At 42.4% G+C, this 144,179-nt stretch overlaps 3 protein-coding genes and 1 long non-coding RNA gene across 10 annotated transcripts in view; all 4 read right to left on the bottom strand.

Annotated features, from left to right (window-relative positions):
* TSC2 (TSC complex subunit 2) overlaps nt 1–5,451 on the bottom strand; it is a 116,274-nt gene extending 110,823 nt beyond the window's left edge. For 2 of the 3 annotated variants that reach the window (XM_085846043.1, XM_085846100.1), the window contains exon 1: nt 5,266–5,451. The gene's annotated coding sequence lies outside the window, so the exon portion shown is untranslated. Of the gene's footprint in view, nt 1–4,613; nt 4,633–5,265 lie in introns of those variants that run through there. The other variant, XM_085846049.1, reaches the window with a different exon arrangement.
* Nucleotides 5,452–18,273: 12,822 nt separating this feature from the next.
* LOC147035658 (myeloid-associated differentiation marker homolog) lies at nt 18,274–20,697 on the bottom strand. Its single transcript, XM_085846028.1, has one exon. The coding sequence runs from the start codon at nt 20,521–20,523 to the stop codon at nt 19,438–19,440; it is 1,086 nt and encodes a 361-aa protein (XP_085702154.1). The 5' UTR covers nt 20,524–20,697; the 3' UTR covers nt 18,274–19,437.
* Nucleotides 20,698–22,034: 1,337 nt separating this feature from the next.
* Nucleotides 22,035–27,827, bottom strand: LOC147035657 (uncharacterized). Its single transcript, XR_015049242.1, has 3 exons — nt 27,673–27,827; nt 24,052–25,242; nt 22,035–23,849 (listed from the first exon to the last, which is right to left on the bottom strand). It is a non-coding gene; the product is annotated as an uncharacterized LOC147035657 (long non-coding RNA).
* A 9,445-nt stretch (nt 27,828–37,272) lies between these two features.
* LOC147035656 (axin-1-like) lies at nt 37,273–109,800 on the bottom strand. 5 transcript variants are annotated; one of them, XM_085845966.1, is made up of 10 exons: nt 108,350–109,793; nt 103,151–103,964; nt 82,736–82,811; nt 59,038–59,163; nt 50,331–50,728; nt 47,019–47,195; nt 45,099–45,293; nt 43,870–43,971; nt 43,021–43,176; nt 37,273–38,100 (listed from the first exon to the last, which is right to left on the bottom strand). In XM_085845966.1, the coding sequence occupies exons 2-10, from the start codon at nt 103,906–103,908 to the stop codon at nt 37,965–37,967; spliced, it is 2,124 nt and encodes a 707-aa protein (XP_085702092.1). In that variant the 5' UTR covers nt 103,909–103,964; nt 108,350–109,793; the 3' UTR covers nt 37,273–37,964. The 5 variants fall into 5 exon arrangements, with proteins under 5 accessions (XP_085702092.1, XP_085702083.1, XP_085702113.1 ...); XM_085845957.1 differs by having other exon boundaries at nt 59,029–59,163; nt 108,350–109,788; XM_085845987.1 differs by lacking the exon at nt 47,019–47,195 and having other exon boundaries at nt 59,029–59,163; nt 108,350–109,800.
* Between the last annotated feature and the right edge of the window lie 34,379 nt (nt 109,801–144,179).

Raw genomic sequence — 144,179 nt, 5'->3', positions numbered from 1 at the left:
TTGAAAACTTTGGGAGTTAGAGTGCGGACAGGAACGGACGGACGGACGACAGGTATCACATTATACGCCCCGATATATATATATATATATATATATATATATATATATATATATATATATATATATATATATATATATATATATATATATATATATATATATATATATATATATATATCGGGAGTATTAAAAAATAGTGTGGTAGATGAAAACATTAGAAAGGAAAAAAATAACTTGCACCAAAAACTTTAACATTTTCATGCTCACGCTGACACTCACGCCGGCGGTATCGCTATAGCTCTCTGTTCTTCGAACAGGCGAGCTAAAAAGTCATCATTTTTTGTTCAAGTACTGCTAAACAGTTTAGGGTTTTTGAAAGTGCCAAAGGGGTGATTTGTGTTCTTGTGTTCAAGTATATAATTCAATTGAAATAAAGCTTTTAAAGGTTGTAGAAAATGTTTTTTGGAAGTTTACCACTGTTGATGCGGCGTCTTTTACACCAACTTATTTAATACGTTACATTAGTGATTCGTGCTTGTTGTTTGTGTCCTTTACGTCATCCTTAAAAACAGAAAGTTTCCGGTTCGGAATGATCTTCAATTTTGTTTGATTGCCAGACAGAGTAAAAACATTATCTCACTCCTCTGTGTGTCTGTGCGATCGGGACAAATTCAGAACCAAGGTACTGCTAAACTAAAGATTTTAAAGTTGTTCCTCAATCATAAAAGTGATGTATTTGATGACAGAGAGAGACAGACATACAGACAAAGTGAACCAATTGCTTAACCCCGCTTTCCCCTTCACATGCACAGGGTAGGCCTATTTAAATATTAAAGAAACGTTAACCGGGACCACTGTCACACCGTTTTATGAAGATGACCAAATCAGCATATATACATGCATCGTTTCAGTAAGGAAGCCAGGTAATGAGAACATCGAGAAGCAGGAGATCTTGGGAAATCTTGATGAGATATACCAAGCTTTCAACTGACAAATACGCAAGCACGAAGAAAGGCTTCTCAAAATTCGCAGAGCAGAGTCGAACCGAAGTGCTTCCTCCTCGCTCAACGTTCAACATTAGAGGATAGAGCACGGGTAACCCCCATGGCTGCATGGGCATCCCTTGCGGAGGGAGATTTCTTCCTAAAATTGCTCTACTGACTGCGGTGGGAACGCACCGTCACTAAATAGCGCCGCCGGCACCCAGGGGAAATAACTTGGGCCGTTTGTCCGAGGTCTCCTAAGTTGTATGTCGTCTCTGTCTACATGATGTGTGTGTGTTCCAGCTCTGCCAGGAGTCTGAGAAATCATATGAGAAACATCAATGATTCTTCGACACCGAATGCGCTAAACAAAGGAACGAAAACCAAAATATAAACGCATAAAAAAAAAATAATAATAATTTGTATAGTCTGCAACACGACACTTTCGCAGTCCATTTCTTCCAACAGCACCTCACGAATCATCTAGCAAACAAATTTATTAAACTGGAGAAAGTTTACTTTCTTGACGGGCCTGCTTCCGATTACAACAATCGGGGGGAAAATGTATTCCACCTCCATAACCACCAACTTGCCATCTCGTGAATCACAAATCCACAAATGTGTCCGTGAAGACGAGAACTTTGCCATTTGACGAGGTCAAACATCTTGCCGCTTACAAATTTCACAACTGGTGGTTGGAATGCATACATGGATGAAATGAAGGAAATACCATGAACTTCCTTCACCCACATGAATATTCCCCAAAATTTCATTACTTTTGAAAACAGACATTAGTACTAGTCCACTCAAGGACAACTTCACCAGAGTGGGTCATACAATGGCGACGGACATCATAATCGGCCAATGTAAGCTTCTCAGACAAATTGCAGTGTTACGACTCTGGTTTTGACATTCAGGATCATTGTATTGTCCGTGCATCACGTTCCCTTACCAAGGTGACCTTCAAATCTCACCTTTCCTTCAGCATCACTAGCTGCTGAATGCTTATTTCAGCCCACACGTCAGATGCAAGAGGCTTGTTATTGGGTTCCATTTTCCAGCCCACCGTTGTAGTTTCAGGGCATGCAGAGATGTGCAGAAAAATGTTCAAAATTGATTTTGTCATAAAGCGTGTGCAGTCTGGCCAAACGCCGGCCCTCATGGTACGTTAGGCATACCATTGAGGCCTAGTAGTGACTGACGCACGCACGCACGCACGATGGATGAAACAAACGCAGCCATTTAGCCTGGGTGAAGTGCAGTCACTTCCCGGGTCACAAACCAACAACATCAAGCTACTTTACATCTGAGGGCCAAACGATTTTGGGATGCTTTCAAATTGATGTCAGCTTTTGTGCGCCATGTACATATTTCTCGATGCGGAGACTGAAGCGCAAAGCAAAATACAGTTATCCTCGTGAGTACATGCATTGAAGTATCAACGAACGGCCCCAATTCTTCAGACATTCTTGTGGGGTCAGCGGGGGAAAGTTTTCGCCCAAGCCTTTGACGAACCGTCTGGCTCGGCCCGACGTAAGGCTCATCGTGACTTGGGTAGGAATTCTAAAATTGATCAGGGTGCTGGCGATAATTAACCTACTCTTCACAAAAGACACCGCAACATCTATGACATCCACCAACTCATGCGAGCTGGCAGGACATCCAGCTTAATGCACATCTCAAAACTGCACACTTTGTGATGCAACAATACAGCTTAAAGGCAAGTCAAGTGTGCTGCCTCTGCACAATCCCATCAGACTACACGTTATAACGGAGTGAAGGGTTGGTCATGTGTATGCCCGTGCAGCCGTATGATCCATGATTTTCATGTTATGACTTTCGATGAATAACGGCAATGAAATTCCAACTAAATACCTGCAATCACATAGTGATCGCCATGGGCAAGCCTCCCCCAGCGTCCACGAACAAATGATGGCCACATTATGGTTCAGACTGCCATACGACCTTGGACATCCAACATTTCGGCATCGAGTGTAAATTTTGTAAACGAATCCCCATCGCAAATCCAGCCAGAAAGCTCAACATCATCAAAATCAGAAGCAAAATTATTTAAATTTTTTGGAAAAATGTGGTTTTTGTCAATTATGTCACAATCCAAGAAAAAGTAGGTCAAGGAGAATCATCAAATATCAGGTGCATAACATCAAAGGAGGTCGACTAAAATGATGCAAGAATAGTCTGAGACTCATTGTGGGCAAAACTGAGCGATGACAAATTATATATATATATAGGTTTTTTTTTTTAGATCCTCGTGGAGGATCTCCAAGTCTTACTCACGTTGTTGTTCTTCATCTTCTTCTTGTGGACTTTTTTGTTTCACAGCCTACAGTTTTCATCGAAACTTCCTGAAACTTGGCATATATATGTAAAAAAATACCCTGCACAGACAGTAACCATCTCCGATTTTGAAAATTCCTCCTAGAAAAAAAGTTATGACGTCAAAATATCTCCGCTAATGGAAATCGCCTAAAAAATTATCTCCGAAACTAGGCAGGCTTTTTGAATTCTGTTTGCGGGAATCGAACAGGGCATTAGCAGAGATGAATTGCCGCACACATGATACATCACTATGACGTCATACCTATTTTTTGACATTTTTTGTTTCACAACCCAGAGTTTTCATCGGATCTTCGTGAAACTTGCCATGTATATGCAGAAAGCCCACACGCAGGCAGTAACCATCTCCGATTTTGGAAATTCTTCGTAGAAAAAAAGTTGACGTCATAATATCGCCGCTAATGGAAATCACCTATACCATTATCTCCGAAACTAGGCAAGCTGTTTGAATTTTGTTTGCGGGAATCAAGCGGGCATTAGCACAGATAATTTATCGCAAACCTGATACATCACAATGACGTCATATTCGTTTTTATGACGTCATCATTAAGAGGACGAGGATCTTAGCTCATTTGAGCTTGTTTTTCAGATCACCAGATGACCTTTAACCAGGAGGGGTATCATGTAAATCAAATGTAAATGCACCGTACTCTAAGCCATCTAGAGAGGGCAATTTCGTTCCAATCGGACAAACCTTAATTCGAGTAATGGCAACAATTGAAAAAATATATATTAGGTCATGACGTTAAAAATTAGGTCAAAGTCAAAAAATTATGCCAACTCAGCGTACGATTCAATTTCCATTATTGATGCAAAATTTAATTCCGAACGTCCAAGATGGCTCAGAAACACAGCTCGGACATTGGCAGAAAATGAATGAATGAATAAATAAATAAATGTTTCATAATCCTTGGGGTCGAAAAAAACTCTGGGGGAGCATTAAAAACTGGGGGCACCAATTGTAGAAACAAACCCAACAACAAAGTATAAGCCCTCCCACTATCATCCGGGGGGGGAGGGGGGAGCTTAAATCCAAAGGAGTCATCCCAAATCGAGGAAAACTTGTCTAAATTGGGAAAAAACAGCATAATACCCTGGAAAGTTGGAGTAATGGACGCAAAGAAGTAAGGAAGGAGCGCCTGGACGTCAATACAGCCAGAAGCAAGTTGACCAAATGGCAATTCCTCTGGTTGTCTTGTAAAGTATTAATTTTTTTTATATCGAAGACAGAACATTGAACAGAATGAATGCGTCAGTGCGTTCATGGTGTACCTGATAGAACTGCGTAGATCTTAGGGAACCTGAACAGAATGAATGCATCAGTGCGGTCATGGTGTACCTGATAGAACTGCGTAAATCTTAGGGAACGTGAACAGAATGAATGCATCAGTGCGTTCATAGTGTACCTGATAGAACTGTGTAGATTTTAGGGAACCTGAACAGATTGAATGCATCAGTGCGGTCATGGTGTACCTGATAGAACTGCGTAGATCTTAGGGAACGTGAACAGAATGAATGCATCAGTGCGTTCATGGTGTACCTGACAGAACTGTGTAGATTTTAGGGAACGTGAACAGAATGAATGCATCAGTGCGTTCATGGTGTACCTGATAGAACTGTGTAGATTTTAGGGAACCTGAACAGATTGAATGCATCAGTGCGGTCATGGTGTACCTGATAGAACTGCGTAGATCTTAGGGAACCTGAACAGAATGAATGCATCAGTGCGGTCATGGTGTACTTGATAGAACTGCGTAGATCTTAGGGAACCTGAACAAAACAACATCGCATTCTGCGACAGTAAAAGTAACGCACGTTGCCGAGATACAAATACGGAAATGGGAACGTCGACCACCGATCGAATGCAAACGCACGGATGCACACGGTTCGAATACATCGCGGGCACAACAACCTCACAACTCACCGGATAACGAGGAAGATGTTGTACAGGGAAGGGGATGGGGGAAATTAAATGGATGGCGCTCCTACGTTTGGCAAATCTTCCTGCCTTATTTGCTGCACGGCTGTAACTCCTGAAATACACTTCCAAAACCTGCCTGCAATGAGCTCCACAGCCCGAGCCGCCGTCGGAGGGTTCGTACTTCCGGGCTCGTTCGTTAGGAGGGAAAAACCCCGTACGTTTTGTTCACGTTACTCTCATTTATCACATTTACCGTTGTTAACGAATGAAACGAATCTTCATACTACTGCAACACACGACAAACAAAATAACTTTGTGGAAAAAAACGATGATCGCCAGCCTCGCTACTCATAAATGTATGTTATACACCACACCATCACTTCTTCTTTCTCTTACTCTTCTTCTTCTTACTCTTGTTCTTCTTCTTGTGTTATGTGTCTTATTATTATTATATTACTAAAACTCTCATCTTGTATGTATGTATGTATGTATATATATATGTATGTATGTAAATATGTATGTATGTATGTATGTATATATGTATGTATGTATGTATGTATGTATGCATGTATGTATGCATGTAAATATGTATGTATGTATGTAAATATGTATGTATGTATGTATGTATGTAAATATGTATGTATGTATGTATGTATGTAAATATGTATGTATGTATGTATATATGTATGTATGTATGTATGTATGTATATATGTATGGATGTATGTATCTATGTATATGTTCCTGAAATACAGCCAAAACGGTACACGATAGCGCAAAAATTTTGGTGCCACCTTACATATGTATGTATATATGTATGTATATGTATGTATGTATGTATCTATGTATATGTTCCTGAAATACAGCCAAAACGGTACACGATAGCGCAAAAATTTTGGTGCCACCTTACTCACCATTCACCAGCAGTGTGCAGTATAAAGTTTCGTTCAAATCGGGCAACGAAAAAAAGGATTAAAAAAATCAATTCCCGATTTGGTCAAGTACTCTTCGGGAGAATTTGATCAATGCAAACAACCTCAGCGGTATAGTTCGCTGGAGCTATCTTTTTTTTTATGATTTTTTTTAATCAACCGCTGTCACAACGGGAACCCAACGGGTTCACGGGTTGTCTCGTGATTTTTAAAGGGCTCTTCCAGCCTATCACGAAGATGATGAAAAATAGGACCGCACGTCATGAAGTTCACCTGGATCAGGAGCAACAGTCACTCAACCCCTCTGCAAACCCTCTGAGGCCCTGATTTTGTTCTTATGCCGTGAACAAACATTGATACATCACGGGTGATGAATGTTGTGGCCAAGTTTGGTTTTAGCGACAATGACTTAAGTGTTTACGGACTCACTGACTGACTCACTCACTCACTCACCAATGAACACTGCTCAATGTCATAAGCTCACCTGACGAAAGTCCAACTGGGCTAAAATTGCTGATCTTGTATCCAGATCCCGGGTGTGTTCAGTTACCAAGTTTCTTGTGGAGCGCTCGCCAAGTGGCTTAAGCACTCAAGCAAGCACTCCATTCGAAACAGTTTTTAAAAAAAAGGAACGGCTGGCTAGCTCGCTGCTTGGTAATTGAACACACCTTCGGATATTCACCAAAATCGAAACAATCCATCCTTGTCGCATACCCAACCTGCCGCCAAGTTTCATCCAAATCCTTCCATCACTTTTTGAGATATGCTGCTCATGATCAAAGACAGACAGACAGACAGACAGACAGACAATGGTGAAAACTTAACCTCCTTCCACATTCTGACCTTAAATATCCCACGATGTTCTTCGTGAAGAGTAGGAGATCCATCGCCGGTAGCATTGAACAAATTACAAATTCCTGCCCTAACCAGCAGGGGCCACTGCATCAGCGGCAGAGCCATGCCCTCAACCAATAATGTGATGCCACCCTCCAGTCTTGTGCTGCATTTGAAGGAAGTAGAAGAAGAAAACTGTTGTTGCCACACCCTCACTCAAGGATTTCCCTTTTTCTTGTCGACAGGCCCTGTGTCTGTGATGCTGCTATCCTAATCTTTGGCATTCTCTCTTCTTCCCACACTTTCCGTCGTACCTGAGTCTGACTGACCCATTCCTCACTGATCTCTTCTCCTTAAGCTCTTATCATATCAATGATGGTTCCAGAAAGTCCTTGACATTTTATATTTCATTGATTGCCTTCTTCACTTCGATCATCTTGTGATTGTTGGACGTTTCTAGTCCCTGTGTTGGCTCGACATCGATCAATTCTTCTCTATCTCTTCATCACCTATTAAAAGATGATCATTCTGGCCTCTGACAAATGATACCTGTCCTACATCTCTCGCTGCTCTTGCCCTATCTTGCCATCTTATAGATAGCCTCATCTCCATTTTTGGTTTCTCGCATTTTGAACCAATCCTTCCAGTCATCATTTTGCGCTATCCCCACTGTTTTGCTGAATCTTGTTTGCTATAATTATAGCAAACATAATTATACAGTATATATTGTTACCGTTTTGGAAATGTACCACAGGGGGAGAGCTTACATGGACAAGTAGGAGACCCAAGGATTAGTTATTTCTTTCGTCTGTGTGTAGATACACCTTGGCCCCTTGTCTCAGGGAGTTTTCTGGTGGCATGTGTTTAGGTGAGTCTGTAATTCCCCGGTCTGATGTCTTCTACTCACCCCTCTCTGCTCCTTTCAATAATACCTCCTTTACCCCTCTGCCTGTCTCAATCTCACAATAATCCCACTTCTGACACCAAATTGTTACGGCCCAGGGTTCGGGGCTCGCCACGAGAGGAAGCACTCGAGCTTCTCCCGCACACCCGGTCCTGAGGCCACTGACCAGAGATAACTCCGCAGTCCAACGGGATGTAGTTCTTACACAGTCATAGCCACTTGACTTAGACTACCGGCCTACCAGGGTTATGCTTCAGTGTATCCGCGACACCTTTCTATCGGCACAGACAAAACATCTATAATATATTGTTACGGATTTCAGAATCCGGTCTGATGAATGCATCCACACATCCAGGTCCTCAGACAGTTATTTCCTTAAATGCATGTTCAGATTAGCCCCATCCCCATGTCTAATGGGATCTTAATTGTGATGCATTGAGAAGGGTAAAGGATAGATCCCCTCTCTTATGGGAAGATTTTTCTTTACGACAGACATGTTTACACACATTTCTTTCACAAGTTCTGAAGCCCGCCCTCATTCTTCCTCAGCAACAATCTTTCGCGAGCTCCGACGCCCGCCTTTTTGAGAGCGCAGGGGTCGTCATGGTAACCGTGCGCAAGTGGGGTGGGGTGAGCTTGGGGTGGACTGCACCCGCGGAGACGGCCCGCTGATATAAAACAAACGAGAGGTACGTTCTGAGGAGGAAAGCGAGAGGGAAAGCGGAGGCGAAAGAAAGCCAGGGAGGGAGCAGAGAACAAGAAGTAAGTTTGAGAAGCGAGCAAGAAGCGGGTGTCTGACCAGCGCCAACAACGAAACAATTCGTCCTTCCCAGTGCTTGGGCAAGCGAGTGTGTGGTGCACGTGTGGGTGTGAGCAGCGCCGCCAACATGTGAGGCACGGGTCGGTTACTAACAACACCAGGGTCTAAACCCGTGACAGATAATCTCGGTGCCCTCCTGACATCGACTGGCATTCAAGGCTGTTCGCGAGAGGGTGCACGGCAAGGCTTGTTGCTGGCGACGGACGTGACACGCACGCACACATTTCAGGACGTTTTCAATTCATGGACGACTAGTTTCTGGTGAGCAAGACGATTCTTTCCCTCCCCCTGAATGATCTGCTGGGTACCCTTGTCTATGTTTAGCTGTAAGTCAGTCAACCCCCGATAAGCATCTGCTCTTTGTCTCTTTCCTGGCATTTTGATTGATTTTGCTTTGAAATTTATTCTTTCATTTAACTCAGAAAATAAAAAGTTCTTTCCATTTATTTATTTTATTATTAATAAATCATTTGTCGATTTCCAACCTGTCCGTGTTTGTCCTTTCCTTCCATTGGTCAAGCAGACCTTCCATTGGTCTAGTTTCCTTCCATTGTCCGAACCTCGATAGACTGGGAGTAATTACCACAGATTTCACCAAAAATAGTCGGCACGCAGCAGCGGTAAAAACACTCGGCCGCCCTAATTAAAATCTAATCAGATAATATTGGTGCTTTGTCGAGGGCACGCTCCCCGCTCAGGTAACCACGTGACCTCGAGTTAAACGGAATAATTAGATGGCGGACATGGAACTCGTGGTTTTCTGGGAGGCATTCGTGGTTCTAAAACAACCCACCGTGCCACAACGTTAATTATGAGCGGTGGCCCCAGGTCCGGCTCTACCAAGGACAACCAGGGATTAATCCCCTTGAGTGACAAGCTGATGTCTCGGTATCCGGGGCCGCAACAATATATTGTAACGCTTTAGGAAATGTACCTCAGGAGGAGAGCATACATGGACACATCGGAGACCCAAGGATTCGTTATTTCTTTAGTCTGTGTGTATATTATACACTCTGGCCCATTGTCTCAGGGTTTTCCAGGTGGCATGTGTTGAGGTTAGTCTGTATTTCCCCGGTCTGATGTCTTCCATTCACCTTTCTTTCTTACACAGTCGTAGCCGCTGGACTGAGATTACCGGCTTGACTTTGAATACCAGTCAAAAAAAGAACCATGGTCAATATTAGTGTGGTGTTGATGTCGCACAAGCATGCTGGGCTGAATGGCATCGACGTATGTCTGATTTCCTTGTATAACCAAACTCGAGGCCACGCCCTCAGCGCCACACCTGGTGATCTGCTGAGAGGAACAGATAGGTGCAGCACCGGCTAACAGAGCAAATCAGAAGAGGTACAACTTCCTGTCTAACTATGCTTGTGCACTGTGTCAGACCAATGAAGGAAAAGACAACCAAGAGAGATTGGAAATAACAACAAACAATTATCTATTCACACACACACACACACACACACACACACACACACACACACACACACACACACACACACACACACACACACACACACACGCAATCATTTAAAAGCAAGTATCAACAGGCAAGAAAGCAAAAGGCACAAAAGAGCAGATTTAACTGCAACACAGTCTTTCTTATACAAGCTTATTTACACAAAAGATATGACGAGCATTCAATCGGGGAGAAGAAGAACTTTAGAAGAAAATAAAAGTAAAGTACAGAAGGGAAGACATTACACCGGAGAAATACAAGCTAACGTCAACGCATACCATCCAAAAAAACCCTGAGACAAGGGACGAAGGTTTATCTACACATCGACGAAAGAAATAACTCATCCTTGGATCTCCTCCACGTCCATGTATGTTCTTCCCCTGGGGTACGTTTCCAAAACTATATATATTTTCAAAAATGCAATGTTTGTTGTTATGAAGGCGATTTGGCTCTTCTGGCGAGATTAGTTCTGTTAGGTATAACTATTTTCACAGAAAAATGCAAATTCCATCAAATAATGAATATGCAAATGAGGTAATTAGTACATGTGATATCATAAACAGGTGACCCCTTCCATGCTGATCTGACTACACTTGTTTGACAAGCTTTGTTGGACTGTGTACTTTGGCCACGGGGTTAACGTGCACATCCTCAGCCTCGTTACAACGTTCATGTTTTCTTTTAACCTTTTTTTATTTGAAAAGACGGTCTCATCAGGACAGTGAGCCAGAAACACATTCATGAACTGATTCCCAAGTGATGAGCTGGCATTTTTTGGCTAAAAAAAGTTGGCTGGTTGACTGGCAGACAGCAGTTCAGCAGCTGACACTGCTTGTGTGCAATCTTGTGTCTTTCACAGACTCTGCCCCCTGCATACTCCATCTTAAGCAGGAAGTACATTTTTAACTCCAAATATCTTCTTTCCTGGCTGCCTATAACCTCATAAACTGTGTAATGGATGACTAAATACGGTAGGTGTGTCACAGACACCTCCTATTATTGGTCAGAACCTTTGCAGCAATTGCTGGTGTGAGGCAAGGGTTCACAGCTTACCATTCCAGTGAAGAGGTACCATTTGACTGACTGACACACACACGCACACCCTCTACACTAACATACATACAATGGGAGCATGCGCCACAGTGCATCGCTGTGTCCACTTTTCGCTGGTACACCAGGGCCTCCATTTGGCCATCACTCAGGCAGATGCCTGGCCCATCCTCATCTCTTACGGATAGGACCCTCTCCATCTGCACCTGGATGTCAATTCCATAGTGCTGGGATGATGTGAATGTGAACTGCACTTCCTGCGTGGAAGAATGAGGACCACCCAGTGGTACCCGGGTTATAAAAAAAAGCCAAGGTGCAGGCACGTGCAGTTAAGTAGAACTCTGGGACCGTCAAGTCTGGCGGAGCTTTAGGGTGGGTGTGCAGTTTAATTCAGTTTCAGTCTGGCATGGACCAGTTACTTACATCTCTGTTACACAAATAAAATTCTCTGGTTGGATCTCTGGCTATAGCTTCTTGGTGAGACATGTGCACAGTTACCATCTGAAGCTTGACGAGGGAGCATCCTGAAATATCCGACTATTCCAGCCAATTCCTAGTTGTCCCACGCACGCGATGTGAAAAGCCGAGTGAAGCAATTTTTTTATTATTCAACTTCGAGACACTAAATGTAAAGGGCTACTGGCTGGCCGGTTCGTGAAGACTCGGCCCAAGCTTCCCCCGGCCGACGCTGCAAGAAAGGTGGGATAATGGTAGCCATTGAAGAAGAAGAAGAAGAAGAAGAAGAAGAAGAAGAAGAATAAGATCATGATGATAATGATAATAAATGGTTTAATAGTAATACAGTAAAGTTGTTATCTCCATGGGGTTGGGGGAGCTGTCAGGTCACCGTCAATTTTTGCACAGACCAGTAACAGAATGTTCCTGCTCTACCTTGACAATGGCTAATACCATTTTACTGTTGGGCTGGGATGGTTATTGGAGGGGGGGGGGCATTAGCCCCCACATGCCACATGTACATATGACATTTCAGTCTTTCTATGCCTCACCCTGTGAAGACTTACATCCTTCTTTGAGTAATGGTTGTTCCCTGTCCATCGCTGCATCCATTCGCAATGATAGTGTTTGTTGATTGTTTCCATTCATGAATGTGACCAATGAAATATTAAACCGTTAACAAACACAAACACACACACCCAAATTGAGAGAGATGTATTGTGTCATTTGTAGGCACAACCATTATTCGAGGAACAACCTCATTTCAATTTAATGTTATATTTTGAATACAAATCACAAAACAAACCCAGAGTTTAACAACACTTTGTCTCTGAATTCATCCCAATCACACAGAGGAGTGAGATGATATTTTTTACTCTGCTGGTCTGGCAGTCAAGCAAAATTGAAAATTATTCCAAACACAAAATGAACTGTTTTTAAGGACATCATAAAGGACACAAACAACAGGCACGAATAACTGATATAACGTGTTAAATAAGGTGGCGTCACAGACGCTGCATCAACCGCGGTAAACTTCTGGAATTTGTTTTCCTCCGAACTTTAAAATATTTCTTATATTTCAATTGAATTATAAACTTGAACACTGTAGAACACAAATCACCTTTTAGAACTTTCTAAAAAAACTTCCGTTTAGCAGTACTTGGACAAAATATTATGTCATCACGACCAAATTTTCCGCTTGTAGACCCCACCCATGTCCTTGCTTCTCAAGACAGTGATGGGGAAATGTGTTTAATGAACTCTCTAGTCCAAAGCAAGATGTAGGAATGGTTTCAGAAGATAATTTGTTGTCACCTTCCGGATGTTGATTACATACCTTTTGGCACACCATCCCTATGTAATGGAACATCCTTTTACATTAAAGAAAAAAGTTTTTTTAATCGGGCATTTCTGTACTTCAAAAAAAAAATGTACTTACATGCTGAAGAATTTTATTTTGATTACAATATGAAATATCGTGGTCGTTAAAACCGCCGGTTGAACACAGATGAACAAAAAGCATGTGAGGACTGAACAGTCAGACTTGTAGTAAACAGACTTGAAAATGGTTTTCAGTTGTGTGACTGTACGGAATATGCCACCATCAACCTCATCCACATAGGTGTGAATGTGTGATTGGCCCTCGATGAAGTATTGCCGTGGGCCAGGCAGCCCTCACCCTTCTAGACCCTTCATTGCCAGACACGTGGGTAGGCAGCCATGCCTACTTTGTGGAATCCTGTCAAGTGATGAAAATGTTGAGTCGTCATGGACCTTCCCACTGTAAAATGCAGTACATTCTCGTTGAATCCAAGTACTGGGTGTTGGTACCTCTCTAACCAGCCATGAAATTGCAACAGAAGACTCACCCAATTAATGAACTTTCCAATCTGGATTTCTCCCAACGATATATCCTTCCTTCTGTACGTGGTGATGACAAATTATCCGACAAATGTCTCCTGTTCCTCTTCTGCTCCAATAGGTTCGTCTGATCATGTGCTTGCGAGAGGCAACATCTCTGGCTGTTGTGAGAGAGCTGCCTCAATGCCGTAGTCTGGCAGTTCACTCGATTTGACTGGCAGGAACTGCAAGCTGCCTTCTCATGTCAAGACTGGTCCTTCATTTCCACCTCTCCTGATATTAATATTGCATGTGAATCCTTCCACACATGCTTGCTTTCCTTTATGTAAAGACTTATGCCATCTTGTCTGCAGTTGTCACACAAATCCTTTCACCCTTGGTACACAGTATCCGATGGTAAAGCAGTTGCTTTCAAACATTTTGCCTTCTCTTCCAAGAAGGCCACCTCAGATCATTACACAGAGCGCAGAACAAGTGTGTGTCCACTCAGGAAAGCCAGAAACAACATCTGGCAAACCTCAAGGCTGAACTCTTAAACCTGTCTCATTCTTCAAAGACCTGGTGGTGCCTTGTCAAGTCCGTCTCTGGTGTATGGTCCCCCTCAATCCCTTCCCTCACTTCAAATGGCACCACAGCTGACTGCTCATGAGAAGGCCAAATTCCTGAATTCTGCATTTGTTTCCAAACCTTATGTAGCCAACCTCCTCACTTGTGACACATAGTTGTCACATATACCCGACCCTCTCGTACCTAACTGCTCATAACCCCTCACTCCCGACACCTACCCTACCCGCTTGTTCCCAACTGCTCCTGGATACTGAAGCATATTGAAGCATTGATATTGAAGCATTGAAGCCTTTGGGTTGGGAGGGGAAGGTTGAGGACTTAAAGTAATAATTGAAATCTTTCATAAAAACTCATTTTGACGGCATTTTGAGCTCGACTATATACCCTGTATATATTTTTTTTCGAAGCGATCAAGCCAACTGTTGACACACCTTCCAAATAAAAGGGATGAGCAATAAATTGTCATTTCTTACTGCAATGGAGCAAATGTGGATGTCGGCGAAACTCCAAAATTGACACTTAACAGTTCTTGGGCCTACGTTGAGATTCCAAACCTGGTTCTATCTCCGGTTCCGACCCCAATACTGGCCTCAGACAAACACATCCTTTAGCCTTATGCCAGTGTACATACTCCAGGCGAAGCTCCGATAAACCTCGGAGCCGGATCCGCTCCGTGAGCCTGGCTTTGAGTACCAAAAGGCAAAAGTGAAAGATTATAAAGTGCATTTCCAAGAATGTGCCACAGCACATTTCACCACCGAAGCTGGGCAGAGAAGGGTACTCCCGTCCTTCGCTAGTTTGTGTAATCGATGAAGGTTTTTTTTTGTTTTTTGAGCTGGAGTTTTCAATGCTGATAATGTGAAAATACATAAGGGTCGCTCGTCATTTTGACAGGCAAATCTGCTAGTATATACAAAAAAAAACAACCAAAAAAATCTCAAACTGTTACTTTAATAACCGCACTGTTATATGTTCCCCTGTGAAATTACTAAGTTAGCAAATTAACGGAAGGACGGCATTTCACTTCCTCTTGAAAACTCACAATCAGTTGGCGATGACAGTAAATTCCTCAAAATAAAAAAAATCGTTATTTTATCCAACTCCTCATGTGGATCTTATTAAGCAAATGTGACCAACACCGCGAGACAATACAACATGACAAATCGGTGGGAATGTCATAATCATCATAATATAATGGGAGTAAGCCTGGAACTTCCAACACACTTTTCTTCGAACATATCCTGTTCATACTTCCGAAATCTTCACATTATGTGTTCCATGTATGTACGCAGGTGATAGCGGATTCAAAAAATCGAATATAGATAGAATTTTCAAAGAGGGAATCGATGACGTCACAATCAGCAGCATTCTGTGGCAAACCGATGGCCGGGTCCCAGACGACGTGCTTTACTTAACTAAGTCCGTGAGTTCAGGACGTTTGTTCAACTCAGCATTTATGACTTTTATCCTGCCATGTTGTTAATCTGTTGATGGAGGTAACATAGAAATGATGAATATGTCAAATCGTTCGTGTCACTCATTCGGCACGATGTGTCAAGGCCAACAATCTGAAGCGACCGGTCTCAAAGGCTACCATGGGCACCCAGACACACCACCAATATGAACTGAGTTGTTGAATGCGGCACAAAACATCCAAAGAAACCACCGTAACTGAGTATTGTGATCCGTCCTGTCCCCCATATACGTCGTAGATGGGTATCTGCTAGTTTCAATAACCGGAACAGTCTTAAGATCAACTAGAATGGCACTCGGTAGAGCGCATACCTCCGCAAGGCTGAACAATTTATGCTTTGTGTCCCACTGATAGGCCGGATCTGGATTCGGACCTGAACCAAAATCTAATCGGCTTGTTCTTGTCACTTAACCAACTCATCCAGATAGTTTCGTCCGAATCCGTGCACAACTTTTTGAGATATCCTCCTGTATATCGTTTTGGTCCAATCTCTCAATGGTGAAAAGAATCAGTTAAAAAATTATCAGATTCAAATCTAGATCTGGATCTGGATCTTCCCCCAAAATCAAATCTATTCATCTGTATCACACACCCAACCTGTCCACCAAGTTTTGTCCGATTATGCGCACAACTTTTTGAGATATCCTGCACACAGACAGACAGACAGACAAAAAACAGGGACGATAACATAACCTCCGGAAGTAGGATAACATAAGCAGGGTCACCTTCGGTGACGGAAGTAGGCAAGAAATATTTCTTACCTGGAAATCTACCATATCTCGTGAGTTTCCAAGGAAGAAAAATTAAAACCACCACCACTACTACTACTCCTACTACTACTACTACTACTACTACTACTACTACTACTACTACTACTACTACTTTAACAGCCCCAATTATTCCCACCTTTTAGGGTTGGTGGGGAAACGTTTTTGGCACAAGTCTTTCACAATCTGACTGGTCAGACCTGACGTTCAAATGAAGGCGATTAGGGCAGGAATGTGGAATTTGTTCAGGGTGCCGGCGATAACTGGTCTTCCCTTTGTGAAAGACGCCGCAGGATCTTTCACAACTAACAATCGGTGCTGGTAGACATGTCCCCTGGCTTAGACTCACACATATTGATGCATCAACTTTCATGGTAAACACCAGGGCAGTGGCATAGCAAACGTTGGTGACACCTGGGGCCGGGTTTGCACCTGTGCCCTCTTTGTATTCGTTTCCGCTGTTGAAGCTCATCTTTGGCATGGGAAAAGTGTCAGAGCTTATCTGCACCTCGCCGAAGGATTGGACAGAGACATTGGCGAAATTATTAGTATCAGTCACTATAATAGGCAATTTAATCGCTTTTTATAACCCCGATCAACTCAACTCACCAGGGGAAGCACAACAGGTACCTTTTAATGAAGAGAACGAAACACGACAACTGGTTTGAGCCGAAAATAACGCCCCTTGTGCATGGGGAATGTCAATCCCCTCTTTCTCCAGTTACTGGGGCAATGCGAACAGACGTTACACCGCTTGTGGTTTTTGCAGCTGCAACTCAAACTTTATCATGAGTTCCTTCACAGGAAACCAAAGCAGGCCATTAAGCTCATCAAGCCTGCACGATGGTTGCCAACCTATGGTTTTTTTGTCCATGCTCTTCCCTTTTAAAAATCAGAGTCAAGCAAGGAAGCAGAAAATAGCATTATTAGAGAACAGCGGTTCGAACGACTCACTTCTCAGATTCAGAGCGGACATTCTTCAACCGTTATGCCACCAAAACTTCCCCCCCCCCATCGCGAAACGACTCCGGGATCATCCTTTTGGTCCCTCGGATGGCGGTATTAACCAGTGATGGTTATCAATGAAAATCGAGGACTCCGATCATTTTACTTACTAATCTAATTACTTGGATTACCTTCATGTTCCTCAATTCTGCACCCTTAGCCAAGCTGCCTCTGGGATGAGCACACACCCCGCGGTCCCCTCCTTTTTGTTACACTTGTGCACCAGGATGGCAGTTTACAGCTGGGTCGAGATTCAAACCCGGCTAGACGGCTCAGAGGCGAGTGTGCGTACCTCCAGGCCATCGTGCCCGTCCCATGATATATTTGCATGGGCATTATGCCAGCTGTCCCACACGTACATTCTCACCGCTATAAATAAAAAGGCAAGTACATTCATCCTTGAGGGTAGTACTCTGATTAAATTCCAGATTCCTTACCTGATTGAAGATGACCATTCTTTTTGGTGTACATGGTCGAGGCTCATGGAAGAGCGAGAGAAGAAGTGAGAGTGACATTAAGGGGAGCGGGAGAATGACACGTGGGGGGTGAACAAGCTGTGCCCAAGATGAATGAAAATTAAAAAAAGAAAAAAAAAACACCTGGATAAAGGGAGTGCTTGGGAATGGGGTCATTTGGGGGGTAGAAAAGATCATGAGTGTCGATGGGGGATGACCTGAGATAGTGGCGAACAGCCATCTTGGAGCCCTGGAGGGAAGAATGGGACTGAATAGACGGGGTAAGTTGGTTCCACGAGTGAGAGAGAAAAGAAGAACAAAAGGAGTTAATGGTCATAATGGGGGCAAGGTGATCAACCCATCAATGACAAACAAACAAACAAACAAACAAATAAATAAATGGAGTTTGAGGTTGTTTTTTTTGGGGGGGGGGGGTTCTTTTTTTCTTTTTTAACACAAGATCGAAGTGGCACAAAGTACAATCCACGGAAGTAGAAATCAAACACTAAACATGTATGTCATACCCCTTGCAATACATGGATATAACATGTACAAAAGTGATTTATAAACACATGTGGACTTATCAACAATGAGAAAAAAGAAATAAAAATACATTTTTGGCGAAGCAAAGCAAAAAAATCCTTTGCAAAGAAGGAACTGGTAAGGGACACGACAATGAGCGTCACGCAAGCCGACATGTTGTGACATCTCCTTATGAAACGAGCAACACTGTACACTTAGAAGTCGGAATCACGCTTGTATGAAGTGTGAAGGACTAGAAGGCACTGAGCACTCTCAACACGTCGGTTGGAAGAACAAGAGCCAATGGATCAGGGTGGACGTTTCAACTGTACGGCGGCCCTCATCGGGGGGGGGGGGCTTGTGAAAACAATCTTCGGTTTATCCATCGTAAGCATGTGACTGTCCCGGGGGCAACGTATTCACCTGGACGAAGATCCGCACAATGGCTTGTGGAGTTAGCATGACGAGGCTGGTCTGTTTAGCATTCCCATCTAAAATGGCTTCATACTGGGATCAATAGGCTCGAATATAATGGGAGGGGGGGTTGCCATTGCCTTCCCAGCAGTAGTTGGGGCAGCAATTTGTAATTTGTTCAGGTTGCCATCGATAAGCTCACCTACTCTTCACGGAGGACACCGTGGGATCCTTAACGTCCACAAATTAATGGCGGGAGATGGGACCCCTACTCTGACATCCATCTGAGTACCGGTACACACGATGATGCATCACCCATGCCTGCCTGCGAAACACCAGGACGACAGTTTATAGCTGGGTTTGGGATTCAAACCCAGGCTAGATAGCTTAGAGGAGAGTGTACATACCCACTGATGGCTGTAAACACTCCAGCACAGTCAGGAATAAAATACAACCACAAATAGCACAACCCAAACAACAGGTCAAAGTGTAGCAGGAACATGACATTCATATACGGACATCGTAAGCAGCACAACGTGGAGGAACAGCACCTGTACAACAGGTGAGTCCCTTCGCAGAAACTTGGAAAATGCTTCGTGGAGGACATTTAGGAGACCCTTGCAATTGGCCGGCTTTGCGATTCTTTCCTGGACCTTCAGGTGGTCGTCATCCGCAGGTAGCTGTGCATATAGAACAAATCTACCGCGTAGGCGACGAGGTTGACGTAGATCGCTATGGTGATGGTGACGTTGTCGTCGTAGGCGCAGCTACCCCAAGGTTGACCCTTGCAAATTCTCGAAGGCTGCCCGTAGGTCTTATCGAAGGAATACACCGGCCAGACGATGGCGACGGCGATGTACGCGAGGAAGGCGAGCAGCGCGTACACGGCCAAGATCCTCCTGATGGGGAAGTTGGGGTTGCAAGGCCATCCGATGATGGAGAAGATGATGGCTAAGAAGGACAAGATGAAGCAGATGCAGATGATTGCCAAGCAAGCCTCCTTTGCAGACCAGGAGTTGTACACGTTTCGCTCGTTGGCAACTGCAAACATGACACAGGCGACGAAGACCTGGACGACCTTCATTAGACCGGAAACGGTGGCCATGAGACCGGATATCTCGCCCTGCCGGGCTTTCGACAAGCTCACCTCGACGGCGTAAGCTGCGGTGGCCAGGATGGACGTGATGGTCGCTCCGATGCGATAGCCGCGGACCTCGTCGCAGCTGCTGCGCTGGGCTATCCCGGGGCACGAGTACCCGCTGAGAAAGTACACGGGGTACATGATGGAGGCGGCGGCGGTGCCGATGGTGGCTGTCATAGCGATCGAGATGGTGAGATCGCGCCAGGACACGTGCAGGCGCTTGTGTAGCTCCGTGAGGTCGAGGACCATGATGATGACGCTCAAGGAGAAACAGACGCACCAGATGAACATGCAGAAGTCCCCGTAGCCGTGCCTCTGCCAGCCGCCGCGGTGCACGACCAGGCTGAATGTGGTGCACGTCGCGATGATCTGAAACACGCGCACCGCGATGAGCGACGCTGTGCTGGGCATGGTGGTGAGGACCGAGAAGGGCCGAGTACCGCAAACCGTTGTCGAAAACGTCCCGTCGCAGGAAACCCGAGAGGGCACCGCCCAGTTCCTCGAATGTTTCTTCCTCGTTGTCCTCTTCGTGGTGGCGACCCCTGGCGCCTGGCGTGGGATGCCGGTCGCGCTCATGCGAGACGGGGTTTCGTATGACATGTTGGTTGTCGCTCCATCGCAGGCATATGATTAATTTGGCCTGAATTTGTAGTTTGGCGAGACGAGGGTGCGGCCTCACAATGGTCTACGGTTGCGAAAGACGCAGTGGGATGATCTTTTAATGAGGTCCATCAGTGAATGCTGGAAGATGGTGAGATGCACCTTATGCCTGCTGTTGGCTTAATGGTTAGGGTGGAGGGCTTGGGATCTTAGGGTCCTAAGTTCAAATCCCCCTCGGCTGTTAAATTAATACCAGGTGGGGTTGACTCTGCCTGTCATCCTTCTGAGGTTGGCAAAAGGAGCACCAGCTTACTGGTCACAGGGGGCACTGCATCAGCGGCACAGGCACGCTCCCAGCAATGATGCAAACCCGTAGTCACCGGCTGCACGTGAAACAACAAGGCACCATGAACTCGTAATTTGCCACCACACGACCAGTCTCTTCCATCGCAGGGGGGAACTGAAATATTTCTGTGCAGGGGTTATGCTTAAATTATGGAGAAGTGCTGACTCGACAACCATGCTTTTGAACCATTTACCAACAGCACATGTTGTTAGAAGATACACACAAGGAACTTCAACGCAGGAAGAGGCCACTTGGACCATCAAGGCTGCATCACATCAACATCACACCAATTCAGTCTCAGTTAATCAACTTGAATTCACTGGGGGTGGGGATGAGAGTTGGGTGGAGATGAGAACAGAAATGCAAATTTATTTTTAACTAAAACAGTAATCCATACTTCAGCCACCTGGCATTCCTGCCTCCATCTCCAATATTTATAGCTATCTAATCAACCCAAGTTTAAACCTATTAACTGTTTCGAAGAGGGGTTTTTTGCCCATGGAAACATGGCTAAGTGCAATAACTTTTTTGACTAATTGAGTTAACCTAGTGAATGTCAAAAAAACTGGAGTTCAAAGATATAACTAGCAAAGATACCCGCAATGCCCGGTCCCTCCCTCCTCCTTTCCCCTGACTCCTCCCATCCCTTGCACTGACTCCTCCCACCTCTTCCCCTGACTCCTCCCACCCCTTCCCCTGACTCCTCCCACCGCTTCCCCTGACTCCTCCCATCCCTTGAACTGACTCCTCCCACCCCTTCCCCTGACTCCTCCCATCCCTTGCACTGACTGCTCCCACCCCTTCCCCTGACTCCTCCCATCCCTTGAACTGACTCCTCCCACCCCTTCGCCTGACTGCTCCCACCCCTTCGCCTGACTGCTCCCACCCCTTCCCCTGACTCCTCCCATCCCTTGAACTGACTCCTCCCACCCCTTCCCCTGACTCCTCCCATCCCTTGAACTGACTCCTCCCATCCCTTGAACTGACTCCTCCCACCCCTTCCCCTGACTCCTCCCATCCCTTCCCCTGACTTCTTCCACCCTTCCCCTGACTCCTCCCACCCCTTCCCCTGACTCCTCCCACCCCTTCCCCTGACTCCTCCCATCCCTTGAACTGACTCCTCCCACCCCTTCCCCTGACCCCTCCCACCTCTTCCCCTCTCCACACTCTCGAAACAACTATACAAGTACGGCATACGTAAACGGATCAATATCACTTGTTTTAAAATTTACGCAATTGAGTGGGAATTTTTCAAAAAAGTAAATTAATTTAAATATTATTACAACAATACACCACACAGAGGGCCACAGGGGTCTGGTCATCTTTTTTTCCTGTGCAGCACAAAGCTGTCAGTATCATCATTGACTGAGGGTGTGGCAGTGCTGCTGATGCAGTGCCCCTGTAGGTCAGAGCAGCAATTTGGAATTTGGCCAGGATGCCGGGGATATCTCCCCTTACTCTTTGCGAAGGATCATTAATGTCCACCAACTGATTCCGACAGATGCGACACCCACATTGACTAAACACCCTGCCTGTGAAACACCGGGATGACAGTTTATAGCTGGGTCGGGATTCGAACCCAGGCGACACAGCTTACAGCGAGTGTGTGTACCTTCGTCGATTTGACGTTTCTATCTGTTCAATACCAAACCTACAAATGTCCTTTCCTATGAATTTTTTCATGTTTATTTGGAATCATATGAGGTCCCAGAACAATTCGAGCTTGGTTGCCCAAATGGCAACTTTGGGCAATTCTGGTAATTTGCATAATCCAAGATAGCTACCGATCACCATCTCGATAATTTAATTTTTTTACCCGCTTGTCCTAAAATGGTGTGCAATACCTCTTTTCAGGTTTTTTTAATGTATGTAGAATCCATTTCTGATGTTATTCCTTCGATTACAGGTCTATCTCACGCGTTGAAGGTCAGATAAAGGTTAAATTTGATCTCAGGGTGGAGAGCGAATTGAATCAACTTGATGAACATTAACGATTCACTTTGGTATTCACAAAAGCTGGTATTCACAATTACGTAAGTGTAAAATTATACAATAAGACGATAATTGTCATCTTCCTCAACTGAATCAAATTTCTGTATGCTCCCACTCATAATCGGGATCAGAAAGACCATCCTCATCCTCCTGGCCTTCGCTCTCCTGATCGGCATCCTCATCAAAATTCTCTTTCCCAACATCCTGATCTACATCATCCTCCTGATCTACGTCATCCTCATAAGCCTCCTCCATATCGACGTACTCCTCATGTGTAGTTTGAACATCTCGTCTCTTTGAGTGTGGATTGCAGCAGCCATTTTCACCAGAGCAGTTACAGTATGACGTACATGAAAATATATGTTCTTTATGGCAGCCACACGTCTCAGTGATGCACTTCTTACTCTGTGCCCTACATTGACACCGGATCACGTCAATTAGCTCTGGCGGTGCCGGGTCACCCTTCGCAGTGATAGGAACAGGGATATTATCCTGAATCTCCCATCCAAATTTTGTGAGATCAGCTGAATCATCGGGTGGAGCTTGGTGGTCTGCCTCTTTCTACAACATCCCTTGTAAATGAGCCCTCAACACATGTTGTAACAAGTTGGTCGTTGTTGGAGGAAAGGGCCATCCCTTTGAGACTTTTATTCTTTTTGGTGAATAGCGTAAAGCGAGCAGATTCCATACAAGTTCGCGGTACCTGACCATACAGAGCGAGGAAGAAAGGTTTTGCTGCTTCCAGCAAATCAGCTTCTGTGGTGCCCACCTCACCCAGCACATCAGACAAGCCCGGGAAGTTCCCTGCAAGCAAAGTTTTGAGTGCGCCGATCTTGCCTTTGCCATTATGGATATGAGGTTGTGTCGCACTCACTGAGGGCGTGCACGCCAAGGAGTTGCCAACATTTTGTCCCTAGGTCAGCACGGGTTGCATTGATATCTAGGACTGTACCGTCCCAACGCTCCATTTGTACTTTGCCCTGTAGGTCTGTCCGATACAAACAATACACCAACAGAACAAGCACATCAGTGTCATGACCAAGCACGCGTATCACACCCTTTCCAGAGGTGGCTGCTACAAGGATATAGGAAATCGTGGTGATGTCTGCTTCGTCATGACCAAATGCACCATCGTCGCGAGTATCCATCGTTACATTATCGTCAACAGTGAAGGTGTACAACATGCTCACCAGCCTCCGCTTGTTGTTCTTGCTCTTTAGGATGACATCTCATTTGGGTAAAGGACTGGCAATGAGAGCTCATAGTCGATGATAATATCACCAGCCCGGCGCATTCTCTCATGGTCCTTCGCAGAGACATCTTGGTACTTGTCAAAGACCACGATCTTCTCAGTGGCAGCTGTGTTGTTGTGACTCAAACGACCCTGGATCGATCACATCATCACCACAATAAGTAACCAGCTTGGTGAACTTTTGCTTCCGTGTCAACAAACCACCATGACTCACATATTTGTCATACAGTTCAATGGATGTCCAAGTACATAGTTTTCTATTAGTGTACATTTCATCGATAAGCAGGTTCAAAGCGGCATCATCAATCGTGGGGCTCTGGTCAGCATGCACAGGATTTCTCCTAAACTCATCATAACAGCGAACATGATACTGTGACTCAGCTACAGATAAGCCATCTGCGCCGTGACAACGCATAGCAACTTGAAGGGTGGAGCATCCTTGACACCCTTTCTTTCGCACTGTACCACTCTGTCCCATCTATCGGGATGTTTAGGATTTACTGACCACTCACAAGATGCAGCACAAAACAAACACTGTTTCTTTAAATGAAACTCTTTTGCTTGTGATCGTAAAAAGCCTGGTGTTGGCTTAGTGGTTTGGGTGGCGGCTTGGGATCCTAGGGTCCTGAGTTCAAGCCCTGTTGGGCCGCTGAATTAATATACCAGGAGGTTGACTCAGCCTGTCATCCTTCCGAGGTCGGCAAATTGAGTACCAGTGTGTACTGGTGAGGGGGACACTGCATCAGCGGCACAGCCGTGTCCCAACCAATGATGCAACCAGCAGCCACAGGCTGCACTCGATAGAGAGAGACTTGTGATCGTCTGATTCTGGCAGTTGGTGGTTCTTCACTGTCTATAGAACCCTCCTTCCTCTTCTTATCCACAACTTTTTTGACATGATACTTGGAGGTGAAAGAGCAGTAGCAGCCTTGATGAACTTCTACTAATGCCTCATCGCCTTGCGAATCCAAAACATCCACTGCATTCTAGTAAGGGTTTCATCGTCATACCGCTCTGTTGCACATTCGACAAGTCTTTTTACTGCTTGTAGCTTGAATGTTCTTACTCGTCCAGACTTGCTGCAGGTCGGGAGAAAGCACTTTCCAGCATCAGGCGCCGTATCGGCCATCTCGAATCATGCGAAATAAACACTGAAATTAGGAAGAAAATTGCACAAATACATGCAAACTTTTATCTATAACATTAAATATATATATGTATATATACAATATGATAATATAATCTTTTTCATTGAAACATACAATGGTTGTCCACACAGAGGTCAAATGTAACCTAGACCTGAACTTTTGCACACGTGAGATTGACATGCAATCGAAAAAATAATATCAGAAATGGATTCTACACACATGGAAACCCTAAAAAAAGTGTATTACACACCATTCGAGGATTAGCGAGTCGCATATGCTAAATTATCAAGATGGCGTTTGGTGGCCATCTTGGATTATGCAAATTACCAGAGTTGCCCAATGTTTCCATTTGGATAACCAAGCTCAAATCGTTCTAGGTACCCATATCTATCTATAATTGCAGCAATGTGTGTGTGTGTGTGTGTGTGTGTGTGTGTGTGTGTGTGTGTGTGTGTGTGTGTGTGTGTGTGTGTGTGTGTGTGTGTGTGTGTGTGTGTGTGTGACCGCTGTTTCTCGACAACCACTGGTCCAATCTAATTGAAACTTGCCAGGTATATTGCTGGGGACCGGAGTATGTGCCTTTTCAAGGTTTGATATTAATCGGACAAGTGGTTCCCAAGTTATGGCCATTTATTTACCAAACCAATGACAGGACACGTTGCTGTGTAGGCGTGGCCGATGGGGGAAAGGGCGTCTTGGTTACCAATGACAGGACACGTTGCTTGGCGTTTTGCACCCACAGTATATATCTTCTATCTATAATTCCAGCAATCTCTGTTTGTTTGCCTTTCAAAAGGTTTGAAATTAATCGGACAAGCGGTTCCCAAGTTATGGCCAAGTTGGAGTGCCTTCCCCATGACGGGTTACAACGTACGGACTTCCGGATAGTGATGACTTACTGTATTCTAATAATTTCTCGATTTCTTGTGCGAATTTATAGATAAACACAATTCCCCAATTCAGTTGTCGTTTATGAGAGCAAAGGAATGGCCTGTGTAGTTGTTTGAAAGTTTTTTCTTTTTTTTGCACGTACGGCCACGCATGTACAGCCATGCACGTACAGGCACGTGAGAGCGAAGGAACATCTTGTGTGGTTGTTTAGAAGTTTTTTTAATGTTGTTTTTTTTTGTACGTACGGCCACGCACGTACGGGCACGCGAGAGCGAACTAACATCCTGTGTGGTTGTTGTTTCTGGCAAACAGTTTGAAAGTTTATTTATTTGTTATTATTATTTTTTTGCACGTATGGCCACGCACGTACGGGCACGCGAGAGTGAAGGAACGTCCCGTGTGGTTGTTGTTTCTGGCACAAAGTTTGAAAGTTTTTTATTTATTTATTTTTTTGCACGTATGAGCACGCAAGAGTGAAAGAACAGCCTGTGTAGTTGTTTGAAAGTTTTTTTATGTTATTTTTTTTGCACGTATGTCAACGCACGTACGGGCACGCGAGAGCGAAGGAACGTCCTGTGTGTTTGTTTGAAAGTTTTTTTATGTTATTTTTTTTGCAAGTACAGCCACGCACGTATGGACACGCGAGAGTGAAGGAACGCCCTGTGTGGTTGTTGTTTCTGGCACACAGTTTGAAAGTTTTTTATTTATTATCTTGCCAAAACGAATTTTTTGCAAGATATGTTAGTCAGCTTGCATGTTTTTTTTTGTTTGTTTGCTTATTTGTCTGTAATCACGTATAAAAAATTCTGCAGAGCACAGTTATCATCGGAAATTTTTGTAACTTCGTATATCAGAGGCCGATAGAGGTCCCTTTCAGCGCACAAAATTTTGAAGGTCAAGGTCAAAGGTCAAGGTCACTTTGGCGCAAATCAGGGGAGTCGACGAAACCCTTATTTTTTGAATAATTTTGATCGGATCGTCTTCAAACTTCATGGGAATATAGTTCATGGTCTGGCGCTCAGCTGATTAATTTTTGGTGGCGATTGGCCTTGACCTTCATGGTTAGCGCCGAAGGTCAATCATATTTGACCCCAAGGTCAAATTTTCAAGTTTTAGGAACCATATCGTGTAGTACCTCAAATTGAACACCTTGATGAGTGCTTTCTCGATATGTCAAGCTTGAGACATTATGACGTCATTTGGTGACGTTATGAGGCAAACGCATATTTTTCATGGTTACTCTGTAGAACGATTCTCATCGGAATCTCTCGTAGGCAGATATTCCTCACGGAGTCGCTCCTGGTGGATAGCATCTCTGTTCACCTCAGTGTGACCTTAAAGAAGTCACACGTGGTCACCTTTTGGCAAGATACGGGTCACCCTGCGGGTGACATTGGTTTATTTATTTATTTTTTGCACGTACGGCAACGCACGTACGGGCACGCACGAGTGAATATAAGTCAACAAAAAAAACTTCAAAGGAAAGAGCATTTCTAGGTTTAGGAAATGACATGGATTACCTCTTGGCCATCCTGCCACGGAGTGTTGACGCATTGCTTTGCGGCAACCGAAGAGATTTTTAAATTCTCTCTTGAACTCGTAGTTTGCTTTCTTCATTCTTATCCTCCAATTTATTTTTGCCTATTCATTAACCTTTTGTTTCATTCAATATAATATTGTCAGAACAGAAGCAAAACTTAAGTTTAACGCTTTGGAAATTTCACGTGTTCTTGTGTAAATATGGACGAGGTGGAACCATAGCCTTGCTTAAAGAAATACGCATATACGTTTCGTTTTTAATAAACGCCGTTTTGTTAAAAAAAAAAATATATTTCGTGAACAACATCAGATCCTCAAATCTGAAATCATATTTCGATGATATACTTTAAATCGTTTCCAAGGCAACGCCGATAAGGTCGATATATCAGGTTGTCCAACGAAAGTTTTTACTCAGGCCATGACGCGGCGCCGCCACAGCAGCCGGGACAATACCCCCACGCGCATGCGCAGAGCTATCACATGGTAAAACCACAACAACAACAACAACATTATTTAGTTGGCTGAGTCAAAAATGGCGGTGAAGACTGTTGTGAGGTGAAGTTGGGTTGACCATTGATAAACCACTCATGAATTATCTTCAAAAAGGGTATTTAACTTGACCCACATACCCAGTTTTCATTCACACACTCCCTTGGAATTCCTTTATTATACGTGCAAAGATTTGGGCCTCCTGGTTTCATGGTTTTGGAGTTATTGAGGAGACACACACACCCACTGACTGACTAACTGGCTTACTCACTGACTGACTGACTGACTGACTAACACTTTAACATTTATGATTAGTCCTCTTCCCGGTTTCACAGGAGGCGACTGTAGGTTTGCTCTCCATCGGTCTGTCTATCTGTCCGTCCCACCTGTGCGTTTTCAGACCTTTTTTTCCCAAACCCTTTAACATTTTCAACTTAAACTTGGTACATGACTCTATTATGATAAGTTACAGAACAAGTTCGAGTTTCAGGGCGTTTCATCAATTTTTCACAGAGTTATGGCCTTTTTGGACTTAGAAACTATCACATCAGTAGGGGGGGCAGGTATTGCAGAGCAATTCTCCCTCTTGTTATAGACGGGGCTGGGAGGATAGCCGAGATGTATGCATACTCACTCTCAAGCTGTCTCGCCTGGGTTAGAATCTTCAAGTGCTGTAAATTTCCACATGGTGTTTCACAGACGGGGTGATTCATCAATGTGTCACCATCCATCGGAAGGACGTTAAACCATAAACATTAAACAGTGGCCGTTCATGGACATCAAAGGTCTCATGATGGTTTCCATTGCTGAAAGGAAGCGGATTATCGTCGGCACCTTGAACTAATTACAACTATCCTACCCGAATCACCTTCAGTTGGACATTGGACCTTGCCAGCCAGTTCGCGAGAGACTTGGGCCAAAAGCTTTCTTCTTTCTCCAATCGAGAATTAAAGTCCCTCAAATTCTTTAAAGGATGTTTGGTGGAGGAAATCATTTTTGAGTACCAGTGTACTGGTCATGGAAGCATTACATCAACAGCAGAGCTGTGCCCTCAGCCAAAGATGCTACCCGCAGCCTTGTGCTACGTATGAAGGAGGGGGAGGAGGAGGCAAAAATGCTACTTGAGTCGAGTAGTTCCTCAGCAAGTAAAAAGTATACTTCTCTTCCATCCCTTTCATCTCTTCAAATGGTACCACAGCCGACTCCGCTCTTGAGAAGCTCGAATGCCTCACTTCTGTGTTTTGTTTCCAAATCTTGTATCCCCAACCCCTTCCTCTCTGTAGCCACCTTTCCCTGTTAAACCCAACTGCTCCTGGATTCTGTGTCTTTTGCACCTGAGAAGTTGGAGAAGTTTCCTTCAACCCTCGACCTTGACTCTGACTCTGCCACTGGAGTGGACGGCATCAACTCATGCGTCCTAAAAACCTACTCTGCTGATCTTTCTCATCCTCTCTCTGCCCTTTTCACCCTGTCATTTGCCCGAGGTCATCTTCCATCTGCTTGAAAATCCGCCAACATCACTTCATTAAATAAAAAAGGTACAAAAACTGATCCCGTTAACTACAGACCTAAAAGCTTACTTCCAATCATTAGCAAGGTCATGGAATCCATCAGCACAGTTGATATGAATCCTTCCTTTTCTCCAACAACCTCATCTCAGATCACTAATTTGGTTTCAGACCAGGTCATTCCGCCTTGGACATGCTGCTTCCACTCACCCAACAATCGATGGAGTCTCTCATTGTCAGACATGAGATCAGAGTGGTCTCTCAGGACATATCTCGTGCTTTTGATACAGTCTGGAATCCCGCATTACTCTCCAAACAGTCTGTCTATGACATCCAAGGCCAACTCCACAAATGGTTTACTGACTTCCTCAACTCTCGTAGCCAACATGTGGCATTCAACGGATCCCCTTTACTCTCCTTTCTCTGTCAAGGCTGGAGTGCCCCAAGACGGTGTTTCTGGGTCCAGTCCTATTCCTCATCTTCATCAATGATCTCTCTGACTGCAAAATCCTCTTTATCATTTTGCTGATGACTCCAATCTCTGCCATGACATCCCTCATCCTTCACACAGGCAGGCTGCAGTCTCTTCCCTCTCTTCAGACCTTGAAGAAATTACAAGCTGGTCAAACACTTGGAATATGTCTTTCAATCCATACAAATCTCACATTCTCTCTCTCTCTTTCTTTCTCTCTCTCTGAAAGGACTCTCCAGTTTAGTCAATCAAACCACTGAGTGTCACAACTACTGAGCCAAAAAAACAAGTTGCCATGGATACATCAAACTGTCCATTCCATTTCGATTAAAATTGACGATCTTAATCAAAGCTCAAGTCAATCGGATGAAAATTGATGATTTTAAAAGTTTGACCTTGAGTTGACCTTTGACCTTTTGACCTCAAAAATAGTTATTCATTTTAGAAGTTTGACCTTGAGTTGACCTTTTGACCTTAAAATAGTTGCTTTCCCAATTTATTGATGCAATTGCTCTAATTTTTCAAGTTAACAGGTTGAAAATTGATGAGTTTTTCAGATGAAAATTCATGATTTAAAAAGTTTGACCTTGAGTTGACCTTTGATCTTAAAAATAGTTGGTTTCCCAATTCATTGACCCAATACACAAATACTGTTCGACTTTCAGTCAATTGGGTGAAAAATGATTTTCGAAATTCGACCTCAAGTTGACCTTTGACTTCAAAATCAATGGACTTCTCAGTTGTGACTACCTCTACAACTTGGTCAAGTTTCATGGCGATAAGTTTACAATTGTGACCTGTAGACTATTCACAGAAAAACAGACAAACAAACAGACAAATTAACAAAGTCGAACGACCAATATACTTGCAAATCTTCAATTTTGCAAGTAACAAACAAACAGACAGGTGAAAACATAACCTCCTTCCACCTTCAGCAGTGTAAGGGCACTCGGTAGAGCGCAAACCTCTGCCTGGATCCAGATCCGGATTCGAAGCTTCACCAAAATCCAATCATTCGTCTTTGTCAGACACAGGACCTATCGACCAAGTTTTATCCGAATCCATCCACAACTTTTTGAAATATCGTGCTATATATCGTTTTTGGCCCGATCTCTCAATGGTGAAGAATTACTTTAAAAGTTATCAGATCTTTATCCGTAGCCGGATCTTCACCAACGTCTAATCAATTTGGCCTTGTCACGCATCCAACCCACCACCAAATTTTGTCCGAATCCATCTACAACCTTTTGAGATATCCTGCACACAAACAAACAACAAAGACACCGTGCATAGCACACGATACTAACAAAATCCATAAAACAAATTGGACCTTAAAAACAATTTGTAGTCGAATCAATGACCAAATATGCAAATCCTCTTCAAATTTCAGGTCAATTGGATGAAAATTGACAATTTTAGAAATTCGGCCTATGTTGACTTTTTAGCCTGTGTTGACCTTTTGGCCTGTGTTGACTTCAAAAAGATTTGTTCATTAAATTCAATGACCTGATGTGCAAATCATATTCAAATTTCTCGTCAATCGGATGAAAATTGACAATTTTAGAAAGTCGGCCTATGTTGACTTTTTGGCCTGTGTTGACCTTTTGGCCTGTGTTGACTTCAAAAAGACTTGTTCATTAAATTCAATGACCTGATGTGAAAATCCTCTTCAAATTTCAGGTCAATTGGATGAAAATTGACAATTTTAGAAATTCGGCCTATGTTGACTTTTTGGCCTGTATTGACCTTTTGGCCTATGTTGACTTCAAAAAGACTTGTTCATTAAATTCAATGATCTGATGTACAACTCCCATTCAAATTTCTCATCAATCAGATGAAAATTGAGGATTTTTAGAAATTTGACAAATTTGGAGACCTTTGGCCTTTATTGACCTCAAAAGTACTGGTTCATTAAATTGAGTGACCTGATTTGCAAATCCTCTTCAAATTTCAAATGAATATGATAAAAATTGATGATTTTAGAAATTTGACAAAGTTGGAGACCTTTGGCCTTTATTGACCTCAAAAGTAACTAGTGCATTGAATTGAGTGACCTGATTTGCAAATCCTCTTCAAATTTCAAATGAATATGATAAAAATTGATGATTTTAGAAATTTGACAAAGTTGGAGACCTTGGGCCTTTATTGACCTCAAAAGTAACTAGTGCATTGAATTGAGTGACCTGATTTGCAAATCCTCTTCAAATTTCAAATGAATATGATAAAAATTGATGATTTTAGAAATTTGACAAAGTTGGAGACCTTGGGCCTTTATTGACCTCAAAAGTAACTAGTGCATTGAATTGAGTGACCTGATTTGCAAATCCTCTTCAAATTTCAAATGAATATGATAAAAATTGATTATTTTAAAAATTTGACAAAGTTGGAGACCTTTGGCCTTTATTGACCTCAAAAGTAACTCGTTCATTGAATTGAGTGACCTGATTTGCAAATCCTCTTAAAATTTCAAATGAATATGATAAAAATTGATGATTTTAGAAATTTGACAAAGTTGGAGACCTTGGGCCTTTATTGACCTCAAAAGTAACTAGTTCATTGAATTGAGTGACCTGATTTGCAAATCCTCTTCAAATTTCAAATGAATGTGATAAAAATTGATGATTTTAGAAATTTGACAAAGTTGGAGACCTTGGGCCTTTATTGACCTCAAAAGTAACTAGTTCATTGAATTGAGTGACCTGATTTGCAAATCCTCTTCAAATTTCAAATGAATGTGATAAAAATTGATGATTTTAGAAATTTGACAAAGTTGGAGACCTTTGGCCTTTATTGACCTCAAAAGTAACTCGTTCATTGAATTGAGTGACCTGATTTGCAAATCCTCTTAAAATTTCAAATGAATATGATAAAAATTGATGATTTTAGAAATTTGACAAAGTTGGAGACCTTGGGCCTTTATTGACCTCAAAAGTAACTAGTTCATTGAATTGAGTGACCTGATTTGCAAATCCTCTTCAAATTTCAAATGAATGTGATAAAAATTGATGATTTTAGAAATTTGACAAAGTTGGAGACCTTTGGCCTTTATTGACCTCAAAAGTAACTAGTGCATTGAATTGAGTGACCTGATTTGCAAATCGTCTTCAAATTTCAAATAAATGTGATAAAAATTGATGATTTTAGAAATTTGACAAAGTTGGAGACCTTTGGCCTTTATTGACCTCAAAAGTAACTCGTTCATTGAATTGAGTGACCTGATTTGCAAATCCTCTTAAAATTTCAAATGAATATGATAAAAATTGATGATTTTAGAAATTTGACAAAGTTGGAGACCTTGGGCCTTTATTGACCTCAAAAGTAACTAGTTCATTGAATTGAGTGACCTGATTTGCAAATCCTCTTCAAATTTCAAATGAATGTGATAAAAATTGATGATTTTAGAAATTTGACAAAGTTGGAGACCTTTGGCCTTTATTGACCTCAAAAGTAACTAGTGCATTGAATTGAGTGACCTGATTTGCAAATCGTCTTCAAATTTCAAATAAATGTGATAAAAATTGAGGATTTTAGAAATGTGACGAAGTTGTAGACCTTTGTCCGATGTTGAACTTTTGATCTAAAAAAAACAACAGGTTTCTTCCTTATGACGAACTACCACGTGAAGTTTGAACTGTAGCACCTGTACGCGATTGACATATAAACAAGCAGACAGAATAATGCACAATACCAAGCAATGCACTTGAAAAATCTTCGATTTTCACAAGTAAAAAACAAACAGGAGTGACAACATAACCCCCCGTCCATCACAGATGGCAGAGGTAAACAATATGCAATAAAAGTTTTAAAAAAATGTTTTGCAGAGCTGGACTTGGTTGACAGAATGCCAGCAGAATTGTGGAAGAGGTTGAAGACATTGTAAAAGAAGAGGCCAAAAACAACATCCCAAAAGCAAGTAGTAAGAATAATACTAAATGGCTGTCAGGGAAGCAATAAATATTGTAGACAGAAGAAGAGAGATGAAAACCAAAGGTGAATCAAGAGAGGACATGAAGCGGCTCAATGCTGACTTCCAATGACAAGCTACGAACGACAAAGAGAAGTATTTCAAAGAATCATGTAAATAGATAGAAAGTGGCATCCGAGTGGGAAAAAGAAGAGATCTTTTCATTAAGATCAGAGAGAACCCAGGGAAGTTTAGGTCTAAGATTGGGGTCCTCAAGAGTAGAACAGGAAAAGATCTGACAGAAGAAACACAGGTGAAAGAAATATGTTAGGATTATACAGAAACTCTACACAAACGAGATAGCAATGTGATGGCAACATTCGAAGAAAGAGAATAAGAGTAAGAACCAATAGTGATAGAATGTGAGGTACGTAGAGCCTTGAAAGAGCTAGCAAATGGAAAAGTACCAGGTGCTGATGAAATTCCAATCAAGCTCTTGAAGGTAGTTGGGGAGAAGGCAATCCAAATTCAAACAGGTATTTGTACACAGATCTGGAGCAGGATTGTACGGTCGATAAGGAAGTTGGGGAGGAGGCAATCCAAATTATAACAGGTATCTGCACACAGATCTGGAGCAGGATTGTACGGTCGATAAGGAAGTTGGGGAGGAGGCAATCCAAATTATAACAGGTATCTGTACACAGATCTGGAGCAGGATTGTTTGGCCAATAAGGTGGAAGCAGTCAGTCCACATTCCGTTGCCAAAAAAAAGGTGATGCAAGAGAATGTTCAAATACCTGAACCACTGCCTCAATTTCACAGGGTACAAGATATTACCAAAGATCATCATCAAACACAGAATAGAAGACTTCATGAAGTGAGAATGGCCATTGAGCAAGCAGGTTTCAGAAGAGGAAGAGGTAGTGGAGATCAAACCGCAGGTAGTAGAGATGAATCGACGTGGAATATGCTGAAAGAAATGAGGACATGTCTGATAAGAAGCCTGTCCACAACACAAGAAGCTATGGTAAGACCAGAGTATGGAGAGACACAGCTCGGTTTGGAATTGGAAAAGGGGTTTAACAGGAGTTAGACATTCTCTCCATTTACTTGTTCAGCATGTATAGTGAGTACATCACGAGGAAATCAAACTCGGATGACATCGGCTGGAGTCAGGATTGGAGGAAGATGTATCGATAACCTAAGGTATGCTGATGATACCACTGTATGTTGGCAGAAAGTAAAGAGGACTCGATGAAACTACTACAGACAGTGAATAAGGAAAGTGAAAAATCTGGTCTTTATAACCTAAAAAAGACTCTAAAACTTTGTCAACTGAGAAGATTGACGTGTTCAGATTGGGAGACGATCAGGTGGAAATAGTGTAAAGTTTCATCTTCCTGGATTCCGAGATTGAAGTGAGTGGAGAATGTGGAGGAGAACTTCAATTAATTAATTGTGTTGGGAAGAACATCAATGTCAGGATTGACAAATATCTGGAAAAACAAAGATGTCAAACAAAACAAACCAGGAGGAGGCTCGTGAATGATCTGGTATTTCCAGTTGAAATGTATGGATGTGAGTCTGGAGAATGAAAAAGAAAGAAAGGAAGGAGATTGACAGTTTGGAAACGTGGTGGTAGAGACAAATGTGAAAAGTTCCATGGATACAAGAAGAGCAAACAAATCAGTACTTGAAGAAATTAGACCACCATGGACATTAGAAGAGCTGATGATAAAACAGAAACCGTCACACTGCGGATACATCATCCGGACAGAAAACGAACATCAAATGGCTGAAGGATGAGGATGGAGAAGTAGACCAAGTATGTGTGGGACGGATTGGGTAAAGGATGCAACCAAGCCGTCTCTGTTAGAGATTTGGGAAGTGGCACTTGATAGGGATGTTTGGAGAATTCTGATCATGAATGTCACCAGAAGTCAAACCCGATGACTTGATAGAACTACATAACTAGATGACAACGACACGAGGATATGCAAAGAACCTGGATTCAGGGGGAGGATGTTTGCCACATCATGTCTATGCTACATCCACACCTTACCAGTTGAAGCTATCAGTCTATTCATAGTCTATAAAAATAACCCGATCTTCACCAAGGTGAAGTGTCACACAATTGAAACACAGAGTAAAGTTTATAATTGAATAAAGCTGGACCAACTAGTCGGTAAAACTGATGGTTCGGCAAGAATCCACCACCTTACCTGCCGTGACCAAGGCATCTGCCGTGACCAAGGTGGGTGGATTCTCACCGAAACGTTGGTTTTACCGACTAGTAAGTCCAGGCTTTTTAAATTTTAAACTTCTACTGTTTTAATTCGACCGGATGACTTATAACAACCGGCATTGATTACCTCCACCACTGAAGGTGGATGGGCCTTATGTCTGTGAATAAAATATCTCAAAACATTGTTGACAGACTCGGACCAAATTTGGTGGAGAGCTTGGGTATGTGACACGGACAAATTGGTTAAATTTGGTGAAGATCCGATTGTCGATCTCGATCTGAGAATATTTAGATCCTCGTGGAGGATCTCCTAGTCTTACTCACGTTGTTGTTCTTCATCTTCTTCTTGTGGACTTTTTTGTTTCACAGCCTACGGTTTTCATCAAAACTTCCTGAAACTTGGCATATATATGTATAAATACCCTGCGCAGACAGGAACCATCTCCGATTTTGAAAATTCCTCGTAGAAAAAAAAGTTATGACGTCAAAATATCTCCGCTAATGGGAATCGCCGAAAAAAATTATCTCCGAAACTGGGCAAGCTTTTTGAATTCTGTTTGCGGGAATCAAGCCGGGCATTAGCACAGATAATTTATCGCAAAACTGATACAGCACAATGACGTCATATTCGTTTTTATGACGTCATCATTAAGAAGACGAGGATCTTAGCTCATTTGAGCTTGTTAAAGTGATTGAGAGATCGGGCCAAAAACGACATCCAGCAGAATTTCTGAAAAAACTTGTGGACGGATTCGGACGAAACTTGGTGGATGAGTTGGTTAGGTGACAAGAACAAGCCGATTAAATTTTTGGTTGAGGTCCGAATCCAGATCCGACCTATCGGTGGGATACACAACATAAGCTAATCACCCTGGCGGAGGCATGCGCTCTACCGAGTGCCGTTAGAGTTTACAATTGAAACATAGTTCAGAATTAATGTAAAAAAAAAGAAAAAAAAAAGAATGCAATGGCTACATCTTTTATTTTCAGGTATCCATCAAAACGGAAGTCTGGAAAATTAGAAGAAAGCAAAGTCCGAATCTTGTTCGCTTGCTGTTTGAGCAGCTGCTCGCAATGCCATTCTTCACAAGGGTTCAGCATTTCAATGAAAGACATTATAAAATTTTTTTTTCTTATTTCCAAAAACGTTTCGTACACATTACATCTTCCATGAGAAACAAAGGAATCCATCCGTGAAGCAAGTGCTTTCTCTATGTTTCGCATTTTATTCCACCACGCTGGACAATGCCATGGAGTTTAAATATATTAATCTGTTGGATTTATGACAACACATTTGAACAAATCGACAAAGTAGGTGAATGCTTTTATACATGGTACATAATGCATCACCAAGGGATGCTTTTTATTGAACATCCCACTAAACGAACAGGTGCTCGGGTTATCGGAGCTCGTGCAATTCCGTTATTGATATTTGGATCGATGCGCTTTTCATCAAGTCCCATTAGCAGCGTCAAGGTGCAAGCAAAAATGACTAAGCCCAAAATGTCTACTCCTTCTTCTTGCATCTAGCCAGCTCCTTAGCTGCTGGGTTGCTTCATTTCTGGAGGCGTGGATTTGCCCTTGAAATAGTCCGCTGAAACGCTCGCAACAAGTAGGAAAGCCGTAGAGACAATGGTCCGATTCCCTTGCAAAAGTCAGTCTTTTGCATGTTGAAGCTCAACCTTGCATATGATCTTGTCTTCATACATTGGTAAAAAGGCAGAATCCTCTCGAACCTCTTGGAAAACTACACCGCAGTCAAATTCTGCACTCTTCTTCTTAAAGTAGTATCTGCATTGGAAGAATGGCATGTTAGTTTGTCACAGCAGCATTAAGCACAAACATGCATTCCTCTTCTATGTTCTAGATATTGGGGGGGGGGGACTGGTTGGAGGGGAGAGATTTGCATGAATGCAATACCTCACCAGGTGTGACATGTTCACAGGATTAAAAATTTTTTTAGGAACTAGGACTTCCAGGGTCATATTATGTGGCATGTGTGATGAAAATGAAGCGTCGAGGGGTTTAATCATTCAAACGGTGTGCAGCACTTCGTTGCTAGTTTTGCATCATCGCAAATTACAGCAAAAATGGCTGTCCTAACCTACAAGGATTACAACTGATGCTGTGTGCTCCTTGTAGTTTAGGGCAGGAAGTTGTCATTTGTTCAAGGTGCTGGTGATGACTCTCTTTGTGTTCATGAGAGACACCAGGGGATCTTTAATGTCCACCAACTAATGCCAGCAGACGGGACACCCAGTTGAACATCCATCCTATGGAAGGTGCTCCCAGTGATGCAACACTGTCTGCGAAGCACCAATCTGACAGTTTATAGCTGGGCCGGGAATCAAACCCAGGAAAGAGAGTTCAAGGGTAAGTGCGCTACCTCTGCTCCATCCTGCCGGGCAGTTCTGAGTGGTACGATAGTAGGACAAGCGCAAAAAGTATGGTTTGGAAGTCTAAGTAGATAAGGTAATGCAGAGGAGAGAGAGAACGTGACAGCAAAATAAAAAAAATAAAAAAAATTAAAGGCCTGGTCCATTTAGAGCAACCTCTACCAGGCAAAACAAAAGGTTCATGAAAGATTGCTGAAAGGTAGCTTAAGGTATGTAGAAGAGAAAGAAAGAGGTCAAGGCTTGGAATTTGGTGAGGCCAAACGAGGGGATTGAAGGACAAAATTTATTACAAAACAGATTAGCAAGAAAAAATGAAGGGAAAGGGGGAGGTGAAGGGGGTGTGGGAGGAAAGAGGTAATCGAAAGAATGAGTGTAAGTCGAATTTTGAGCGTTAAACAGACGTACCTGTGGGGACGGGGGGGGGGGGGGTTCAAGAAAACTTTGAAAAATAAATAAATGAAGAAACAAAAAATTAAATCAAATTGCCCGGATGAATGAAATGAGTCCTGGATCCTGAATACTGGAAGTATCGAGAAAAACAGGACACGATTACTACGGTGTGCAACGAGACGATTTATTTTGTTTATTCTGGTTTATCTTGATCGGATATAGAGGATGGAAGGGCTGATTGTCTGGGGGAAAAGTTGAGGGTTCCACGATTAGTCAGGCAGCAGTTGTCACTATCTGATCGGTACTTCAATAAATTTGCCAACTTTGATTTTTCACTTTTATTTGTTGAAGGACATCAAACTGAATCACTTTTCAACTTGTCTTTCAATTTTCAGTGTCATATTTCAACACCCGGGGGTGCTTTTTCAAAATGGATGCCAAAATCACAGAAAAATGGTAAAAACATAATATTGACCACACATATCAACTGATATGATGATGTTTTCTGGATTGTTTCATCCTACAACAGTATTGTCTATGAGTACACAATAATTGATCGAGTTAAGGTGTGTCCAAATCACTAAAACCTTAATATGTCAAGTATTGAAGGAAATCATCTTCAACTAGTGAAACCATTAGGGACACTGCATAAAGGTGAACATTTTCAGTTGAATTTGAACCAAATCGGTAATCTTTATAATGAATGATACATTTTATGGGAATTTTTTTTTAATGATTTTGGCCGCCATCTTGGAGAAATGCGCCATCTTTGAGTCGTTAACTACAATGTTTTTGATACTTAAGCTTACTGTTAAACTTACTTGAAGATCATTTGGCCAAAACATTAGAAAATGTCATTCTAAATTGCTGGAATTATTGGTGAAAATTACGTTTTTAACAGCTTTTTTTTTAAATGATTTTGGCAGCCATTTTGAAAAAGCGCCCTCACATGGTGAAATACTTAACTGAAAATTAGAAGACAAGTTGAAAGTGATTCATTGTGATGTCCTTGAACAAATAAAAGTTAAAAATCAAAGTTGGCAAAATTCTTGAAGTCGGTGACAACTGCTGCCTGATTATATTATGGATTTTGTTTTTAGAGTGTTTAGATCCTCGTGGAGGATCTCCAAGTCTTACTCACGTTGTTGTTGTTCATCTTCTTCTTGTGGACTTTTTTGTTTCACAGCCTACAGTTTTCATTGAAACTTCCTGAAACTTGGCATATATATGTAAAAATACCCTGCGCAGACAGTAACCATCTCCGATTTTGAAAATTCCTCCCAGAAAAAAAGTTATGACGTCAAAATATCTCCGCTAATGGAAATCGCCTAAAAAATTATCTCCGAAACTAGGCAGGCTTTTTGAATTCTGTTTGCGGGAATCGAACAGGGCATTGGCAGAGATTAATTACCGCACATCTGATACATCGCTATGACGTCAAATCAATTTTTATGACATCATTCCTATTTTTTGACATTTTTTGTTTCACAACCCAGAGTTGTCATCGGATCTTCGTGAAACTTACCATGTATATGCAGAAAGCCCACGTGCAGGTAGCAACCATCTCCGATTTTGGAAATTCTTCCGAGAAAAAAAAGTTGACGTCATAATATCGCCGCTAATGGAAATCGCCTATACCATTGTCTCCGAAACTAGGCAAGCTGTTTGAATTTTGTTCGCGGGAATCAAGCCGGGCATAAAGCACAAATAATAATTTATCACAAACCTGATACATCGCAATGACGTCATATTCGTTTTTATAACGTCATCATTAAGAGGACGAGGATCTTAGCTCATTTGAGCTTGTTTTCTTTTCCTCTTTCCAAGATTGAGGCTCATGGAAGAGTGAGGCGATTGAAGGTAAAGAGGCAATGAACTGACAGTGGAGGCAACGGTTGGAGACAAACAAGGGAATGAACAGGGGAGAGGAGGGGAAAGGAGGAAACACAGCAAGCAGCAAATAAGAAGGTTGGGTTATGTAGGGTTAATGGGGGTAGTAAGAACTTGCAGGTAAGGATGGGGGATGACATGAGACGATGCACTGCCAGTCTGAAGCTCTGGATGGAAGAATGAGATTGAAGAGTCTCAGGAATGCGGTTCTACAGGAAGAAGGGTTGATAAAATCCTTACGCTAATTCACAGACCGGTGTTTGCGAGCTTGTTTGTTTGTTGTGCCACTCCTCCTACAGTTCTATGCTGATTACATTCAGACTTGCTACATAGGATCAGCATGACCCCAATTAATGTATAGGGGTGTTTATATCTTTGCCGGTGGTCTTGGGGGACAGTGAGAGAGAGAGAGAGAGAGGGACGCAAATTCTCGATGTAAATGTGTATCGTGTAGCACCACCTCGAGGTGGGGGAGGGTATTACAAGTCTCCACCATTGACAGTATTCCTGTCCCCACATTTTGCAGTGCAGTGAGGTGTTTTTAATTACGAGCAGTAGGTATGTTTTTGTTTCGTGCCCTTAACCCGGGTTACCCTGCACTCACAAAGCGAAAAGCAGAGTGAGGCATACGTGCGCGTCTGCATTTAAAAAAATTCATTTTCTCGGCAACCGTTAGTCTGATTGACATGAAATTTTACCACCCCACCTGTGGAATTTTTTTTTTAATAGTAATTATGATGCCATAGGGCATGTGGTACTGACGCCATCTTGGAAAAGGTTACACCTCTGCAGCTCCCAAACCACTCAATGGAAAAAAAATTGAAACATGATGGCTCATTATCAAGAACTCCCAATGGGGAACAAGATATGTTGATGATGATGATGATGACGTTATCAGTGCCTTCATGATGACGTCATAATTGGACGAGTACAACGCTTGATCTGATAAACATGAAAAAAAAAATTCCCCCAGCAACTGTTCGTCCGACGGACACAAAATTTTCAGAATATGAGTGGCTCCTCCTGTAGAATTCTTTAAATGATAATTATGATGTCATAGGTCACGTGGTACAGGCGCAATCTCAGAGATATCGAAAAAAGTTGCACCTCCATATCTCCGAAGCCACTCCGTGGGGAAAAAAAATTGAAACATAGCTTATTGTCAATTACTCCCCTTGGGGAATAAGATGTGTTAATGATGATGCCATCGGTACCTTAATTATGACGTCATAATTCGACAAGTACAATGCTTGATTGGATCAGTAAGAATTTTATTTCTCTGCAATTCTTGGACCGATTGACGCGAAATTTTCACCACCGGAGCACCTCCTCCTGTAGAATATGTTAATGATAATTATGGCATCGTAGGTCACGTGGTACAGGTACTGTCTTGGAAAAACTGAAAAACGTTGCACGTCTACATCTCCAAAACGGTTGACTGCGCAGGGTAAGTATCCTATGGATACCATCTAGTTTTTTTGTGTATGCATCATATCAGTTGTTAGTTGCCGAAACACCTGCTATTTTTTTAATCTTCACATTACTGTATTACCAAGTGCATCGAAGCAAAAATTTAAATCGCTGCTTTAGATGAAACAGTTCTTTGGAAGATGACATTTATAATCTTTTAAAAAAAATTAAATTTAATCATTGAACTCTTTGGATGAAGCAGTTATTTGAATAAAATGAGATCAATAATGAAGTCAGGTACATGATGGGAGCTCGGAAGAGCTCAAGGATATATATATTTTTTTGTTGGATACAACTTTGTTCTTGAAAGTACAGAAAGCTTTGAGCACTTTGATTTTTTTTCTCTCCCCCCCCCCCCTTTTTGTTTCTAAAACGATGTTTGTGTTCATTTTACTGAGAGCAGAAAAACACTCAGTTTTTCAACTAGGTGGTGGCAGTTCAGGTGTGTGTGTGTGTGTGTGTGTGTGTGTGTGTGTGTGTGTGTGTGTGTGTGTGTGTGTGTGTGTGTGTGTGTGTCTGCTTTGAGATCTTAGGCCCGATAGAATAGCATTCATTCAAATCTTGCCTGTAATCACCCTTCTTGGCCAGAATCTCCTTGAACTGGTGCAGTGTGATTAACCGACCGTGCACACATGTCCTGTATGGGATGGGCTGACCACAGAAGTAATAGGCAACCACGGTCAATGCGATGTCCTTGTCATGTTTGCGCTCCACGTTTCTCCTGGACAGTTTTCACACGAAGCAGGTGTAGGTCAGAGTCGTTGCCTTATCCCTCCAGCTTTTTAACTGAAATAATATTCAGGGAAAAGAAGGACACTTCGTTTTTGCACAACAGAGGGTCGTGGAATAGCTGGAACAATGGACAGAACAGAGGTGTATAAATACACCAAGAGCAGGGTAGATGGACACAGCAGAGGGACACGTACGACTTGGACACAGAAGTGGAAATTTGGCCTATCATGCCTGGGCCATTCATCCATATAAAATATATATAAACATATATGGCTGACAGGATGACCTAGAGGAATGCACAGGTGCCCCTAAAAGCCATCTAGCTTGGGTTTGAATCCCGACACGCTAAAAACTGTCACCCTGTTGTTTCATAAGCATGGTTATTCATCAATACGCGTGCCGTCCTTCGGATGGATGTTAAACCGGGGTCCCATCTGCCGGCATTATTAGCTGTTTCCATAATGTTGATGAAATTGCTTTCAGCATCACAGCATCTCTTTCAAAGTGAGGGATGCAAACGTTCGGATGACTTTGTATCAGCTGACGAGGTCTTTTACGAAACATCAATATGAATCTTTAACCTGATTATCAGTGACATTAAGATGGTGTCTGTTGTGTATCGACAATCACTTCAATAATTTCCTTTAAAACCGAAGAGAGAAAAGCAAGCAAACAGGCTTACTCTGCTTGTGTGCTGTTAATCTTCTGGTGGATACTGGAGTAAGTGGAATTGAAGAAACTCTCCATGAAACCAGGAACGTGTTTCAGCAGTGCAGGTGAACACCTACAAAGGAAGTGTAAGGAAAGGTCACAAAAACAAACTTTCAATTATTTGTTTTTTTTTAACAGTAGCGAAGGCTTAGAGCGGAGCTGCCGCGCACACATCTCACACACACACACTCACACACACACACACACACGGACATAGAGACGAATACACGAGACACAACGCAGGACTGTTGGATGATATAAGCACAGCCACTGAGCTTGGGGGAAGTGCCCTCACTTCCCAGGGCACTCTGGGTACCAGCAACGTCATAACAACGGCTCCGCCTTTCTCAGCTCACTCAGCAGAGAATTCCTTCAGGAGGAATTTCTTCCCCATGGATGCCACCCTATGGAGATTGTCTGTGCCCTATCCTTTTAAATGCTGATCATCAAGCAAGGAAGCAGCATGTACCGTTTTTAACGTCTCTCGTACGACTCGGCCAAGGTTTGAACCCCCGACCTCCCAGACTCTTGAGCGGACACTCCAACCATTAAACCATAGTTACTTTGGAATGAGGCCATAATTATGAATATTTTAAAATATTGGTATTACCACCAAATTTTTTAATGAAATTATATCACAGATGGAATTTTTAAAACATCTGCAGATATTTTGCTCCGGCTGACCACATCAATTTAATCAATTCATCCTTGTCACACACCCAACGTGTCCACCAAGTCAATCTTTCCACCGAATTTTGTCTGAATACGTCCATAACCTTTTGAGATATCCTGCTCACAGACAGACAGACAGGCAGACAGACAGACAGACAGAGGCAGACAAGCAGGAGTGAAAACATAGTCTCCGTCCACCTTTAGTGGTGGAGGTAATGAAAGGAACACTGTACGTACATACGTTATATCATAATATGTGCATGCTTGAAAACTTCTGGTGTTGAATTTTTATTGTTAACGAAAAAACGTATATTAAAAAAAACTGGTTCACTTGATTGAAAAATAGTTACTTGGCAACCCACTGACAACATTCATTAATTATCAGCGGGACAAACACATTGTGAAAGACTGATAAAACAAAACTGTTTCAAGTCAATCCAGGAACATCAATCATATCACATAAACAACATGATCAAACAAGTTACACAAAGCATGGCCAACACAAACTGCACTCTGTTTGCCGCGCACCTTGTTGTGGGGCCTTCCTCTGGTTCCTTAATTTCCAATAATCTTCTGCGCACTTCCTCCAACTGAGTCAGGGGATTGGGGGCTGTGGGGGGTGGCATTCCGGGGTCCTGGACGAATGGATGAGAGGGCTGCCACGCATCACCTACTTCGCCAAAGACATCACAGCGTGGCGTCTGGTGACCAGGTACTGCCTTCCTGCGTAAGGGGTAGAGGCAGCATGGTGTAAAAGAACTACGATGACAGCAGTTAAGACATGTCTGTGCGGTATTTGTTCTTATAATTGTTGAAAATCCATAAAAGGGGGGACTGAGGGTCAAATTTTCTAATAAATCGATGAACATTTGTATTGAGGGAAATTTCTGAAACACAATGGCTGGCACGAGAGCTCAAACATATGCATACTCGCCTCTGAGCTGGCAAGCAATGCCAGCATGGGTTTGAATCTGGACCCAGCTATAAACTGTCACCATGGTGTTTTGCATGTAGGGCGAGGCATAGCATCATTGGCTGAGGGCATGCCACTGATGCAATTCCCTCTGCTGGTTGAGGCAGGAATTTGTCATTTGTTTCGGTCGTCAGCGATAGCTCAGCTAGTCTTCACGAAGGACGAATCTTTAACGTTGACCAACCGATGCTGGCAGACGGGATACCCGTTTAATGTTCATCCGAGGACAAGCATCCCCATTCATGAATCACCCTGCCTGTGAAACAGTTTATAGCTGGGTCGGGATTCAAACCAAGGCTATCCAGCTTCGAGGCGAGTATGCTTACCTCTCAGCCATCATGTCAGCCTGTTGATGTACCTTAAAGATTGCAAGTTGCCTTATGCAAAAGAGTATCCCAGCCACGTCATTGAGCAAAAATAAAATCTGTTAAATTATCATCTTCTGAAACAGCATACCACATGGGGTGTTCAAATATACTTATATGAATGAGATACAACAGTCCAAAACAGACCAAAAATTATAATGAAGTGCATGTACTGTATATAGAAAGGAAAATAATAATAATAATAATAATAATGGATGTACACTATATATTTTGTTGCTGTTCATTTTTAGCTCGCCTGTTCGAAGAACAGAGAGCTATAGCGATACCCCCGGCGTGAGCGTCAGCGTGAAAATGTTAAAGTTTTTGGTGCAAGTTATTCCCTTTCTAATGTTTTTATCTACCACACTATTTTTTTTACTGATTACAATATACAAATACATATATTGCTTTAAAATAATTTGGATTAGACTTTACTGCAATGCTTTATAAAAAATATTATTAGACTAGTCTTTTAAAAACGATAAACGTATAAACAGGTGAGCATTGGGTGGCATTGATCACCAACTCTCTGGTTAATTAATTGGTAAAAATTTATAAAAAAACATTTTTACCTCCACCACCGAAGGTGATGGAGATTGTATTTTCAGCCCTTTCTGTCTGTTTGTGTGCATGATATCTAAAAAAAAAAAAGAGTGTGGACGGTGGACAGACTGGGTGTGTGACAAGGACGAACTGATTCGATTTTGGTGAAGATCCGAATCCGGATCTGCATTCGATTTATTTTTTTTTAAGTGTTTCTTCTTCATTGAGAAATATGACCAAAAACGATATATAGCATGATATTTCAAAAATGTATTCGGCCCGATATGTTCTCGTGGATCAGACATAGCGTGGAGGAGGTATGCGCTCTACCGAGTGCTCTTCTCGTTTCACTTTGTCATTATGGGGTATTTTTTGTGGATTAGTGACAAAAAAATTGAAATTTCATCCATTTTAAATTCAGGCTGTAACAACAAAATGTGACAAAAGTTGAGGGGTGTGAAGGCACTGCACATATCCATAGAAAAAAAATAAATAAATAAAATGCTGACATCTCTTAAACTATTGCATATCGTTCATATAACTGCTTGATCGAACATCATGTCTCACCTCGGAAAGTCTTTGCAGTGTCTCAAAGTGTCACAGTCTCCAACCAACATCCATTGCCAGATTCGAGAAGTGGAGGGTCCCTGAGAGCTAGAATGCCAAGCATTGGAATCAGGGCACTTCCAACTCACCCCCTCCGGACAAGATACTTTCAGAAGTTTTGGGCTGAGTTCGTGAGATCTGTAAAAAGGCAAACCGCAAATTCAAGATAAGAAACTCGCTGGAAGAAGTGTGACAAGTTCTCAGATCATGGTGACATTCGGCTAGCCAAGTATCTGAATTAGTCTTCAAGTCACAATACAAGGTTGCCTGTTCGGAGAAACAATGCTTTCTGGCTTTCAACCTCACAATTGTAGAAAGTCCATGCTGTCATTACATTCTCAGGATTTCTTCATATCTCTTGCTTTTCTTCATACGGCCACCCCATCGTGAAATGCATTTGATGTAACCCATGAATTTCCAGAACCATGTGGCCTGTCTTCTCACAATAAGCGTCTCACATATCTCTTGACTCGCATGTTGAAAAAGTGAAAAAAAAAATGATGAAACAGTCGTCGAACAGCTCCTTCGGTGCAGAAAGTCCACACACAGAAATGCCCCTGCCGTTTATTTGTATTCTTACTCTTTTGAGGTTTTGCTTTCAAAAGTGAAAGCAAAAGTACACTTGTGAACCTCAAAAGTGTCAGTGAAAGAGACGCTTGTTAAACAGACAAAACTAAGCAAAACCAAAAAAAAAAAAAAAAAACACAAGAAAGAAAACCTGAGGATTTAACAGTCGTATGTGTTGTTCGCACGAAGCACCTGCGCAGTCGGGAGGGGACTTTGTCTGCTGGTAACTGCCTGGGGAACCTGTCTTTCTACGTGTGATGTGCATGTGCAAGTTCATTAACATTAAAGGCTTCCACATGGTGGACAATAAAAAGCAGCTGTCAAGTGTCTGGAAGCAAAGGCACCACCAAAGGAAGAAAAAAAGAAAAATCACAAAAGGATAGAGAACGTGCAATTAGAAAAAAAATTACAACTTGCATCACTGTGCAGACCCATACATAAAGCAAAAAAAAAAAAAAAAAAAAACTCCCACGAAGGTTTGAAGTAGTTTGATGGACTGGTTGTAGTTTTGATGTCCTCAGTTGATATGGTCATACGCACACTCTCCTCTGAGCTATCTAACCTGGATTTGAATCCCGGCCCAGCCGTAAACTGTCATCCCGGTGTTTCACAGGCAATGTGTGTGTCGTCCCTCGGACGGACGTTAAACTGGCGTCCCGTCTGCCGGCATTCGTTGGTGGATGTTAAAGATCCCACGGTATCCTTCGTCCTTTGCGAAGAGTAGACGACCTATCGCCGGCACCAGGAACAAATTACAGATTCCTGGCTCGAATCTACAACTGGATTGTATTTATGGGATACTCACCCTGCGCAGTCAACGGTTTTGGAGATATAGAGGTGCAACGTTTTTTGGTTTTTCCAAGATGGCGCCTTTACCACGTCAACTATGACATCATAATTATGAATAAAAATAATTCTACAGGCAGAGACACTCCGATTGTAAATTTTTGTGTCAACCGGACCAACAGTTGCTGAGAAAATGATTTTTTTTTATGCAGACACGCATGCACGCACGTACGCCGCACGCACGCAACCGAATGCCTAAGCCTGCTTTTCGCTTGGTGAGCGCAGGGTAATGAACGCCCTGCCTTGTGTAGTAAACTACAAAAAGATCGATGGCTTGCAGGCTATGCGTTGGTAGGATGGTCATTTTGGACAGATTCCAACTGACACAAGTAATTGAGGTTGAGTCTGCATCGCGGCACGAACGAGTCTTTCTCGTAATAGAACACAATGTAGACGAAGGTTTTTTTGTTGTTGTTGTTTGTATACCTTGTTGAGGCTCGTATGAGAGCGAACACACAACGCTTTAATATCCATCGACACTATTACCTGGGATGGGAAATTTCATTCACAATTGAATATGTTCACCCTCTTCAATAGTGAGGAGGCCTCATGGGTGAGGACGACGTTCTTTATGAGAGACAGAGACAGAGACAGAGACAGAGACAGAGACAGATCTGAAGAATTGATAAAATTCCTTTTGATTTAATTGTTGATGTACTGCAATCTTTACAGAGAGATGGTGTTTCCAAAGCAGTTTCTTGGTGAAGGTTATACAGGGTGGTTTGCCATTGCCTTCCCAACATCATTCGTGCATGCTCCATCCTTATAAATGCTGAATGTCAAGCAAGGAAGCAGCACGGACCATTTTTAAAGTATTTGGTGTGACTCAGACAGGGTTTGAACCACTGACCTCCCAGACTCAGAACAGACACTCGAACCATTAGACCACCGAGTCTGGTCACAATGCATGAGAATTACGATACTTTAAACACGTGTAGCATTGTCATCCCTGGATGAATACTGTATCATAAATTCTGAAGCACTTTTGCTTTTTTTGTATCCCTTGTCGAAGCTCGTATGAGAGCTAACACACAACGCACAGCAAGGGGGGCATGAGACAAGAGGGGCAGGAGAGGGAAGGACAAAACAGGGGGGAACAGACACATTGGGAGATCTGTGGAAGGGAGAGGGATTGGGTGGGAAACATGGGGAATAGAAGATGGACATTTCAGGGACTTTCAGGAAGGAAAGCAGGGAATTTGATGGAGGTGGGTTTTGGGGAGGGTTAATGGGGGTAGAAAAGATCGAGGATTTCGATGGGGGACTTATCTTGCATAGTTCGAAATGGCGAGCACTTCGAAACCAAAATCTCCGAGTTGTCTATTTTGGATAAACTCGATTCAGTTCTCCCTGTGTAGTTTTTTTTTTCTTCTGATTTTGGCACTCTTTTAAAGGAATTGAAATTAGTTAGTGAAATTAGTGAGTATTGTATTAGTGAGTGACAGGGCTAAAACGATAAATGGCACGATAGTTCAAAATGTTACGGAGGGATTTGGACGAAACTTGGTGGATGAGTTCGGTAAGGTGACAAGAATAAGCCGATTCAATTTGAGTTCAGGTCCGAATCCAGATCCGACCTGTCAGTGGGATACAAAACGTAAAGTAATCACGAATCAGCCTGGCGGAGGTATGTGCTCCACCGAGTGGCCATTCTCGTTTACGATTTGAAAAAAAATTGCAGACAAACTTTGTGTAACATCATAACAATAAGTGAAACTGTTGATAAAATTTGCAGAGATGGAGAGTGTCATGTCTAACAAAGAATACTGTGAAAAAGGAAGCCATTGAGTGCAGGATGAAATTCATGTAAATGGCTTGTTTGGTCAAACAGGTGAATAAAGCAAATGTGAAAAGCCTCACCTACTTCCGAGACAGCCAAGTGGTGGGGAGGTCACTCCAACACTGCTGGCATGTGCCCACGATCGGGCTACATAATGGGACCAATCCTCACACTGTCCCTCTAGAGTCCTGTGAGCGATATCCAAAGAGCCCCCTCCATTGGTACTTCCATGCGGAGTGCATCCTTGGAAGCTGGATGAGGTGGTGTGCTGCACCAGGCAGCCAGAGGACGTTTGCAGTCCATGTACAGTTCCAGCAGGGGGCGATGGCGTCCCTGGGGTTCGAAGTACCCGTGAAACATGCTCGTCTAAGATCCGCTCGGGGTCGTCCGGGGGTATCGAGGGGAGGCTGCCGGGTGCTATGGACAAGGTCGTTCCTGAAGCATGATGCCATTCAGCTTCATTCTCTCCATTTTCCTCCTTGAATGCAAAGTCATTGAAAATTAACTTGGAATTTTTTGAACGTTTTAGCATAATGATTAAGCCTGACAACTTTAAATGCATTAGAGTCACCCAAGTCACAGCGCAACCAGTTAGTTTGACAAGCTGACAACAGCATTCTTGTGTGGTCAGAAAACCCACTGCTCGGTCGTTTTTGATTTGTAAAGTGTTCCCATTTGAGCATGTAGTTCATGGTATTGAAATCCCAAATTAAAATTCAATACATTGTGTCAACTTGTCCCTTTTCACCTGATGAATATGTCTGTTATTCATATAAAAGTTCACCAATGGCTCCTGATGTCCCTGTACTTTAGGTAGTAAACCAGACTGGGTGGTGGAATGCCGAGAGCATCCGCTCCGAGTCTGAGACCCTGGCCAAGCCATACCAAAGACTCTAAAAATGGTACGTGTTGCTTCGTTGCTTGATGTTCGTCGCATTTAAAAGGATAAGAACACAAACCACGGGGAGGAAAATTATGGAGGAAATTCCTCCCGAGGAAATGCCTTGTTGAGTGCAGTGAGAAAGGCGGCGCCATTGTTGTGATGTGGCTGGTACCCAGATTATCCCAGGAAGTGACGGCACTTCCCCCAAGCTCAGTGGCCTTGTTAAAAAATAGTGATGAGGAACTTGCAGTGAAATTGGATGAACATAATATTTTCTTGCCAAATTGGGTAAACGTTCCCATTAATTCAGACGGGACAGAATGATTCCATGCAAAAGAGTTTATCAGTTGATTGTCTTGTAATACGTCAAACATTATACCACTTGTGCAACACACACACACACACACACACACACACACACACACACACACACACACACACACACACACACACACACACACACACACACACACACACACATCATTGTAAATACAAAGATGGATCCATGACATGGTTATCGGCACTCGGAGGATAATCGTCCTTCCACGTCTGACTGGTGTTGGAGTCATGGACTCCGATATTATTATTGGCCCTCCCAAATTTCACCAGGAAAGCTGCTTTTCAAATGAGTGCTGAGAGAAAATAAATACATGGAAGGATGGATAGAGATGGATTCACGTTTACTTCGCTTGGCAAAAAAACTACGTCCGAGAAATGATGGAAAAATTATCGTTGAAAACAGCACCATTGGTGGCTGTACCAGATAGGACAAGATCTTCAATGGTTTGTGGAAGGAGGGATAAGAATGGACTGTCTTGTTAGACAAAATGTGCGAAGACCGTATTTTTACGCATCTTCCAATTCCTCAGTCTGTATGTAATTCTCCAACATCTGTACTTGTTTAAAGACTCCTCCGTGACCCTTTGAGTAGTGTACGAAAACTTGGTGCCATTACCCCTCGGACATGGCCTTGGCAGCGATCAGAAGTCGACATGTTTAAATGAATGATATCACCCCCATAGGCCTTGCTTTTCCCTTTACTCAAACATTGTGGTCACAAATTGGGAAGGCTGTTATTTAAAGGATATGTGTTGCATCCAATGTTTCTTCTGTCTGACTAATTTTGCTCAGACGCTAATTTAATTTGGGATAATTTGATCTTGCCAACACCAAGTTTTATGAAATGGTCTCCATATTCTGACTCGAACACTTTTTTTATGAATCAAATCAATGCAATTATGTAATACATAGAATGTAAAGTAAGGAAAATAATTTTACCGATACCCAGCCGACCGAACCCTGCCCAGATCTTTACTTAACCGAGAGCAACCTGCAATGTTGGCTGAATTATATTTGGGGTCATGCTTGTAATACTTGACCTTCCTCCATTTTTCTCGTATACGCTCAATTTAAAACATTAAGAGCTCGCGAAGAAATAACCAATGACCGTCATCCAATAGATATAATTATCCCATCTGTGTTGTGACCTCGTGAACATATTTCCCATTAATTATCCCGCACGAGAAGTGAAAATCGTGTTAAGCAATTGGTTCACTCTCTTTGTATGTCTGTCTGTCCACAATCGTTGATTTATGATTGAGGAACTACTTAATTTCAGTTGAATGTTATATTCTGAACATTAATCGAAACATGAATCGGAACACAAACTTGCAGTTCAGAAATACTTTGGCTCTGAATTTGGAAAACTGTACGGAATCTCGTCCCGAGTCCGCATGTGCGGACTGGAGTATGGTCATTGTTTTGAGCTGTCGGCCTGTCTGGCAGTCAAACAAAATTGAAAATCATTCCAAACAGGAAACTTACTGTTTTTAAGGACGTCAGAATGGATACAAACAACAGGCACGGGTAACTAATGTAACGTGTTAGATAAGTTGGTGTAAAAGACACTGCATCAATGGCGGTAAGTTTCGTAAATGCCGGGTTTTTTTTTTTACAGCCTTTAAGACCTTTATTTTATTTCAATTGAATTATATACTTGAATACTGTCGAACACAATTCGCCTTTTTGCCACTCCTCCAAACCTCCACATTAGCAGTACAGAAATACCCCGGGTTACGTCGCTCTTTTTATGTTGTTTTGGAAATATGTTGTCGCGTTATTCATAACACTTCTCGATATTCGTGATTTCAACTCACATTTACATCGTTTTAAAAGCCATACCTTTTATTCTCGAGCGTTTTCAGAACTTACAAGATTGATAAAGACGCCAAAATACATCCCTAATGTACCAAATCGGAAGATCGCAAAATCGTTGAAAGAACCACCGTACTTTGCTTCGCACATAAAGAAATGTACTGCAGTGTCGATTGGCTAAGATGCATTATAAAATTGTGACCTTAGAAGTGAAATTACATGTTATTCGTCGAATGGATGCTGGTGTTAATGGATTGCTTGGTTATTAAGTTTTCCTCCGATCAATAAATATTCCCACGTTCATCGAAGAGGGAGTAAGAAGAACATCTACCGTCACCTTTGCCGGTTATAAGTAAAAAGGTTAATTTTTTAAATTTAATTATGTCTGATAATTGTTCCTTATTTTATTTATATGCATGTGTACTTGAATATATAACTGTCATTAATCAAAAAAAGGGTAATATCATCGATAAAAAGCAAAATATTGTTGCGGTTTTATATACCGCATGCTGAGATTTAAACGCACACAGGACGTAGACTCTTTAGAATAGTTATTTCCGTAATGAACGTTAAGAATAGCTCCTTCCCTATCGGGGTTATAATGTAATTAAATGCGTTGGGTTGGGTAGTTAGTGCCCCTTCTCAACCCAATGGGATAATAGAGATATCAGCGCATGATGACGTGTGCCCTGACTGCCGTCATCACGTATGGCATGTGTGTTTTACTGTCATGGCATTCAACGTGTGCGACTCACACCAGTATTCTGGAATGTGCGCCAAATTCTTGAATTCCCATTTATTGTTTAAATCCCCCACAAAGTGTTTGTTTTCCTGTTCGTCTGTATAGACATCTACCCTGTAATGTAATTTATTGCAGTTTACCCCCATACTGTATTTCGTTCCCCTCATCTCCGTTCATACCCTTCCACCCAAAATGACTGGTAAATGGACCAGGACACGACCGAGCTTCCCTGAAATAATTGCCCCATTCACTGACTTTGTGCCAAGGACATTTTGGGATGTGTGGGGTTCGTCCCGGGAGCATGTGGGGGGGGGGGGTTAGGGATTTCCCCCATGTGAAGTACGGAGCTCCACTCTGGACGACTCCACTCTCTGGACACCAAATGAGTGAATATCTGGCCAGGTGGGGCTGTGGGGGAACCCTCCAATGGGTGGCATGGGGCCTGCTCATCGTATCTGACGTGACCCAATAGCTGGTCTCAGAAGATCTGAGATGTGGCTCATTGGCCCTACCTGCCCCAGGGGTTATAGAGCGATGCTTGGCGCCTAGTTCGCACTCTCTCTCTCTCTTGCCTTGAGCTCTCTCGGTCCTGGTTGTCGCACACATTCTCTCTCTCTCTGCCCTGGTTGTCATATTAGTTTTTGCCCAGGTCCCAGACACTCTGCATCACCCTTGCTTCTTCCCTGGCCCTGGACGCTTTGGTTCGTGCTCTCGACGGAGCTTGTGGACCCATAGTTGTGGAAAGCAATGTCGGGACCATTCCAGAGAGCGGAACCAAGTTGGGGAGGGTGACGTACATACCGGTCGGCTGAGGCCACCCTGTCTTTCCCAATTTGTCCCCCCTCCCCTGTGTGTGGTCTGATGGGTACCCTGTTTTGTTCTCCGGTAGGTAAGGCATAAAGCTAAATCTGCAACTTGTACATTCTCTTTCCCTTTTGGAAATACACTAGACGACCCGTGAACCCGTTGGGTTCCTGTTGTGACAGCGGTTGATAAAAAATCATTTCAAGAAAAAAAAAGATAGCTCCAGCAAACTCGACCACCGAGGTTGTTTGCATTGATCAAATTCTCCTGAAGAGTACTTGACTGAATCGGGATTTATTTTTTAATAATTTTTTCGTTGCCCGATTTGAACGAAACTTGATACTGCACATGGCAGGGGAATGGTGAGTAAGATGGCCCAAAAATTTTTGCACTGTCATGTACCGTTTTGGCAGTATTTCGGGAACATACATACATACATACATACATACATACATACATACATACAAGATGCGAATTTTAGTCATATATATGTATATATATTTATATATATATATATATATATATATATATATATATATATATATATATATATCTTTATTGCTCTTTTCATTACATTTCCCCTTTTCCTGCCCTGGTTGCCCTTTAATGCCAATAAAACCCTTGAGTTCCCTTCCCTCTTTCCCATACCCTTCATCACTCATTGTAATTAAATGATTCTTGTTATATTTCCAATCTGCCTGTGGTTGTCCTTTCTTCCATTGATCCAGCAATGTCTGTATGAAGATCAGCTGGAAGGTTATATTTCCCCAAATTCATTGCTCTCATATCAGTCCGGCATTGTGCTTGCGGAAAACTCGGCCGCATTAATCAAGATCCAATAAAGATAACAACAGCACGATTGCCAAGGGCGCGATTCCCTGAAGATCACGTGTCTCTTCGGTAAAAGGTTGTTTGACGGAGGACCCTGAGACACATGGTCAAGTTATTGGTGTTCGTGGTCGATTAGCGACCAGCCTCGACACGAAGTTATTCGTGTACGATCGCCTCGATTCCCAGTGAGTCCGGGGAGAACCAAGGATACCCCCCACCCTCGTAGTACCCCCACGACTCCGGATCCGCAACAATATTGTTACGGTTGTGGGGGTAGATGGAGGAATTTCAGAGGAAATTTAGGATTGAATAGAGTTGTTTGGTCTGTGGATGTGTAGGAGACATCTCAATGTAAATTAAGTGGGGAAACTGTGAGTTCAAGTGTTCCGTGTCACCACACGGGCGGTGTTGCGGTGTTAATTAGATAGGAATTATGGATAAGTTCCCCCAGTATGTGATTGCCTCCTGTGACTTATTCCTATTTTTTGCATTTCCAAGCCAGCCACGAAGGAGTTGCGTTTTTTATTTATTTATCACAACCACCATAACAACAAGCGACCCAGGCGTGCCGAGCAGGCAGAGGCCCCGCCTTCCCGGGTTTTGTGCCAGCAAGCCATACCCAGAGGTGTAAGAAGGGTGAGGTTCGTAGTCGTGATTGTGAGAGGACCGTGACTGAGATGGATGATCTTGCTTTGCTTTCCTCTCGGCACGACAAAATGGGTGTGATTCTCGTGTTGCGCTGTGAATTGGCTCGTGTACTGAGCAAGATGCTGGCCATCGACTCCTGGCTGATCATGATAGACTGATCTCGAAGCCTCGTGTATATCACCAAAGAGACGGCGCCATTCTGCAGAGTGCAGCAGATCGGCAAGCGCGACTGACGAAGAAGCTGCATGGCAGTTGGTGAGCCGTGGTGTTGACTATCACCTCATGAATTTCCTCACGTACGTTTCCCATTGTGAGAGAGCGAATCGGAGAGGTTTTGGCCGTGTATACCCATGCAGGACAAAGCGCCTCGATTCCAAAGTTCCATAAATACCATCTCTGGACCAAGCAAAGTGCCAGAATAAAGGGAGGATTTGCTTTTATTTTCTTTTCTTTTCCCCTTGTCTGTGTTTAAGTCTGTGTGTAGAGGCGCCTCGACTTTAGACTTCACGTATTATTATTACATTCTGACTATTCCCCATGTACATATTTATATTGACATTAAATCCCTGCATTTATTTGAAATTGCTGTGTCCGTGTATTTGTCGTGGGGTTCGAATATAAACCCTTTGTGCTGTGCATCCATCTGTGCTTCCGTCGCTCCGCCAGTGCCGCCAATGCCACTCCCACACGCGCGATAATATCTGAGGATTACGTGTCTGCCTCCTAATGAAAACCGCTCGGTAATCTGGGCTGGTCAGTGTTAACCGCCCGTCCACCCCAATTTGGTCGGGGGGGGGGGGGATTAACCTAACGGTCCAGCACACTGACAACATAATACCTGAAGTGGTGATGTGGGGAATGCATACCCCCTTTATTCCATTAATTCTTATGAGAAAAATTGCTTTTATTTTCACGTTTCGATATGCATCGCACTTTTCAGAAATGCATCCCCAACATAAACCAGGGTCTTACCCTAAACCAGTACTTGGACAAAAATATCACGCCATTAAATGCCATCTCGACCAATCAAATTTGCCGCTCTTGCTCTCAGAGCTGGGGAACATCAATATTCAGACAAAATGGCGGCTCGTAGCAAATGTAGATTGTGCTTGGCAACACAAAGCAAGAATTTAAAAGACCCTTCCCATGTCCTTTTTCTCAAGACTCTGTGGGGTAAGATGTTCTATTTATTTCAGTGATCGCTGCTGGTCTGTGACATCATACAATGCATTTACAAATACTGTCAGTTCTCCTTTAGTGAAGAGAGTTAGAGCATGAATTTTACATTGACAGTAGATCAGTGAGACTGCCTTGGTGGACACCTTTATGAGTTTACCCACTTCCTTCAATAATACATGAGCTGTACTGTATATCTTGCACTAATTTCCCCTTTGTGACATCACTCAGATCCTTTTGCTTGTGTCTAAGTTCCATTCACGGGCATCCCCTTTTCAGAGTTTCGGTGCTGCCGAAGCTGTTTCTTCGCAGAGTATACGCAAGGTCGTGTGCCGTTGCTCTTCTCAGCGATAGCCGGTGAAGAAATTTGGAAATTAACCAGGGTACATCACACATTCGACCTACTCTTTTCGAAATAGGATTTCACATCATTCTGAAGGACAGTGCAGTGATTGATGCAACATCCTGGCTCTGAAGCACCAGGGTGAGTTTATTGTCGTCCTGGGAATCAAACTCAGAGTAGGTGAGGCAAGTATTCACTTATTATATACATGCTGTGAAATGAATACATTAACCACTGCAGCTCCTTTTACTTATAATCCTACCCAGCAATGTGGAAAACACATGATCGGTTAAAATTGGCAAACACTGAATAAGGATAAAGGATACAGCAATGGGCCAAATTCAATGTCTGGGATCTTAGTTCATTGATAAAAGTTATGTTAGAATATGTCACAGAAATGCAAACAAAATCATGGAGAGAACGAGAACGGCAATCAATAGAGCGCGTCCCTCCACCAGGCTCAATAGTTTAAGTTTTGTATCCCATTGATAGGCCGGATCTGAATCCGGACCTGAACCAAAATCGAATGAGCTTGTTCTTCTCACCTGCCCAACTCATCCACCAAGTTTTGTCATAATCCGACCATAACGTTTTGAAATGGTCTGCTATATATAGCTTTTGGCCCCATCTTGCAATGATGATGAATCACTTGAAAAAATTTTTAAGTTCTTGCATCCGGATCCAGATCTTCACCAAAATCGAATGAATTTGTCCTTCTCACACACCAAATCTGTCCACCAAATTTTATCCAAATCTAGGCATAAGTTTTTGAGGTGTCGTGTTATTACATATCGTTTTTGGTCTCATCTTTCAATGAAGAAGAATCACTGAAAAATTCTAGTATCTGGATATGGATCCAGATCTTCACCAACATCGAATCAATTCCTGCTCGTCACACACCCAACCTCTCCAGCAAAATTATTTTTTGTCCTAATCCATCCATTACCTTTTGAGATATCCTGCTCACAGACAGACAGACAGACAGACAGACAGACAGACAGACAGACAGACAGACAGAGCGGGGTGAAAAACATAACCTCTGCCCATCTTTGTTGATGGAGGAAACAATATTACAAATTTAGAAGCAGTTTTCAAAACAAATTGAACGTCCAATCATGACCCACGGTGTACAGGACCCTATGTGGTGTTGAAAAATCTATAAACAACAACTTATCACACCGTGTAGGATGCACTCACCGCACGCACTCTTTGTAAGCGCTCGTCCAGCGCCTCGTGGGCCCGGCGTTCCTGCTGCACACTGAGAAGCTTCACCGACAGCTCGGCTGCAAATTGTTCTGGGTGAGATACTGCATCCCTTGCCTGCCGTTGGCTCTGGTGAAGCAAAAGCACCACGAAGAAACATCATATCCTGACTGTTCACAACCTTGTGTGTGTGTGTGTACATATGGTACAGGCATAATGGAGCAAGCAGTGACAGAAACCACCCAACCTCTTCTCGGTGAAACCTCATCAAACACTCAAGTGAAAAAGAGACATTTTGAATGGTGACTCTAATAGTTACCAATTTGACGAAGCAATTGGCAATGTTTCAAAAAGCTCGAAAATAATTTGCAATTCATAAAGTTCTCAAGTTTCATTTTGCATGAGCAATGCAAATATGCAAATTATCTGGCAAATAAAACGATTGTTTTACATTCTCTGCAGCACACCATCACTTTTGACCTTTCCACTTTCTGGATAATAATTGTGTCAAGTTGACAAGCAAAATGGAGGTCTCAATGGAAAACAATTGTAGGATATATATATATATATATATATATATATATATATATATATATATATATATATATATATATATATATATATATACACATTATTAATTAAACCCCCAAACTTGGTGATGCAGCAAGGCACATATTGAGCCACAGCCACATCGATTGCCGCATGACCTTTTAGCAACAAGCGTCGTTTGCCACATGAACGCATCGTCTCTGCCCTGCACCAGTTAAGAGTTGGGGTTGCAGTCGGGCGAGATAAATAAAGCAGAAAAGTCTCTTCTGACCCGAAAAACGACATGATGCTTGCATTTGCACACGACGTCAGCGTCATATCATTTTCAGGTCCGAAGAGCCTTTTCTGGTTGATGCAAGGTGTTTCAAAAGAAACAGTGCAGTAGAAACTTCACAAAGACGAGTCTTTTAGAGAAGAGTATTTATTCTCAGCATGTATGTGTGTATGTCTATATATATATATATATATATATATATATATATATATATATATATATATATATATATATATATATATATATATATATATGTATATATTGTTACGGACCTGGAAACCATTTGCAGTCAACATACAGGTGTCCCAAAAGTCAGTTATGTTATCAAGTATGTGTGGAGTCAGATCCCCTTCCTTTTGTCCAGTGGGAGAATCAAAGGCATGCGAGGGTCCAATAAAGAACTCTGGGTTTATTTTCATTTGTGTGTCTGTCTGCGTGTGGGCCTGTCTCTAAGTAAAACTGAATAAGTGTATTTTTTGGATCAATATAAATATTTCTTGCTTGCATATTCGTGTTAAGTCTTGCCTTTGTCTTTTACTGCAAATAAAACTTGTTAGAAATATTCCCAGTCCGTTTCGATCCCTTCTTGAATTGGTCCAGCATGGTTCGGATCTGAGTTTAGCCGGGTTTTTATACCCGATAATTCGTTCATTCCAGCCGGCACGGCTTTGGCAGTTTCCGCTCGGCTGCACCCGAACCGGAGTTGGTAGTCGGTAGTTGGAACTCTACCGCAGTCGTTAGAGTGACCCGGTTCGAGCAAGACATGCCGAGGGCGTGGTTTCCCCCGTAGTGGAAATCACGTAGTTAATTAGGTAAATTGGTTATAGACAAATAGACCCTACGCTACGCCGTTGAAATATTGGCGACCACGGTCGGTTTGGCGAGCCGCCGCGTCATGGAATTATCCGGAGTGATGGCCTACAATTCTGGGGAGTCCCGTGGAGATGACGTAGTTTTCCCCACCTTGTGGTCGTTCTCGCCACCGACTCCCGGCCCGCAACAATACAAATGCAAGTTGCCTGATTGCGTCTGAGTGGGGTAAACGTGGTAACCACAGCACGTACAATGTCAAATGATACCTCATTTAAGAGCTCTTGGATCCAGACAGTGCATGAGGTGGTTCACAAATATCGATATTCACGCAATTTCGAGTTATATTAATTTTTGTTGCGCACGTGATATATATGCTCAAATGTTGGTTTGCACATCTTCCGGAAGCAAAAAAGATGATAGAACACAAACTATTCAGTCAATTCCATCAATGTATAATTACCTTTCCGTCAATTTATTTACCGTAAAACTTTAAGTCTTAACAGTTAGTGACTATTATGATGTTAAAGGGAAAACAAAGAATAATTTCCATTTAGTCCATTTATTTCACTGAGAAAACTTCATTCTTTTGGAAACGAACAAATTCTCTGACAAACGGAACCCCAGACTCCTTACTAATGCATCCTTTGCAAGTTGGGGGTGATGAAAAACGGGTTGGTCGGGATCGGAAGTGAGTTTTCTTTTATTTATTTATTAATTAGACGTGATTGGAAGTGAAGTGATCCTGCGTGCAGAATCCTTGTTGGTTGTGAACGTGGCCTTCGGCGAGGGAAAGCTCTTGACATCACACAGCCTTGCATATCTTCCTAATACCCCCCAAAAATTGGCGGTATTTGATGAACAAATGAATAAAAATAATAAAAAAACTGGAAACCAGAACCATACCTTGCATATTGGCTTGAGGTCACTACAGGTATGATCAGTCTGTGCATGAAACCTTGCGAGTAATGGGGGGAGGGATACAGACTTGGAGTTGGGAGAAGGGGTGGGAATGTGGAATTGGAGTTGGTTGGGATGGGGACTTGAAGAAGAAAGGGGTTGAGGAATTGAAGTCATATTTTACATTACGCGGAATTTCCAAGGGTCCCTGCCATGATGCTGTCAAAAGACATTCCTGCCAAACTCCCTAAATATTCCACACTATATTGGTAACTAATTCCCTTGCAACAGTCTGGTGGAACCGTTATCTGTGAGTCAAGAACAAAGATGAAAAAGTAAAGCATTAACATATCAATGAAATCAAAATAAGAATTAACCTTCCATTTCCCAAAATTGGAAATGCAGAAAAACGCAACTTTCAAACTAACTTATGAATGCTAACGAGGCCTTTTGCGCATCTATTGATGAAGATTGCATGACATGGTATCGGAGGAAAACTGCTCACTTGGATTGGAGCAAACCTGACAGGAGGACTTAAATTAGTTACAATTAACAGAGTGGGCTTAAACTGGAGTTCTGTAAAAAGTGTTGCACCACAGGGGAGTGTACTGGTTTCCCTTTTGTTGGCTATCTTTATTAAAGATCTACCATGATCAAAAACTCAGGATACATTCTTGCTTGATGCCAGGAAAATTGTGTGTGTCCAGTTAACAATGGGGATCAAGGAAAATTGCTTCAAGATGACTGAGATAAGGCACAGGAATGGTCCACCACCTGGAAGCACCCCTTCAATGAAACTAAATGCAAGGTCCTCCTTGGAAGACAAAGCAATAAGAACGAGTAACGTATGAATGACCATGAAGTAATCCTTCATAATGTCCGAATGGAAAAAGACCTTGGTGTTATGATTGATGATGGACATAACTTTCAACAGCATGTCTCAAAATCCATTCTCAAGTGTAATTAGATGCTCAGGGTCAGCAAAACGAGAGTCTCGCACCAAACAAGCGAAAATCTGCAAATACTCTGTCATCTTCGGCCACACCTGACACTCCAAGTTCAAGAAAGATGGAGAGAGGATTGAGAGAGTGCAGAGTCGAGAAACAAGGCTGATTATTGAATTGCGTGTGCTTTCTTATGAACAAAGACTCAAAAATCTCAATCTACACTCAATCTATTACTGTCGACACAGGGGTGACATGATCACTGTGTTCAAAATATTGCATGGAGACCTTTGAGTCCCAGCTGATCACTTATTTGTGCCTGTGAGTAATCTGATCACGAGAGGACATCCTTGGAAGCTGTTCAAGAGCTATTCAAGACTGAAGGTAAGAAGAAACATTTTTCAGCCAGAGGGTTGTTGATTGGAATAGTCTTACACAGGAAACTGTTGAGGCTAAGAATGTCAAGCATTAAAAAATAGGTTGGATGGACAATTGTGGAACCAAAGCTTCCTCACCAACAGTCTTTGATGAAGGAGCAGGACTAGGTTTTTTTTTTAAAAGTTAAGTTGCACTCAACCATGAAGAGCAGACCGGGATAATTACGGGATACTACATACAATCCTGAACCCGATGTGATGTGATTGCATTTCAAGTGACTCGGTGACACTAACCGAGAACTTTGAACCTGCCATTACCAGCATGAAATCCGCAATTCACATCGTCTTTTAAACATAATTTTCAGGATTTATACGAAAGAGTGGCAATTTCAAAACGGTTAACCACAATTGTTCTGTTCCTGAATGCAAATCCGACTCACGGAAATATAGAATTACGAGAAATATCCGTGGATAAAAGTTGTTGAGTTCCACCCTTTTCCTGTTAGTACTGCATTCAAGTGAATGGTGGCAGTTGATGTAACATACACGGCCAGACGCTTCTCCTTTTACCAAAATATGCAAAAATTATGTGTGTGTATATATATACATATATATATATATACATATATATATATATATATATATGTATATATATATATATGTATATATATATATATATATATATATATATATATATATATATATATATATATATATATATATATATATATATATATATATACATATATATATATATACATATATATATATACATATACATATATATATATATATATATATATATATATATATATATATACATACATAATTTGTATACACACATATATATATATATACACACACACATAATTTGATGACACACATAATTCACTTATATATGTATATATACACATATACATATATATATATATATATATATATATATATATATATATATATATATATATATATATATATATATATATATATATATATATATATATATATATATATATATATATATATATATATATATATATATATATATATATATATATATATATATATATATATATATATATATATATATACATATACAGATATACATATATATATATATATATATATATATATATATATATATATATATATATATATATATATACATCTACATATATATATATATATATATATATATATATATATATATATATATATATATATATATATATATATATATATATATATATATATATATATATATATATATATATATATATATATATATATATATAAATACATATATCTATATATATACATATATATATACATATATATATATTGTTACGGATTCGCGCCCGCCGGCGTGCTGACGGCCACGTAACTCGAATCGCGGCACGTCGCCCACCGGACGGACAATCCAGTCGTGACCCTCTCGGACTAACGCCGGGAACCAGTCACGGGTGGACCTTTCGGTCTCACCGCGATCGAGCCAATCAGCCCCCGCGTGGGATAGGGTTGCTCGCCAAATTCGACCTACCTAAGTACCCACGCGGAGGGTAGACCGGGCGATCGCACCTCGCCGCAGGTCGACTTCGGACACGGGCCACTTAAGCGACCCGTTCCGTACTATCGGGATAACCGAGCGGTGTTATCGTCGACCTCGACGGTTCGATTAATTATCGGGCGTATTCAGCCCACTACCAACCCTTTACGTGAAGCAAGATGAGGATTCAATGAAGGAAATGACGAAGCGAAACGGGAAACAGTTCAACACAAAGCACATTTATTCGCGACGAACGGAAAGCACACATATTCAATTCCACCAAAAGCACACAGAAAAGAAAAACACAATGCAATTTACACAAAAAGCAAATGCGACAATGCAGATCTAATACCGATTACACGAGCACACGGCAACACTTATACAATTTTACTTCACAGACGGCGCCGACAACACATACCCAAAACCAAGGAAAGAATACCCTCAAGGATGAGGCGGGCCTGAGGCCGAGACCGGGTCAGGCCTACCCGTCTGGTGATGAGACGCGGAGCGGCGATGGTGCCTCAACTCCGCGGGCCTCGCGGGCAGTGTCTGGTAGGGGGTGGGAAAGGGGCCCCCTTGGTCGCACTATCTCAGCGCGGGGGGAAACAGGAGGGGGTTGCTGATGCTCGGGGTATAGAGGATTTTTATTGTCCCGCGACATGCGTCTCCACCTCGGCCAGGTCGCGCTGTCGGCCTCCCTGGGGTGCAGCTCTCTGCACGATGCGAGCACCCCCTTGTCTGCCCTCGCCGCCTCTCCACAGCTCCGTCCCCTCCGCTCCGACTCCAACGCACACGACGACCAGCTCCTTCTTGCCAACTCCACCGCCCGCGAAGTCTTAACTCTCTGTTCTCTCTCGACTCTACTACTCACTGGACTGACGAACACGGTCGCTTATCTAAGCCCCGTGGCTTCGCCTTCTCATCTTTGACCCTCTGCCTTCGACCTTTCACCTCGCTCCCCATTGGCCCGAGAAAAAGTGGGCGTGAATGCTTTTTGATCCATAAATTTGCATATATCGATCGCCCTCCAACGCCCTGGGGGCGGGGCCAAATCGCCCCTCGCTCACCGATTGGACGGAACAAAAGTGGGCGTGTGTCGTTTTTGATCCGTTTTTGAAGTGGAAAATCCGTGGTTTTGTACACGCTGTTCGGCGCGCGCCCTGCACGAGTCCAACACCGGTACCCACAAGCGGCGCAAGAACGGTGGCCATGCGACGGTTGCGAGGTGTGACGTGAAGGTCGTGGCGGTGGGTGGTTGATGTGGTGGTCGGTGGTGGTAACAATGGCGGTTGGTCCAAATTAAAGATAGTAAAAGAAAAACGGCTATCCTGAAGAGTCGCAGCACGCATAAATGACATGTATTCCCACTAGACAACGGGTTTGGGCCTAACTACACATGTACTTACCGAGATACCTCACCTAAGGGACCTGAATGGTGGTTTGCGAATTTGGTAACCACAACAATATATATATATATACATATATATATATATATATATATACATCTACATATATACATATATATATATATATATACATCTATATATATATATATATATATATATATATATATATATATATATATATATATATATATATATATATATATATAGATATATATATATAGTTGCGAATTCACGCCCGTCGGCGTGCGGACGGCCGCGTAACTCGAATCGCGGCACGTCGCCCACCGGACGGACAATTCAGTCGTGACCCTCTCGGACCAACGCCGGGAGCTAGTCACAGGTGGGGGTTTAACCTCACCACAATCGTGCCAATTGCCCACCCGCGCAGGATAGGGTCGCTCACCAAATTCGATCTACCTAAGTACCTGCGTGAATGGTCGACTGGGCGATCGCACCTCGCCGCAGGTCGACTCCGGACACAGGCCGCTTGGGCGGCCCGTTCCATGCTATCGGGATAACCGAGCGGTGTTATCGCCGACCTGGATGGTTCAGATTAATTACCAGGCGTATTAAGCCCACTACGAACCCTTTACGTGAAGCAGGATGGAGGGTCAATAAAGAAAAAGACGAAGCAAAACGGGAAAACAGTTCACACAATGCACATTCATTACACCCCATTCATTACACGACACACGGAAAGCACACATATACAGCCAAACAGTCAAAATGCACATACAGCAGTTAAAACAAAAGAAACAATGACGCAGATCTACTACCGACTATGCGCACAAACGGCAACACTTATACAGTTCTACTTTACAGACGGCGCCAACACACATTTTCTCAAAAGCAAAGGAAAGAAGCCACCCTCATAGACAAGGGGGCAGACAGGCCTGGAGGCCAATATGTGCACGTGACCTGGAGGAGCGGCCAGGTCGCGAGACCAGGGGGGGGGGGTTCCTACCCGCGTCCTCGTGACGCGTTGGCGGACGAGCCGCACGTGTGGTCGCGTGGCTGTGCCCCAACTCCGTGCTCCTTGGCGGGTTTCGCTAGCACGACGTTTGGAGTGGGGTGAGAACGGGGCCCCCTTTTTGCACTCATCAGCGCGGGGGAAAGGGGGAATTGTTGATGCCCTGGGGGAGGAGAATGGCTGGCTGGCTTGGGTCCCGCGACGAGCGATCTCACACCGCGACCTCGTCGCCGACCGCCGTCGTTCTCGCCTCGGACCCGAGCTCCTTTGCCTCTTCCCGCAACTCTCCTCAGCCGACTGCAGAACCCAACTCGCTGCCACACTGATGACTCGACTCACTCTGCCCTGCCGACACACACTGCTACTGCCACACTCTGCCACGATTCATCTTGTGCTCGCCGTTTTATAGGCCGGCAGGAGAAAACAATATGCAAATATCCGGATCAGGATGACCTCGGGGGCGGAGCCACGCTCGTCCATTGGACAGAGGAAAAGCGTGCGTGAACCTCCCCTGATCCTAGAATTTGCATATATCGATTTCACACAGACGTGCCTGGAGGCGGGGCCAAGCCGCTCCGCGCTTGCTAATTGGACAGATCAGAAGTGGGCGTGTAGCGTTCTTGATCTGAATTCTCCCTCGGAAAGGCCACTATTTGCGCTCGCGGCTCGGTGCGTATCGCTGAACGAGCCCAAGACAGCCTGACGCTCAGTGTTCACAGGTGGTGCGGGAATGGCTGTAGAAGGAGAGAGGTGAGGGTGGTGGAGGGTTTATCAGTGGTGGTTTGATGGTTATGGTGCCGTTGGGAATGACGGTGATGCGATGTTTGCGGGATTGAGTTGTGAAGGTCAAGGTCGTGGCTGTTGGCGTTGTTGTTGCTGTCTGAGGGTTGGAGCGTGGTAGTAGTTGGTGACGATGGCTGGTGTGGTGGTTTAAGTGGTTGTTGTGTGATGGCGGTTGAGACGTGGTTGGTTAAAAATAAAGATAGAATAGAAAAACGGCTATCTCAAAGCGTCGCAACCCGAATTAATCACATAAATTCCCCCTCGACAACGGATTTGGGCTAACTACACATGTACTTAAGAGATATCTCACCTATGGGACCTGAACGGTGGTTTTCGAATTTCTACAGCCGTAACAATATATATATATATATATATATATATATATATATATATGTATATATATATATATATATATATATATATATATATATATATATATATATATATATATATATATATATATATTAGGGTGTTCCAAAAAAATGAAAGTTTGATTTTTGCTCCTCCCTGATTTTGCCTTTGTTCTAATACCCCATAAGAACTTATAGGTCAAAAATGAACAAAATTCCATGATATTTCGGGGTTCCTCAAATTGGCACAATTATGTCCATTATGGAGAGGGCATTTTGCACTGCAATGTCAAAAAGCTCATCTCGGTCTCCTTGGAAAAACTATTCTTTCATCCTATATGACTGCTGTGGTTTTTGAAAATATCAAACAACCATATTAATTGTGAAGTGTACTGCGTTGTGCATATTCGACGGCAAGTTGTCAGTTACAGTTTGGCAAATTTCAACAATATTGTGCCAACTTGAGGAACCCCTAAACATCCTCCAATCTGCTTCGTATTTGGTGTTTATGTTTCTACTGTCAAATGGAACAAAGGCACACCCAGGCAGCATGAATATTCATCCTTTTATTTTTTTACCCACTATTATGAAGCACCCTAATATATATATAAATATATATATATATATATATATATATATATATATATATATATATATATATATATATATATATATATATATATACAAAGAAGTTTTTGGCAAGGGTTATACTGGGTAGTTTGCCTTTGCCTTCACAGCAGTAGTTCGGGAAGGAATTTATAATTTGTTCAGTGTGCCAGAAATCACTCCTCTACCCTTCGTGAAGGACACCATGAGATATTTAACCAACTAATTCTGGAAGACGGGATGCCTAGTTTAATGTCCATCCGAGGGACGGCACACCCATTGATGAATCACCCTGCCTGTGAAACACTGGGGTGGCTTTATAACTGGGTCAGGATTTAAACCCAGACTAGACAGCTGGAGGTATGCACCCTCGCCTTTCGGTTGTCTAATCTGCGTTCGAATCTTGACCAGGCTATAAAATGTCACCTTTGTTTACTTTTTTTTACACGCACGGTGATACGTCCGAAAGTAGGACCGCTCTGCAAGCAGTCGGTCATTGGTGGTGTCTCAAGATTCCCTGGTATCTTTCATGAAGAGTGGAAGAGTTATTGCTGGTTCCCTGAAAAAGTACAAATTCCTGCTGCAGTTTGATGTCAGGCTCGGCCAGCCGGTTTAAAAAAGACTTGGGCCAGAATCGTCCCCACACTCGTTGGAATATAATATAATATAAATATTTTCTCCATTAAAAAAATATATATATATATACATCCATGTATTTGTGTGTATGTGTTGTCCATAACCCAAGGCCCAAGTGTAATCTCTCAGATTCGTGCTTTCCAGACAGGGTGCTGCATCACAAAGTACACCATTCATCGGTGGGATGTTCAGATGGGTGTCCCATCTGCAAGCATTAGTTGGTTGATGTTCAAAATCTCATGGTGTCTCTCGCACTTTGTATCTCTGACACCCTGAACAAATTAACAATTCCTGCCCAAATCACCTTCAGTCGAACGTCAGGTGTGGACAGCCAATTCGTGAAAGACGTGCTTCAAAAAAAAGTAGTTGTGGTCGTGTCCATCACAATATGATGATGATCGCTAAATTCAATTGTTCATCACTTGCTGGAAAGGGATGCTTGGGAAATGCATTTCTTTCAGTCTCTGGTCCTTTCTTTTCCAAACCCGAACATGCTTTCTAAAAGGCATGGAAGCTTGGCTCACATTACTGACCTTATAACCACACACGTCACCTTCTTCCATTCATGGTGTGCAGGCCAAACTGGCCCTAAGGATTTACGTTCAGGCACTCTTCAACCTCCACATTGTTTCATGAGGGCTGAGAATAACCAGTCTGTCTCATGAACTTTCAAGGAAAAATAAAACTTGAATGTGGCCATTTTGAAAAAAAAACAAAAATGTTTCAACACAATTCGCTAGAAATGCACAATGCCTGTGCGCAACGGATTCATTATGAGCAAATAAATTATGATTTGACCAGACTTGATGGGTTGAGCGTCTGCTCCGAGTCCGGGAGGTCGGCGGTTCGAACCCGAGGCAGATGAAAGACTTTAAAAATGGTATGAGCTGCTTCCTTGCTTGATGCTCAGCATCACAAAATAAAATTATGGAGCACAGACAAGCAACCATCATGGAGACATAATGGGCCTGCATTGAAGTTCCTTGTAAGGGAACTCACAACTGTGCCACAGCTATGGCAATGTCTGCAACTGTCCATTTCCCAAAGACATTGGCAAAGGGAAGCCGCAAGTGGTTAGGAAAAGGGCTTAGTTCATAAACAAGCTCAAATGAGCTCGGATCCCCGTCCTCTTAATGATAACGTCATTAAAAAAACGAATATGACGTCATTGTGATGTATCAGGTTTGCGGTAATTCATCTCTGCTAATGCCCTGTTCGATTCCCGCAAACAGAATTCAAAAAGCTTGCCTAGTTTTGGAGATAATTTTTTAGGCGATTTCCATTAGCGGAGATATTTTGACGTCATAACTTTTTTTTCTCGGAGGAATTTTCACAATCGGAGATGGTTACTGTCTGCGCGGGGTATTTTTTTACATATATATGCCAAGTTTCAGGAAGTTTCGATGAAAACTGTAGGCTGTGAAACAAAAAAGTCCACAAGAAGAAGATGAAGAACAACAACGTGAGTAAGACTTGGAGATCCTCCACGAGGATCTAAAAATAAAGTTTGAGCAAAGGAGGAGGGAATAAATGATGGAAAGGTCAACAGGGATCGGCCAATAAAGCAGAAAGTTTGTAAAATTCAAGGCAACTTGAACAAGCCATACATTCCTTCCACCTTCTGCTGAATGTCGGGCCTCGCCAAGCAGTTCTTGAAAGACTGGCCACGTTCCCCGGTCGAGTTCATGAGACAGTGGGAATCTTATTCCTGCATACGACTTGACGAATAGCAACTGAGGCCAGAGAGTAATTGGGGCTGATATAATTGGGTTAAGGGGTTGCAAAATAGTTTCATAAATCACTCGCAGAGGGAGGTACCCGCACCTTGTGTTCCGATTGACAACATAGCTTGTAATATGCCCAGGGTCTATGGCAATTTCGAAAGCTATTTTGCAGTGCTGTTTCTTCCCTGATGCCCCTTACACTCTCTCTCCCTCTCTCTATCTCTCTCTCTCTCTCTCTCTCTCCCTCTCTCTATCTCTCTCTCTATCTCTCTCTCTCTCTCTCTCTCTCCCCCCTAATCCGATGTCCTCCGAACCTTCTCTCCCTCCAACGCCTGCGAGGCACGGCACGAGCCAAATTCAGTACTTCATGGAGGACACCGTGGGGATCTTGAACGTCCACCTCCAATCAGTGCTGGTATACGGGCCGCCCAGTTCACCATGAATACAAGGAATGGCACGCACGCACACACACACACACACACACACACACAGGTGCATCGTCCTGTCTGCGGAATAGCAGGTTGACAGTTTTCAGCTGGGTCGAGATGCCAACACAGGCTAAACAGCTCAGAGACAATTAAGCGTACCTAAGGCTCTCCTGCCAGCCAACAATAGTTCACCTTCATGGGAACACTGTTCGCATCAAACACTTCGGCCTGCGGATGGATGCGGGTTAAACTGATCCTTTTGGCTCCGTACAACAAACACGACACAATGATTGCTTCCCTGAACATGAACATGCTAACTGTTGGAATGTTCATTTCATTCATTCGCTCAAAATGTACAGTTAACTCCTTTCATGTGGTTTTTTTTTTTTTCTTCAGCCCAATGTAAGATCAATTCAACTGAAAGTTTTGACAAAGCCTCAACAAAGATTGACCGAAGTGCTGAGAAGAATGTGTGTGACACTGGATGGAAACTACAAAGAAAAGAATGACCATCAGTGTAGAGATTGGCTGGCGCGGGACCATTTATTTACGAGTTGGGGGGGGGGTGGGGAATAGGTCTTTCATGGGAACTTTTGGCGAACTTTCGTTGGATATTTGTCAACAAAAACCTGTATGAACATAAACCCAGTTGATGTTTCAACTTTTCACAAATTTGGACAATTTATGAAAAACATAAATCATTATACGCACATGTGCACAGCAAAACAACGTCACATTGTTGTTCATTAAGCATAGCTAGTGAAAGACCATTCAGGTCATCTCACCTGAAACAAACTGCCTCCACACCACTCTTGATACTTAAGGAGTGTTCTTAAACACGTGAGTGTCCCACACCGTGGAAAGGGTAGGGGTCTCGGGTAGGGGACAGAAAGAGATGGGAAGGAAGGAGCCTCAGTGGTGTAATGGTTAGACTCGAGCATCCTCTCTGAGTTTGGGGGGCGGGGGGCGGGGGTCAGCGGTTTCAACCCCGGCCGAGTCATACCAAAGTCTCTTGTAAGGGAACTCATATTATTAGCTCACCTGGAACGTAGTTCTGGGGAGCTCATGGGATTGCGTGTCGTCCGTCCATTAGTCCGTCCGTCAGTCCATCCACAAACACTTTCAACTCCTTCTCTGAAACTCCACAAACAATTTTGATGAAACTTGACCACCACCTTGATCGCCGAAGATGTATCAAAGTTTGTTCACGGCATAAAACCCCCAAAAAATCAGGGTTTGAGGGGGTCTACGGGGGCTTGCCCCCCACCCCCCCCAAATAGGTATTTGCTTTCTTTTCAGAAACCACACACATAATTCCGATGAAACTTGACCATAACCTTCATTACCTGTGATGTAACAAAGTTTGTTCACGTTATTTAAAAAAAAAATTGGGGTCTAAGTGAATTTACAGGGGTGTGGGGTAAGAGGTGGAGTGGGGTGGGGGTATGGTTGCTTCCCAATACAGATATTTGCAACAGCATTGGTTTATTGGTAGATTTAACTGATTCCGTCCTACGTTGACTTCCTCCTCAGTCTCATTATTCCACCAGGTGAGCGCCCAGGGGGTATTGCCCATATTTTTGATTATTATGAATCAGTAGATAGAGAGTTAGGCAGCAGAGACATATAAGAATCAGACGATATAGAAATACACAAACGTCACCACATGAACACCCGGTCTCATTCCAAATTAGCGAGTCTTTCTGGGTAGGTGCCCGTCGTCCTCGATCGCCATTGCGTCGCAGCACACATACTAATGCATCTTAAACGTATCTACCATCCCTGTTACTACCACCTTACCAGTAAGAGTATTAACGACTCTATGTGTGAAATACTACAGCCTTCCTACAGTCTTAGCTCTCCTTTTCATTCTCGAGGTATTCCCACAAGTCCTGCAAAATATCCATCCAAGTAAAAACCTTCGCTACAACTATTTCATCGCTTCCCTTCATTGTCTTTCATGTTTCGAAAACATTGAATGAGACCCTTTCATAATTACCTGCTTTTTTATACATAGAAGAAGCTCTTTCTCCATCAGCCACTTTTTATTGCTCAACATATCTACCAATGGAATCCATCTGGTAGATTTGCGCTAAACCACCCTTATGTGGCAGCTACGTTGTTCATTAAAATATGGCGAGCAAACCTGCACTCGATAATCGAAATGAGGCATCTCTAAGTCCTTATGCAATGTTAACCTCACCTCCTTTGATCTATAAATGATTGCCCCTGCGAATACAACCAAAAATCGATTTGTTTCCCCCATCGCCGCCTGGCACTGCACAGGCTCCTTCGACCCCACATCCACGACCCACAGATCATTGTGTTGTGTTGCATGCTCCAAAACCGACTCTTACTTTAGGAAATCCCTAATCCTTTCATTCCTGCCAATGCCTAATGCGGTACTTTTCCTGGCATCGAATGGCCTCTCTCATTCTCTGCCCGTGCAATGAGAACATCTCGGTTTTCCAGAACATGATCCTATATACACCCTTGCACCCTTTCCCACTCTATGCCATCCGCATTACTTCCAAACTCGGTGTTAACTGCCAAATTTTGAACGTTTACTCTTATCCCCACTGTTGAAATCATTGAAACACGAGGGACTTTCATCGAACATCTTACCCCCACGCGGTATCGAGAAAAAGGACATGTGAAGGGTCTTTTAAACTCTTGTTTTGCATTTCTGAGCACGATCCATATTTCCTAAGAGCCACCATTTTGTCGGAATCTCGATGTTCCCCAACGCCGAGAGCGTGAGCGGCAAATTTCATTGGTCAACATGGCGTAAAATGACGTCGTAATTTGTCCAAGCAATGCCAAACTGGAGGTTTTGAAAGTGCCAAGGAGGCGATCAATTCAATAGAAATAAAATAAAGATTTTAAAGGTTGTAAAACAAAAATATTCGGAAGTTTGCCACCGTTGATGCAGCGTCTGATACACCACCTTATTCAACACGTTGAATTAGTTCTTCGTGCCTGTTGTTTGTGTCCTGTATGACGTCCGTAAAAACAGTACGTTTCTTGTTTGGAATGATTTTCAATTTTGTTTGACTGCCAGACAGACAGACTAAACAACTGTCTTACTGCTCTGTGCGCATGCGCACTCGGGACGAGATGCCGTACAATTAGCCGAATTCAGAGCCAACGTACTGCAAACCTGCAGGTTTGTGTCCGATGCATGTTCTCAGTGTCAAATTCAATTGAAATCAAGTGGTTCCTCGATCACATACTAATGTCTGGAGGCAGACAGACAGATAGACAGACAAAGTGACCCAATTGCTAAACCCCACTTTTCACTCTGTGCATGGGATAATAAAACAAACAATAACAGCCCGTGGTACTGATACCTGAAGTATTCAACTTCATACAACTTCCCAGCCTGACATCCTCCCACTCACAACATCTCCGAGCTTCCTATTCCTCGGCCACTTGTGAATCCAGTTCGCGACCCGACCCGTCACTCCACAAGACCTCATATAAACTATCCGTCTCTCATGTAGTCCCTTATTGAACGTCTTTTGGAAGTCTAGGTATAGTACCTTAACTGGACTCTCTTAATCTACCCAGTCAGTCACTCCCTTAAATAATTCCAATAGCTCTCATTTTTTTGGGGGGCACGGTTGCGCCGCCGATGCTGTGTCACGATACCAGTGCACTGGAACTCATTTCGCTGACCTCGGAAGGATGAGATGCCGAGTCAACCCCACCTGGTGTTAATTCAGCAGCCAACAGAGCTCAAACTCAGGACCCTAAAATCCCAAACCAACCACCCTCACCACTTGGCCAACACCAGGCTGTAGCACCTGTGCCGACGATCTTTGCGTGTGTACCGTTATGTATGTTTGTACCTTGTAGAATCGACAACAGCTTGGCCTACCTCCACCAACTTTTGCATTTGTGCCCACGGTACCCATGGTCAGGTCGTGAGTATTAAATAAATCTCGACTCACCCCTCTGTCAACTCCACCCCTTGCCCGAGCAAGTTCCCCCTGCGAGTGTGCGGAGACAACTTGCTGTTTTCGCCTGGACGTGTGGAATGGTGAAAGGGGTTTAACCACTGACTGCTGCTGGAGGGAGAAGGTATTGAGGATGGGAAACGATGCAAATTCTGTAAACAAATCCTCTCTCTCCCCCGAGCGAGGGTGGGTATTGACTTGTTTAACAAAAAAAAATTTTTTTTTAATCTTCAAAATGCATTTTCTGGAATTTGAGAAACTTGTACCGTGTAACGACTTTACATTTCTCAAAATTTCGTTTTTTTCCGACAATGTCGATATGCATACAATCACAACTGTACCAATTCTGCTGCTCCTGCTGTTGCTACGACGACGACTACTACTCCATCCATCGGGACCACACTCGGTGCAGAGCGTTGGTGCTGCCTAAGCAGTCTCCTGGGCTATTGGGCACAATCCTGGACTGGTCACCACTCCGACACAGTATACCAGCAAGCTGGCACTCATTTTGCCGACCTCGGAAGGATGACAAGCCGAGTTAACCCCACCTGGTATTAATTCAACAGCCGAGTGGGATTTGAACTCAGGATCCTTGGATCACCTGGTCCACCAAGCTTTAAGGTCCACCAACTAATGTCAGCAGACGGGTCGTCCAGTTTATGGTCCATCCGAGGGACGGCACACGCTGATGCCTCGTCCTGCCTGCGAAACACTCGGATGACAGTTTATACTTGGGATGAGATTCTAACCCGGCCGAGACAGCTCTAAGATGAGTGTGCCATGTCTAAGCTATCCGAGCAGCCATAACGCGCTCAATTTTACAGCCATATTAAATCAACCAATTTTGAGGCCAAAACGAAAGCAGGAATCCGCTAATTGGCAGATGTCAGGCAAGTTCGTGCTTCGAATACTTTGATGTGCTCAGTATTTTAATACCTTTAATAATCACTGTTCTTGCTGCAAGCGCAACAGGAAATGTAAGGAAAATCTCAAAGTAATCACAAAATCATAATGGCTGTCTGAATGTAAGTTGTGCAGTTGATCAACAATTTGGGTTCTTCCTGATGGTTTATGGCATAAAAGAATCATTTTTTTTTTTAAATATAAAGGATGCAACGAGTTGGTTGGGGGTATTAAAAGAAATGTATTCAAGTTTTGTTCAGACCACCCACACCGTAAATTGGCAAGCTGGGACAGCATGAGTCCAGCACCCTGCGGAGCAGGAATGCTTCACGGCTCTCACTTTTAGACTCCGTATCTAATCCGTCTCCGCGAAACTCACGGCTCCATTGAAAGAGCTCCGCAAATGGTTCTAAAAGCCCGAGCTGATGTATGGAACCAAAACTTTAATGGCAGAAAAATGTTCGAACATGAATCCTCGCAGACAGAATCCTCTACTGCCGTGGAACTGCTTTCGGTTCATCTCCTTTAGCTTATCGACCTTGGTTGATAGCTGGTCAAATGAGATATTCATCGAGTATGGACTCAAGTTCGAAGAACCGAAGAAGAAAAAAGGAAGGTGCCTTGGGATGGCAACATAACGGACAGATACTCCTGCGCCTGGATGCACACCTGCGTGTGCGGACGTGCACACACAGGTGCATAAAACAACAATATTCATTCTTTTATTTATCTCACATAAAAACAACAATGTTACACACACAGATGCGCGTGTGAACCTGTCAACACACACGAACACACGCAACTGGATGAGATGTTATTACTTTTTTTATTGCTATTTAGAACTTGTGTAACTAAATGAATAACCGACTAAATTTATTGGCAAGAGCAGTGTGTAGAGCAGGGGAAACTGGAGTGAATTGGAATCATGGATTGGTTTTGAACATCCCCTCCTTCGATCTACTTTCCCCCAATAATATAAGTGGCAATATCCGACAGGTTGGTGCAGAGTGAGCACACTTATCTTTGAGGTGTCTCGCTTGGGTTTGATTACCGAACTGAATATAAACTGCCGGATTGGTGCTTCGCAGGTGGGGTGTTGCATCACGTGGTGTGCCGTCCCAGCTCCATTGGACGATAAGCTGGGTGTACTGTCTGCCAACATTAGCCGTTCGACGTAAAAGACAAAGAGTAGATATATTGTCATTGGCACCTTGAACAAATTACAAAATTCTTCGCCAACCATTGCTGGGAAGGCAAAGGCAAACCAATGAGTATAAAACTTGCCATGGGCTGAAACAGTCAGAGAGAGAGAGAGAGAGAGAGAGAGAGAGAGAGAGAGAGAGAGAGAGAGAGAGAGAGAGAGAGAGAGAGAGAGAGAGAGAGAGAGAGAGAGAGAGAGAGAGAGAGAGAGAGAGAGAGAGAGAGAGAGAGAGAGAGAGAGAGAGAGAGAGAGAGAGAGAGAGAGAGAGAGAGAGAGAGAGAGAGAGAGAGAGAGAGAGAGAGAGAGAGAGAGAGAGAGAGAGAGAGAGAGAGAGAGAGAGAGATAGAGATCATTACCAATGTGTTGTTGTTGAAATTAAGAGCACCATCACATTGGATGAGAAGAGCTAATGAGATGTTGTATCCACTCAGGTGCATAAAACGTCACAATGTGAGTGCATAAAACGTCACAATGTCAGTGACGTCACAATGCACCCCGTCAAAATCACTGCAGTTCCCCTACAATGTGCACGACAATGTTATTCCGTCAGTCTTCTTTCAGCCAAACGACACAGAGCCACAGAACAGGAAAGAAGAGCACGAAGAGACGGTTTTGCAAGCATATAATTTCTCAAAAGAAGTAGCTATTTAGTCCTATATCTGCACTAATCACCAACCTTGATGTAACAACCTCCAAGCTTCAGAGGCTTTGGAATTTTTCAACACCTGTTAAGACATTCACAAGATTGCCTGACATTCTGGATAGCTGAGGATGAGAAGATTACAAAGCAACCTTTTGTTATATCCATAGTTATTAAATATTTCCTTCCTTAATTCCTCCTTCGTTTTGATGTGGAGGATTTAGACTGTCAAAGAAAGTCTTATACTGCAAGCCAATTCAACTGATCACTCGGGTACCTGCGCGTGTGGAACTCCCGGAATGCTCAGCTCATTGAAAGACACATTGCTGTTCGTCTAGCCTGCCTTCAGACATCAAAACGTCAAACAACATTTTTCACAGGGCACAAGCTGTGTGTCTGAAATCTAGGGGGGAAAAATTTCAGAATTCCTGTCTGGGTCAGGCTTGGGGTCAAACTTCCTGCACAGAACATCCTGGGCCCGAGCTATAGCAAAGGCTTTAAAAGCTCGACGGACACAAAAGGTATGCAAACCGCCCCCCCCCCCCAAAAAAACACGCTTTTTGTACAAAGTACAATATTTGTGTTCAAAATGTGTCTCGATAAAGATTTTTCTCAATGTCCTTTTGTCGTTCACTACAATCTCGTCGACAAGGTGCGTCAAGCTCGACACTAACTTGTGGAACCTGGAGGAACAATTCCTTCGGCTTGCGCCAGGAAAATTAGTTTCAGTAACAAAGCCGAGTGAGGATTACTGGCAAAAAGCATGAGGCACGTCACATGAAAGAAGCAGCTCAAGATAATCTGAAGCGGAGGATAATTTACATTTTGTTAGAGACTGGAGAATACATCACCCTCTCAAAGTTTGCCGACATTTGAAAAAGGACCGAGGCGCAAAAACCTTTACGTGGAACCATCTGGCCAGGCAGCCATCTCTATGGAAATGGCAACTGGTGAAAAGCAAGAGAAAAGGCGGATAGAAAAGCACGGCAGGAAATCGGGCACTTCACGTGGGCCTCCGTTATTCAGCGGGTCAAAATCAAAGCGAGCGGCCTCGCGGTGGCTTCGTCAGAGGAGAACAAAACGCGATGTAGAAGAGCAAGTTTTGTGCCTTGCCGTTAGGGCCTGTAACGTAGTGAGCGCCGAGGGAGTTTGAGCAGATCAAAGAGGCATCGAAGCTCAGCACGCCTTTGAGAAAGGAAGGAAAATGTCTGTCAAGAATTTCAAAAACTCCATTGAAGACCACACCTCAGAAGTGTGCAGGAAAAACGCGTGCTTGGTGAGAAATGCAATTCCAAGCAAGGTGTTTCAAAAAAAAAAAAAAAAAACAACATCTCTTTCATTTTTAGAGTCCCGAAGACCAACTGAAACACATCCAATTTAATTCTAGCGATGTGTAGTGCTTGAAGAAAAACAACAAAAAAAGGTTTTAACAAGCAACGACACCCACAAAAAAAAAAAGTTCCTCCTGAAGATTGAAAATTCAGAAAGCCATCAACTGCCTCTGTTTACTGACGTCTGATGATGTATAGTTATTTTTTTTTTCTAAATGTTAAGGAGGATTTGCGTTATGAGTCTTGAGATGAAAAACCAAATCCGTCTACAAAGACGAAAGTTTCAGAAACGAAAAAAAAAAACAACAAGATCCAATCAGTGACGCAACGAGAAAGTTTTTCTTTATCAGATATGTTTTTTTTTTTTTTAAAACAAGCTCAGGAGCTGGGATAACAGTTTGTAGAGGTTTGCACATTCACTCTTGAGCTATCTCTCTTGGGTTGGAATCTTGTTTCAGGTATAAATGGTCGCCCTGATGTTTCTCATGCAGGGTGAGACGACGACGTGTGTGGTGTCCATCAGAAGTACGTTGAGCAGGAAGACCTGTCTGGTTATGAGTATGGGAAGGGTCGTGGGAGGACTTTAAGTGGCCCGACCCATCGAGTTTAGATCTATTGTTTCATTTTCAGATTCCGTATTGATCAAATTGAATACAAGTAAAGGGGTCGTACACAAAATATGTGACGCTTTCTCGGATGGTGGTGGAGGTGTTTCTCTGGATGTTCACAGGGGGAGGATAGTAAAAGAGCCGCAGTCACGTGACGTCACCTTTGTCTTGATGGGCCCAGCCATCTTGGAATTCCCTTCACCACAACATGACGTGCCAATTTAGAGCTACCATGCTCTCACTTTTTTCATCCAAAATTTCCAGAGGCGATGTTTAAAGCATCGACTCCGGGCTACGAGAGGGCATTTACAAAAAGGAGAAAGCAGGAAGTTCAGCTGGAAGTTTGTAAGATTTGGAGGGAGATGAAGGGAAACACGAAATCATTGATTGAGCCGTCGGATGCCACCGGTAAAAAAAAACGAACTTGCAGAAAGGAGTCTGATCAAAAATATAAAGGTGACATAGCTCTCATTCATAGGGTCACGTATTTTCGAAGGCGGAGGTCAGGTAAAGGAACGCTGTGTCACAGTGGGAAGGGGAATGTCAAAAAATTTCCAAAAAGTCCCGTATTTTGTGCGGAGCCCTGAAGCACAATAATAATAGTAATAATAATAATAATAACAATAATAATAATAATAAAAACTACAAAGCATCTCAAAAGGCAAAATCGGTGTCTACTTTGTACTCAAACTGAAACTGACGAAAAACGACAGTTAAAAATAATTTGTATATTTTATTAATTCTTGTTCTCTCCATATTCTCATAATAAAAGTTTGTTGAAGATTTGATGACAAAAGCTCAATGAGTAAAAATGTCGTGGCTTGGACAGACACACTGATGCTCAATGGTAATTAAATAAATAAAAGAAACACGGAAACGATTTAACCATGTGACGTCTCGCGCTCGACGCGCTGCAGCGGGGCTACAAGGACTATTTATACTTACTACGACTTTGCCCTTTCACATTTTGACCCAATTTCTATTTGTTTTCTCCATACTCTCATAATAAAGGTTTGTGGAATATTTGATGATGAAAGCTCACTGGCCTGGACAGACAGGGACACACACACACACACACACACTCACACACACACACACACACACACACACACACACACACACACACACACACACACACACACACACACACACACGATTGCAAAACGTAGGAGACAGTTGACAAAAATGTAGGAGACAGGAGACAGTTTCTGACTCCTACATTTCTGTCATGGGTTTGAATCCTGACCCAGCTATAAACTACCATCCTGGTGTTTTACAGGAAGGGTTTTACAGGAAGGGTGATCCATAAATGTGTGTGCTGTCCCCATGGATGGACGTTAAGCGGGCGTCCCATCTGCCGGTATTAGTTGGTGTACGTTAAAGATCCCACGGTGTCCTTTGTGAAGAGTCGACGAGCTATCGCCGGCACCCCTGAACAAATTACAAATTCCTGCACCAACTATTGTTGGGAAGGCAATGGCAAACCACCCAGTATCACCCTCGCCAAGAAACGCTCGATGTACCTTCAGGCACTGTCACAGGCATTCCTCTCAAGCTTCTGTGCAACTGAGGTCTGGCTGGTACACACGTGCAGGAATCAAGCGCGAGACCCCTTCACTAATTGTGGGACCAGGAAGCAGGTATCACAACGGCTATTGCCGCCTTGATCCTGACCAACAGGACTTCCCTGCTGCACACCATCCTGCCTGTGGTCCACACAAGCAGATCAGGAGAGGCAGTCAGGACAGACGTTTAAGACCCATTGGCTCTTCCTGCTTTGTGCAAGCTGAAGTTCCCCCTCCCCCTCTTTTCAGTACAGGGATATATTTTTTGATCCCTGCATTGCAATTTGGTGAACATTTTTCACACGGGCACGCACGGAAATTGTTCCGCGCCGAGTTGCATCGTTGTGGTCCACATCTCCGATAGTCAATGTTATTGAGGTTTCAACAAAAAAATTCTCTTCCGCATCAACTTCTGTCCCCTCGCTCATATCCCTCTCTTCAAGACATGCTTTGTGTTTATCTCCTCACCATTAAAAAGAGAAAATGGGGTGATGTCTGATTGTTTGCACATTGTGAGCTTTCGTCTCCCACCCTTCATGCGTGCGCTGTTGTTGTATTTGCGTTTTGTCATATGGTGTCAGTGGTGCTCTCGTGTTGATCTCGGGATGTGGTGCATGCTGGATTTGCACAATTTCCTTTGTGCATCTCCCCTTCCTTGAATTTGTTTTTTTGTTCTTTGTTTCTTCTCTTTGTTGGCAGTGCAAAGTTCAGTTTCATTTGATCTTCCTATTTATATACTCTGTTTTTTTGCTAGCTTTTCCCTAGTGTTACAATAACATTTTTGAATGTTTGAGTTGGCAGCGGTACAAGTGGCCTGACTGCGCGTGCAATTCCTCGTTGCTTGGTTTAATGTCTTACTTTATTTCAGTTCTCCATGTCGCTGTACTACAAGCCTCCATTCGTATAAATAAATGAATTAAATAAATAAGAGAAGCTTTTTACAATGCAGCATCGATTACGGATAACACCTTTGCAGCGTGAACATCTCACCACGTAGAACGGCATCGTATCAAACGTAACGAAGGCACACACCTTGCACGTGCCAACATGTATCAAGCATGGCTAAAAGAGTGTGCCGTGAGCCACGTATTGGAAAATGGGGGATCGATTCATGTTACGAGCTCAGATTGATGAAGTTCCTCAACAAACAGGCTTCCAAACAAACAATACGGGTGGACATTGTCGTCTTACCAAGCTCCTTGCCATCTTTGAGAGTCCAGCCGAGCAACGTGGTGGTTTCTCCTCCGCATCTTGAGAAGTAGAGTTTCTGCACGCGGCCAGGTAACATTGGTTTTACAGTTAGACACCGATAAAAATTCACTCCTCGTGCGGATTCAAAAAATTGAAACTTTCAGCATATTGGAGAGAATAATAAAATCATCGCTTTTGATTGAGCATTTTGACTCCCTGCTGATAATCCAAGCATGTGAGAAGAAGAGGGAATGAAAACAAACCCAAACAAATCGACAATTTAGAATGAATCATTGTATACGCAGCAGGTGAAACACAATTATAGGAGTGGGGGAGGGTGGGTGGGAAACACTGTGAAGGAACTGCATTCCCGCAACTTTCAACGGGATACTCATAGTAATATGTACAATGATCCCTGCATACATTTCCATTTATACCTCCACCAGGCTAAACAGATTACGTTTTTGTATCCCACCGATAGGCAGGATCTGGATCTGTACCTGAACCAAAATGAAATCACCTTGTTATTGCCACTGAAACAACTCATCCACCAAGTTTCGGCCGAATCCGTCGACAACTTTTTGAGATATCCTGCTTTTGACAGACAGACAGACAGACAGACAGACAGACAAACAGGGGTGAAAACAACCTCTGTCCACGTTTGGTGGCGGAGGTGATTAAAGATGATCTTGTTTTTCCTCATTCCACCTCCTCTCCCCCTCACCACCTCCCCAAATATGACAGGACCAGCAATGTCAAATGTTTGCGTATTTAACCTCATTTAAGCAAAAATTAACTCAACGCCCCCCCCACCCCCAAAAACAGAAAACATCATCACTACCACCACCGCCACCTTCACCTGCACCACAACGTGACACTTTCTCCCACCAGATGGCCAGACAATGTCCCTCCATGCAATGTTTATCCACCTGACCTCATATGCTGCACCTCTCAGGCCAGCCGTGTATTTATTTGCACAGGTTCATAAGATGGCAGATCAAAAGGACAACCTTATCATGTTATTCTTCAAAACATTACCCTCGCTCGGCATGAATCAAGAAAAGCGCAATTTATGACTCGGGTAACTCGATGCAAGCAAAGGGCTGGGAGGACAGCTTCGACTCAGAGGTGTGCCCAGCTATAAACCCAGGTGTGCCCAGTTAGAACCTTGGCCCAGCTATAAACCACCACCCTGGTGTTTCGCATGGAGGGGGAGGCATCAATGTGTGCGCCATCCAATGAAAGGACGCTTGAGCAGAGGACCTTCTTGCCAGCACTGATGTTGATGGCCGTTAAAGATCATGCGGTGCTTGTCATGAAGATAACGTGAGTTATCTCCGGCACCCTGAACAAATTTTTTAAAAAAAAATTTGGGAATTTTCTCACCAACCTGGATTTTGCAAGCATGGCGAGTTTACCAGATACCCCCAACGTGAGGTCTCAACATCCCGCGTGGACTGAAAACAGTCCGAGCATGATGACGATGACGATGCCAAGCAAAATACTAATTCTAACTCAACTCCCACCTGAAATGACCTTTAAAAAAAAAATAAAAAAGTGTTGTTAGCCATCTGTTGAAGCAATTCGAATATAATTATCTTGAAAGGACCCAAATTGTTTCATAAAGTTCGTCCGAGATGGACCGGCGGACCCATCCACGATTGGTTCTGGTGTTGAAAACGTTTGTCAAGTTGTTGTGATATTCTCCGAAGTTGGGACGAGAGTACTGGCCTCACCTTCAGTCAATAAAAGATAATCCATCGAGACAGTATTTGCACACACCGACTATTAAAAAACGGGGGTTAAACCACAAATCTCTTAACTTTCGGAGGCAGTGATGTGATTTCCAATTGGTATCAAACTTTTAGTCCTGCTCTCATAGAAATAACGTGTCAAGTGACTCACCCTAATTTAGTTTGCACTTTTCAAATCAAAAATCTTTTTCGAACTCCTCTTTCAAATTTGAAACACTTTCCAAATTTAAAAAACAAAAAACGGATATAACAACGAGTACAAAATCAGCAATTACAATGTTTATAACTATTGATAAATACAGTGGTTCCAGGAACAGGGAAAGGGAAGAGCAGATGAGGATTTCCTTGTTTTAGTCCAGGATTGCTTTCTAACCCAGTTTGTAGATAAGTTCACGAGGGGGAGTGCAGTGTTAGACCTCCTTTTAAAGTAACGATTCTAATATGGTGGAGGAGGTAGAGGAAGGAGAGCATTGAGGAGCAAGTGACCATAACATTGTGTGTGCAAAGACTCTGTTAAGGGTTAGAGTTCAGGATAGTAGGGAAAGGACATTAGATTTCAGAAAAGGTAAACCTTGAGGGTACGAGGAGAGAGTTGGATAATTTAGATTGGGAGAAGCTCACAACAGGACAATCAGCATCACAGAAAAGGGAAACCTTCAAGGAGCAAATGTGTAGAGCGCAGAGTAAGTACATTCCAAGGAGGTGTAAAACGAGAAGCATAAAAAGGCCAGGGTGGTTGAGGAGGGATGTAAGCAGTGTTGTTAACGATAAGCAGAAGGAATTTACGAGGGATAAAATAACAGGACTGGATTCAGTGTCACACTCGCATCAGTCGAGGAGTAAACAGAGGAGAGTTAAGAAATTAACTCAGCAAGCCAAAATAAAATACTTAAAGGATATGACCAAAAATATTAAATATAACGAGATGGTATTCCTCGAATACATAACCCACGCAGTCTTGAGAAGGACTTGGTGTGAGGCAACTCTTTTGTTAAAAAAATTATTATTATTTTCTTTGATCCAATATGGCTGCCAGACCATGTGACCGATGACATCATCATTATAAAACCATATCTCTCATCGGAAGTTAAGCAATTCATTAAATTTTGCATTGATCAGTTCGGCGGTTTCTCCTCCCAAGATTTTCAAAGATTTCCCTTGGATCCAATATGGCTGCCAGACCACGTGACACATGGTGGTCATTTTTATGAAAATTCTGTTAAAATTTCGAGTCAACTGGATGAAAATTGAGGATTTCAGAAAATTGGCCGATGTCGATCTTTCGGCTTGTGTTGGCCTCAAATAACTGGTGGTTGAATTGAGTGACCAAATGTGCGAATAGTCTTCATAGACCAAATGTGCGAATCAAATTCCAAGTCAATCGGATGAAAATTGACATTTTTTTTTAGAAACTTAGTCTTCTTGACCTTTTGGTCGATGTTGACCTCAAAAATAGCTGCCGGTTGAATTCAGTGAGCCGATACGCAAATTCTCTTCAAATTTAGAGTCAACCGGATGAAAATTGAGGATTTCAGAAAATTGGTCAATGTTGACCTTTGGCATATGTTGACCTCAAAAGAGTGACTGCTATATCACATGTTCATGTAACATGTGGGAAAGTTTCAATTTCCTCCGCTGAACGGTTTTTGATGTACGCTCTTAACAAAATGCAGACAAGTACGACGTACAACGTACGACATAGTACGTACGCTTCCGATTGCTTAACCCTGTTTTCCGCTTCGTGAGCGCAGGGTAACAAACAGCTCAGCATTTTTAAGTAAATAAGGGGGGTAAAGGATAGGTTCGGATAAGTGTGGCCCCAGTAATAGGAAGAGCACAGGAACATTGGTTCGTGATGAAAGTGACATGGCCGGCTTATTAAATCGTTTTATTTTTGCTTCAACATCGGATTGTGGAGTGGCTGATCAGGTCGCTAACTGGATTGGAAACTGGTTTAGTGATAGGAGGGAAAGAATAGCTGTGAGTGGGAAGATGTTTGGCTGGGAGGATGTAAGTGGGGACACAAGGTGGAGAGCAGAGATGATGGTGATCATATTCAGGTGAGTGTAGATGCTTTCATTGATTGGGTAAAAGATTGGCAAATGTAGTTTAATGGGAACAAAATATAAGTTGCTGGGGATGGGGAAGAAGAATGAAAATGAGGATTATTTACTGCAATGTAAAGGACGCAACCTTGGAGCGTGTTGCCTGGAAGGATCTGGAGCTGGTAGTAGACGCACAGAATAAGCAGACAGCACAATGCCAGGCAGCCATAGGTACAGCAAGCGGTGTTTTCCGTTGTATCCATAGAGGGATTCAATTATAAATCAAAACCAATAGTGTTAACACTGTACAGGAATTTAATGAGGTCTCATTTCGATAACTGTGTGTCGGTTTGGTCTCCGTAGTTAATGAAGGACGTAGCTGCCATTGAGAGGGTTCAGTGTCGAGCGATGAGATCAATTCCGGGCCCAGTTGAAGGAGATCGGACTTGACTCATTTCAAAGGAGGCAATTACAAGGTTGTACGTGAGAGATGTTTCAGATAATGAACTTACAGACAGAATAAGTGTGGAAGAGTTTTTTCAGCAAACTATACAGCAATAGAACGAGGGGCCACGGCTGGAGAGTCAAGAAGTGGAGCATTATGACGACATCAACGCAAGGGTCTGTCACACAAAGAGTAGTTAATGCATGGAATGGTCTTCCTGGAAATGCAGTGGCAGGAGAAACGGGAGATAGGTTCTTGACGTTAATGATCCCACACCATCTTTCATGAGGAGTCGGTGAGTTGTTGCCCACACTGTAAACAAATTAGAAATTCCTTCCACCATCTGTCAAACCACAGGCCGAGCCAGTCAGTTCCTGAACGACCTGGCCAAAAAAACTTTCCCAGCTAACCCAACAAGAGGGTGCAGGGGTAGAATGCATACCCATCAGGAATGTGGGGATTTCAACTAATTGAAGAGGCAAGAAGGATGAATGTTATAATTCGGAGTCTGATGTGCCATACTCTGTTAGAGAGCGTGGGTTCCCAGCATTAGTTCGGGAAGGAGATTGTGATTTGTTCATGCACTGGCAAAAATGCTCCAGTTCGAACTGTAGTATATGAGAGTTGTACTCCAATATATTATAGTTGGTAACAGGTCCCACTATAGTAGTCTGCAGCAAATCACTACAGGAAAGGAATGCCTGGGTGGTGCCGGCACCAACTCGTCTTCTCTTCGCGAAGGACACCGTGGGATCTTTAGCATCCACCACCGAATGCCGGCAGATGGGACACCCGGTTTAATGTCCATCCAAGGGACGGAATACACGGTGATGAATGACTGTGCCTGTGAAATACCAGGATGGCAGTTTATGGCTGAGTGCGGATTCAAATCCAGGCTAGATGGCTTCACGGTGAGTGTGTGCACCTCGAGGCCATCGTGCTCCTCTGAATGTTGTAAGAGTGCACAGTAAACCTAACCTTGTTGCATAAAAAAAGTTTTAAAGGGAATCTGTTATCCTCCCAGGGAATCACAGGCCATTGTATTTGAGCATCGAACACATCATATTGCAATGGACATTATCCATTGCACTGTGACGAGTTGTCGACATGAAAGTGAATTTGAACATAAAACTTGCCAAGTTCTCTCAAAAGTGCAGTGAAAATCTCGTTTAAACATGCGTGATCTCAACTTACTGTTAAACCACATTTCGGTCACCGACGATGTCATTGCCAAGGACCAATCTGTCCAGGGAAGTATCATTTACTTGCAGTGGCTTCAGTACTTAAAAATAAATTAAAATTATTGGAGAAGACCAACACAAAGATCAAAGGAAATGTCTGCATTTACGCCTGGATTATTATGAAGTGCATAAAGGGTTCAAAGCGACAGATGGACACATCATGCCAAACAAGTCCTTCCATCTTGCCACATATGGTCCATCCGTGCTCCGTCAAAGCACTTTATTTGGCTTTCAGACAAGTCAAGGCATCCTCCAATTCCAACCCCAAGAAATGTGGCATCAAATAAGCTTTTTGGGTTATAAGCAGTTGTAATAATAAAAAAAAAATTTAACAAACAAAACAAAAAAACGAGTCAAATGACCCGGTGTGCGCGTCATCTGATTGGGACTCCGATAAACAGGAATCCCGGTTAAATGGGATGTGTTCCCGGGAAATTTGCATGCAAATTCCTTCGGTTAAATATGGCTTGTCCTGCCGGTTAATCGGGACCTTTCGGTAGAGAAATTCGTGGGAAATTGTAATCTCCATCAAACGTGGGTCAAAATCAAAATGTTTCGAAGCAGAACATTGAGGAGACAATCTCTCCCCACGACCCCGCTCTCCAGAGAACAAACAGAGGTGCTTACGATGGTGGACTGTCTTGGAGACAATACCTGCCCCCTTTACCTTCCTCCTTCCTCGAGAAGAAAGACCAGAAAGGAGGTTTTACTCCAAAAAAAAAAAATCAGCAGATAGTGAATTTAGATGAAGGTTGTGTTCTTTCTACGGCCGAGAACAAAAAAACTCCAATATTTGTCCTTTTTTTTTCGGAGCATCGGAACAGCTTGTTTATTTCGTTATTTATTTATTTGAACACCATCTAAGACTCATAGAAGAGTTGGCACACATAATGGAGGCGCACACACATGTAGACAGAGACACGAGATAACTCAGGACTTGACTTTTGTAACATGAGACAAACACAGGTGTTGACCATGGGGGAAACAACTTCCCAGTGCACTCTGGGTGCCGGCGACATCATATAGCGGTGAAGCATTTCTCTTCGTCATCGGCAAGCATTCAAAGGAGAAATCTTATTTTTCCTTATCCCCACCCCTTAGAAATTACTAACCTGGATGGGATGCCCCACCCACATGGGAATGTTAACCCATGGGGTTTGTTTCTGCTCTATCCTTTAAATGCTGAACGGAAAGTGTAGAAGCAGCACGTACCATTTTAAAATGTTTAGTATGGCTCGACCTGGGTCGGAATCGAACTGATGACCTGCCAGACTCAAAGCGGATGCTCCAACCACAACACCACCGAGTCTGGTATTCTGTTGCAGAAACACAAAAGTTCTGTTGCTGCTTTACGAATGCGGAAGAAGTTACAGATGATCCGGCATAGTCGCCATACTATTGGGGAGAGTGGGAGAAGGGGCGGTGGGGGAGGATGTACTATGCTTAGGGGGACTACCGCTCGACCATTATGCATTGGTACCGTGGAACAACACAAATACCATGATACAGGCCAATATCATGTGTTTATCCAAACTCCAAAGGTCGCTGTTGGTCAATATGATCTCCCATTAAAACTCACGACGCGGAGCATCACGACGATGCCACGGTGCCTTTTCCATGAATCTTTCCACTGGAAACAAACATAAAAAAATACCAAAAGATAGTCAGACAGAGATTCATGCTTCTCTCACAATTGCAAGCGATCGACTCGATAGTCCACAACACGGGAGGGGGAAAAACATCTTCCGTCTCATATTTGCATGCATGACTGACACGGAGGAGGAAAATCCACCATAAGGTGAGAAATTCTATCACAGGGTAGAATTTCCTCCAGGAAAAACTACCGTGGGGTAAAACGATAACCAGATGACACTGGCAGCCAGTAGCCTGTTGTTGGCTATACATCTTCGTGTCTAGAGTTTGAGGCCCTGTCTGCATCAGCGGCATGGCTGTGCCTCCAGAAAATGATGGAACCACCAGTCACAGGCTGCATATGAAACAACCGGCCACCGGTAGCGCTCGAGCAAATGCAGGCAGCTCATCACAACTGCCAGTAGTGAGGTGGCTCAAACTTAACGTTTTGCTGAATTCGTTTCCCTCCAAGACACGGAGTTCTTCCTCATGTTCTCCTTATTTTGGTTTTCCATTTCTTCAATGTCAGTCACATTCATTGAAAATAAACCAGTGTTAGTCTGGAGTCGAAGTGGTTGATTTCTTTATATACGCTTATTACTCCGCACATGCGAAGCGAAAAGCATGGTCAAGCAATTGGTTCACTTATGTCTGTCCGTCCACAATCGTCAGTTTATGATTGAGGAACTACTTCATTTAAAAATTGAATGTTATATTCGGAACACGAATCAGAACCTGCCATTTAACAGTACTTTGCTTCTGAATTTGTCCGGACCGCGCATGCGCAGAGAGGAGCGAGATAATTGTTTTACTCTGTCTGTCTGGCATTCAAACAAAATTAAAAATCATTCCAAACAGGAAACTCACTGTTTTTGAGGACGTCACACAGGACACAAACAACAAGCACAAAGTACTAATGCAATGCGTCAGATAGGGTGGTGTCCAAGACGATGCATCAATGGCGGTAAACTTCCAGAATTAATTTTTGTGCTTTATTTTGTTTTATTTAAATTGTCTATATATTTTTTAATCTTTATATTTTATTTAAATTTAATTACATATGTGAACACTGAAGAACACAAATCGCCTTCTTGCCGCTTACAAAAAAAAACCTCCAGTTTTGCGGTACTTGGACATGTTATACTGTATAAGGCGGTGTGTAAGACACTGCATCAATGGCGGCAAACATCCGGAATATTTTTTAATACGACCTTTAAAATCAATATTTTATTTCAATTGAATTAGCATATTTAAACAATGTGCGGGGTAAGGTTTTCTATGAGCTCTAGTCCACCTCCAGCTATCCGCCATCCTTGGACTGCTGGTTAATTGGCACATTTTTCCGGCCTCCAAGGTATCCCGATTAAGCAGCACCAAATGTCCAAGAAAACTTCTTTGACTGTCATTCCAGCACCCATTGGTCGACTCTTGCAAAACATATAATAGGATCTTTTTAAGCTCATGATTATTGCAGACAATTCCCCCGAAATATAAGGTGCAATATATGATGCAGAGGACGTTATTGGCACCGCAACAGACAAGAAGATGGAATCCGATTCAACCACAAGGAGTGAACTAAGGTCACTCAATCCCACAGGTGTGCATACAATTTGGCTGTCCTTCCAAACACAACAATAAAAAAAATGAAGGTTGAACGTCATGATGTAGTCGTGAACACGTGTTGAAGAAATCATTTTTGGTTTAAAATAAAAACGACAGGTTTCTCCAAACTTTTAAGGCTACTTATAGGAATCATTCGTAACTACAATGGGCACTCATACCTCCATCAGGCTGAACAATTTACGTTCTGTATCCACTGATACGCTGGATGTGGATCCAGACGTGAACAAAAATCGAATCGGCTTGCTCTTGTCACATACCCAACTTTCGCACTGAGTGTTGTCATAAGTCATCCACAACTTTTTGAGATATCATGCCCTATATTGGCCCAATCTTTTAATGGTGAAGAATCACTTAAAAATTTTTTAATAACTCTTGTATCTGAATTAAAAACCCAGGATAGATGGCTGAGAGGTGAGTGTGCACACTTCGAGGCCATCCTGTTAGCCCTCCATGCTCATAACGCCAGGTTAAAAGCGAGCCAAACCGAATCAATATAAACACACACACACACACACACACACACACACACACACACACACACACACACACACACACACACACACACACACACACACACACACACACGCCTCGTCTTGGTATGCACACATGATCCCGAAAGGAATTTCTGCCTTGAAATCAGAAACGCTTTTATCTTCACACCAATGGGAAGAAGTGTGGGTTAAAAAGTTTTTTTTTTTCTCCCCCACAAAATAAATCAGTTCTTCATGGGGAAATAATAAATACAATGGAGCCAGAATTTGCTGTTCCCTTGCCCTAATTTGAAATCGGTTTGGTGGAAGTTGTCCATTGGCACAGGAAGGGTCGACGCACCACCCTTCGACCCTACAAAGAACAAGACACCCCGCATTGTCTTAATAACAAAGTTGTTCACAGCTACCATCGCCTCGAGAGCGGTAAAGCAGAATGTTAAAACGACATTGAAAACACCCACGACGAAGCCTTCACACATCCCGGATCAGGAACCACGCTGAGCCCGGCGAGACAAATATAAAAATGGCGGAACCGAGAAATCATGGAAAAATGAATCTCTTTTGAATTACAGTGAATTGCAGTGAAAGGGAAGAAATTTCAGCCAAAACACTTCAACGAGGCCTCCTATGATAAACAATTGCCAAAATTGGTTTTCAAATTTCAAAAATGTCCCTTTTTGGACAGACGGCGCATCCGAGAGGTCTTCGAGTTCAAAAACATTGCAGTTCACTAAGCACCAGTTACTGTTATTTTAGATGATATGTTAGATTGCTCATTATTAAACAGCTCCCTTCAAAAGGATACACAAAGGCCTGAGCCGATGCAAGCTTTCCGTAAATAAAGAGACACTTGAAAAAGCCGTTCATTATTCGAGTAATAAGGACCGGTTCCATCAAAAGGAGCAACGCACTGAAAATTCCACAATGTTTGAACATCACACAAACAATCAAAGGGTTCACTTCACATTTGTTTAAAGAAGGGAACCTGTTTCTTTTTTGAGAATCAATCCTCGATCTTTCTTGCTTGAAATTCGTGATTGCAAAGCCTCCTTCATCCGCACGGAACGTGGGCAACCGCTATACCTGTTAAGTGCAACCTGGGCCATAGAAATGGACCCACGGCACAATAATTGTGGGCATAATTACATTTATAAATTAACTTCTTCGAGAATTTAGAGTACAATTACATTTTTGAAGTACGGGAGAATCGGTGTCGTACTCGTACAATGACCAAAGCGAACTGACACATGCAAGTCTGGTTCATGTTGTTCATGTTTCACTAAACTCGTTTTATACCTGTATGCTTTTATTTGCCGGCTTTAAAGTGAAATAAGGGATGGCAGGATGGCCTACAGGTAGCCGCACTCGCTTCCAAGCTGTCTAGCCTGGGTTGGAATCCTGACCCAGCTATAAACTGTCATCCCGGTGTTTCACAGGCAGGGTGACACATCAATGTGTGTGCCATCCCTCGGATGGACGTTCAACTCAGCGTCCCATCTGCCGGTATTAATTGGTGGACGTTAAAGATCCAATGGTGTCTTTTGCGAAGAGTAGGCAAATTATCATCGCCACCCTGAACAAATTACAAATCACAATACACAAATACATCGCAGCAGTGTATATGAAGTATTTAAATGACATACATTCAAATTCCATATTAATTTGTTCTTGGGGTGGAGGGAGGGGTCGGGGGGGGGATGGAATAAGAATTCCTCTTAACCTAAATTATATTGCAGGGAAGGACCTGAAATTTTAATAACAAAGGAGAATTTTTAAAATCATCTTATAATTTGTCAGAAAATTCTGGGAGATTGTGCCGCTCATATTTTGCGGTTAAATGATCTAGAAGGGTCTTCATGATTAAACAATGATGCACCATACAGAGGTTTTGTTATTTTGCTCTCATACTGAACCAATTAGACTATTCGAAAGTGAAAAGCTGCCAGGGGAGCATTAAGGAGGGGGGTTCAGAGAGGAAGGAGAGAGAGAGGAAGAGAGAGAGAGAGAGAGAGAGAGAGAGAGAGAGAGAGAGAGAGAGAGAGAGAGAGAGAGAGAGAGAGAGAGAGAGAGAGAGAGGAAGAGAGAGAGGAAGAGAGAGAGAGAGAGAGAGAGAGAGAGAGAGAGAGAGAGAGGAAGAGAGAGGGGAAGAGAGAGAGAGGGGAAGAGAGAGAGAGGGGAAGAAAGAGAGAGAGGAAGAGAGAGAGAGGAAGAGAGGAAGAGAGAGAGGAAGAGAGGAAGAGAGAGAGGAAGAGACAGAGACAGAGACAGAGACAGAGACAGAGACAGAGACAGAGACAGAGACAGAGACAGAGACAGAGACAGAGACAGAGACAGAGACAGAGAGAGAGAGAGAGAGAGAGAGAGAGAGAGAGAGAGAGAGAGAGAGAGAGAGAGAGAGAGAGAGAGAGAGAGAGAGAGAGAGAGAGAGAGAGAGAGAGAGACACACAGAGACACAGAGAATGAAAAAAAGAAGAAGAGGTAGTTGAGGGGTGGAGGTGTGGTTAGTCAAGATAATATGTTATGTTTAATGACGGAAAAAACACACAAAAAGAAACTGATGTCAGAACAGCTGTACACACAACGACACACAACTGAGTTTGTAAAGTATTCTGCTGGCACATTGGCAAAAACTATGATGTCCCACTTCCAGAAAATTTGTGGGAACACGAACCAAAAGTAATCATTGAAAACATAGAAGTACATCCTGCTCACGTACGAACTAATGATCTCATCGAGCGTGAACATCGAAAACAAAGCATTGCGACCAGATATCGTACTCAGGTACAAAAAAGAGAAGACGGCATTGCTTATTGAAGTGTTAATACTAGTGATTTTGGACTAAACGATGCAGAAATCAAGAAAATGACCAAACACCAAGACCTCAAGAATGAACTGAGAAGATCCTGGAAGCTGAAGAATGCCAAAGTTGTACCAGTTATAGCTGGACCTACAGGAATTATGACAAAGAACATCACAGAGATATTAAACATACGGGCAATACCCCTGGGCGCTCACCTCGTAGTGGCTGGATAAGATAACCAGGAAACCACCAGTAGGCATGGATGACCCACAAAATATATAATGGAGAAGAAAGTAAATAGCTTTGGATTTTTTTTAAATGCCATGAACAAACTTTGGTACATCATGGGTGATAAAGGTTGTGGTCAAGTTTCATCGAAATTGTGTGTGGTTTCAGAAAAGAAAGCAAATACATATTTGGGGGGGGGGCAATCTCCCCCCACCCCATTGAACCCGTTTGACCACAATTTTTTTTAATGTCATGAACAAACATTGGTACATCAAAGGTGATGAAGGTTGTCGTGAAGTTTCACCGGAATTGTGTGTATCATTTGAGAAGAAAGCAAATACCTCTTTGAGGAGGTAACCCACTCCCCCCACCCCCTCATAACCCCCCCTGTAGACCCCTACAGACCGCGCATTTTTTGTTTTTTTTTAATGCCATCACACGTCATGAGGGTTGTGGTCAAATTTCATTGAAATCGTATGTGTAGTTTCTGAGAAGAAGTTGCAAGTATTTATGGATGGACAGACGGACGGACGATGCGCCTTCCCATAAGCTCCCCGGAACTATTTTACAGGTGAGCTAAAAACCATCCCTGGGAATATTATTACAAATGAACTACATTTGGAAGCTGTCCTGGGCTCAGCGACGATCCTGCAGAGAGCCCTCGGCAAAAAAGTTTGAGAACAGAAAACTTCACAGCTTGGTCCATGAATCGTGACCTGGGAGGACTCCATTCCACATTCTGAAACTTGCATATCAAGATACCAATCAACAACAACACACACACACACACACACACACACACACACACACACACACACACACACACACACACACACACACACACACACACACACACACACACACACACACACACTCGAGGCCTGACTCTCATCTTGCTACACTTCTCCTGCCTAAGCTTCAGGAGCAACTCCATTCATTCATCCCACTCTTCTTTCACCTGTGCAACCATCTTCCTGGGAATGTAATCTCACAAGTTTCCATCCAGGCCTTCAAGTCTGCGGCCATGGAATAATATTTCCCCTTTCTACCTACGAGGTTTATCACACCCGCTGAGACCTTGTCGGCCTTTCACTTGGAACTGCTCTCGTGCTACAGCCCATCTTTGCGTTCTCATCCACCTGTTTTCCCTTTGCCCCACTTCCTGTCTCTTGACTCTATGCCCTCTGTTGTTCCGCTCTTTCATGAGCCTCAACGTGTGTATTTTTTTTTAAAATGCAGGCGGCAATGGATCAACAGGCAAAATGGAGCAAAGGGAAAATAATGGGACAATGACAAATGGAGCCATCATGCTACAAAGATGGGAAATTATTGAGAAGGGTCGGAACAGGATATCAAGCTCAGTGGTGGAAATTGGAGAGACCATCAGACGTTGGGTAGTAACAGATGTAGAAATCATGTCGAGAAGAGCTTGAGACAGTGGACCCTTATAAACGAGGATCTAGTGGAGTAATGAGGGGGGAAATCTGCATCGCGTCAGGTCTCTCCAGATCAAGTAATCGAGTAAAGGCCGTTCGACGGGTGAGAAAAGAGGAAGGTGAAAGAGTAGAGGTGGGCACTGAGTTTAGACTTGGTTTGAGCATGAAGGAAAGGATTTCTGGCAGAGCGCACACGATCTCGATGAGAAGGGACCGGAGAGGTGAGAAGGCAGGAAGCAAGGACCAGGATTTAGAGCTAGGTACAAGCTGTAAGACTACCAACCTGGATAAGGTGAGCAACATGAAACGCATCACAGTGACCTCTTGATTAAAACTTTTGTCGGATTTCTTCCAGAAGTGAAAACTTTTCAAACATGTCATCGCCTCATTGTTTACTCCACCACCTGGGATGATGGTCCCTGGAAAACAGAGTTCAAACCCCAGATTGCAGTCGGCAGAAACTCGGAGGCAGATATTATGGTTGTTAACACATCACCCGTAATACAATTAGGAAGTGGGCGGCATAAAACGTGCCATGGGGCCTACAATGTACAATGGCACCTTCGCCCACAAACCTCTGCTTGGATGCAGAGCAAATTTCAAAAGAATACCGTAACCAACAAATACCAGGTCACTATCGTGCAAGTGTGTTCAGTCCGAAAGCTAAAGATATAACATTGCAGGCCACTTGGAATTGAAGACAGGATGACTGCAGACTCTGGCACAGAAATGATGGGATAAACTCATCTTGTGGTTTTGCTATGGTAACTGATAAAACAAACAACGGCATCAAACGGTGTGAGTCGGTTGGGCTCCTGGCACCTAATTAATCAAATGTTCCCATGCTCACTCAGTACTCGTTGTTTTAACCCTAAGTTCACACCGTTTTGGGCATACTGAGAGCCAAGACCTTCACTTTAAACAGAAGATGTAACCAAAACGTCCTGCCATACCTTGTCGCCCCAATTCTTACCTTTTTGGGCTGAACCGTAGCACCTTGAGCCCCCATATTTTGAGTGTAGGTACTTCTAAATCTGTGCAAGGTTGTAAGCTCCCGTATGTTAGCCTTGAAAGGCATTTTGAGGCCATCCAAGGCTGCTAATAACGCGTATATTGGGATGTGGGTTCAGGCAGTGCTGCCGCCAAAGTCCGCAGGTAAAAGGTAACTACCATGAGGCCAATAACTCCGTAGCTTTTCAATGTCCAACATGTCCCAAAACCCCACGGGGAAAAGCTCACCACCATGAGGGCAATAACTCCATACGTTTTCAATGCACAATGTGAGTCGGAACCCCTACATCTTTTTTTTTCCCCATGCAGCACCAGGTACCCAGCCGAGTCACCTCTGCCACTGAAGGTGAAAGGAGCTTATGTTTTCACCCCTGTCTGTCTGTTTTTCTGTAGGATATCTCAAAAAGTTGTGGACGGATTCGGAAATTTTGTGGACAGGTTGGGTGTGTGTGACAAGGACGAAATGGTTAGATTTTAGTGAAGATCCGGATCCAGATCCGATTAGGTATGCGCTCTACCGAGTGCCCTTGTAGTTGGACATAATACTACAAAGACAAAAAGTTTAAAATTAAAAATAAAAAACTCTTCAAGCATCTTACCAACAACTACCTTACAACAGCAATATGCAGTACAGTATATGCATCTCCCGTCTTAATTGTAATTGGAACTCCGTGCCTCAAGATATATATGTCCATTTACAAGTACGAAGAAGAAGAAAATACAGAAATGTACTCTATTTTTGTACAGATTCTACTTGGTGTATATCTCTGTATATATATATATATATATATATATATATATATATATATATATATATATATATATATATATATATATATATATATATATATATATATATATATATATATATATATATATATATCTATCTATCTATCTATCTATCTATCTATCTATCTCTCTCTCTCTCTCTCTCTCTCTCTCTCTGTCTCTCTCTCTCTCTCTCTCTCTCTCTCTCTCTCTCTCTCTCTCTCTCTCTCTCTCTCTCTCTCATGTGCCATTTGTGCTCTCAGTATAAACAAACACACCAAAGGGTCCAACTCTGGCCATTGTTGTGATGGGTTCATGACTCAGGTCTGTCTTGTAATATAATCATCCGGCAAGAAATGTTCAGGACATACAAGAGGACGTGGTTGACCCTGTGCAGGTTTTGTTCACCTCATCAGGAGGTAATCCTTTCGGTACATTAAACGGGTCTCCTAGAGCCGTAGACGTAGCCGTCGCACTGCCACCAACGAACCGTCGGATTGGCATCTCAAAAAACGTTTTGTTTTATTTTCATTTGTTTCACTTTGCAGAGTTGCTCAACATATTTACAGCCACCGTAACCCCCCCCCCCACCCCCTCTCCCTTTTAAAGCCATCTCCGAATACTCCAAATGTTAATGATCGAGTGTCAATGTTTCGAGCCGTTTGATATCTTCAACCAAAACCCTCAACTCTCTTGTAAAACAACGACTCACCGAGCAATGAGGCGAAGCACGATCCTGGCAAAGTTACAGCAAGCAAGCAATTTATTTTTCTTTCTTAGGCTCAACGGAGGAATGCTTCTGTGATGAAACATCCAAGTTGGCAAATTTTGCTTGACAGGTTCTTGCCACATCACAGCAACGTGATCTTACGGAATGCTCCAACGCGCCTCGAGCGGAACGTGCGCAGTGTCCAAAAGCTTCAAGGACGACTCTGTACGGGCTGCTTAACAAATCAGCATCCATCCTTTGCTCCGACAAAATCCCGGCCATCTACGATCACAAGAAAGGCCCTCACAACAATGGCCGCCGTTGTACCCGGTGCATCAATGAGATGAAGGCCTCGTTGTTTTGACTCTTGGTGCGCGTTCATGCTGCGGAAAGCACATATTGGTGCGTAAAGTCAGGAAGGATGGACAGATCACCGTATGGATAACCGGTCTGATGAAAAAAAAAGAAATGTCAGTTCTACGATACATAGATGCATAGATGCACTGTAAGGCCAAAATAGTTTGATCCGTGTCCCTTCCTAATCCGTGGCTGTAGAAGAAAGCATGAGCGATTATATCAGTCTCTCTTTCACTCTCTTGAGATTTTTCCCGAGATTCCAGCACTTTTTCCCCACCACAAGTACAGTGTGATTGCTTCCGAGGCCGAGGCTCTTGTCTGCAAACTTTACTCCCAGAAATGCCATTCCTGCCATAAATTTATTCTGCATCCAAACTATCGACGACAAAGGGAATCATTGCCCGGAACAGAAATCAAAGTAAATGTTTTTTTTTTTACTTTAAAGGCCGATGGGTCATCATGACGAATATCAACATTTCAAGACGATTGATCATTTACAAGAAAAGCTGTCAAATTATCAAATTATCGTTATTTGATTATTATGTTGTGCCATTGCATGTCATGGCTTTCATCTGCTTCGAGTCCGATAGACGTTCAGATTGCAGATACACAATGTATATACCTGGTGTTGTTAGCTTAATGGTTAGGGTGGTGGGCTCGGAATCCTAGGGTCCTGAGTGAAAATCCTGCTCGGCTGTTGAATGAATACCAGGTGGGGTTGACTATGCCTATCATCCTTCCGAGGTCGGCAAAATGAGTACCAGCTTGCTGGGATGATTGAGCCATTCGAGTATCCTGCGTCGCGGAGTGGTGATCCGTCGAGGATTGTGCCCAATAGCCCAGGAGACTGCTTCGCCAGCACCGAGGCTCTACACAGAGTTTGGTCCCAATGGATTTTGATTTTAGGATCCGCAATGTATGTATTATCAAGCGATACACAGCACAACTACATTGCATATCGTACTTTGCTGCTGGAATCTACCCACTCATTGTGCTCCATCGAACGTACGGGATGATTTGGGGGGTAGTCACGCGCAGTCAGCTTTAATCCAAAAATTGAGAAAATGTTCGAGACTGACAGCATGCAGGAGAGGTGTGAACGCACACCTTTTTGAACCTGTTGGTTAGTAAGTTGGTCGAGAGAACATAAACCAACCAATCATGGGCAGTCTGGCCACTTGCTCCATCTTGTGAATGTTGCTCCACTGATTGGGTCTCACATGTGATGCGTCCTTTAGAAAGCTTACACAGGAAGGACATACACACAATTGTCCAATTGGTGGCAAATGAAGGTATAACAAGATGTATGTACATAATATATACAAACAAATATATCGATCTATAATTCCAGCAACCTATGTGTGTCTGTGTGTCTGTCTGTCTGTGACCGCTGTTTCTCGACAACCACTGGTCCGATCTAATTGAAACTTGCCAGGATTATTGCTGGGGACCTGACGATGTGCCTTTTCAAGGTTTGATATTAATCAGACAAGCGGTTCCCAAGTTATGGCCATTTATTTACCAAACCAATGAAAGGACACGGTGCTAAGACGTCACAATTGACGTGCCAATTGTTCGTGTTTTTTTTTGCACGTACGGCCACGCACGTATGGGCACGCACGTACTGGCATGCACTCGTTTATATTATATATATATATATATATATATATATATATATATATATATATATATATTTGTTTGTAGATACACAAACATGCACACATATATGTTTTCAGGATAAAAGGAATAGCCGTCAGAATAATCGTGGGATTCTAACCAGCAACGCAGCATGCAAATCTGTTTGCTTTAGGAACACAATGAAAGCAAGTCTAAGTTACGCAAATAAAAACAAACTTCTCTTTGAAAACTTCCAAAGCATTGGCAACGCCGTTTTCAGTCTCAGAGGCCCATGGGTTGTGTGCGCCTGGGAGGATGAGAGGCAAATAAGTAACAGCGGCTGCTACAAAGAACCAAGCTGGCTTTAATTAAGCATTCCCAGGCTATGACAGAGTCTGCGGGCTGAGTCGGCTTTCCTTACTGAGCTCGTATCGTATGCAAACGCAAGTACACTCGAAAAAAATCAAATCAATTAATTGATGGACACACACACAACCGACGCTGAGCGTTCTTCAAGAGGCGACGTTTCGGCCTTCTGCAAACAATTATTGGAAAGTATGCACCATCTTTAAACTTTCCTCCTTCTGCATTCCTGCTGCTTTTTTCTTGTCTCTCTATCTTTTGCTGCAAAAGGAAAGCTAATAGGGGCCCGTACAAGACGTCATGTCGAGTGAGCATCCCCCATATTCCAACCCATGGACGCTGCATTCCTTGTGACGATTCTCTGCAGAGATGGAGCACACAGTCTGTGACTTATCAAAACCTACCGAACATACGGCACTTTAGGCTAATCCTGCTTGCTATCGAAGTCAAGACATCTTTGTCAGACCTTGTTTAATCATCAGGTCTTTTCTCTGCTTGATGGCTTGATGGCGATACTTTCCGGTCCTTGTGACCGTGACGTGGTTCCGTGCAATGCCGTATCGATTGAGTTCCAAGAAAACCACATGGAGATGGACTACAACGGGAAAGCATGAACATGAACAACACCAACAACAACGACTGACTTCCATGCCCCACAGGCAGTTATCCATCACACTTAAGTAGTAACCACAGAACCCAACCAAGAAATAATCTCTCCTTACTTTCTTGCGCTACTCCTCCCCTCTCTCTCTATCTCGTTTCTGCCAAACTTTGATCTCACCATGCTCAATTTTAATCGGTCGATGCTTGCTACGACCAACAGATTCCCAAAGCAGAGACACATGGACTCCAAAGAATGAAATAAAAGAGTCAGCTAAGGGAAGGCGGGGGCAGTGTAATTATCAACAGGTTTTAGATTGCGGTTGCGGAAAGTCACGTATTACAGGTGGGTGTTTAAGGCAAGAAACAAGAATTACAAAAGTTCCACAAAAATTCTACAATTAAAGGCATTAGGCAATTGCATCAAAAAAGGATGAAACAAAACCTTGCAGAACTCGTCCTCTCCTTCGCAGCACGTGTTTTCAAACGGGTATAATTGTGCCTGTGGCGCAATTCAGCGTGGGTTTAGGCCGAGGTTGGCCTACAGAGCGAGCAGAAAGACCCGTGGACCGCGGGCACTCTTTCACAAGAGATGGGTGCGGCGGATTGTTGGCGGCACCCACATCCTTTGATGTGAGAAGCTTGCACTTAAAACTTTCTCTCCCTCGCTCACAAGATATAAAGACTTCCTACCTAAGCTTTGGATATCCCTGCAACTGGCCCACCCTTTCTCCCATCTTTCGCCCATTTATAAGCCGACAGCCGAATCACACAATGCAGGTGCGTCGGACACCTGGGCACAGAGTCGGCTTTTGGTTCGATGCACCAGGTTCACATGAGAACGCCTCGACATGGCAACGATGCCACGACCAGTCACGTGGCAGTGCCCAGAGCTCGAAAGCCATCCGTCTAAAGCATGATAGCCAGTGAAGCCCTCTTTCTCCTTCAAACAAGAACGCATCGGCCTGTTAACCACTCCCGATAATATAGGGTTCATGTGGCAATCTATTTATTACGGGGGCAAACATGGTGGTGAGACACATCTGTGCTCACACTCCCTCGCATTCACTCAAAGGGACGGCCATATATGGGTTCACTCAAACAGTTTCACATTCGTAAGGTACAGGATGTAAAATGGATGTTTGCAGATGGAAGTCATGTCATGACTGAGACAGAAACATGCAGAGATTGAACTACGCATGTCTGCCATGCCCTCCAGCATCAAACCCAGGTCTCTCATGGATCCCTCGGAATGATGCACGGAGTCGCGAGAAAGGTCAAAGATGAGGACTTACCTAAAACGTTTCTGCCACAGGGAGCATTTTTTCAGACAACCCCCTTCCAGATGTGAAGCTTGCTGTTCTTCTTTCAGCGATGGCCCCCTTCCGATCGAATTTTTCACCTTCTCGAGGTCCAGCGCATTTTTCAGGCACGTCGTCAAAAAGCCGGTCTTGTTATGCAGGTTGGGCCCATCGTTGCTCGAATGAACATACGAAGAAAACAATTCCGATTTCAGGAAGGCCGGGTAGTCGTGAGATGCCAGTACAGCCTGGATTTCACCCTGCGCGTTGTCAAACAGTCCGGCATCATCTGGCTGACCAGTCAGCCTCTCTCGCACCATCATACGTGTTCCAGGTTGCAGCTCAGAGGCGACGACTCCAAGCGCGACAAAGTGCTTGTAGATCGCCCGAGCAGCCCGAGGCCTACGACCACCGGTTGGGTCGAGCTTGCGGTAACCACTGCAGGCGAACCAAAAGTCGAGCAAACTTCCACGGCCATTCCGCTCGAGGAAGGCCTGGAAGATGCTCGTTCCTTCGCCGTTATCGAGCAACGAGCGCAGCGAATTGGTCCATCCACCGCAACGTGCGGGCGAGGCACTACCTTCAGCCTCACTTGATCGCCGCCAAGAAAACACCTCCAGTTCAAACTTCTTACAATCCTGAGCGATTGCAAGCTTTTCGTCTTCAGCAACATTCTTGCCTTCCTCGCCAGGAACCGGAGGTCGAGGAGCACTTTCAACGAAAAGGCTGCTCATATCCTCACCACCCAGCATGTACTGCCAATGAAAGCTGTGTTATCCTCAGTGAAATGAGGCCATTCCAGCTGTTTCTGAAACAGAAGATGTGATGCAGATTTGTTTTTTTAGGGATGACATGACAGAGCCAGCCAGATATTTTGAACAAACAACATAAACTTCAGTGACTCTGACGTGCCATAAATGTGGTCTTTCGCAAGAGAGAAGCCCAAATAGCTGGTACTGAAGATCCAAACACATTCAACCGGTACCGGAGAAACAAAAGGATCAGAAATGAAACAGAAGTACGACAAAGACGGTCTGTGATCACCGTCGCCAACAGAGATTTTTGGCAAAACAAAAAATAAAAAAAGAACAAGCTTGTCAGGGGAATGCTTTCCGCATCAAAGGGATGCGCTGCCCATGTATACTAACTGTGAGCTGGAGAAGCACAAACGAGACGGAACAAAGTTTCCGCTGTATACTCATGGTATCTAAAGGACCCAGAGCCAAAAGCAATACCTCCGATGTGGAAACACAAAGCAGTCGAGCGACATGAAAGCTCGATGCAATGCAACTTTACTTGGCAAGGCTTCAGCCAGGGCTTCTGTGAGTGAATGATTTGCGATTGCATTTGGTAGATGGGGATGAGTTAGTTGTTTTACTTTTTCTTGCACCATCTATAAGTGTTCCTGGAAAACTTGTACGCATGCCCGATGATATCAGGTGCGGGACAAGGACTTAAGGAGGCATCGTTAGACTTTCTCATGAGAATCGTATTTACAGGGCATCAATGCTGCGGAAGCAGTTTAACGGAAAGGGTTATACTGGGTGGTTTGCCATTGCCTTCCCAGCATCGTTTGTCCGTGCTCTATCCTTATAAATGCTGAATGCCAAGCAAGGAAGAAGCATGCACCATTTTCTTTAAAATGTTTCGAGCCACCGACCTGCCAGACTGAGAGAGGATGGTCTAACCGCTATGCCACCAAGAAGGACAGCACTTCACAACTTGAGCTGATCAATCAGAGATTTGAACCTGGGAACACCACATCATGAGCCCACTTTGGTGGGAATACCAATCTTACCGTTTAGCCAATTGTTCGTATCACTACCACCGATTACTATTGTTTGATTTGTACTTATTTCAAGTTGAACATTCTCACGGTTTTCAAAAGTTGTGGATACATGGGCGACAACTGGCAACTGCATTTCACTATGTCGAGTAAGCCTGGTATTGGCTTTACGGTTAAGATGGCCGGCTTAAGATATTCGGGTCTTGAGTTCGAGCTCCTGTCATGCCAATGAGATAACACCAGGTGGGTTAACCCAGCCTATCATCCTTTCCGAGGTCGGCAAAATGAGCACCAGCTTACTGGTAACAGGGGCACTGCGTTAGTGGAACACAATTTCATTGACTTCATAGTAAGCCTTGCGGGTGCGTTCTTCGACTATCATGTGGGACCTTACCGGGCTAAATCACAACCCTGAACCCTTCAATCGAACATCTGCTATCGGTTATTGATCGGCTGCAGATAAGATACTCCAATGAGGTTCGCAGGAATACTTCGCTGAGATCTTTCAGATTTTTTCTCAGTTGTTGTCTGCCCTTTAATCTGTGTTCAGACACATCCCACACATACTGCCGTTAGCCTCCAACAATGTGTGCCTGGGCTGTTTGCTCCACAAAACTCGTTTCCACATTTCGATGCCCCGGGATATCCATTCGTTGCACCACGCCATGCGATCCCGTGCATTGATCTCATTGATAAAGGACTTGTGAGCAGCTGCTCTTTCCTGTCATGCCTGGAATGCATGGCTCAATGAACATTCCATTGACTCCCCAAACTTTATAGTCATATTATGAAAGTTTTACCTAATTAAAGTCAAGTCTGGCTCATGAAACAATCAAAGGGATTACCACGCTCGGTGGTGTTATGGTTAGAGTGTCTGATCGGAATCTGGGACGTCGGTGGTTCAAACCCGGCAGTCTTAACAAAGACTTTAAAAAATGGTGCCATGCCGCATCCTTGCTTGACGTCCGGCTGTAAAAAGGATAGAGCACACACAAACGACCATAGGTTGGCTATTAGAGCACATCCTTAGCCTTCTACATTACGGAGCTCCTTTGAATGCCTTAATTGAGAGACACACTACATGGCCAAACGTGTGTGGACACCTGCTCGTCCAACATCTCATTCCAAAATCATGGGCAATAATATGAAGTTAGTCCCCCCCCCCCCCTTTGTTGCTTGCTTTAACAGCCTCCACTCTTCTGAGGAGGCTTTCCACTAGATGTTGGAACATTGCTGCGGCGATTTGCTTCCATTCAGCCACAAGACCATTAGTGAGGTCAGGCACTGATGTTGGGAGATTAGGTCTGGCTCGCAGTCGGCGTTCCAATTCATTCCAACGGTGTTTGATGGGGTTGATGTCAGGGCTCTGTTCAGGCCAGTCAAGTTCTTCCACACTGATCTCGACAAACAATTTCTGTATGGGCCTCGCTTTGCGCATGGGGGCATTGTCATGCTGAAACAGGGAAGGGCCTTCGCCAAACTGTTGCCACAAAGTTAGAGGCACAGCACTGGAACTAAGGGGCCTAGCCCGGACCATAAGAAAAAAAGCCCCAGACCATTATTCCTTCTCAACCAAACTTTACAGTTGGCACTTTGTAGTCGGGCAGGAAGCGTTCTCCTGGCATCCACAAAACCCAGATTAATCCGTCGGATTGCCAGATGGTGAAGCGTGATTCATCACTTCAGAGAACGCGTTTCCACTGCTCCAGAGTCCAATGGCAGTGAGCTTTACACCACTCCAGCTGACGTTTGGCATTGCGCATGGTGATCTAAGCTTGTGTGCAGCTGCTCGGACATGGAAACCCGTTTCATGAAGCTCGCAACGAGCAGTTCTTGTGCCGACGTTGCTTCCAGAGTCAGTTTGGAACTCGCTAGTGAGTGTTGTAACCAATAACAGACGACTTTTCCGTGCTACGCGCTTCAGCACTTGGCGGTCCCGTTCTGTGAGCTTGTGTGGCCTACCACTTCGTGGCTGAGCTGTTGTTGTTGCTCATAGACGTTTCCACTTCACAATAACAGCACTTTTAGTTGACCGGGGCAGCTCTCGCAGGGCAGAAATTTGACGAACTGACTTGTTGAAAAGGTGGCATCCGATGACGGCGCCACGTTGAAAGTCACCGAGCTCTTCAGTACAGCCCATTCCACTGCCAATGTTTGTCCATGGAGATTGCATGGCTGTTCTTAATATTATACATGTCAGCAATGGGTGTGGCTGAAATAGCGGAATCCACTAATTAGAAGGGGTGTCCACATACTTTTGGCCATGTGGTGTATATTGGCGTTTATATAAGTGCTGTCACATTATTATTATTATTATTATTATTATTATTATTATTATTATTATCTCTTCCCACTTGAGATGATTTTGACAGTCCATATGATCGATGATCAAAGTTGGTGTTTCCAATGTGGAGTTTAATTTCATGGTCCGTGGTTGCTCCGGTTGATTTGGGGATTCGTTGGGATGGTTGAAATAATCCTGACGGAGGTGCCACACACTCGAGGATAGCCGGTTATCGATTCTCGTTGGAACCCCGTTAACTCCTTCCTCTGGGACACGGTGCTCTGAAACTGTTCCGGATTATTTGTTGATGACGCAGTCGTGCAAATCAGAATCCTCTCAACTGTAAAAAGGTGTCCCATGACTTTTGGTAGGATGGTGCATTTATGATCTGAAAGTTCCATCCGTTATTTATGGAGGTTCAAACAGGTGTTTCCTGGAAACATGAATATGCATCAGAAAGCCAAAACTCGTTTTATACCTGCATGCATTTATTTTCCGGCTTTAAAGTGAAGTAAGGGATGGCAAGGTGGCCTACATGAACGCACACGCGCTTCTAAGCTATCGAGCCTGGGTTCGAATCTCGACCTACCTATAGACTGCCATCCTGGTGTTTCACAGTTCATCAATGTACGTGGATGTTAAACTGGGCGTCCTGTCTGCCAGCATTTGTTGTGGACGTTGAAGATCCCACGGTGTTCTTCGCGAATTGTAGGCGAGCCATCGCCGGCACCCTGAACAAATTACAAACCCCCACAAGAACGTGGGAATAATTGTGTCCATTAAAGAAGAAGTTCTTGAGGAATGCTGATGTGCTCAGTGTGAACAGTTTACTCCACATTTCAGAGTGGCCAGTGTCACACGAAGACCATCATAGATGGACCTTTTAGTTTGAGGTCGCTTGTGAGGTTGAATTGAATGTGGAAGATGTTTTATCCAAAAGAACAAAGGATCGAAACACAACAACAACAACACCAACAACACTAATTCAATCCACAATTAAGGATCAGCGAAGACCCATTTGAACTGTATGCGGATTAGCGGATGTCCCTGGTACGAATCGGGTCCCATCTTGGCTCGAATGGGGGGTCGCGGAGCACGACCTTAAAGGAATCGCTTGACTTACCGAAACACGAACTGCTCTGCCACCTGGAGATGCACCTGCCCAGAGGTCTTGTCCGCAGAGGAAGGGCTGTGGTGAAGGGGTTCAGCGGCACGAATCCTCGCTGTGCCTTCTCCATCTGCTCCCTGATCGGGTCTTGCGGTGAAAGTTCATCCCCTTAATGGGAAACGAGAGATCTATGGGGCTTCACGTTGCCTCTCGGAGAGACCCCGGGACGAGAGCCGTGACCACAGACCCCTCGGCTTGGCTCGCAGGGAAGATTGTTGCTGAAGTTGCTGCTCACAACGGGCTTGGCTTTTCTTCTTCTCCAGCTTCACTCTTGCTCTTCTATCTCCCCATCCCATGGCCCAACCCTCCTCCTCCCTGGCTCCACCGAAAGCACTCTCCGCCTCTCTCGCTCCACGGGTGGCCTCTCCGAGACCGAGAACCCTTTGCGAATCGCTGTCCCAATGAACGTCGCGCAAATTGAAGGGAGAATAGGTCCCGAAGAGGTGCAAGACCGAGGGTCACGCTCATGAGGATTCATTAAACCCCCTTTACCCCCCAGAACGATGACCCTTCACTTGGCCCCCTTTGCAGCCACACCGTTTGAACCACAGATGGGGCAGACATCAAGCTCGACTTCGCCTCCCGTGGTCTCCCCCACCCAAATGCGGTTCATTAATTAATTTTTCATGCAAACACCTTGATAGACCTTTTGTGACACGGTTAAGTTCCAAGCAGGTTTGTGAATTTGCGTGCCGGATGGTCCACGGAACGTTGAAGGTCGTTGTGTTGAAGTCGTGGTGAACGGTCATCAAGCTGTGATTGCGTGGTGGACCTGCAGCAGAAGATGGCCGAGTGAGGTGGACGTGTCTCCACCATGGTGGTGCAACACTCCCCAGGACTGCATGGTTCAAGGTCTTCGGTGAAAAATCAGGCGACGATGTAAAAAAAACTTGGAAAGGACACAACTCACCACCACCAACAGCCTCCCCGAAACACCTTTTACAATGACAAAACCGCAACCATCATTAAAGACCTTTCACAACAACGAAACAACACACCACCCCCATAAAGAGTTTTCACAACGACAAAACCGCAACCATCATTAAAGACCTTTCACAACAACGAAACAACACACCACCCCCATAAAGAGTTTTCACAACAACAAAACCGCACACCACACACGTAAAGACCTTCCACAACAATGAAACTGCACCCATCGTGAAAGACCTTTCACAACAACGAAACTGCACACCACCCACATAAAGACCTTTTACAACAAGGAAAAAACACACGATCCCGATAAAGACCGTTCACAACAAAACCGCACACCACCAACATTTAAAGACGTATAACAACAACAAAACCACACACCACACACCTAAAGACCTATTACAAGAACAAAACCACCCACCATCCACGTAAAGACCTACTACAACAAAACCACACACCACCCACACAAAGACCTTTAACAGCAACAAAACCACAAACCATCCCAATCCCAAAACCATCCCCAAACCCTCCCAATCCCAGAACCATCCCAAAACCATGCCAATTCCACAACCATCCCAAAACCATCCCAAAACCATCCCAATCACACAAGCATCCCAAAACCACCCCAATTCCACAACCAACCCAAACCCACAACCATCACAAAATATCCCAATCCCATAACCATCCCAAAACCATCCCAATCCCAAAACCATCCCAAACCCATCCCAATCCCAAAACCATCCCAATCCCACAACCATCCCAAAACCACAACCATCCCAAAACCCTCCCAATCCCACAACCATCCCAAAACCATGCCAATCCCACAACCATCCCAAAACATCCCAATCCCACAACCATCTCAATCGCACAACTATCCCAATCCCACAACTATCCCAAAACCATCCCAATCCAACAACCATCCCAATCCCAAAAACATCCAAATCCCAAAACCATCCCAATCCCACAACCATCAAAACCACCCCAATCCCAAAACCATCCCAATCCCACAACCACCATATCCCAAAACCATCCCAAAACCATCCGAATCCCAAAACCATCCCAATCCCACAACCATCCAAAAACCATCCCAAAATGATCCCAAAACCATCCCAATCCCACAACCATCCAAAAACCATCCCAAAATGATCCCAAAACCATCCCAATCCCACAACCATCCCAATCTCAAAACCATCCTAAAACCATCCCAATCCCACAACCATCCTAAAACCATCCCAATCCCACAACCATCCCAATCCCAAAACTATCACAAAGCCATCCCAATCCCACAACCATCCCAAAACATCCCAATCCCACAACCATCTCAATCCCACAACTATCCCAATCCCACAACTATCCCAAAACCATCCCAATCCAACAACCATCCCAATCCCAAAAACATCCAAATCCCAAAACCATCCCAATCCCACAACCATCAAAAAACCACCCCAATCCCAAAACCATCCCAATCCCACAACCACCATATCCCAAAACCATCCCAAAACCATCCGAATCCCAAAACCATCCCAATCCCACAACCATCCAAAAACCATCCCAAAATGATCCCAAAACCATCCCAATCCCACAACCATCCAAAAACCATCCCAAAATGATCCCAAAACCATCCCAATCCCACAACCATCCCAATCTCAAAACCATCCTAAAACCATCCCAATCCCACAACCATCCTAAAACCATCCCAATCCCACAACCATCCCAATCCCAAAACTATCACAAAGCCATCCCAATCCCACAACCATCCCAAAACCATCCCAATTCCACAACCATCCAAAAACCATCCCAATACCAAAGCCATCCCAATTCCAAACCCAACCCAATCCCACATCCATCCCAATCATCCCAAACATCCTAATCCCACAACCATCCAAATACCATCCCAATCCCAAAACCATGCCAATCCCACAACAATTAAAATCCCACAACTATCCCAAAACCATCCCAATCCCAAAACCATCCCAAAACCATCCCAATCCCACAACCATCCCAAAACCATCCCAATTCCACAACAATTAAAATCCCACAACTATCCCAAAAACATCCCAATCCCACAACCATCCCAAAACCATCCCAATCCCACAACCATCCCAAAACAATCCCAATCCCACAACTATCCCAATCCCACAACCATCCCAAATCCATCCTAATCCCAAAACCATCCCAATACCACAACCATCCCAATCCCACAACCATCCCAATCCTACAACCATCCAAAAACCATCCAGATCCAAAAACCATCCCAAAACCACAACCATCCAAAACCATCCCAATCCCAAAACCATCCCAATCCCACAACCATCGCAATCCCAAAACCATCCCAAAACCATCCCAATCCCACAACCATCCCAATCCCACAAGCATCCCAAAACCATCCCAATCCCAAACCATCCCAATCCCACAACCATCCCAATCCCAAACCATACCAATCCCACAACCATCCCAAAACCATTCCAATCCCACAACCATCCTCATCCCACAACCATCCCAAAACAATGCCAAAGCGAAAACAATTCCAGTCCCACAACCATGCCAATCCCAAAACCATCCCAATGCCATCCAAATGCAACACCCATCCCAATCCCAAAAACATCCCAATCCCACAACCATCCAAAAACCACAACCATCCCAAAACCATCCCAATCCCACAACCATCCCAATCCCACAACCATCCCAAAACCATCCCAATCCCACAACCATCCCAATCCCAAAACCATTCCAATCCCACAACCATCCCAATCCCACAACCATCCCAATCCCACAATCATCCCAATCCCACAATCATCCCCAACCATCCCAATCCCACAACCATTCCAATCCCACAACTATCACAAAACCATGCCAATCCCACAAATATCCCAAAACCATCCCAATCCCAAAACCATCCCAATCCAACAACCATCCCAAAACCATCCCAATCCCAAAACCATCCCAATCCCAAAACCATCCCAATCCAACAACCAGCCCAATCCCACAACCATCCAAATCCCACAACTATCCCAAAAACATTCCAATCGCAAAACCATCCCAATCCCACAACCATCCCAATCCCACAACTATCCCAAAAACCATCCCAATCCCACAACCATCCCAAAACCATCCCAATCCCCAAACTATCCCAAAACCATCCTAATCCCACAACCATCCAAACACGATCCTAATCCTACAACCATTCCAATCCCACAACCATCCAAATACCATCCCAATCCCAAAACCATCCCAATCACACAACCATCCCAAAACCATCCCAATTCCAAAACCATCCCAATCCCACAACCATCCAAATCCCACAACTATCCCAAAAACATCCCAATCCCACAACCATCCCAATCCCAAAACTATCCCAAAACCATCCCAATCCCACAACCATCCCCAAACCATCCCAATCCCACAACAATCTCAAAACCATCGCCATCCCAAAACCATCCAAAAACCATCGCAATCCCACAACCATCCCAATACCACAACCATTCCCAACCATCCCAATCTCACAACCATTCCAATCCCACAACTATCACAAACCATGCCAATCCCACAACTATCCCAAAACCATCCCAATCCCACAACCATCCCAATCCCAAAACCATCCCAACACCATCCCAATCCGACAACCATCCCAAAACCATCCCAATACCACACCCATCCCAATCGCACAACCATCCCAAAACCACCCCAATCCCACAACCATCCCAAAACAATCCCAATCCCACAACCATCCCAATCCCAAATCCATCCCAATCCCACAATCATCCCAATCATCCCAATAATCCCAACCATCCTAATCCCACAACCATCCCAATCCCACAACCATCCCAAAACCATCCCAATCCCACAACCATCCCCATCCCAAAACCATCCCAATCCCACAACCATCCCAAAACCATCCCCATCCCAAAACCACAACCATCCAAAACCATCCCAATCCCAAAACCATCATAATCCCACAACCATCAAAAAACCACCCCAATCCCAAAACCATCCCAATCCCACAACCATCCATATCCCAAAACCATACCAATCCCACAACCATACCAATATCACAACCATCCCAATCACAAACCATCCCAAAACCATCCCAATCCCAAAACCATCCCAATCCCACAACCATCCCAATCCCAAATCCATCCTACTCCCAAAACCATCCCAATCCCACAACCATCCCAATCTCAAAACCATCCTAAAAACATCGCAATCCCACCACCTTCCCAATCCCAAAACCATTTCAATCCCACAACCATCCCAAAACATCCCAATCCAACAACCATCCCAATCCCACAACCATCAAAAAACCACCCCAATCCCAAAACCATCCCAATCCCACAACCATCCATATCCCACAACCATCCCAATCCCAAAACCATTTCAATCCCACAACCATCCCAAAACATCCCAATCCCACAACCATCCCAATCCCACAACCATCAAAAAACCACCCCAATCCCAAAACCATCCCAATCCCACAACCATCCCAATCCCACAACCATCCATATCCCAAAACCATCCAAATCCCAAACCATCCCAAAACCATCCCAATCCCAAAACCATCCCAATCCCACAACCATCCCAAAACCACCCCAATCCCACAACCATTCCAAAACAATCCCAATCCCACAACCAACCCAATCCCAAATCCATCCCAATCCAAATCCCAAACCATCCCAAAACCATCCCAATCCCAAAACAATCCCAATCCCACAACCAACCCAATCCCAAATCCATCCCAATCCCAAAACCATCCCAATCCCACAACCATCCCAATCATCCCAACCATCCTCATCCCACAAACATCCCAATCTTACAACCATCCCAAAACCACCCCAATACCAAAACCATCCCAATCCCACAACCATCCCAAAACCATCCCAATCCCACAACCATGCCAATCCCACAACCATCCCAAAACAATCCCAATCCCACAACCATCCCAAAACCATTCCAAAATGATCCCAATCCCAAAACCATACCAATCACACAACCATGCCAAAACGATCACAAAACCATACCAATACCACAACCATCCCAATCCCAAACCATTCCAAAACCATCCCAATCCCAAAACCATCCCAATCACGCAACCATCCCAATCCCAAATCCATCCTAATCCCAAAACCATCCCAATCCCACAACCATCCCAATCTCAAAACCATCCTCAAACCATCCCAATCCCACAACCATTCCAAAACCACAACCATCCCAAAACCATCCCAATCCCATAACTATCCCAAAACCATCCCAATCCCACAACAATCCCACAACCATCCCAATCCCACAACCATCCCAATCATACAACCATCCCAATCCCAAAACCATCACAGAACGATCCCAATACCATCAAATCCCACAATCATCCCAAAACCATCCCGATCCCAAAACCATCCCAATCCCAAAACCAATCCAAAACAATCCCAATCCCACAACCATCCCAGGTCAGGTCAGGTCAGGTATGGGAGCATGTGCCAGAAAAGCGCGTCGCTTCCTCCACTTTCCGCCGGTACTCCAGGGGCCTCCGTCTGGCCATCCGCCAGGCAGATGCCAGGCCCATCCCCATCTCCTTGAGATGATGGTCAACCTGCTGAAACCATGAGGAACGTGGTCGGCCCACTGGCCTCCTCCACTCATGAGACTCCCTCGCTGAGAGAATCTGGTGAGCAGGATCAGCGTCAGGAAAATGAGCCACATGTCGATACAGTCGCAACTGACGCTCACGGACTATGCAGGTAACAAATCTCATCCGAGTCTCTCTCAGCAACCGCTCGTTGGACACAAAATCCGACCAGCGATAGCCAATGATTCTCCGAAGAGACCTGGTACCAAAGGAATTAAGTCTCCATCTCAGATCCTTGGTCAGAGTCCAAGTCTCGCATCCATAGAGCAAGACTGGAAGTACAAAGGACCTGAAGACTCGGACTTTCGTCCTCCCGCACAGGTACCGGCAACACCACACCCCATGATCCAGTGAATCCATGACTCCCCAGGCCCGACCCAGACGTCTATTAACCTCTGACTCACAGCCAGCAGAGACATGAATATCACTGCCAAGGTAAGTGAATCTCTCCACGACCTCAACATCCTCACCACAAACAGACACAGACAGGAGAGCAGCATCCAAGATGTCAGCGAAAGCCTGGATCTTAGTTTTGACCCAAGAAACCCGTAATCCCAGCGACTCCGACTCCTCATTCAGCACCTCGAGGGCCCCCAAAAGGATATCTAAAGTCTCCACAAAGATGACTGCATCATCTGCAAAATCAAGGTCCGAGATCTTGACATTCCCAAACGATGCACCGCAGCTTTATCTCTCTGACATCCTTCCTAAAATCCAGTCCATACAAGTGCTGAAAAGTGTGGGGGCCAGTACACGCCCCTGACGAACTCCAGTAACAACTGGAAATAAGTCAGAGATGGTACCACCACACTTCACAGCACTCTCAGTACCAGAGTAGCGTTCAGACATCAGATCGATCGGGTTTGATGGCACCCCACGAAGACCAAGAATCCTCCAGAGGACATCCCGATTCACTGAATCGAACGCTTTACAGAGATCAACATAGGCTGCAAGCAGCCCCTGCCGAAACTCTCGTCTTCGTTCGGTGAGGACACGAAGAGCAAAGATACGGTCAATCGTTGACCTCTTTGGTGTAAAGCCTGACTGCTCTGGAGGCTGGTGCTCAAGCAGATGGTGGCGAACCCTATCAAGAATTATCCGAGCAAAGACCTTGCCTGGCACTGAGAGCAGCGTCACCACTCGGTAGATGTTGCAGTCTTGGCGATCACCCTTCCCTTTCCAGAGAGGAACAACAAGGCCCCTCTTCCAATCAGTTGGGATGATACCTGTGTTCCCGGCAGAGCACAAAACTGCATGCAACGACACGAGTGCAGCATTTCCACCAGCCTTGAGAAGTTCAGCATGGATGCCATAGATCCCTGGAGCTTTGCCCCGTTTCAACTGGTTCACCGCAGCCCGTGTTTCCAGAAGCGAAGGTGGACCACAGTTGAATCGAGGGTCAACAACAGGGATTGTAACACCCTTGACGTCCAACTCGACAGCTGGTTGATCAGCTTGGTACAACCGCTCAATGTAACCGGCCAAGCGGGCCTTCACTTCAGACTCCTCTGTCAAGAGCCCACCACTCTCTGCTCTAACTGCAGTGCTCTGAGGGATTGGCTTGGATGAACACAATGTGCGAATTCCCCTGTAAGCAGGACGAGAATCACCTGTCCACAGGTGATGCTCTACCCCCTCACAGATTCCTCACACATAGGCCTCCTTGTCCACCCTCAGTGCATGTACAGTTTTACGCCTCAGCTCCCTGAACAGCTCAGCTCTGCCATTCAGCCTGGCCCTGCGACTCTGGTCAATGGTATCCAGTGTTCCTTGAGAGACAAAATTCTTCTTTGCCCTGTGGTGAGTTCCAAGACATCCACCGGCAACATCAAGGACGGTGGTCTTGAAGGCACTCCACAACTCTTCAGGACCCCTCAGAGCACCCAGACCCCCCCCTCCAAGTGTCCACTCAGCCTGTTCGCAAACTCCTCAGCTACTCTCTCATCCCTGAGCTTGCCAACATCCAGCCTCGGCTGGGATGGTACCATTCTCCAGGATTTAAGGTGCAGCTTTAGAGTTGCTACAACAAGCCTGTGGTCATTATTGAGGAACTGAGCACTCCGGTAGACCCTGCAGTTTTGGATCATCCTCGAACGACCATCAATGAGGACATGGTCAATCTCCTTTGCCACACCGTCAGCGTTGGAATACCAAGTCCAGCGATGAGCTTGTGGGCGCTGAAACCATGAACCAGCTACCCTAAGTCCATGACTTCTTGCAAAGTCAAGGAACTTAGTGCTATTCTGGTTCATAGTTCCTGACCCATGGGGACCAACACATGTCTCAGAACCATCCCTATCAGTTCCAGTCGATGCATTGACATCCCCCAAGATGAGAAGTGTATCTCGTCGGGGGCACTGATCAACCACAGACTCGAGCGTGGCATAGAATGCATCCTTCACGGTGAGATCACTCGCCTCAGCCCGAGCATAAATAGAGACCAGGGAAATGACACCTAAGGAGTGACGAATCCTTAATCTCATAATACGCTCATTGACCAGTGTTACCTCGATTATCATTGGGGTCAGCTTATTGGACACAGCGACAGCAACTCCTTGGGTATGGTAACCATCAAAGCGACCAGACCGATAGAAGCTGTAACCACCCACCATTATCTCGCCGCAATCCGGTCTCCGAACCTCAGAGAGAGCTGCAATCCCGATGTCCAAACGCTTGAGCTCAGATGATAACAGAGACAGGTGATCATGCTCTCTTAGGGATAGGACATTCCAGGCACCCACCCGAAGGGACCGCCTTAGGTTAACCCAAGGAGACCGCCATCTGGTGGACGACACCTCAGCACCACTCCGACACACTCTCCCGCAATCTGACCCAGGGACGTTACCCCGTGGTTTCCCTCCTATCATCAAAGATTGGGGGTCCCGAAGGTTTTGCCCCAATCCAGTCAGACGGTGAGCTGCCCTGCGAAGGGAAGCTGCACAGGAGGTACTCCCACGGAGTGGGTTTTCAGATTTTTTTGCGTTTTTGTGTTTTGCGGAATGAAGGGTTTTATGGTGGCCGGAGTGCAAATCCTGCCACCAACCTCCCAATAAAAAAGTAACCCAACTGCAGGAGGACGTCCGCAGACACAGTTGGGCACTAGATATGGATGGCCGTTGGCTCACAAGGAGCTCCTCCGCCCTTTGGCAGGTTTTGTTTTTAATCCTGCTGGGTGTCCATATCCAAACACCCTCCTCACCAGAAAACCTGGTGGGGGAGACGGTTTAGTCGCCGATAACCCGACCATGGAACAGGTTAGTACAGGTTTACATGGTACCTGTAGCAGGTCACAGATATAACCTGACCTGACATCAAGCATCAACCTGACATCAAACAACCATCCCAAAACCATCCCAATCCCACAACAATCCCAAAACCATCCCAATCCCAAAACCATTCCACTCACACAACCATCCCAAAACCATTCCAATCCCAAAACCATCCCAATCCCACAACCATACCACAACCATCCCAAACCAAAAACCATCCCAAAACCTGCCAATCCCACAACCATCGCAAATCCATCCCAATCCCACAACCATCCCGAAACCATCCCAATCCCACAACCATCCCAAAACCACCCCAATCCCAAAACCATCCCAAAACCAACTAACAGCTTAGTTTGATACTTTAACGAGGAACAAATAAGGTATTCACTGTGAGGTACTATAATTTAACTATCTACAAATATATTATAAGGTATATATAAGCAAATATAAGGTATTCACTGTGAGGTACTATAATTTAACTTGCTACAAATACGGTATCTACTGTAAGGTACTATATTTTAACTAGCTACAAATAAGGTATTCACTGTTACGTACAATAATTCAACGAGCTGCAAATAAGATATTCACTGTGAGGTACAACACTTTAACTGGCTACAAATAAGATATTAAACAGTGAGGTACTATAATTTAACTAGCTACAAATAATAAGCTACAAGGAATTCACTGTGAATAACTATACTTTAACGAGCTACAAATAAGGTATTCACTGTGAGGTACTATAATTTAACGAGTTACAAATGACATATTCACTGTGAGGTACTATACGTTAACTGGCTACAAATAAGATATAAAACTGTGATGTACTCGACTTGAACTGGCTACAAATAAGGTATTAAACTGTAGGGTACTAAAATTTAACTTGCTACAAATAAGATAGTTACTGTGAGGTATATACTTTAAATCGTTACAAATAACGTTTTCACTGTGAGGTACTATAATTTAACGAGTCACAAATAAGGTATTAAACTGTAAGGTACTAAAATTTAACTTGCTACAAATAAGATAGTTACTGTGAGGTATATATTTTAAATCGTTACAAATAACGTTTTCACTGTGAGGTACTATAATTTAACCAGTTACAAATAAGGTATTCACTGTGAGGTACTATACTTTAAATAGTTACAAATAGCATATTGTTACGGCTGTGGAAATTCGCATTACACCATAAAGGGCCCGTAGGTGAGATATCTCTAAGTACATGTGCAGTTCGCCCAAACCCGTTGTATAGATGGAAATTTATGTGATCCATTCGGGCTGCGATCCTTTGAGTTAAGCGTTTTTCTTTTTTCTATCTTTTATTTCAAACACACATTTCAACAACCATGCCATCCCCATCACAGCGCCAACCACACTGCAACCACGCCACCTTCCCATCTACGCTACCACATCTTCGCCACTCGTCATTCAACAGGCTCCGTGTGGTTACGATCTCCACGGAGGAACAAACAAAACCAACAAGGATGCTCGGTGGGCTTTTCCCGCCTGTTTTTCCCATCTGACTTCCCCGCACTTTGGAGAGGAAGAATAGCGATGCAGGTCAAAGGTCAGAGGTCATGTAAAGGTGGGGCCTCTTTTTGGGGAAATAATTCTCTGGCTCTGAGACAAAAACTGACTCCCTCGTCCCTGGACGGAGCGGGGTGGAGGGAAAGCATGAGGGAACGCCTTTTTCGGGAACCCTCTCGAAGGAAGGTGGAGCCGAGAAAGGGGCGGGGCGAAGGGCGGAGCCCCGGGCGATAAAAGACGGACACGGGCGGGCGCAAGGAGCGCGCTTTTTCTTCCTCTTCGTCTTGGCTGGTGGTTCGGTTGGTTTTTGTGGAGAGTTGGTCTTCAGGAAGAGGGCCTGTGCCCGCGCCTTGGCGAGCGGCCCTGTCACGAAGGCACGGATGGGAGACGCGGTGGCGCCCGTTGCGAGGTGGACCTGTGCGTCCAGACATGGAGTACCGGAGAGGCTTCGCCGGCCGCGAGAGAGGTCGGGGCCGGGCGCGACCACGCTGACGGTCACGGGAGAGGGACTCACCAGCCAAAGGGAAGTCGCGACTCCTTTCTTTCTCTTCTTTGGGGTTTTTGTATGGATCTTGTGGCGCCATGTCTCGTAAAGTAGAACTGTTTAAGTGTTGCCGTGTGTACGCGTATTCGGTTGTAGCTCTGCATCGTTCCTTTTGTTTTAATTGCTTTATGTGCATTTTGATTGTGTATTGCTGTAAATACGTGCCTTTAGTGCTTGTCTGTGTGTGCATGTGAATAAAATGCTTGCTTGTTGAACTGTGCCCGTTTCGCTTTGTCTTTTCTCTATTGACCCTCCATCTTGCATCATGGAAAGGGGTTCGTAGTGGGTGCAACATCCCAGTAATTAATCGGAACCGTCAAGGCCGATGATAACACCGCTCGGTTATCACTGTAGCACGGAACGGACCGCTTAAGCGGTTCGTGTCCGGAGTCGGCCTGTGGCGTGGTACGATCGCCCGGTCGACCATCCGCGCAGGTACTTAGGTAGATTGAATTTGGCGAGGAACCCTATCCTGCGCGGGTGGGCAATTGGCACGGTCGTGGTGGAGTTAAACCCCCACCCGTGACTAGCTCCCGGCATTGTTCCGAGAGGGTCATGACAGAATTGTCCGTCCGGTGGGCGATGTGCCGCGATTCGAGTGACGCGGCCGTCTGCACGCCGGCGGGTGCGAATTCGCAACAATATTGATTGTGAGGTACTATACTTTAATTCGTTTCAAATAAGATATTCATTGTGAGGTATTAAACTTTAACAAGTTACAAATAAGATATTCATTGTGAGGTACTATACTTTAAATAGTTACAAATAAGATATTCATTGTGAGGTACTATACTTTAACAAGCTACAAATAAGGTATTCACTGTGAGGTGCTATACTTTAACTAGTTAGAAATAACATATTCACTGTGAGGTACAATACTTTAACTCGCTACAAATAAGATATTAAACTGTGAGGTACTATAATTTAACGTGCTACAAATAAGATATTCATTGTGAGGTACTATCCTTTAACGAGCTACAAATAAGATATTCACTGTGAGGTACTATAATTTCACGAGCTACAAATAAGGTATTCACTGTGAGGTACTATACCTTAACCAGCTACAAATAATATTGTTGCGGTATTCACGCCCGCCGGCGTGCTGACGGCCACGTAACTCGAATCGCGGCACGTCGCCCACCGGACGGACAATCCAGTCGTGACCCTCTCGGACTAACGCCGGGAACCAGTCACGGGTGGACCTTTCGGTCTCACCGCGATCGAGCCAATCAGCCCCCGCGTGGGATAGGGTTGCTCGCCAAATTCGACCTACCTAAGTACCCACGCGGAGGGTAGACCGGGCGATCGCACCTCGCCGCAGGTCGACTTCGGACACGGGCCACTTAAGCGACCCGTTCCGTACTATCGGGATAACCGAGCGGTGTTATTCGTCGACCTCGACGGTTCGATTAATTATCGGGCGTATTCAGCCCACTACCAACCCTTTACGTGAAGCAAGATGAGGATTCAATGAAGGAAATGACGAAGCGAAGCGGGAAACAGTTCAACACAAAGAACATTTATTCGCGACGAACGGAAAGCACACATATACAATTCCACCAAATGCACACAGAAAAGAAAAACACTGCAATTTACACAAAAAGGAAATGCGACAATGCAGATCTAATACCGATTACACGAGCACACGGCAACACTTATACAATTTTACTTCACAGACGGCGCCGACAACACATACCCAAAACCAAGGAAAGAATACCCTCAAGGATGAGGCGGGCCTGAGGCCGAGACCGGGTCGGGCCTACCCGTCTGGTGATGAGACGCGGAGCGGCGATGGTGCCTCAACTCCGCGGGCCTCGTGGGCAGTGTCTGGTAGGGGGTGGGAAAGGGGCCCCCTTGGTCGCACTATCTCAGCGCGGGGGGAAACAGGAGGGGGTTGCTGATGCTCGGGGTAGAGAGGATTTTTATTGTCCCGCGACGAGCGTCTCCACCTCAGCCAGGTCGCGCTGTCGGCCTCCCTGGGGTGCAGCTCCCTGCACGACGCGAGCACCCCCTCGTCTGCCTTCGCCGCCTCTCCACAGCTCCGTCCCCTCCGCTCCGACTCCAACGCACACGACGACCAGCTCCTTCTTGACAACTCCACCGCCCGCGAAGTCTTAACTCTCCGTTCCCTCTCGACTCTACTACTCTCTGGACTGACGAACACGGTCGCTTATATCAGCCCCGTGGCTTCGCCCTCTCATCTTTGATCCCCTCCCTTCGACCTTTCACCTCGCTCCCCATTGGCCCGAGAAAAAGTGGGCGTGAATGCTTTTTGATCCATAAATTTGCATATATCGATCGCCCTCCAACACCTTGGGGGCGGGGCCAATTCGCCCCTCGCTCACCGATTGGACGGCAAAAAGTGGGCGTGTGTCGTTTTTGATCCGTTTTTGAAGCACAAAATCCGTGATTTTGTACACGCTGTTCGGCGCGCGCCCTGCACGAGTCCAACACCGGTACCCACAAGCGGCGCAAGAACGGTGGCGATGCGACGGTTGCGAGGTGTGACGTGAAGGTCGTGGCGGTTGTGGTGAAGCGGCGTTGTGGTTGGTGGTTGATGTTGTGACTGGTGGTGGTAACAATGGCGGTTGGTCCAAATTAAAGATAGTAAAAGAAAAACGGCTATCCTGAAGAGTCGCAGCACGCATAAATGACATGTATTCCCACTAGACAACGGGTTTGGGCCTAACTACACATGTACTTACCGAGATACCTCACCGAAGGGACCTGAATGGTGGTTTGCGAATTTGGTAACCACAACAATATATTAGACTGTGAGGTACTATAATTTAACTTGATACAAATAAGATATTCATTGTAAGGTACTCTATATCAACTCGCTACAAATAAGATATTCAATGTGAGGTACCATAATTTAACGAGCTTCAAATAAGATATTCACTGTGAGGTACTATAATTTAAGTCGTTACAAATAAGGTATTCACTGTGAGGGACTCTGTCTCAATGAGCTATAAATAAGATATTCACTGTGAGGTACTATAATTTAACTAGTTACAAATAACATATTCACTGTGAGGTACTATAATTTAACTCACGACAAATAAGGTATTCACTGTGAGGTACTATTATTTAACGAGCTACAAATAAGGTATTCACTGTGAGGTACTATTATTTAACAAGCTACAAATAAGGTATTCACTGTGAGGTGCTCCACTTTACCGAGTTACAAATAACATATTCACTGTGAGGTCCTATACTTTCCCGAGCTACAAATAAGACATTAAACTGTGAGGTACTATAATATAACTTGCTACAAAGAAGATATTCACTGTGAGGTACCATAGTTTAACAAGTAACAAATAATGTATTCACTGTGACGTTCTATACTTTAACTAGTTGCAAATACCATATTCACTGTGCAGTACTATACTTTAACTCGCTACAAATAAGACAGTTACTGGGAGGTACTATACTTTAAAGAGTGACAAATAACGTATTCACTGTGAGGTACTATAATTTAACTAGTGGGAAATGAGGTATTCACTGTGAGGTACTCTTTTTTCAACAGTTACAAATAACATATTCATTGTGAGGTACAATACTTTAACAAGTTTAAAATAAGATATTCATTGTGAGGTAGTATTATTTAACTTGCAACAAATAAGATATTCACTGTGAGGTACTATAATTTAACTCGCAACAAATAAGGTATTCACTGTGAGGTACTATAATTTAACTCGCAACAAATAAGATATTCACTATGAGGATCGAAACGTAAACGAGCTACAAATAAGATATTCATTGTGAGGTACTATAATTTATCGAGCTACAAATAAGATATTCACTGTGAGGTACGATACTTTACCTTGCTGCAAATAATGTATTCACTGTGAGGTACGATATTTTAACTCGCTACAAATAAGATATTCACTGTGAGGTACTATACTTTAACGAGTTACAAATAAGATATTCACTGTGAGGTACAATACTTTAACTTGCTACAAATAATGTATTCACTGTGAGGTACTGCATTTTAACTCGCTACAAATAAGATATTCACTGTGAGGTACTATAATTTAACTTGTTACAAATAAGATATTCACTCTGAGGTGCTATAATTTAACTCATTACAAATAAGATATTCACTGTGAGGTACTATACTTTAACGAGTTATAAATAAGATATTCACTGTGAGGTACTATAATTTAACTCGCTCCAAATAAGGTATTCACTGTGAGGTACTATAATTTAACTCGCTACAAATAAGATATTCACTGTGAGGGACTATACCTTAACTAGTTACAAATAAGATATTCACTGAGGTACTATACTTTCACGAGTTACAAATAAAGTATTCACTGTGAGGTACTATATCTCAACTAGCAACAAGATATTCACTGTGAGGTACTATAATTTAACGCGCTACAATAAGCTATTTACTGTGAGGTACTATACTTTAACTTGTTGCAATGAACATATTCAATGTGAGGTAATATACTTTGACTAGTTACAAATAAGGTATTCACTGTGAGGTTCTATTATTTAACTAGCTTCAAATAAGGTATTCACTGTGAGGTACTATAATTTAACCAGCTACAAATAATATATTAGACTGTGAGGTACTATAATTTAACTTGATACAAATAAGATATTCATTGTAAGGTACTCTATATCAACTAGCTACAAATAAGATATTCAATGTGAGGTACTATAATTTAACTAGTCAGAAATAACATATTCACTGTGAGGTACTATAATTTAACTAGCTACAAATGAGGTATTCACTTTGAGGTACTATACTTTAACTAGCTCCAAATAATACATTCACTGTGAGGTACTATACTTTAATGAGCTACAAATAAGATATTCACTGTGAGGTACGATACTTTAACTCGCTACAAATAAGATATTCACTGTGAGGTACTATAATTTACCTCGTTACAAATAAGATATTCACTGTGAGGTACTATACTTTAACGAGTTATAAATAAGATATTCATTGTGAGGTACTATACTTAAACTAGTTACAAATAAGATATTCACTGTGAGCTACTGCACTTTAACGAGTTACAAATAAGATATTCAATGAGGAACTATACTTTCACGAGTTACAGATAAGGTATTCACTGTGAGGTACTATACTTCAAGTCGTTACAAATAAGATATTCATTGTGAGCTGCTATACTTTAACTAGTTACAAATAAGATATTCATTGTGAGGTAGTATTATTTAACTTGCAACAAATAAGGTATTCACTGTGAGGTACTATAATTTAACGAGCTACAAATAAGGTATTTACTGTGAGGTACTATAATTTAACTCGCAACAAATAAGGTATTCACTGTGAGGTTATATACTTTAACTTGTTGCAATGAACATATTCAATGTGAGGTAATATACTTTGACTAGTTACAAATAAGGTATTCACTGTGAGGTTCTATTATTTAACTAGCTTCAAATAAGGTATTCACTGTGAGGTACTATAATTTAACTCGCTGCAATAAGGTATTCACTGTGACGTACTATACTTTAACAAGTGACAAATAAGGTATTCACTGTGAGGTATTATATTTTAACTCATTACAAATAAGACATTCATTGTGAGGTACGAAACTTTAACTTGCTACAATATGGTATTCACTGTGAGGTACTATAATTTAACGAGTTGCAAATAAGATATTCACTGTGAGGTACTATAATTTAACTCATTACAAATAAGATATTCACTGTGAGGTACTATAATTTAACTCGCTACAAATAAGATATTCACTGTGAGGTACTATAATTTAACTTGTTACAAATAAGATATTCACTGTGAGGTACTATACTTTAACGAGTTATAAATAAGATATTCACTGTGAGGTACTATAATTTAACTGAGTTACAAATAAGATATTCACTGTGAGGTACTATACTTTAACTAGTTACAAATAAGATATTCACTGTGAGGTACTATAATTTAACTCGCTACAAATAAGATATTCACTGTGAGGTACTATAATTTAACTAGTTACAAATAAGATATTCACTGTGAGGTACTATAATTTAACTCGCTACAAATAACGTATTCACTGTGAGGTACTATACTTTAACTAGTTACAAATAACATATTCAATGTGAGGTACTATACTTTAACTAGTTACAAATAAGGTATTCACTGTGAGGTTCTATTATTTAACTAGCTTCAAATAAGGTATTCACTGTGAGGTACTATAATTTAACTCGCTGCAATAAGGTATTCACTGTGAGGTACTATACTTTAACTCATTACAAATAACATATTCACTGTGACGTACTATACTTTAACTAGTTACAAATAAGGTATTCACTGTGAGGTACTATAATTTAACTCATTACAAATAAGATATTCACTGTGAGGTACTCTACTTTAACGAGTTATAAATAAGGTATTCACTTTGAGGTACTATAATTTAACTAGCTACAAATAAGGTATTCACTGTGACGTACAATAATTTAACTCATTACAAATAAGATATTCACTGTGAGGTACTATAATTTAACGAGTTGCAAATAAGATATTCACTGTGAGGTACTATACTTCAACTAGCTACAATAAGATATTCACTGTGAGGTACTGCATTTTAACTCGCTACAAATAAGATATTCACTGTGAGGTACTATAATTTAACTTGTTACAAATAAGATATTCACTCTGAGGTGCTATACTTTAACGAGTTATAAATAAGATATTCACTGTGAGGTACTGTAATTTAACTTATTACAAATAAGATATTCACTGTGAGGTACGATACTTTAACGAGTTATAAATAAGATATTCACTGTGAGGTACTAAAATTTAACTCGCTTCAAATAAGGTATTCACTGTGAGGTACTATAATTTAACTCATTACAAATAAGATATTCACTGTGAATTACTATAATTTAACTCGCTACAAATAAGATATTCACTGTGAGGGACTATACCTTAACTAGTTACAAATAAGATATTCACTGAGGTACTATACTTTCACGAGTTACAAATAAAGTATTCACTGTGAGGTACTATATCTCAACTAGCAACAAGTAAGATATTCACTGTGAGGTACTATAATTTAACGCGCTACAATAAGCTATTTACTGTGAGGTACGATACTTTAACTTGTTGCAATGAACATATTCAATGTGAGGTAATATACTTTGACTAGTTACAAATAAGGTATTCACTGTGAGGTTCTATTATTTAACTAGCTTCAAATAAGGTATTCACTTTGAGGTACTATAATTTAACTCGCTGCAATAAGGTATTCACTGTGACGTACTATACTTTAACAAGTGACAAATAAGGTATTCACTGTGAGGTATTATATTTTAACTCATTACAAATAAGACATTCATTGTGAGGTACGAAACTTTAACTTGCTACAATATGGTATTCACTGTGAGGTACTATAATTTAACGAGTTGCAAATAAGATATTCACTGTGAGGTACTATCCTTCAACTAGCTACAATAAGATATTCACTGTGAGGTACTGCATTTTAACTCGGTACAAATAAGATATTCACTGTGAGGTACTATAATTTAACTTGTTACAAATAAGATATTCACTCTGAGGTGCTATACTTTAACGAGTTATAAATAAGATATTCACTGTGAGGTACTATAATTTAACTCATTACAAATAAGATATTCACTGTGAGGTACTATATTTTAACTCGCTACAAATAAGATATTCACTGTGAGGGACTTAAATTTAACTCGCTTCAAATAAGGTATTCACTGTGAGGTACTATAATTTAACTCATTACAAATAAGATATTCACTGTGAATTACTATAATTTAACTCACTACAAATAAGATATTCACTGTGAGGGACTATACCTTAACTAGTTACAAATAAGATATTCACTGAGGTACTATACTTTCACGAGTTACAAATAAAGTATTCACTGTGAGGTACTATATCTCAACTAGCAACAAGTAAGATATTCACTGTGAGGTACTATAATTTAACGCGCTACAATAAGCTATTTACTGTGAGGTACGATACTTTAACTTTTTGCAATGAACATATTCAATGTGAGGTAATATACTTTGACTAGTTACAAATAAGGTATTCACTGTGAGGTTCTATTATTTAACTAGCTTCAAATAAGGTATTCACTGTGAGGTACTATAATTTAACTCGCTGCAATAAGGTATTCACTGTGACGTACTATACTTTAACAAGTGACAAATAAGGTATTCACTGTGAGGTATTATATTTTAACTCATTACAAATAAGACATTCATTGTGAGGTACGAAACTTTAACTTGCTACAATATGGTATTAACTGTGAGGTACTATAATTTAACGAGTTTCAAATAAGATATTCACTGTGAGGTACTATACTTCAACTAGCTACAATAAGATATTCACTGTGAGGTACTGCATTTTAACTCGCTACAAATAAGGTCTTCACTGTGAGGTACTATAATTTAACTTGTTAGAAAAAAGATATTCACTCTGAGGTGCTATACTTTAACGAGTTATAAATAAGATATTCACTGTGAGGTACTATAATTTAACTCATTACAAATAAGATATTCACTGTGAGGTACTATACTTTAACGAGTTATAAATAAGATATTCACTGTGAGGTACTATAATTTAACTCATTACAAATAAGATATTCACTGTGAGGGACTATACCTTAACTAGTTACAAATAAGATATTCACTGAGGTACTATACTTTCACGAGTTACAAATAAAGTATTCACTGTGAGGTACTATATCTCAACTAGCAACAAGTAAGATATTCACTGTGAGGTACTATAATTTAACGCGCTACAATAAGCTATTTACTGTGAGGTACTATACTCTAACTTGTTGCAATGAACATATTCAATGTGAGGTAATATACTTTGACTAGTTACAAATAAGGTATTCACTGTGAGGTTCTATTATTTAACTAGCTTCAAATAAGGTATTCACTGTGAGGTACTATAATTTAACTCGCTGCAATAAGGTATTCACTGTGACGTACTATACTTTAACAAGTGAGAAATAAGGTATTCACTGTGAGGTATTATATTTTAACTCATTACAAATAAGACATTCATTGTGAGGTACGAAACTTTAACTTGCTACAATATGGTATTCACTGTGAGGTACTATAATTTAACGAGTTGCAAATAAGATATTCACTGTGAGGTACTATACTTCAACTAGCTACAATAAGATATTCACTGTGAGGTACTATAATTTAACGAGCGACAAATAAGGTCTTCACTGTGAGGTACGATAATTTAACGAGCTCCAAAGAAGATATTCACTGTGAGGTACTATAATTTAACTCTCCACAAATAACGTATTCACTGTGAATCACTATAATTTAACTTGTGACAAATAAGGTATTCACTGTGAGGTACTATAATTTAACTCGCTACAAATAAGGTATTCACTGTGAGGACCTATACTTAAACGAGCTACAAATAAGATATTCATTGTGAGGTACTATAATTTATCGAGCTATAAATAAGATATTGACTGTGAGGTACGATACTTTAACTTGCTACAAATAATGTATTCACTGTGAGGTACTATATTTTAACTCGCTACAAATAAGATATTCACTGTGAGGTACTATAATTTAACTCATTACAAATAAGATATTCACTGTGAGGTACTATACTTTAACGAGTTATAAATAAGATATTCACTGTGAGGTACTATAATTTAACTAGCCACAAATAAGGTATTCCCTGTGAGATACTATAATTTAACTCATCACAAATGAGATATTCACTATGAATTACTATAATTTAACTCAATACAAATAAGATATTCACTGTGAGGGACTATACTTTAACGCGCAACAAATAAGATATTCATTGTGAGATACAATAATTTAACGAGCTACAAATAAGATATTCACTGTGCGGTACTATACTTTAACTTGCTTCAAATAATGTATTCACTGTGAGGTACTTTATTTTAACTCGCTGCAAATAAGATATTGTTGCGGATTCGGCCCACCGGCATGCGAACGGCCGCTCGACTCGAATGGCGGCCGTCTCGCCCACCGGAACGGACAATTCAGTCGTGACCCTCTCGGACCAACGCCGGGAGCTAGTCACGGGTGGGGGTTTAACCCCACCATGATCGTGCCAATTGCATTCCCGCGCAGGATAGGGTCGCTCGCCAAATTCGATCTGCCTAAGTACCTGCGCGGATGGGTGACAGGGCGATTGTACCTCGCCGCAGGCTGACTCTGGACACGAACCGCTTAAGCAGTCCATTCCGTGCCATCGTGATAACGGAGCGGTGTTATCGTCGGCCTCGACGGTTCCGATTAATTATCGGGCGTTTTAAGCACACTGCGAACCCTTTTACGTTAAGCAGGATGGAGAGTCAACAAAGAAAAGACGAAGCAAAACGGCAAAACAGTTCACACAATGAACATTTATTACATGACACATGGAAAGCACACATATACAGCCAAACAGTCAGAATGCACCTATATCAGGTAAACAAAAGAAACAACGACGCAGAGTTAGAACCGAATACGCGTACACACGGCAACACTTATACAGTTCTACTTTACAAGACACGGCGCCGACACACATTTACTAAAAAGCAAAGGAAAGAAGCCACCCTCATAGACAAGGGGGCAGACGGGCCTGTAGGCCAATATGTGCGCGGGACCTGAAGTAGCAGCCAGGTCCGCGAGACCGGGTGGGTCCTACCCGCATCCTCGTGGCGCATTGGCAGACGAGCCGCAGACGTTCGCGTGGCTGTGCCCCGACTCCGTGCTCCTTCATGGGTTTTGTTGGCACGACGTTTGGAGTGGGGTGGGAACGGGGCCCCCTTGGTGCACAATCTCAGCGCGGGGGAAAAGGGGGAATTGTTGATGCATTGGGGGAGGGAGAATGGCTGGCTGGATTGGGTCCCGCGACGAGCGATCTCCCGCCGCGACCTCATCGCCGACCGCCGTCTTTCTCACCTCGGACCCGAGCTCCTTGGCCTCTTGCCACAACTCTCCTCAGCCGACTGCAGAACCCAACTCGACGCCTTCGTCTCCCGACTCCACTGCTGCCACACTCTGCTCTTCCAAACTGACTCTGCCAAAACTCTCTGCCACCAAAACTGACTCTGCCTTTCTGCCATTCTTTGCCGTGCGCTCGGCGTTTTATAGGCCGGCAGGAGAACCCATATGCAAATTTCCGGATCAGGATGAGCTCGGGGGCGGAGCCACGCTCGCCCATTGGACGGAGAAAAAGTGGGCGTGAACCTCCCCTGATCCTGGAATTTGCATATTTCGATTTCACACGGACGCCCTGGAGGCGGGGCCAAGCCGCTCCACGCTTGCTGATTGGACGGATCAGAAGTGGGCGTGTGGCATTCTTGATCCGAATTTTCCCTCGCAAAGGCCGCTATTTGCACTCACAGCTCGGTGCGTATCGCTAGAACGAGCCCAAGACAGCCCGACGCTCAGTGTTCACAGGTGATGCAGGCATGGCTGAAGAAGGAGAGAGGTGAGGGTGGTGGAAGGTTTATCGGTGGTGGTTTGATGGTTATGGCGGTTGATTAAAAATAAAGATAGAACAGAAAAACGCCTCTCTCAAAGTGTTACAGCACGAATGAATCACATAAATTCCCTCGAAACAACGGATTTGGGGCGAACCACACACGTACTTAGAGTGATCTCACCTCCGGGACCTGAATGGTGGTTTGCGAATTTCCACAGCCATAACAATATTCACTCTGAGGTACTATAATTTAACTCGTTACAAATAGGATATTCAATGTGAGGTACTATAATTTATCAAGCTACAAATAAGATGTTCACTGTGAGGTACTATCCTTAAACGAGTTATAAATAAGATATTCACTGTGAGGTACTATAATTTAACGAGCGACAAATAAGGTATTCACTGTGAGGTGCTAAAATTTAACTCGCTACAAATACCGTTTTCACTGTGAATTACTATAATTTAACTCGCGACAAAAAAGATATTCACTGTGAGGGACGACACTTTAACGAGTTAGAAATAAGATATTCATTGTGAGGTACGACACTTAAACTAGTTACAAATAAGATATTCACTGAGGTACTATGCTTTCACGAGTTACAAATAAGGTATTCACTGTGAGGTACTATACTTTAAGTAGTTGCAAATAAAGTATTCACTGTGAGGTAATATCTCTCAACGAGCTACAAGTAAGATATTCACTGTGAGGTACTATAATTTAACTAGCTGCAATAAGGTATTCACTGTGAGGTACTACACTTTAACCAGTTGCAAATAACGTATTCACTGTGAGGTACAAAACTTTAACTAGTTGCAATTAACATATTCAATGTGAGGTACTATACTTTAACGAGTTACAAATAAGGTATTCACTGTGAGGTTCTATTATTTAACGAGCTGCAATAAGGTATTCACTGTGACATACGATACTTCAACTCGTTACAAATAAGGTATTCACTCTGAGGTACTATATTTTAACTCATTAAAACCAAGATATTCACTATGAGGTACGAAACTTTAGCTTGCAAAAATATGGTATTCACTGAGAGGTACTATAATTTAATGAGTTACAAATAAGATATTGACTCTGAGGTACTATACTTTAACTTGTTACAAATAAGATATTCACTGTGAGGTACTATAATTTAATTAGTTACAAATAAGGTATTCACTGTGAGGTACTATAATTTAACTAGTTACAAATAAGACATTCACTGTGAGGTACTATCATTTAACTAGCTACAAAAAGATATTCACTGTGAGGTACTATAATTTAGCGAGCTACAAATAAGGTATTCACTGTGAGGTACTTTATCTCAACTAGCTACAAATAAGATATTCACTGTGAGGTACTATAATTTAACTCGCTACAAATAATGTATTCACTGTGAATCACTATAATTTAACTCGCTACACATAAGATATTCACTGTGAGGGACTATACCTTAACAAGTTATAAATAAGATATTCATTGTGAGGTACGATACTTAACTTAGTGAAAAATAAGATATTCACTGTGAGCTATTATACTTTAACTAGTTACAAATAAGATATTCACTGAGGTACTACACTTTCACTCGTTACAAATAAGGTATTCACTGTGGGGTACTATACTTTTAGTAGTTAGAAATAAAGTATTCACTCTGAGGTACTATATCTCAACGAGCTCCAAGTAAGATATTCAGTGTGAGGTACTATAATTTAACGAGTTACATTTTAGATATTCACTGTGAGGTACTTTACTTCAAGTTGTTATAAATAAGATATACATTGTGAGGTACTATACTTTAACAAGTTGCAAATAAGATATTCACTGTGAGCTATTATACTTTAACTAGTTACAAATAAGATAGTCAATTAGGTACTACACTTTAAGCAGTTACAAATCAGGTATTCATTGTGAGGTACTATACTTTAACTTGCTACAAATAAGGCATGTCACTGTGAGGTGCTATACTTTAACGAGTTACAAATAACATATTCACTGTGAGGTAATATATTTAACTTATGACATATAAGATATTAAACTGTGAGGTACGATAATATAACTTGCTACAAATAAGATATTCACTGTGAGGTACAATACTTTAACGAGTTACAAATAACGTATACACTGTGAGGTACTATACATTAAACTAGTTGCAAATAACATATTCACTGTGAGGAACTATACTTTAAGAAGCTACAAATAAGATATTAAACTGTAAGGTACTATGATTTAACAAGGTACAAATAAGATATTCAACAAGGTACTGTAATTTCAACAAGATACAAGGTACTATAATATAAGGTACTATAATTTAACAAGGTACAAAAAAACAAGGTACAAATAAGATCTCAACTAGCTGCAAGTAAGATATGCACTGTGAGGTACTATAATTTAACTAGCTACAATAAGGTATTCACTGTGAGGTACTATACTTTAACCAGTACAAATAACGTATTCACTGTGAGGTACTCTACTTTAACGAGTTGCAATTAACATATTCAATGTGAGGGGTGATACTTTAACTCGTTACAAACAAGTTATTCACTGTGAGGTTCTATTATTTAATGAGCTTCAAATAAGGTATTCACTGTGAGGTACTATAATTTAACTCGCTGCAATAAGGTATTCACTGTGACGTACGAAACTTTAACGAGCTACAATATGGTATTCACTGTGAGGTACTATAATTTAATGAGTTACAAATCAGATATTCACTGTGAGGTACTATACTTTACTTGTTACAAATAAGATATTCACTGTGAGGGACTATAATTTAACAAGTTACAAACAAGGTATTCACTGTGAGGTATTATAATTAAACTCGTCAAAAATAAGATATTCACTGTGAAGTACTATAATTTAACTAACTACAATAAGATATTCATTGTGAGGTACTATAATTCAACGAGCAACAAATTAGGTATTCACTGTGAGGTAGTCTATCTCAACTAGCAACAAATAACGTATTCACTGTGAATCACTATAATTTACTCGCGTCAAATAAGATATTCACTGTGAGGAACGATACTTGAACTCGCAACAAATAAGATATTCACTGTGAGGGACGATACTTTAACTAGTTATTAATAAGATATTCATTGTGAGGTACTATACTTAAGCTAGTTACAAATAAGATATTCACTGTGAGCTACTATACTTTAACAAGTGACAAATAAGGTATTCACTGTGAGGTACTATACTTTAAGTAGTTACAAATAAAGTATTCACTGTGAGCTACTATATCTCAACAAGCTACAAGGAAGACATTCACTGTGAGGTACTATAATTTAAATCACGACAAAAAGGTATTCACTGTGAGGTATTACACTTCAACCAGTTTCAAATAACGTATTCAATGTGAGGAACAATCATTTAACTCGTTGCAAATAACATATTCAATGTGAGGTACTATACTTTAACTAGTTACAAATAAGGTATTCACTGTGAGGTACAATTATTTAATTAGCTTCAAATAAGGTATTCACTCTGAGGTTCTATAATTTAACAAGCTGCAATATGGTATTCACTGTGACATACTATACTTTAACTAGTTACAAATAAGGTATTCACTGTGAGGTACTATATTTTAACTCATTACAAATAAGATATTCACTGTGAGGTACGAAACTTTAACGAGCTACAATATGGTATTCACTGTGATGTACCATAATTTAAGAGTTACAAATAAGATATTCACTGTGTGGTACTACACTTTAACTTGTTACAAATAAGATATTCACTGTGAGGTACTATAATTTAACGAGTTACAAATAAGATATTCACTGTGAGGTGCGAAACTTTAACGACTTACAAATAACATATTCACTGTGAGGTACTATATCTAACTTGCTACAAATAAGATATTAAACTGTGAGGTATGATAACATAACTTGCTACAAATAAGATATTCACTGTGAGGTACAATACTTTAACGAGTTACAAATAACGTATTCACTGTGAGGTACTTTTCTTTAACGAGCTACAAATAAGATATTAAACTGTAAGGTACTATAATTTAACAAGGTACAAATAAGGTATTCATTGTGAGGTACGCTATCTCAACGAGCTACAAATAAGATATTCACTGTGAGGTACCGTAATTTATCTAGTTACGAATAACAAATTCACTGTGAGGTAGTAAAATTTAACTAGCTTCAAATAAGGTATTCACTGTGATGTACTCTATCTCAACAAGCTACAGATAAGATATTCACTGTGAGGTCCTAGAATTTAACTCGTTAGAAATAACATATTCACTGTGAGATACTATAATTTAACTCGCAACAAATAAGGTATTCACTGTGAGGTAGTATTATTTAACTTGCTGCAAATAAGGTATTCACTGTGAGGTACTATAATTTAACGAGCTACAATTAAGGTATTCACTGTGAGGTACTTTCATTTAACTACCTACAAATAAAGTATTCACTGTGAGGTACTATAATTTAACGAGCTACAATATGGTATTCACTGTGAGGTACTATAATTTAACGAGTTACAAATAAGATATTCACTGTGAGGGACTACACTTTAACTTGTTACAAATGAGATATTCACTGTGAAGTACTATAATTTAATGAGCTACAAATAAGGTATTCCCTGTGAGGTACTATACATTAAACTAGTTGCAAATAACATATTCACTGTGAGGTACTATACTTTAAGAAGCTACAAATAAGATATTAAACTGTAAGGTACTATAATTTAACAAGGTACAAATAAGATATTCACTGTGAGGTACTATACTTTTACGAGCCACTTGCAAGATATTCATTGTGAGGTACTATACTTTAACGAGCTACAAATAAGATATTCACTGTGAGGTACTATACTTTAACGAGCAACAAATAAGGTATTCACTGTGAGGTACTATACTTTAACTCGTTGCAAATAACATATTCACTGTGAGGTACTATAATTTAACTGGTTGCAAATAAGGTATTCACTCTGAGGTACTATATCTCAACGAGCTCCAAGTAAGATATTCACTGTGAGGTACTATAATTTAATGAGTTACATTTTAGATATTCACTGTGAGGTACTATAATTTAAGTTGTTATAAATAAGATATTCAATGAGGTACTACACTTTAAATAGTTACAAATCAGGTATTCATTGTGAGGTACTATACTTTAACTCACTACAAATAAGGTAGTCAATGTGAGGTGCTATAATTTAACGAGTTACAAATAACATATTCACTGTGAGGTACTATATTTAACTTACGACAAATAAGATATTAAACTGTGAGGTACAATAATATAACTTGCTACAAATAAGATATTCACTGTGAGGTACAATACTTTAACGAGTTACAAATAACGTATTCACTGTGAGGTACGATACATTAAACTAGTTGCAAATAACATATTTACTGTGAGGTACTATACTTTAAGAAGCTACAAATAAGATATTAAACTGTAAGGAACTATAATTTAACAAGGTACAAATAAGATATTCACTGTGAGGTACTATACTTTTACGAGCCACTTGCAAGATATTCATTTTGAGGTACTATACTTTAACGAGCAACAAATACGATATTCACTGTGAGGTACTATACTTTAACGAGCAACAAATAAGGTATTCACTGTGAGGTACTATACTTTAACTCGTTGCAAATAACATATTCACTGTGAGGTACTATAATTTAACTCACTGCAAATAAGATATTAAACTGTAAGGTACAAAAATTTAACTTGCTTCAAATAAGGTATTCACTGTGAGGTGCTATAATTAAATAGTTACAAATAACAAATTCACTGTGAGGTACTATAATTTAACTCACTTCAAATCAGGTATTCACTGTGAAGTACTCTATCTCAACAAGCTACAGATAAAATATTCACTGTGAGGTGCTATAATTTAACCAGCAACAAATAAGGTATTCACTGTGAGGGAGTATTATTTAACTTGCTACAAATAAGGTACTCACTGTGAGGTACTATCATTTAACTAGCCACAAATAAGGTATTCACTGTAAAAAAAAAAAAATCGTTTTTACAGCCATTTTTCCCTGCGTTGCAGGGGTTTGACTTTTTCTTGAGGAAATGTTTTATGGCCGGATGCCCATCCTGACGCCAACCCTGGTCGCCTCTTACGACACACAGGGATACGGTGCACCTATTCTTACTGGCGCATACACCGGGATCAGTACACTGGCACTCATTTCGCCGACCTCGGAAGGATGACAGGCTGAGTCAACTCCCTGGTGTTAATTCAGCAGCCAATGGGGCTTGAACTCAGTACCGTTGGATCCCAAGCCGCCACCCTAACCACTAAGCCAACACCAGGCTTAAGGCCTGGTCACACCTTGACGTTTTAGCCAGCGATGGCAACGTGTTAAAATGTATGTAAAACGCTGGCTTACGTTGAACTTTTGATGTTTTTTTTTTAAAGATTCGGACGTATACATAGCGACTTGGTCTTATGTATAACGCATTGGTAACTACACGGAACGTTTCGTTGTGTTATAGATAACTTATACCAACGAATGCTGAACCTGTTGTCGGCCTACACAACCGATGCCCAACGATAGTCTAACTCAGGCATAGTGCATTGCACGCATCGCTGACGATGTCGTGATGTAGCCTATTAAAAGGCTGACGCACAACGATTCGAATCATAACTGCCGTAGAAATGGAAGGGTCAACATCGCGGTCACACCTTGGCGATCTTGCCAGCGTATGCCGACGTAACAAAAAGTGTGTCTTAAACGTTGGGGCACGTCGAATACGGTATGGGTAAGTTTGGTATACGTGAGTAGAACGCTAAATACGCTATCATAAGTCGTAGTAAGTAGAGTACGTCAAGAAATTTTGAACATGTTCAAAATTTTACGACGTACTCGGCGTATGACACACGTTCGCATGAGATGGGGATAAGTTTTACACACGATATGTGGACGCTTACACACGTCCACAAAGGCTACTTATAAGCTACTCATAAGTCGAAACACGCCGCGGTAATGTGTTTTTTACGCGAAACTTATTTCTAACTTATGTTTGACGTGCTTTGAACCAATTCTTTACGTAGACCCAACACACATCGACGTATGTAGACGTATTCCAATGACGTCTTCCGGTCGACAAAAAAAAAAATGAATGTGTTTCTAGCTTCCAACTGCCATATAAAGACGTGTTCCAGCGGTTTTGGGAATTGGTATATAAAAATGGTGTTCATAAAAGGGGAACCCAACAGTGTTTTCGAGTTCCTTTTTGAGTTGATGTCCATGTCAGCAGTAACAGTATCAGTATCAGTATTAGTATTAGTATTAGTATTAGTAGTAGTTTGTTCATGTTGGCAGTAGTAGGTGGGTGTGAGGGGGAGGGTATGGGTTATGATGGATCGTCCTTGCGTCCGCGTGTCCACGGGTTGGTTCATAGGCTGCCACTCAACGATTTAAATGGCTGCATCTCCACTATTGAAAGTAGACGCTTGCGCTCAACAATTGTATTTTTTTTACACTCAACGACTTTTAAACGGTACCACTCAGCTATTTTCATTGTTTACAATGAACGATTTAAATTGCTGTCACTCGCCTTTGTTTTTTGACGCTGGGGTTTTGACATTTGAAGTGTTTTTTTCTGAACGTGTTAAAACGCTCAAACTCGACTATTTTAAATAGACGCTGCCGATGGACAATTGGAATCATAGCCAAGCTAGACATCGAAGTGTGAACATCCTCGTCATGCCGAAGAAAGGTTTGAAGAATGCTGCAAATAAGTGTCCTGGCCGTGGCCGTGGACGCTGAGGCAAGGACGATCCATTATACCGACGTCTTTCAGCCTATGAGTAACTTAAAAGTAACGTCTGTCGATGTGTGGCAACGATCGCGTAACGTGCCAACAACACGTTAATCATAGGTTAGAAATAAGTTTCGGGTACGCTAAACATTACCTCGGCGTGTCTCAACTTATGATTAACTTACAAGTAGCATGTGTTGACGTCTGTCAACGATCGCAGACCGTGCATACAACTTGTGGCCAGCGTAGCGGAACGTGTGAGTCATACGCCGGCATACGTCGTGAAATTTCAAGCATGAAAAAATTTGAGGACAACCGAAAAGTACAACGTTGAAAGCCAACGTACAACGACTTATGGCAACGTACTATGACGTATGCCAGCGTGCTCTTAATGTTATCAAAACTTACCCATAACGTATTCAATGTTTGCCAGCGTTTTAGAAAAAAAATTCAAGAATCGGCATACGTTGGCTAAAACGTCAAGGTGTGACCGGGCCTTTAAATAAGGTATTCACTGTGAGGTACGATAATTTAACTCGCTCCAAATAAGGTATTCACTGTGAGGTACTATAATTTAACTCATTGCAAATAAGATATTCACTGTGAGGTACGAAAATTTAACTCGCTACAAATAACGTATTCACTGTGAATTACTATAATTTCACTTGCGACAAATAAGATATTCACTGTGACGGACTATACTTTAACAAGTTACAAATAAGATATTCACTGTGAGCTACTATATTTTAATGAGTTACAAATAAGGTATTCACTGTGAGGTACTATACTTTAAGTAGTTACAAATAAAGTATTCACTGTGACGTACTATATCTCAACTAGCTGCAAGTAAGATATGCACTGTGAGGTAGTATAATTTAACTAGCTACAATAAGGTATTCACTGTGAGGTACTATACTTTAACCAGTACAAATAACGTATTCACTGTGAGGTACTCTACTTTAACGAGTTGCAATTAACATATTCAATGTGAGGGGTGATACTTTAACTTGTTACAAACAAGTTATTCACTGTGAGGTTCTATTATTTAATGAGCTTCAAATAAGGTATTCACTGTGAGGTACTATAATTTAACTCGCTGCAATAAGGTATTCACTGTGACGTACTATATTTTAACTCATTACAAATAAGATATTCACTGTGAGGTACAAAACTTTAACGAGCTACAATATGGTATTCATTGTGAGGTACTATAATTTAATGAGTTACAAATCAGATATTCACTGTGAGGTACTATACTTTACTTGTTACAAATAAGATATTCACTGTGAGGGACTATAATTTAACAAGTTACAAATAAGGCATTCACTGTGACGTATTATAATTAAACTCGTTACAAATAAGATATTCATTGTGAGGTACTATAATTTAACGAGCAACAAAATAGGTATTCACTGTGAGGTAGTCTATCTCATTGAGCAACAAATAACGTATTCACTGTGAATCACTATTATTTACTCGCGTCAAATAAGATATTCACTGTGAGGGACGATACTTGAACTCGCAACAAATAAGATATTCACTGTGAGGTACTATACTTAAACTAGTTACAAATAAGATATTCACTGTGAGCTACTATACTTTAACAAGTGACAAATAAGGTATTCACTGTGAGGTACTATACTTTAAGTAGTTACAAATAAAGTATTCACTGTGAGCTACTATATCTCAACAAGCTGCAAGGAAGACATTCACTGTGAGGTACTATAATTTAAATCACTACAAAAAGGTATTCACTGTGAGGTATTATACATCAACCAGTTTCAAATAACGTATTCAATGTGAGGAACAATCGTTTAACTCGTTGCAAATAACATTCAATGTGAGGTACTATACTTTAACTAGTTACAAATAAGGTATTCACTGTGAGGTACAATTGTTTAATTAGCTTCAAATAAGGTATTCACTCTGAGGTTCTATAATTTAACAAGCTGCAATATGGTATTCACTGTGACGTACTATACTTTAACTAGTTACAAATAAGGTATTCACTGTGAGCTACTATATTTTAACTCATTACATATAAGATATTCACTGTGAGGTACGAAACTTTAACGAGCTACAATATGGTATTCACTGTGATGTACTATAATTTAACGAGTTACAAATAACATATTCACTGTGAGGTACTACACTTTAACTTGTTACAAATAACATATTCACTGTGAGGTACTATAATTTAACGAGTTAATAATAAGTTATTCACTGTGAGGTGCGAAACTTTAACGAGTTACAAATAACATATTCACTGTGAGGTACTATATCTAACTTGCTACAAATAAGATATGAAACTGTGAGGTATGATAACATAACTTGCTACAAGTAAGATATTCACTGTGAGGTACAATACTTTAACTAGTTACAAATAACGTATTCACTGTGAGGTACTTTTCTTTAACGAGCTACAAATAAGATATTAAACTGTAAGGTACTATAATTAGAACAAGGTACAAATAAGGTATTCATTGTGAGGTACGCTATCTCAACGAGCGACAAATAAGATATTCACTGTGAGGTACCGTAATTTATCTAGTTACGAATAACAAATTCACTGTGAGGTAGTATAATTTAACTAGCTTCAAATAAGGTATTCACTGTGATGTACTCTATCTCAGCAAGCTACAGATAAGATATTCACTGTGAGGTCCTGTAATTTAACTCGTGAGAAATAACATATTCACTGTGAGATACCATAATTTAACTCGCAACAAAGAAGGTATTCACTGTGAGGTAGTATTATTGAACTTGCTGCAAATAAGGTATTCACTGTGAGGTACTATAATTTAACGAGCTACAAATAAGGTATTCACTGTGAGGTACTTTCATTTAACTACCTACAAATAAAGTATTCACTGTGAGGTACTATAATTTAATGAGCTACAATATGGTATTTACTGTGAGGTAGTATAATTTAACGAGTTACAAATAAGATATTCACTGTGAGGTACTACACTTTAACTTGTTACAAATAAGATATTCACTGTGAGGTACTATAATTTAACGAGTTACAAATAAGTTATTCACTGTGAGATGCGAAACTTTAACGAGTTACAAATAACATATTCACTGTGAGGTACTATATCTAACTTGCTACAAATAAGATATGAAACTGTGAGGTGTGATAACATAACTTGCTACAAATAAGATATTCACTGTGAGGTACAATACTTTAACCAGTTACAAACAACGTATTCACTGTGAGGTACTTTTCTTTAACGAGCTACAAATAAGATATTAAACTGTAAGGTACTATAATTTAACAAGGTACAAATAAGGTATTCATTGTGAGGAACGCTATCTCAACGAGCTACAAATAAGACATTCACTGTGAGGTACCGTAATTTATCTAGTTACGAATAACAAATTCACTGTGAGGTAGTATAATTTAACTAGCTTCAAATAAGGTATTCACTGTGATGTACTCTATCTCAACAAGCTACAGATAAGATATTCACTGTGAGGTCCTATAATTTAACTCGTCAGAAATAACATATTCACTGTGAGATACTATAATTTAACTCGCAACAAATAAGGTATTCACTGTGAGGTAGTATTATTTAACTTTCTGCAAATAAGGTATTCACTGTGAGGTACTTTCATTTAACTACCTACAAATAAAGTATTCACTGTGAGGTACTATAATTTAACGAGCTACAATATGGTATTCACTGTGAGGTACTATAATTTAACGAGTTACAAATAAGATATTCACTGTGAGGGACTACACTTCAACTTGTTACAAATAAGATATTCACTGTGAAGTACTATAATTTAACGAGCTACAAATAAGGTATTCCCTGTGAGGTACTATACATTAAACTAGTTGCAAATAACATATTCACTGTGAGGTACTATACTTTAAGAAGCTACAAATACGATATTAAACTGTAAGGTACTATAATTTAACAAGCTACAAATAAGATATTCACTGTGAGGTACTATACTTTAACGAGCAACAGATAAGGTATTCACTGTGAGGTACTATACTTTAACTCATTGCAAATAACATATTCAATGTGAGTTACTATAATTTAACTGGTTGCAAATAAAGTATTCACTCAGATATACTATATCTCAACGAGCTCCAAGTAAGATATTCACTGTGAGGTACTACAATTTAACGAGTTACATTTTAGATATTCACTGTGAGGTGCTATACTTTAAGTTGTTATAAATAAGATATACATTGTGAGGTACTATACTTTAACAAGTTGCAAATAAGATATTCACTGTGAGCTATTATACTTTAACTAGTTACAAATAAGATATTCAATTAGGTACTACACTTTAAATAGTTACAAATCAGGTATTCATTGTGAGGTACTATACTTTAACTCGCTACAAATAAGGTAGTCACTGTGAGGTGCTATACCTTAACGAGTTACAAATAACATATTCACTGTGAGGTACTATATTTAACTTACGACAAATAAGATATTAAACTGTGAGGTACGATTATATAACCTGCTACAAATAAGATATTCACTGTGAGGTACAATACTTTAACGAGTTACAAATAACGTATTCAGTGTGAGGTACTATACATTAAACTAGTTGCAAATAACATATTCACTGTGAGGTACTATACTTTTACGAGCCACTTGCAAGATATTCATTGTGAGGTACTATACTTTAACGAGCTACAAATAAGATATTCACTGTGAGGTACTATACTTTTACGAGCAACAAATAAGGTATTCACTGTGAGGTAC

The sequence above is a fragment of the Eptatretus burgeri genome, chromosome 1, assembly GCF_056783735.1.
Source record: "Eptatretus burgeri isolate ZD-2024b chromosome 1, Ebu_testis_v1, whole genome shotgun sequence".
In the NCBI taxonomy this organism is placed as follows: domain Eukaryota; kingdom Metazoa; phylum Chordata; class Myxini; order Myxiniformes; family Myxinidae; genus Eptatretus; species Eptatretus burgeri.
This window is presented reverse-complemented; position numbering and strand designations above follow the sequence as displayed.

Coding starts and splice junctions, on each gene's coding strand:
- LOC147035658 (XM_085846028.1), bottom strand. CDS start 20,523: ATGTCATACGAAACCCCGTCTCGCATGAGCGCGACCGGCATCCCACGC.
- LOC147035656 (XM_085845957.1), bottom strand. CDS start 103,908: ATGCTGGGTGGTGAGGATATGAGCAGCCTTTTCGTTGAAAGTGCTCCT. Junction 47,196..50,330: donor CTTGGCTGTCTCGGAAGTAG/GTGAGGCTTTTC, acceptor GCCTTTTTACAG/ATCTCACGAACTCAGCCCAA. Junction 43,177..43,869: donor ATTAACAGCACACAAGCAGA/GTAAGCCTGTTT, acceptor AAAACTGTCCAG/GAGAAACGTGGAGCGCAAAC.